Genomic DNA, 144179 nt, shown 5'->3' on the forward strand with positions numbered 1-144179 from the left:
ATGTCAAATGGTATATAACAAATCCTGTTTATGACAGCAAAATAATACAGCCACAAAAATAAAACATCAGAAAATAACAGATCTGGGATATAGATATGGGTATACATGTTAAGCTGTATAAATACTGATGTATTGTGTTAATATTAAAGTATAAATGAAGCTGGTTAAATGTGTAAATGTATATTTATGAAAGAGAGACGTAATAAAAGCAGCTCCCTTGACAGAGCTGTTGAGACTAGTTGCATATTTCTCAATGAGAGGATGACTAGGATATAAGTGCCCCATTCACTGGTGTTAACAATCCTGCTTTGTCATGGATGGGAAAGTATGTGAATATCTGGCAAGTGTGTGTGTAAATGTGTGTGCGTGCAGCATTATCAGCAACCTCATGGCCATGCAGCTGCAGACAAGAGGAGGAGAGGCAGCTCTGTCTGTGACATTCACAGTGACCCACCTGTTTGCGTGTGTGTGTGTCTCTGTGTGTGTGTGTCTGTGTGTCTGTGTGAGATCCCACCTGCCTCTCTCTTGCCCCGTTCTCTCTGTAGATTGTATTTTGTCTCCACCTGCCTGTGTCAGCCACGCTAATCCCTCCCACCGGCTCTGACAGACACGTCTGCGATAAGACGACAAGACACCTGATCCCTTTACTGCTGCTGGATCTCTCTCTCTCACACACACACACACACACACACACACACACACACACACACACACACACACACACACACACATACACACACAAACACACAGAGTTGTATCTGAGGATATCACATTGATTTCCTGGAGACTTACTCTAACCCTAACCCTTATCATAACCTTATAACTCTTACCCTTACCTTAAAACATGTCTTACATTATTTACATTAATGGGGGGGTTGATTTTTGTCCCCATAAGAAAGAGAAGTCCCCATAATGTGACAGATTGAGGTCCCCACAACATGATCCCTTGACACATGCACGAACACACACAAAAAACCAAAGTTACTAAATAAGCAAATGCATAATAATAAGCATAAATACTATGGTTTAAACGTAAATGTAGCTTGTTTTAAATGTGCAACTTCTTAGAGAATTAAGCAGTCTGATAGCCCGTGGGAAGAAACTGTTGCCAACAGGCGCTTTTTTTATGCAGAATTAAGTTGACAGTGTAATTTATCACATCTGTATATCTGTTTTATGTCTGTCCAACATAGACTAACATTAAAACTCAGGACACTTTTAAAGCTATCTCTCTGCTGTCTGAGCTGTGGGCTCTCTCCCCCACCCCCTGTCTCCTCACTCCCACTGTCCTGTTGGCAGACCCTCAGTTAGTTGACGGGGGGATTCTGTCACTACAGCTAATATTAGTCAGAGGTCTCAGAAACCTCTACTCCTCCTCCTCTCTTCAGTCATTCTGATATGTCATTCCACAGCTTCACTACAACTAATTAAATGTTTGGGATGAGGTGGTGAAGACGCCCGCTGACAGTAGGGGTCACCAGAAAGCCCCTCATGACAAATATTTCCTCACCATCTGGGTTGATTTGCAGTCAACTGGACGTGGCTGCCCTCCAGTGGTCCACTCATGACTCGTTCACAGATTCACTGGTTGGTTGTGTCTGTCCTGGTAAATCATGAAAGACAAAAACAGATTCTGAAACAGTTTAATCAATGTGGTACATTTTGATAGTGAGTGCATGAGTTGAAAACAAAACGGTTTTGTCAACTTTGAAAATCTGTACATACTTTTTACAGTGCATGTCAGCACTGTCTGCAAAAGGATATCGAGTTCAAATCATACAATCATGATCCAGAGTACATTTCTTTTTCTGAAAATAAAATCAATATAAAGATCAAGGTGATCTCTCTCTTGTATTTTCTCAACTTTTTCTTATGTAAATAATGTAGAAACTTTAAAGTAAGTATGAAAGATATTTAAATATAAATAACAATCCCTATGAAGCTGTCATTTTTTAAACTGTGACAACACATTATAAACATAAAAGCCTTTACAAAACTTCATAACTTGACAAAAAGTAAGTAAGATGTTTTTAAAGTAAGAAGAATGGTTATTTCAAAGTCAATCAGGAATAAAAACATGTCATTATGATGTTATGCTGATACTGTTCTATTAATTTAGGATTGAATGTTTCCCCACTTTGGGAAAGTGAAGTGATTTCAGAATGAATGTGTTATGATCAGATCAGGTTAGAATGGAATATAGGTAGTGCAGAGGACAAAGTAAGATATGGCAGCTGCTGTATTTACCCTAAAAGACCACTAGGAGGCAAACTTACCCCAACGAATGTAGAGAGAACTTTCGGACTGACTGTCAACCACAGAAGAATCTTGTTGCATAATCCAGAAAATGCAAACTGAAGCTGAAATGTTTTGATGATGCTTTGCACTTTTTCCTTTTTGTCTTAGTCAGCAGTTGATAAGCAATGAAATATACTATATACACTGTGTTTAACTGTTATACAATATGCACAGGCCATCTTGGATTATATTGGCAGGTGATCTAGGTTCTGTGTACCTAGTTGACTGTATGATTTACTTTTTAATGGTATATTCTGTCCAACGTGTGTCATTTGTTGCCAAGCAGATTCTGTTATATTATGCATAGTGTGTGGGGTGCAACCTGATCCCACTGTCTGTAAAGCATCGTTTTCAGTGAGCTGGCAGAACTTAACCTCTGCTGGAAGGATATTGATGAGACAAAATTCAGCCACACTGTGTTCAGCTCTGGTTGTTTTTGCCTTCTAAATGTATCCCACCTATATGTCCTATCTTTATCAGGCAATTGACTGAAGTTCCTTGCAATCACTGTATACAATTTTAGTTTGTAGTATTGTTTTTTTATTAAGTTCAGCAACAAATTGCAGTTCATAAACTTACAGTACATTGTTTTTGTACATTGTGGAACATACAAATGATATGTTAATTCATATATAGATTTAATACTGCAGTGTGGTGGTATTTAGTTTGGTATCCAAGCTGCATTAATCTGTGTATTTATAGAAACCACCGATCCAATGGCTGTGAAAAGAGAGTAATAAATCATGGTGAGAAAATATCTCCCAGCTCTGCTGCCTCTCTCAGATCTGTCTATCTCAGCTCTATGGCCATGGCCTGTCTTTAAAATTAGCATTATTGAAAATAGTTGGTAGAGACCAAAACAGAGCTAAGATTGGCTTAGATTCAGCAGGACAGAAAAACAAATTCCATGCTCATTGATTTTTAAGATGTTATTATGTCGGTGTTACATGTTTCATTTACAGCTACTGCCCCTTAGTGGCCAAAAAAGAAGTTAATACAACTTTAATCTGACATGACATTTACAATTACAAATGCTTTAACTCATTTAGGATATGCAGTCCCTCTCATATTCAAAACATGTATGTGAGGCACCAACTGTATAAGTTGCCATTTGCTAAATTATTTAACAATGATATATTGAAATGTGTTTTAAAGTGAAAGACAAAATGTTAAAAAAAAAAAAGGAGAAATTGACGAAACTGTTCACAATTGATTCTTCAGCAGTCCTGTGATTTTTTTTATATATATATTTGGTATCTAAGTAGTTATGTACAACACAGCCACAGAGGCTTATTGAGATTATTCAGCTGTCACATCCTGTTGCGTTTTGTTTGATTTGTGATGAAAGTGTTTCTTTTGATCGCCATGTGCCCGATCAAACGTTGGTGTGATCAAACGAGTGTGTGAGAAATGGGGAGCACTCTCAGCACTTCACAGTTTTGGAACATTGTTGTCCTTTATTCAGCTGAATTCAGCTCTTCTTACTTTAACCTTTTATTTCCACACAGTTGTTTTGACCATTTCAACAGATGCATTAGTCTTTGTTTTCAATCGTGTATTGATGAGTTTGGTTGTCATTGTTATTATACAGCTATGATGGTGGAGATGATAATTATATTACTGAATTGGTGTTGTTGAGTTAACAGTGATGATGATGTAGATTTGTGAATGTGATGACAATGATGGGTGGAGCAGCAGCTGTATAGAGGATTATGTAAATTAAGATTTGTTTCTATCTCTTGTTACTTACAACTTCAAGGAGACATGGAAAACTTCCAATCTCCTCATCACTAAACCAGTAAAGCACAACACAGGATTTAACTGGATCCAGAGGCCCATGTTTGTCCTCTTTGTACCTAGATGTATTTGTTTAAATTGTAATATAAATATCATTCAAATATCATGATTTATCAATAAAAGCTTATACAGTCTACTATATCCCCTTCTCCCCTTTAAAAGGTACTTTGTGATTGCTGCAAGATCTTCCTTCACATTTACCCATGTTATCTGTTGTCTGTGCTGAACTTATAGCACTACCACAAATTTCTTAACAAGTATTCTAAATTTCCAAAAGTACAGTACAGTGCATCATGCACTTTACCCACAATGCTATTATAATATCACTAACTTTAAAGATGTTTTATGGCATTTGTACGGTGTATTTCATGATAATTAAGTGTAAAAACACAGCAAAGGTTAACAGTGTACCCACTGGCTGCTAAAGTTCTTCACAATTCATTATCCAGGCTGACATGAAGTATTTATTTATAATATTAGGGGTTGTAACAGGCTATAAGGCTACTGACTGTTTCCCTTATATTCATCTGTAGGCTAAAGCTTCACCTCACAAATAAGTCCATGAGCCACTACTCCACAGGTGACTGCCGGTGCTATTTGTATCTGTTTCCATTTCCAGCTGAATGGAAAGATCAGACAGTAGTCACGTCACTTAGTGGATGAGGGCCTGATCTGATTCAGGTAATTGGATGACCCGTGTTTGCTGGGACATGCGGGAGTGGAAATAAACATGGACTCCCTTGGTATATAGGTGATGTGTTGTCTTTAAAACATGATCCAACTTGTCTGGCATCACACACATGACAGTATAGGAAATATTTGAAATCAAGTTTGCCCAGAGTTGGATTTTGATGCTGAAATAGGATGTAACTGTTACATGTCTGCGCAAAGAGGAAAATGACCAGGACAAGTCCACCAGTGGCCTATAAAGAATTAACAAATAATGGAAACCAACTCATGGAATATAACCTGAACACATCCTTCAGTATATGAACCCAGGTTTCTGATGTTGGACCAGCTGAGAGTAAAGACGGTCTAGCATATAGATAGCACTGTCCCAAAGTAGCTGGACTAGTAAGAACAGCACCTGAGCCTCTCAAGTGCAGGCTACCTGTTAATATGCTATTTATGGCAGCTTAGCCCTCAAAACAACACCCCTAGTGATTGGATCATTGATCGGCTTCTTCATTGGCCGACTCGGCTGTCAGTCATTGGGCTGCACTCGTTGGTTCGTTCAAACCAGAGAATTGACTCAGTGCGACTAATCTCGGTTTTGTCTGCAGCCACAGGATCGTGTCGCAGCGTCCCCCGTGGCGCCGACTGAGCATCTGCTGGAATACAACTTCCTCTCTGGACGAACACACAGCCCCAGCCTCATCCAGTGAGCCGGGAGCGATAACACGGGCTGAGATAAACGCGTAAATGGAGTTTCAATCGTCGTCGTGACTCTTCTCCGCCGCCTCTCACCCTGAAGAAGATCCTGCGCTGAAGCTGCTGCAGCATCCGTCACACCACCGCGGCTCCCTCCTCTGCAGACATGGGCACCGTCCTCTCCATATCCCCCGCGTCCAAGAAGGCGTCTATCATGGACTCAGAGGTCGCCGGAGAAAAGACCGACAAAAGCATCAAGCGGCACTCCATGTTCGTCTCTCTCTCCTGGAAGAAGCTGGTGTCCACCTCGGCCAAGAAGAGCGCCAAGAAGGTGACGCCGAACCCGGTGTCCACGCGCGAAATCCCTCGCAGCCAGGTGGCCCAGCTCAACAGCGAGAACATCAGGAAAACGCACCAAAACGAAGAGAGGAAACCCAAAGCGCCCATCCCCGTCCCGGTGCCCACGGTACCCACGCTCAACAATGAAGCTGTCACCCAAAACGGGAGGCTCTCCTCGGTGCAGAAGCAGCCCAGCAGCCTGTCTCTGGTGTCCCCGAGGCGCATCGTCATCCAGGCGTCCACGGGGGAGCTGCTGCGCTGCCTGGGGGACTTCATGTGCCGCAGGTGTTACAAACTGAAGGAGCTCAGCAGCGGGGAGGTGATCCTCTGGTTCCGCAACATCGACCGGACTCTTTTGATCCAGGGCTGGCAGGACCAAGGCTTCATCACGCCGGCCAACGTGGTGTTCGTGTACCTGCTGTGCGAGGACGCGATCGCGGACAGCGTCTCCTGCCCCGCCGAGCTGCAGGGCACCTTCCAGACTTGCCTCTACCTCGCATACTCCTACATGGGCAACGAGATCTCCTACCCGCTCAAGCCGTTCATGATCGACTCGAACAAGGACGTGTTCTGGCAGACGTCGCTGCGGATCATCAACAGGATGAGTGCCAAAATGCTGCAGCTCAATGCGGACCCGCACTTTTTCACCGAGGTCTTCCAGGACCTCAAAAACCAGCGAGACACCAGCGTCGAGTCGAACCTGGATCGCTGACGTGGGAACGAACAAGACTGATGGTTTTTTATTTCATTAAAAAAAAAAAAGAAGATGAATGTTTTTTGCAAAACCACGCGACGGTGGATTTGAATCAAAGGACTGAGGGGCTTCTCGCCTGGGGGGGGCTGAATATCTCCATCATGATCAACAACGTCAGTGTGGTGTTTAGGCTACAGTGTAGGAGATCTCATTAATGCATGCCAGTGGTATATTGTCCTCTCTTTTTTTGTCTTGTCCCTTGCGACAGGGATTGACTTCGCAGGTATACAAACACTCAAACCCCACGATTAGCCCCCTCTCCGGTTGTCGGTGAGTGGATGTCGCAGTGAGGCGAGGCTCCGGGCAGAACACATCCGTGAAGGGGAGCTGGAGAGGCGGAGCTGTCCGAGGTGCTGACCTGTGCAGCCACCACCTCCCCCCAACACCACCACCACCACCTCCTCCTGCTCACTTTTCCACAACAGAGGAGAGCGTGGCTTAAGAACTGCTCCCGGTCATCAGTGCATCTTTAGCACATAAGCCTAAGCCTGCAGAGGTATGCAGTATACATGCACCGTGCACAGCCTGCAGTGGTAGTTAAAGCTGTTAAACATGCAACAGATAACAGAAGCATGATTCCTCAAGAGGAACGAAACACACTTCTTTGTACATCTGTAGATATTCTCTCTACTTTAAAAAAGCTTGTTTCCGATTGTTAACCTTGAGTGGATGCTAAAAGCTCCATCCTGCAGAGGATGCTATTTTAATACCTGGCTGATTTCATCTCCTCTTTGTGTGACACCAAATTTGTCATGACGGCAACGTAATTGTGAATGAATATAACTAGTTTTTGCCTACCTATGTCATACTGTAGTAATGTACCTGCAACCGGCCACTGGTGTAAGTTGAGCAGAAATGTAAAATGAGTAAAGGGAGTATTTTCCCCCTGTAGAATGTGATAAACTGCACTAAATGGGCCTGTAGATGCCCACATACAGCAACATAATCAACACAAGGCCTCTGTTGAGTATTGCTTTTCAATACATGTTGGCTGCTGTGACGTATTGCTTTGCAGTATATTGCAGAGGTCAACTAGAATAAATGGAATATATCGTTTCTTTCCAAGAGGATTTTTAAAATCCCATATGTGCCAACTGTAAAATGTCATGGCCTGAAACTCTATGGTTTACATGTACAAATCCCATGTGTTAAATTAGCTGTTTATTTTTATTTATTTGTTCTGTTCTTAAGGTGGCTGCATATAATGTACTGTAGTCCAAGCATTGCAACAAAAAAAAATAGCGCTTAATGGTCAAACAGCATTTTTGCCCTGTTCTGTAAATGTGTGCCGTGAGCCTCGGTTTGCTGGATACATCTTCATGTTCTGACAGGATGTTTCCTCATAATGTAAATACTGAGTGTGAATGCCTCATTCAGAAGCATTTGCACACAGGTGTCATTGCAGTTTCTATAAGCTAAAAAGTCACTTCAATCAGACTCTGAAACCAAAATCATTGGGCACACGTGACAGTTAGTATTCAGTATTACGGTCATTCTATTAGTGCTCATTGTGATGTTGTGTTGTGAATTCATTGTTTTGGAAAAGTGGAATATAATGCTGCTATTTTGCACAGCTGTGAACAAACTCTTGATGTTTTTTGCACAGCGGTATAACATAATGGCCATGTACCAATGTTTTCTTTTCGGGTGCTGGAGTGTTTGCCATTAAGTTTGCAGTTATACTGTCACCGAGTCTCGCTGTAGGACGATCATCTGTGACATAGAGCTTTTTTGTACAGTTCATTTTTCCTATATGTCGTACGGAGAATAATATTTAGATGTGTGTGTGTTGTCTGTGGTGTTGTGCCACAGTCGCATTCACTCCCTCTATATGTTAATAAAAGGCCTATACAGTGAATGTTTATGGTGACCATGATGAAATAAATCCAAACTTATGTAGAATCTCTGGTCTCTCTTGCATTGCTTTGATCATTTAACGCTTTGTCTGGATGTTTATGTCCGTGTCCGCTCTGACACATATGCACACACCCTTGGGCCCCATGTTTGTACAGATCTTGTAGTTTGCTGAAGCGGTAATTACCATGGACAGCCTCTTATCGACTGGTACCGCCCACTAATCCTTGATTTGAAGGGAGCCCTTGAGACCCGCTTATGCAATAGAAATAAGTCTATGACAAATATACTTGCCATGAGGTTGCCATGAGACCGAAACCCCAGAGAATTCATTGGTTGCCATGAAACCCAAACTCACCAAATAGTGTTATAAATACAAGGAAAAGTTTACAGAGGCGAATCATTATATACCACCAGGAGGACGGGCAAATGACTTATCTGTGAAAACAGCTACATTACATCCATGCATGTGTTGCAGATGAATTAGCTGTGGTGCACACTGAGGACAGCGAAGCCTGCTGACACATTTAAAGAGTATTTTTGGCTTCTCATCCGTGTGTGCCCTGGGTATTCTGATTGAGGCCATGTACTGAAATGGGAACACTAAACAGTAACAAAGTAATTTGTACAAACCCCACAATGAAAGGAGGAACCTGCCTGCACTCATTTGCTTAAACTGTCTTACATGCTGCAGTTTTGATAATGATTTCAAGAAATATGAAAACAATACATAAAAAAGCATTATGTGTATAATAAAGCCATACTTAAAATGTTTTTACAAAATCATTGAAGGTGCAGAAGCTTCCCTCAGATCTGTGGATGATTTACTGAATGACAGAATGGAGCCAGATTGACAAGGCTTTCCTCCTGGTTTTATGAATAAGCCACATGGGCTGGAGGGTTCCTTCATGTGATTGGTTAGAATCTGCTGCAGTCTCAGAACTGTCTGTGACTCTCTCTCTCTCTCTCTCTCCTTCCCTCCCTCCCTCCTTCCCTCTGTGTGTGTGTGTGTGTGTGTTGGTCTAACAGGGACATACACTATCTATTAAGAAAGCTAACATGGAGGGATGCAGACAGAATTGACCAGAAAAGAAAGAAAATCAGGACACAAAGGGATCAGGAGGGAAATAGTTTCAAAAGTAGGTGGGGTAGTGAGACTTGGTAAGAAAGTGGAGCAAGGACAGAGACATAAACAAAATGGCACGGATGATAAGACAGAGGGATGGAGAGGGGACACACAGACAGGTTTCCTTTAACTCAGTATGCAATCAAACACCAGTCTGATGAAAAAGAAAGTATCCATCCATCCATCCATCCATAATTTATTTAATCATTCCAACCTATCTAAAACAAAAGGTGAACCTTGGCACCATCAAGTTATAGCTCTGTCCTTAACTAAAACCTTAAAGTCCATTTTGTCAAAAAATGTGTCACACATTACCTCAAATTCTTGTATTTACTAAATAAGTACATATTGTAAAAACAGTGTAACACATTTCTACTTGTCTTGTTGTCTACAGCTGAAGTCACCATGTTATATTATCCATATGTTAAACAGTAATCTTGCATGGTATCACAGTTTCAGCAAACAGCACAGCAGCTTTGTCTGTTCTGACCTGTGAAGTCACACAGTGAAAGGAATTAAAACACAAAGGTCAAAAAACCTTTCTTGTCACATCTTGAGTGTTTTTTCTTCACAGGTTGATTCTGTGTGACAGAATCTAGCAGCGTCGTTATGTAACAGCCTCCCAGTGCAGTGTTACCAGCCTTTGCTTCGTTATTAAGATTCAACCCAGGTCTCTTGAATATCTGTCTGCCAGCCTGCTTTCTGCATTCTTCTCGGCCGTGTCTCTATAGTAACGGGTAGGTAAGTGAATGAGAGCTGGACAAAGTGAGCTGTACGGGGCTGAGAGCGTGGGCTGCAGCACAGCACAACACAGTAACACTGAAGACATGCACAGCAGTGTTTGTGTAATATTATCTCACGCTCAGGTTCCTTAAATAAGACTTTCTGAGAATTGTAAATTATGTTTAGCTGTGTTGAAAAACACACAAGTATACAATAACAGTATAATACAGTGATTTAACGCAAGTCAACTAGTAATGCCACAGTTATGTTGTAAGTTGTTTGTTTCTGTGGGTTGTAAATGGACTGGGCTGCTTTGATATAGCACTTTATCGAGCCTCCATAGCCAATCAAGTGCTGTACGACTCATATATTCACACAGCCACTGTGATTGACAGTTTTGATATTGCAACCTTCACTCCACTGTCACATTTATCTGACAGCTTAAGTTATTTGTTACTTTCTAAATGAGATATTATATGAAAAAACATGAGAGGTTTGGGAAAAATAAATCATAGATTTCAATATTTTTAGTTTTATGTAGATTTTCCTCTTGTTGAGGGTCGCGTACTGAAAGTGTTGCACTTTGTTAAGATCTATGAGACAATTTTTGAATATGGGCTATACAAATTAACTTTGAATAATTGATTGATTGACCATGTTATAAAAGTGTACTATTATTATTTATTTATTATTTGCAATGTTGACGGAGGGTGAGAACACATTCTTGGATCTGCCTTCTTCCCTGGCCAATACTACATCCTTCCATTAACTTTTGTGGAAATCCGCCCAGTTGTTTTTGTGCACTCTTATACAATCAAACACATAAACCAACACACTAACAGGGATGAGCACATAACCTCTTTGGTGGCGATAACAATGTAGTTAAAAAGGTTGATGAATCTGTATTAATAATCGAATAATGTCTTTTATAGTAAAATATCAATCACATTTATTGCAGAACCAGTCCTTGGTATTTGTCAAATTACTTCATGAAATATTTATTGTTCCTGGAGTGGGATTTTAATTACAGAACTTTTAAATAGTTTTACATTTATCTATTGGTATTTTTACTCATGTAAAGTATCTGAATACTTCCACATCTGTTGAAAGACGATGATGAAGATTTTCTTTCAGCTCTGTTGTAAAGGGATTCTCTTTGACTTAACGTTTGTCAACCTCATCTGAGTCGACAAAGGACCAAATCTGGAACAACTGAGGGAACTCTGTGCAGGGATTATGTCTATTTTGCTGTCCTCTTGCTGCATAGCCATGCTGCTAATCTCTTTAACTAGATTACCTCTGTGTTGAGTTGTAAGTGAAAGGTCATTGGTCACCACTTAGCAGGATGAAATCAGGTTCCGCTGAGAAACCCAGGACACAGACTCTTCATTCACTCCATTCTGTCATTGAAGAGTTATCTGCTTCATCTATTGTTAATCTCAATATGTTATATAAGTACATACCGACATATTTACATGGCAACTTTTATATTGAAATTGAATTTGTTATATAATATACAAACCTGGTGTACTAAAAAAATCTCTCCATTGACCACACACACCCACTAAATGTTCATTGTCATTTTCTTTTCTTTATTTGTCAGTGAATCATTTCATGCTGCACGAATCTGAATGACTATTTAGGCATTTTATTTTATGTAACAGATAAAGTCCGACCTTGGATTTTGAAGGAAACCTGTGCTCACAGCCCAGACTATTATCCAAATTGGCAAATTAATATTTCAAGCAAAGCATTAGTGGATTTTCTGTTTTCTCTCAAGATTATCAGAACATGTGAACATTTAAAATTCTCTTTTTTTAGGTGGTCATGAAATCTTTTATGTTGGTGTTCCATCTTCATAGAAACATATATAATGATGCTTACACCTCTGCAGAAATCCCACAATCCCCTTTACCTTTACATAGATACCATCAATATTCATATAAACCCTGAAAGCTGCAGATATAAAGTCTATTAATTTTGGGCATGTCAATTTCAAGGGTTAAATGGGTAAAGCCCAGATATTATGAGTTAAATAATGCTGAAAACCCATCATAATAAGTTAGTAATGATTGAGTCATAATATCCTGGTGGGGAGTTTCTCAAAATTAGTAGAATAACTAATTTATTTAATATTAGACTCACAAGGGATGAATAAATACAGATAGATATCATGGTCAAACTCTAGAGAAGGTTTTCTGACCATGATTACTGATTTTTTTTGTGTGATTTTATCTGAAAGGATGTAGGTCTATACCCAGACATGTGGGTGCATGTGATAAAAGGGTCAATACTGTACGGTGGAGTAAAGTGTTCTTCCCTCTCTGAGATTCTCTCTCCTTCATCCACACCTCTTTCTCTCCGCCCGTCATTCTCAAGTCTATTTCAGCACCGTGTAGGTGTTAGCATTCTAATTCAGCCAAGGCCTCATTACCACTCTCCTCTGGTGGAGGAATGACTCACTGACTGTAACACTTCGCACAAAACCCGCTGACTGCCTCATACCCTGCGTCCTCATAATAATGAAAATGCGCACTGTTGGGCCTGAGGGACCGTTTCTTTCACAGATGTGTGATTAATAGACACCTGACTATAACCCCCTACAAAATTATGATTTTTTAGGAATTTTGACTTCTGTGTTTATTCCGATATCTTAATTACCTTAGATCAACAAATTTTAATGTTCTGTTTTAACCACAAGAGAAGAAAGAATGGCGATATCATAATCAGAGGAACATGACACAGTTTTTAGTGTTCTTTGGGTCAAAATAGAAAATTCAGATAATCTGCTTTGGTAATCTGGGACAGGTCACTTTGTAATCTGGTACACTTGTATTAGACTTAAAAAAAAAAAGCATACATCACTTTGCTTTATGCATACTGACCTTAATAATCCAATTTTTAAAAAGTATTATGAAAAGTATTCTGAAAAGTTGACAAAAAAAAACTGAATAAGAAAATGTATAGTATTCATAGAAAGGTCGTTTCTATGAGTACTTCATATTAACATGTTATATTTTAGCTAGCCTAAATTAAGTAAAATTTAAACATTATATAAAAGGTGTATCACAATTTTGAAATATAAATTAAAATGTAATCAACAGCACGCAACAATAACAAGACCATCATCATCTATCAGCCCATTGTCGTCTCCACATGTTTGGTGAAACCAGAGGCTGATGACCACAGGACAGACTCTTCTGTGCTTTTTGGATCATCTGTGTCCTAACTGAGTATGTGCTAGTTACTAACCAGACAATCAGTCTAAACAGACAGGGACAGACTGTATTTACCATTAATCTGTCTGACAACTGCAGATCATTTACATCTCTTCTCTTTTACGTCACTCCCTAAATGCATATTTCCCCATTTAGAGAAGTTAAATGATTGTCCCAGAATACCCAAAGCATGGTGTCCCACATTATCAACACAGCTGAACATTTTTTGATAAACAAAAAAACTAAATCTGTCATGATTCTGCCATTGTGGCTCTGAACCTTTTACACACGAAAGACTATTTTGGTTCTGTTTTATGAACTCTTTGCTTTATTGACTTTCACCTGTGTTTCCTTTTCCTTTTATTTTGAAATGATGTTCCTTGTATGCTCTGGCTTCACTTCCTGTGTTTGTCCTGTTACCTGCCCCAGGGATTGTCTGCTCCTGATCATCATGTGGTTCACCTGTGTTCAATCAGCCCTGTCTCCCCTGAGTATATAAGTCTCAGTGCTTCCCTTTGTCTTTGTCTCTTGGTCATGTTTTGCTGTCATGTTCCCAGTGTCTTCTTGTTCCCAGTGTCTTCTTGTTCCCAGTGTCTTCTTGTTCCTAGTGTTTCTAATGTTGTTTCAGTTTAGTCTTTTGCAGTCTTTTCTGGTTTTCAGTGTTTTTCTGTTTCTGTGAGCTTAGTTTTCTGGACTTTGTTCGCTTTTGTATCTTGTCCTTTTGTAGTTTTAGTTTTACCTTGCTCAAGGAAACCTTTATTTATTTTACTGGCCCCTGCTTTTTTTCCCTGATCCTGACAAAAACACATTTTAAAAAACTAAAACAACTCTATGCATCTTTTCACAAACAACGTTGGTCTTTTAGTCCTTTAAAGACTCTTAGAAACATGGGGATGTTTTTAAACTCTTTCTGCAGACTGCGGGTCCTCCAGGCGCGGCAGCTCCGTCTCCCTGCAGCGGCGCAGCTTTGTTCACTTTCAATCTGAAAGCCTGTCTGCTCTTTTTGGAAAAAATTAGGAACATTGTCTTACTTATGACAGATTTATATCCTTTACATAAATCTTGTCAGAATCTGATGTCATTGACCTCGTCATGCTTCTGATTGACTTTTACCCCGCCCTTTTCTGACATCATCCCCATGAAGTCATGTTGACTAGATGTTGAACAGGAGATAAACAAACCGAAGCTTAGGTGTCCCACGTCACCCAATGCCCCAGATTACCTGAATTCACTCTTCTTACTCTCCTCATGCTCATGATGAAGGTCTCTGAGGGTTTGAGGAAATTCAGGACTTTTTTTCACTATATTAACCTTGTCTTAATTTCCTGAGAGTTTGATTTCCCAACCCACCCATTTGAGTCACACCTTTCATTTTTTAACTTACACCGAACTTTTACAGAATGCCTTTATATTCCCAAGAAACAGGAGTACAAAGACATTCTCTGCTTTTCCTCTTGGTTCTTTCTCCTGCTCATGTTTTGTTGTCGCTCCTCGTCTTCGCTCTGCATTCACACTGTTAATCCTGTGGTTCGCAGGGAAAACACCCACCTAGTCTGTTATGCAAGAGGGAGAGAGAGGATGAGTGAAGCAACAATAGTCTCAGCAGATTAGTGGAGAAGCAGTGACAATTACAATGTTTCGGAAGTGACTCAATCAATCCCTGCAGAGCTTCCAAGAAAGTACAGCGTGTGCAACACATCAGGATACTCTCTCTGGATGTGTGTGTGTTTGTGTGTGTGTGTCTATCTATAGATTTATAGAACCAATTTTGGCTCAATACCATCATTGTGAGGACATTTTGGTTGGTCCTCACAAATTCAATGGCCTTTTTGAGGAGTAAGACTTGGTTTTAGGGTTAGAATTAGGCTTAGGTGGGGTTAGGAGTGTCCTCACAACCATAGAGAGACAAGTGTGTGTATGTGTGACAGAGGGATTCAGTTGTCAATAGCAACCCCACTTCTTTCATTTTAATATGCAGGACACACACACACAAACACTACTGTGGTGAATAAGTGAACGAGTTACCCCCCACACACTCACGCACTCACACGCACTTTAAGTCTCTGTTGCACTGTCACAGAAAGAGGTTTGGGGTTAATCTCCTCTCTGCAGACGCCTCTGTGTTCTATAATGGACCAACATTGTTGTCACTGAGTTATGTAAACAGGGCACTGTTTGTTGGGAGAGGTATGGCGCCCTCGTGTGGAAAACAATATCCAGTGTCACACTGTGGCACAGCTCTGTGCTACATGAGCTTCAGCTGCAGCCAAGTACCACAGAAAAGGTACAAAAACACAAGTATGATACAGAGTATTGACTAAATCCATAAAATACCGCAAACCAAAAATGCTAATTCCTAGATTTAGCTTTTCAGATTGAATACTCCAGTCCAGAACAAACTTATCATTTGACTATTAACCTTCAAAAATCATACAGTTTTTAACTGGAGCCAATTCAGATCTCAAATGTTGTTGTGCTGTGTCCAAGGACTGAGCGTGAGAATGAGCATTGTCAGTCATAGCTTTTGTTCTTCCAGTTGTATTATGTTAAACATGTAATTAAATGAATTAATGATGCTGCTGTGTCGTGCAGTTGAGTCGCCCTTCCTTAGAACAGAGACTGTCATGAGTCACTGGAGGAACAAGAGTAGAATAGGCATCTGGATATCGGGGAAAATCCCATATTAAAATATATTCATAAATGATCTCTCTATAAACACTATTTATAGACACACAATGTTAGCCTTGTAACTGAGCTTGGAGCAACAGTTTCACTGTACGTAAATGAGGCGGCCAAACCTGCTCACCTTCAGTATCACAAGTCAACACAGTGTCATACTGTCCACCGTGTGTGAACATTTCTATATCTTCTCATTTTGCCTTGTACACTTCCCATCATTATAATCTGATTCAAACACTGCTTTATCATACGATCAATTAAAGTTGTACATTTAGAGGGGAGTGTTGTACCACATTAAAACAGTGTGCAGTGTTTACTGGCACGGTGGTGCTTTGGTGATGAAGCAAAGTGTTCATTGATGTACAATTCAGAGACATAAAGAGGCTTGATCGTAACAATCTATCTTTATTCACTTCATTTGTTTGTCATTGGTACAGTTGCTCTAGCTACAGAAGGAGCTCATGAGAATGGATGCACTGTAATTCACTTCAAAATCACTAAAAAGCAGCGACAGCCTGAGCGTGTCCGCACCCTACAGTATTTACAGAGGATTCACAGTTTCTCTTACTATTCACTTGTCACACAAATTACAGCTCTATACCTGTGAAGGCCTTTTATTTTATTGCAAGTGAGTGAAGGACGTGTTAGTAATTTCTGTAATAAAGAAAACTGAGAAGTTGACTGGTTAAGATGATATTGTCGTGGTGGTGGTGAGATTTACTTTGCTATTATCAAGTCCAGCGAGCATTTGGCTATTTCATAAAACCACAAGATGGCGCTAGTAGTCCAGAAATAGTTGATATTTTGCTCCCACAATCATCTTGTGTATAAAAACAGACCCAGACCTCAAAGAGTGGATGAGGCGAAGCAGAAGAATGAGAACTGATAAAAATGGAACTATCATCTTAAATAATGTTCTGTCATTTGTTCATTTGGAAAACTGCTCTTCCACACGAAAACATTTATTTATGCATGATTTAATTTCACAGATTGTGGATGAAATAGGGAAATTAAACACATGGGCTGTTTATGAAATACAATCCAATACTTGTACTTATTAATAAAGGCGAGTAAAAGTTAAACCGACGTGCGTAATTTCGGCGCCTCCTGGATGAATTTACTGATCAGTCGGGGAATATGTGTGGGCCCAAATAAGATAAAACATCTTTGTCTAAATAGTGTTTCATGCTTACATACAACTGTAGTTTCAGCATCGTCTATAGGCCAAAATCTCACCTTTAAAAACAGCCCATGCGTGTCCTTTTTACGCATTTTTTTACAAACCAAATATATTTAGCCCACACCATACTTTCACCTGCAGTCTTCCTGCCCTCTTTGAAACCTCTCCTCTCGCTCGCTGCTGCGTGTCACTCGTGCTGTTGATCTTCTTCCAGAGAGTGGAGAAGACGCTGTAAAAGTCAGTTGTAGTGGTTGTTGATGTTACTCAGGCTGTTGATGTTGTTGACACAGCTGATGTGAGACGGGGACACGGTGCCGAAGGGCCCCGGGGGCTGCAGGTTGTGGCTGTGGTACAGGGCCGTGGTCGGGGAGCCGGGCCAGTAGGAGAAACCTGACGGCCCCACGCCGGGAGCCATGAGGTTCAGTTTGGAAATCCCGGAGAAGGGGATCGGGGAGAAATTGCCCTGGAACTTGTAGATGGCCTGCTCCGTGGTGGAGGGCTGGCACACCTGCGCCAGGCCGTGGAAGTCGAACTTGTACGCGTACCTCTTGCCGTGCACTTTGGTCATGATGTTTTTGTCGTAGTAGTAGCGCAGCGCACGGCTCAGCTTGTCGTAGTTCATGTTGGGTTTGCTCTTGCGCTCCCCCCAGCGCCGGGCCACCTCGTCCGGGTCGATGAGCTTGAACTCGCCGTTGGTTCCCTCCCAGGCGATGCACGACATGTTGGTGCTGTCGGAGAGCAGCTCCAGCAGGAACTGCCACAGCTGGATCTGCCCGCTGCCTGGAGGAGACACCACATGGATATAAACGGATCATATAACATTTATTATATCAAACAAATCTATCGTGAAACATTGTGATAATCATCGATTTTGCGCCAATAGTAATCCGTGCAGAGCAGTGTGGGGGATTTCTATCACTTTATTATCACCTCGTCAATTATTAACATGTTGATATACAAGCAATGTTTTTTTAAGAGCAATTTGTAGATTTATCGGATATGTGGTAAATAGATTGGAGACATTTTTTTAACTGTACATTTTCATATTTTAAGATTTTTTATTAATCATTTGTGACATTTAATATTTTAAAGCGTCTAAAAATAATTCATTTTCTTGTTGTTCTCGGATAAACATCATGGTATGATTGAAATTATTTATTCATAATACCAATTTGAAAAATAATGCAATAACTTTTACCGGTATTAGTCAACAGCCGTTTCCAATTTGTCAAATATTAAAACATGAACTGCTTTATTTAGGCTTTTCGGGTTTATGCCCGTTTAATATCATCCTGCCTGTTCGCAGGCCATCACATTGAGTGCTTAATAAATCAGTGACACTGAGGGGATATTTAAATGTATTTAATATTAACGCACAAAATCTATTTTATTATTTACATTAACTTTAATTGATCTATGACTATATGTCCAATGCGTGAGCAGCAATTACTAAGACGGCTACAAACTCGGACCATGAATTCAGTATGTGATTTTTATGGAGCAATTATAAATAAAACAAAATTGACCCTTTAATGGCGAAATACGATTATGATATTTTCTTTATTATTAACAGGTTGAACGATATTGATTCCTCTCATCTTTAGGGCCTATGTTTTTCCAAGTCAGTTTTGTTGATATGACCAAATGAGTAAAGTAAAAAATAGGAAACTGAAACCGCTGTTTCATTATCAATTTGTTGTCTATTGTTATTATATAACATTTTCAGATACAATGCTGGAAAACTGTAAATTAAATTCATTAATGAAAAATAACGGTGATCCCACTGTGATGTGATCCATTCTCTTTCTCTTACCTTTTTGTACTCCTGTGTTTATTGGACCCCATGATGTCCCTTTGCTTTCTTTCAACAGATTTTCTGTTGGATCTGAAATCAAACCACACAAATCGTCATGACCATCACCATCATCACCCTCCTCCTCATCAGCTGCCTAATCCTTCCTGTTTATAATATATCACGGAAGAGAAGATGCTTTCAGGAACAGGCCTGATGTCCGTATATCGGCTGCTGCTTCTGAAATGTAACTAATAATTGCTTTGCTGGGGGAAGAAAATAAATCCACTTGTGTCCAGATTTATTACTAAGAATGAATGTAATTTAAAAAATACTGAATCTGTTTTCAAAGAATTAATATTGATAATAATAACAACAAATGATGTGATTGAATATTACGCGTGGCTGTATAATAAACCAGCCCACTGCATATTATCCCAAAAAAATAAAAATTGAAAAATTAAACATCACAACATTTCAACTAAAGGTCCAGATAAGAAAAATCCTAATAGTGTCCCGGTAGCGGTGGCGGACTGACGCGTGAAGCGTGTCGTCTTTGCGGGGTCCTCTGCGGAGGAGCCAGGAAACGCGTCCAGGAAAAAGGATTTCCGATTTCCGACAAAAGAGCAGACGGGCTTTCAGATTGAAAGTGAACAAAGCTGCGCCGCTGCAGGGAGACGGAGCTGCCGCGCCTGGAGGACCCGCAGTCTGCAGAAAGAGTTTAAAAACATCCCCATGTTTCTAAGAGTCTTTAAAGGACTAAAAGACCAACCTGAGAGATACATGCTGAACATGAGGTTTCCTCCGCAGTCCTGTCTCATTGTGTTCACTTGTTCAGAAAGGGTTGGATTTCATTTCGTCGGCGGCGGAGGAAACGATTTTTATTAAACTTTATCTCATAACTGTGATCTGGAATAAACGCGGGTGGACAGATTGAAGTTTCCAGGCAACTGTCACTGGCCCCCATCTCTGAGACAATATTCAGACAGCAATTTCCCCTGGTGCATTGCTTTAATTAAAAGAGCAATTTACCTCTGTCAGCCCGCCTGGTGCCCACAATAAAAAGAGGGCCGATAGAAATTCGGCCCTTATCAATCCGCCATCACAGTTTAATAAAGTTTCCACGTTAAGATCTGAGTCTCTATGGTGAATTGAAGTGTTTGACATGGAAACCAGTTCAGATCCTCCTCACTTTTCCGCCTCTTTACCTCCTGGCAAACAACAAAGACCTATTTCATGTTGGAAAAAGAACATTTACCTGGAGATACACGCTCCAGTGGACATGAGAAAACAAGAACATTTCATCCACCCCCACCCTTGGACCTTCTGTTTGTGGGTTTAAGGTTATATAGCCTGTATCTGAGGCTAATGAGGTTGTAACTTTAAAACCATGGTCCCTGATGCTCACTGATCTTATCAGGTCCAATCAGATTTTTCTCGTTCTTCTGTTTTTTTAGAAGCAATGGGCTGTGCAAAGACTATGGGCTTTGGTCCTATAAATCTGGTTTGGACACTAGATTACATAGTGTTTATAGAATCTAGTTCACATTAGTTATACACAGATATTTTGAAGGTGACAGATTCAATGTTGCTTCACAATTCACACAGACATGCGGAAGATTTCAAACATTTTATTCACGCAGGTGTAAATACTGTGGACAGTACACATGCATCACATTGATTGCGTTTCATTCAAATGTCTTTTATTAATAAATATCACATATGAGTTCAACCCCAGATCTCCAGCAGCATATGATCGATCAGGCCTAGTCTGTGACATTCTAAGGACTTTTATTTTGAAAACTGCTCTTATAGCAATTGCTGTAACACCATTGATTTAAGTATAAAACAGTCGATATCTGTTTAGTTTATAAGCATGTAAAAGAATTACTGGATGATACAGGCTTGTCCACCACCTTAAAACAGAAGATGGATGATTAAGATGTGTATCATGTAGCCATAATGTCCCTGATGTCCCTGTTGATTTCAGGACATGTGTTAGTCACCTCTGTTGCTCCCCGTGTGTCATTGTCACAACACGAAACATCGTCTAATCAATACACCAAGGCCAATTAAGTCTTTTTAAATGGTCTAAAAATGAGACACTGAAATATGTGCATTCCTGCAGCGGTGTCTTGTCTCCATGCCGTACAAAGACAAAGAGAGTCATCAGTACTACTGCAGGCATAAAAACAAAAACATGGTTTATGCAGCTCTGTGCAATGTAAACACATCAGTTCACTTTCAGACGCTTCCCCTTGAAAAAGGTGGAAAAAAGAAGCTGAATAATTTTCATAAGAAATGTTCAAAATATTTTAAAAAATGACATCACCCAACAGAAAATCCCCAATTCTTAACTTGACCTTAAATGAAAAACATATTTTGTAGCTTTCTTTGTTGAGTCAACTGAAAGTGAATGCTCCTCTAATCATTCATCATCTGAAGTCACCTGACTGAGCTCAAATAAGCACACACCCTCAAAACACTAGGTCATAGTTGAGTGAGTATAAGATTATACATACATGTTAATTATTAAAGTAATAGCAGGTTTTTAAATCCAATGTAAAATAATCACTTTATGAAAGTAGATAGTATCAGGCTATGCAAAGTATTGGATTAGGGTTTTCCTCTCAGTCCTCAAAAGCTTGCATTGGTGGTAAATGCAGATTAAACAATATATTTCCCATGTTCCTTCTTCCTGATCTAAAAACAATTGGATTTTCCGTTCTTCGCACGGCTGCGGCTCCTCAGGTGATGGGGTTTGTAGTTGTGTCTGTGGCGTCCCAGACTTGCTTTAGCTGCCTGTGTCCATGTACAAGTCGCAGGCAACTTAAAACAAGCCTGGAAAACTAGACTGCATATCCCTGGACGGAGTGGTAGATAAATGTGGATAAATATTCATCTGCAGTGATGAGCAGGAGGCCAGATATCCACCGACGGAAAGAAAATAGAAAAAGCACATGTTTGGGCGATAGTTTGACCTTATTGGCACTAAGTCAGCATTAAAGGTAACCGTTACCACTTAAAAGCACATTAGTATCGCCTTAAACCATGATTTAAAAGTCTCTGATCCAGGTGCTGGGCCTTGTGTCAAAGTAGTTAGTAAATTAAAGCATTACAGTAATAGATCGATAATCAAGAGAGTAATAACCTACTAAGAAGAGCTGTCATCAAGATTCTGTTCCAAAATTCCTCTGTAGTCTCAAACCTACCTCTGTGCACCCGAAGAGCCCCAGCCTGCAACTGCACCACTCAAGTGTCACTCCTCAACAAGACCTGAGTGCAGCCTCTTTAATCAGGCTCCACAGGAATGTATATTTGTGAAAGGTGTGTGTGCATGGTTACACATTTATTAAAAGATCCTGGTCTTTTGGGTGTGGGACTGTGAGACAGTGCAGGCTCATGGGTGTGTAACACGGAATCCCACGTCCTGGACCGACAGGAGGAGTGTGTGCAGAGGTAAACACACTCCAGGATCCCGGCGCACGACTGTAAGATAAACATCATGGTTCCCCATTAGAATAAACAAACAAATGCTAAGCGACTAGAACTCATATGAGCAAGGTTTTGTTATGTGCCAGGTTGCGGTGCTGAATCAAATCGTCAAAATAAATGGACCACATGTTTATTTGTAAATCACATAAATACCATAACTGTTTGTTGCAGTTACATCTCAAAACATCTCACCTGACTAACCTGCTTCTCTTCATTTCACCTTTGTGACCCTGGGTTAAGATCCATGGCTTTCACCGGGTTTAAACTAAGCAATGTGCTGCAGAACAATATTAAAGTCATTAAATCTGTTTTTGATCGAACAGTGACTCATTGGCAAACGTAAAGAGTTTGGCTTTCTTTCATTTTTGATTTTTCACATTGAATTATCTGACGAATGCACTGTCACAAAGTAAATCATAGGAAGTTGGCATCTTGACGATGTTTTTCACAGGCCAGTAACCAAATTTAGAAATGTCATCAGATAACAGTATAAGCTTGGTAGTTGTGTAGCACACCTTTGTGAAAACTTTATTGTGAACATGAAGACTTTATGTGTGTATTTAAGATAATGCCTAGTGAGCAGTCAGACAGGCCTGGTATTCAAACAGGAACTAGGACAGTGCATACATCCCTAATTTTCGTCAATAACTTAAAACCTTACAGGGGACAATGCTTTGTCTTTCTGTTGGCCCGTTGGAATAAGACACAGTGGCTTTGCTCCCCTCTGAATGGTGCTACGTTTTGTAACTACTCAGAGCAACACGACAATAGAGGCATTTTAAATTCTAAGATGCTCATAGAATAATCTAACAGTTTAAATAAAGTCAGCTGCATGTCTGCATGTGACACCATGAAGCAGCTGGAGGACCTTTTTCAGGCCTCTGGGGTATTTTCACAGGATAATTAAACCACAAAAACTACAAGCTCTTGAAGAGGCTATAAGTGCTACTTTTTAATCTTGCTTTTAATCTTGCTTTTGAGTCTGTCCCATATGATTCTATTAATGTAAGTCAGTAGTTTACTTTATTTATGTCTTTTGATTTTATTTGTAATATTCATTTTCACTGATCCTCTCTGCCATTGTGTGATTTTTATTTTTGGCATTGTACTTATCTTTTTATCCATGCTTGTGTTACCTTCCTTTCCCATGATTTGGCTCAACTCCTGTTATATTTAAGATGCTGTATAAATGAATGTGACTCAACTTGTTTAAGTGGTCAATCAACAAAGCAAGAGCAAGAGAATTTGGATTAATTCTGTTTTTAAAAAGATGATTCTACTCTGATTTGTATCTATTAATTTCTTCATGTCAAAAACCTAAATTGCTTGGTTACATATAACAACCAGCCAAAAGGTCATATAGTGATTTGCATATAGTTATGCTACACCTGCCAATCTATTTGCAATTAGTGCCCGAAAGCTGTCGAAAAACAAACAGTAGAAACAAATGTGATCTCGTGCTCTTGTTTATTGGAAATAAGAATACAGTCCGACAAGAACAATATTGCACATCCTAAAGCCTAACAGAGTAAATTCATTTCCATGAAGGTTCACTATAGGCCTAAATATTCTTTCAAATAAATACAAAGCATAAACCTATGTCTGATATCCGCCTGGTTCTTTGGACCAAAAGAAATATGGGCTCTGATTTTGCTGTGATTGTGCGCCTGCAGTACGAGTACCATCATAAACAAAGGAACAAACTGACAGTTTATAGCCAATTATTGCAGTTTGTCTGAGCTTTATTTAGGTGGGTTGATAAAGTTGGTTGTGGAAAAAAAAAAGAAATACTGACAGTCTCTAGTTTTGAAGAAAAGCCTTTATTTCCTATTTCAAGAACATGCTTTAGCATGGTAGTAGAAGTACTTAGATATCCATACATGCAGAGCCACAGAATGAGAGAGAGTTAATCCATCTACAGGTCTGTGACAGTGGTTTGTCTGTCCGGGGCTCAGGTAGAGGAAAGGGTTCGGGGAGAGTTTTTCAATTTCATTTTATTCAGGCTGGGTCAGGCAGGCCGAGTGGAAGCTTAGTGCTGGATCCTGCGAATGGACTGCACCTGGTTGGTGTGAGCCTGGGTGCTGAACTCATTGTAGTTTCTGTACTCGCCTTGGTGTCTGTCTCTCTCCAGGATGTACTGGTAGCCACGGTAACCAGGGAACTGGTAGGCCACCCAGCTGCAGGGAGAGAGACACACAAAGAGATGGGGTAAGTGATAAGGTCAATGTGGGATTTTATTTATCCATCCATCCATTCATCCATCTTTTGTCTATAAACAACAGTTTAATGAATTTCCAATTTCAACACTGTTTACAAAAGTAGGAGAAGATTTGTTTGCTGGAGAAGGTGTAGCCTGTCCAATCAGACTAAGATTTATCATTTTATTTATCTGTATTTTTAATGTTCTCTCCATATTACACCCAGTCAAGATAGATTGACCTGTTTCAACATGCTCTATTTTACCAGCTCCGAGAATATTTTACAGTAGAATATTTGAAGTGATGAAAAGAAGAGTGGAGATGAAATATACAGGTCCAAAGTGGACCAATAAACAAAGTTACTTACGCTCCCGAGTTGACTTTGATGGAGGGCACCTCCTTGCTGCACCAGCCCATGGCCTGTAGGGAGGGGTAGTCGTCGCACATCTCAAACTTGCGGCCCTGGAAGTCCTCACACTCGTACAGGGTCACCTTGCTGTCGCTGTGGTTCTGCAGAGGAAGAGACAGAGCACAGTTGTGATGGTGCAACAACTGTCAGGGGAGCTGCTGGTGTAGTAGCTCGTATGAACATTTACATGGGAGATAGGAGACCTTCCAAAATGTTGAATGTGGTAGATCATCCTGGTTTATGAATTGTCAATAAAGTTTATCTGTCATAAATGAAGACCAGAAAAGGTTTGGTTCATGCTGTGCAGCTGGTTTTAAGAGGGTTTGGCTGATGGGTCATGTGGTAGAGGGAGGGGCAGGGAAGTGTAAGGCAGTTGACAGAGGCAGACTAGATTGGAAAAACATGAGGATGAGGGGAACTTACAGCGCACTTGATGGGTCTGAAGGAAAGCATGTGCTCGGTTCTGTAGCTGCTGTTTCCACTCCAGGCCTCGTAGCGAGGGTAGTCTCCCTTCTCCAGGATAAACTGCTGTCCCTGGAACTCTGGGTACTCATAACCCACCCAACTGGAGGATAGAGGCGAGGATAGACATGTTAAACTTACATGAGCTAAGAGGACATAATGCCAGAGACATAAATATTGAAGAAGTCCAAAACACCCAGAATCTTGCACTGAATCGTTAAATACAGAGTGCAGCTACATAGAAACTGTCATTCTGGTTAAACAATAGAGCCCAACGCCCATGAGTGAAAACAGCACGCAGCTTCTGTTGTCCCTGGGAGCACAAAGCAAACATTAGATCAGCTCCTGCCTCCTCCACTGCTGCTGCTGCTGCACCCAGGCCTTTTTATCTGATTGTCAGTCAGTCAGACTGTGTGGCTCACAGCCAGCAGCTGCACACAGCCAACTCATATCCCAACAGGGGTCACACTCGGCTGCATGCACAGACACATGCAAAACGATAAATGCCCAACATGTAATAACACTGTTGGCTGCAGTTTATGGCTTTTTTGAAATTTGGCTTTGTGGACTTGATGATCAGAGTTGAGTCGTGAATGTTTTAATTAGATGTTTTCAACCAAATAAAATGAGAATCATGAGCTAAATAAACTATGTGGTTTTATTACTTTTTGTATGGTTCTGGTTATCTACAGATTTAAAGGAGCAATAAGTATTTTACAAAGCATATGAGCAGGAAATCAGACCAACTTCTCACCTTTGTTATGAAGGTAAGAAATTTTTGTTTAAGATAAAGATGCAAAATCTTTAGCATACTTAAAAATCCAAGAATAAATCCTACTATTTTCAAATTTCAAATATGACCTCATCATAAACTTAACTACTATAAATACAACAAGAGATTTTCACAACACATGGACTAAAAATAAAAGGGGGAGAGAAAAAAAGAAGAGGTAGGAGATCCAGAGGAACACAAACAATGAGGACTTACGGTCCGTTCTCAACCTTGATGGAGCGGATCTTGATGAAGCCCCTCTCCATGATGTTCTGGCATTCCAGCATGAACTCACAGCGCTTGCCCTGGAAGTTCTCCTCCTCCCAGACTGTGATCTTGAACTGGCCCATCTGCTCCATCTGTTGAGTGTTCATGGCTGCTGCTTCTCCCTTTGGGGTTACTCTCTGAAGAGGAAGAAGAGAGAGGGTTTAAAACAATGAAGCCAAAGTAAATATAAAAATAAGAAAATGGTGAGGAAAGTGTATAAAAACATATTTTTATAGAAAATCATCCTGAGTGTCCTCATCCTGATGAGACAGATTCAAGAAACAAGACCTCTGATCCAACAAGCCAATTCCAGTGTCTATAAAAATCAACTTCAATCTTTATATTTTAGCATCAAGAAAAAAGATCAATACGATTAATAACATAAAGTCTCTCCCCCCCCACTGTATTTCTGTTAACAGAAGGCCGATGTTATTGTTCCTTTACTCTGGACAGACATTTCTGTTAAGGTCTCTTTCTCCAAGGTGTCACTATAGAAGTGAAAAATTCCACTCATTCATCATTTTTCCATTTCTCCACTGCACGGGTTTGTCTCTGTTTCAGTCGAGGAGATTCTGTCAAGCGCGACCTGCCTGTAAATTACACATTGTAACTGTAGCAGCTGTACAGAAAACAAATGCCACAACAGCAAACTGCATATTTGTAGGCCATAGCTATAAAAGCAGCCAATAGGAATTCTCTTATTTTCACAATGTTCCATTTCTAAAGAGTTTCAAACCATCTTCAGTCCAGCTTTTTTGATTTCAAAGCAAAATGTGTTTGCATGATGTTTATAGGCCGCACACAAGCATACCAATGAGGCATCATCTTAAAAATAGTAGCAATAAACCGTGTTTTTACTCTCAGCAAATCAATCCTGGTTTAAAGTTATCCACAACAGTCTACATATTAAATATACAGTTTGCAGCAGCATCTCTGTGGCTGTCAGTACACAGAGCTGTCCCCTGACTGCAGTTTCTCTGAGGCAGTGTGTTGAAATACTTACAGACAGTACTGAGGTGGGACAGATCCGGTATAATCAATGTCGGGGGAGAGACCCTCGCCTGCGTTTTTATAGGGCCGGGCCCCCTGGACCCACGCCACTCCATTTGCCCAGCAGCCTTGCACACTCAGCAGCTGAACGGCCCAGCTGAATGGGCAGCATTAGCCTCGTGCTTTGTGGAGGCTCCAGAGCACCATTGTCCTCAGAGCCCCAAACTGACTTAGTCATCAATATGGCAGCCATGCTCAGTGGCAACCTGACCCAGGACTATACAATGGCAACGCACTGACACAACAGTTTGATTGGTGTGGCAGGATAATAGACACATTCTGGGAGCTGATCCCTTCTCTCTCTCTATCACTCTCTGTCCCTCGGCTGTTGGTAAACTGGATCCTGAACTGGAGGTGGGAAAAGGCCCCAAATCCTTTAGCATAGACCCACACTTAAAGAACATGTGGTTATCCTTGCTTTTTTTTCTCTGGTAGATCTTGGAAGGGTCATTAGGAGGAAGTGCAGTAGGAAAATCTTCAGGATTTGTAATGACTCCTGACTAACTGGGAAACTTGGTCTATTCTCATTCATGTCCCCAAACCTCTGGCTACTACATAGTTTTGATTACAGAAATATGGAGCATCAGCATCCAAATGGGAGCAAAGACATTGGTGTGCTCTTTAGCTTTGGTTACCCATGCTTCCTACGACAGCAGTACTCCGGATATATTAAGATGTATTTGAATGTAGAAGGATCTAGAAGAAGAACCATCAGCTTTGAATATAAATGCATCTTTAAGATGGGAAATTTAAAAAAACTGGATAAAAGGACAACCCATATTATTCTACTTGAATCCTAGGTAATTATTTGATCATATAAGTTGTATGTATACTACACTAGATGTTCCTCAGATGTAGAACATTATTACAAATAGTTAGCTACGCAGCTTCAAAGAGCACACATAACATCCATCCAAAAGAGCACACATAACATCCATCCATTATCCATTATCATCATCATGCCGGAGCCAATCCCAGCTGACAGGAGGTGGGAAACAGCAAGGACAGGTCATCAGTCCATCAAAGGGCCACAAGTACTATAAAGAAGTTCAATAACACACAGTGTTAGTCACTTGATTAACAGACCTGTAATTGCAGAAGCCGCTCCAGCATTGTGTTTTAAATCTTATTGTCAGGGCTTCCAGCTCTGTTTGATTATAGATTTTCCTTTGTTGTTATATGTTTGGAAACAATGACTGAGGAAGGTCATGTTTTAAATCCTACTCACATTCATGAATTATATAAATCTTTTGTGTGCCCATTCTCTTTCTGTCTTATTGTTTTTTAGTCTTTGTGTGAAGCCAAATTGAAACACGAATTCTGATACATGTTTTAATTTCTATAATAAATAAAACAGTAATTATAAAGCATATAATCAAATGAGCACTGTCAAAATACTCTATCTCTATAGCTATAGAAAATGGTTAACTATTAGTTCTGGAATCAAATAAATTAAAAAATAGCCTTTCCATATGTTACTAGTCCTGTTTTATTCTCACTCTGTTATTTCTACTAGCATGTTTTATGATTATTTTTCAGGACATCAGTGTTTAAACAATATCTGGGATGTCGAGCCACACTTTCCTTCATCATTGGTGACATCTAGTGGCAAAGATATTTATTACATTCACGATGGCAGAGGCCTGTAAATGAGGCCTGTTTAGTTTATCAACATAGAAGTGACCTCACATTCACTCTCCAACCTGCTGCTCTGACTTTCTGAGCAGTGGTTGCCGAGAGTTAAAAGTAACATTCAGATGAAAATGAGCACAACATGTTAGAGGGATTGTGTGTACTATTTGTGTGGGTGGGGGGTGGGGATTGAGGGCTCCCACCTGTGGGCACGTGTGAGCTGTTTGCTCTTCTGTTAACCCATTCATTGTCCGTGTGTTGTCAACCTGCCTGTCCTCAGAGCAGGTGAGACAACATGCTCATAAAGACACAGATGTCGTATTAGTATGTATTCATGTCACAAAACCTGAGCAACAAAGTTTGTATACGTACAGTACATACAAATAGGTGTGTGTACATGTAGTCGTGTGTGTTTGTAAATGTATTTGTTTCAAGTTATTTTATCTTTCTTCTGCACGTCTGATAAGAAGCTGTTGGTCATTACTTCTACACACACACACACACACACACACACACAATACATACCTTATTTCCCTGTTAAATACAGCCTGGGGAGATTTGCATGTGTCAGGGTACTTGTACAAAGCCAGTTCAGTACTGCTTTGAATCCTTATCTGGCTGTTTGAAAAAAAAATCCATTCATTCTTCTTACTGCTCATATTATGATTCAGATACATTACATTTGACCATCAAGTCTATTTGTTAGATTTAAACCCTGGTGTCACCTGCAACAAAATCTTCTTCGACTCAGATATTAGAAGTCTGTCGTCATGAGTTTATCGTTCGTTTGATACAGTGCCAGGATGACAAATAAAGTATAAAACTCAGGTTGAGATGACAGTTAAACAGGTAAATACTGTCACTATGTGTATTACTATGTGTAGAGTGAATCAGCTCACATGAAGATAGAGTTTATCAGACCCTGTGAGAAATAGCTGATCAGGAGTTAAGACCCTGTGAGAAATAGCTGATCAGGAGTTAGTCTTCATCTTTTATTCTCGAACCGACTTTGATCCTCCTTAATCACTGCTCCCACATTAGCTTGTGTTTGGTGCAGGTCAAACGGCTGCCTCTCAGTCGCACTTTGAGGACGTATAGGGATGGTGACTTTTTATCAGTTAGAAAAACAATATAGCGGGAGACATTATCTGATTATTGTGCAGCCTGGTTGTGTAACAGCCACAGCGCATTAGATCATGTCATTGGAACTGGGTGCAGCCTGCTGTTCCACATACACATGTTTATATTCATGTAAATACAGTATGCCATAGGCGGATTACAGTTTTAAGAGTTTCACAAAAGAAAATATTAATCCTGCTGTTCTGAGTGATGAGTCTGTGCTTTTTATAACCTTCCATTCCATACTGAGTTTGTAAGTTGGAGCTCCCCACTCTCAGCTTCCACACTTCTTTTTGTCAACTGAGCTGTAACTATAGGAGCTGGTCCAGAGTTAGAAAATAAAGCTACATATAGCTACATTGTAACAAAATGTTTTGTGTAATCAAAATGATATGTACTGTGTCCAGTTCAAATTCTAAAAAAATCACAAGAGATCAAACATAGTAATTGTCCTTATTTCTCAAAGCATATAAAGTATGAAACTGATGGAGGATTCAGTAAAATGACATATTTGATATAATACATGTAGTCATTGTATAAATAGGTTGCAGTGCAGGACGGGTGCTAACAACACTGCAAAGAGAGTCTTGTTTTCTGGGTCAGTGAGAGTCATTTGAATAGTCATTGACTGCACCTGGACACACACACAAACACACACCATAAATACACATCCACTGACACACACTGAATAAATGACCTCCAGGTGGAAGGTTACCATGGCGACTAATCCAGGTAAGGATGATGCGAGCAGGACATCTGCTCGGACCACCTTCATTCACCCCCACTGATCTCTGCACTGACACACAGGCAGCTGGATTTACCTTCAAGAAACAAAGAGAGAGAAAATGTGGATTATTACTAATTTTCTTTGCTTGTATCTATGACTGGTGAAGACAAACACACACACACACACACACACTGCAGTTTGCAAGGGATGTTCTGGATAACAGGGTAATCACCTAAAAGGGAAATTTGAGTGTTTAAGTGCGAAATTTACAACACAGGATGCAACATCTTCTGAGCTCTCAATCTTTTACCAGTAACACTCACATAAGAAAGTCAGAGAGCAAAGGAAAAAGAGTTTGGCCAACCAGGAGTGAGAGCAGGCCTCTGCCATTTGCATGAGTCTTCATTATCAGTAACTGTCAGAGGAAACAGTACATAGCCTATGGGCATCACAGACACACACACACACACACACACACACACACACACACACACACACACACACACACACCCTCTGGGAAACACTTGCTCCACCATTTACAGCGAACAGTTTGACAGACACCACAAATGTAATCATCTTCCCTGCTGTACAGAGTGCGATCTTAATGATGCTGATACAGTACGGCCCTGCACAGCAGATCTCAGATAGGGTCACAGCTGGGGCACATGGGAAGAGGCGAGGTTTGTGGTTTCCTGGTATTCAAGTTGAGACAAGTTTTATTTAAACATTAGCATTTTTTAATCATACGTCCCCCTCTGTCGGTGCTCCTCTCCTTTCTAAAACTTTTTACACAACGGATGAAAAATGGAGAAGAGTCAAGAATAGCACCAGAAGAGGATGGAACACTCTTCGGGGATAAACACACAACCAAAAGATAGAGCGGTAAAATTATAATATGATGAAATTGAATGATGACATAAAGTAAATAGAAAATTACATAAAGAGTTTCTGATGTATAATATAAGCTTTAAAACACTCACCAATATATTTTATATCGTTATGCTATGTCTCATGTTGCATTGAAAAGCCTACACTAGCATTCAATTTGGGTTTTCCCTCCTGTTCCATGTGTTTCAAATATGGCTCGATGATTCAGACTGTTTCCTGAAACAAATGTCCTCATTCAGAACCTTCTGTCACTGACACAGGGAAGAAAAGCAGGTGGTTAAGCCTCCACGACGAATCCTAAACAAATAATGTTGCTTCTGGAGCTGCATGGTAAGGGAGGGTGTAGCAGCAGCAGCAGGACCAGTTGGGACAGTCAGTTCAAATTTGAGCGAGGTAACCAGGATACTAAGGAGTGTGAGTTTTCATCTCCTCTGGCTTTAAACAAATATTGACTAGAGCTTCAAGCAGAGGCAAATAGGCTCTCAGGTAAAGAGAGACATGCAGTACTGGCTTTGTCATAATGCCTTTTGTGAGGTGATGATGCCTACAGGAGATGTTTTATTGAAATAAAAAAAGAGTGGAGGGAACATGAAGGGCAGCTCGACCATGATCTATCTCACTGGCAGGTGGACATGCTTCACTGTGGGGCAACATATTTATCTCACTTCTTTTTTTTATCAGTTTCAAAAAGATCAAAATACCATGGAGGCACCATTCAAAAATACTTTTAATTGCATAGTTTAATGTGTTTGATTTTCAGCCAAAAAACGAGAAGTCAAAAGTAAAAGCAGCAACTCCTCTTATTTCGATGAAGTGTAGAGACAGATTTCAACTGCAAAGAATTTCAAAGGAAGATGGTTTGAACCAAGTCTTTGGTAGATATCTCATTTTTTTCCTCATTTAATTAATTAAAAACATTGTGAAAATGTCAAAACAAATTCAAATAGGTAGGTTTATTTTAGTAAGGTAAGATTACATAAACCCTCATCAGTTGTTGGATAAAAAGAAAGACATCAGTGTTAATTCAGATAAGGAACTTAAAGGCATATGATCTTTAACATAAGAAACAATGAAAGTCATGAATGGTAAAAGCGCAATGTCTGAATACTACATCTTATAGCATCCAGATGACAGATGGCCCATATCAGATATCTGCTGTGTGTGAGTGCTTAATGTTTAGTTAATGATTAACATAACCTCCCATTAAGCCCATCTCTCTGCTCCCCGGTGCTCGCCTACAGCCTCAGTTCATGACGTAGGAGATGGACAGTAATGAATAGGCCCCCAGTGGAAAATACACACTCTCATCATGAATGTGCCAATGGGAAAATGATTAGCAAAAATAAAGCTCCACAGGGAGATGCAGCTTATCACCCATATACCATTGTAAATGTCAGTCTCCTCAGCAGGCTGCCTACGATATGACATCGTCCAGGTGCAGTTCAAATAGGCACATAAATCTAAACAGAGATAGACCTTCACTTGGACACTTTCCCAACGACAGTTACAAGTTTATCAGTGGTGATGGTATCATGGGTGAGCTGAGCAGACAGGTTTTTCACAAACATATGGTTTCATGTTTGACTGGCTCACTTTATACGTTTTCACTAAAAACAAGATAATACATGTTGGATTGAGGCTGAAACTTCCTGCCTTGATAACATCTCTGAATTCAACTGCTTTGCTCTTTTTACTTTAATCCACAAGCAAAACATAATCTGCTCAAATGAGTATTTTTAATCAAGTTTTAATGGTCTTTCTTTTCCTGCAGGTGAATGATTGGGACTCCACAAGTCAGGTAACATGTGGGTCAGAGGCTGCAATGTCTTTCTATGGAGCATTGCGTGAAGCCACCTGTATGCAAATAAGGTCACCTCAGTGAAATGTTCCACACACCTGGAGCAGCATACTGACACTATTGACGCTGTTGTTGAGCTGTCTAATATGGAGAAGACTTCACTGCGCCTGTGCTTTCTTCGAAATGTATTGTATTTGATTTTCATAAAAAGAATTTGGATCACTGATGTTGGCTGCAACATCTGGCCTCACCTTGCAGACGCCTTTCATTTAAATACACTAAATACCAGTGAGAACAAAGCCCTTGAAACTTTCTTTGCTCATCCTTTGTATAGATTAAGGCTTCAAAGTGCTTTAAGGGCAGCGATCGTCTCCCATGACCAAAACCATCTTTGCGCTTTTTTCCAGTTGCCAACCCGTACCTGCGTAACGCGAGCCGAACGAACAAAACTTCATCTTCAGGTATTGTACGTGAGGCTCAACGTGAAGCAAATACGGACATGAAAAAAAAGTCACAGAGGCGACCACGGTGAGACAACGCTCCTGGAGACAGAGAGGGAGGGAGAAAGGTGCCCGAGCGCGTAACAGCTGGTTTCTCCGGGTGGTGTCAGGAAACCTTTGGGAGGAAGATTCAGAAAAGTTAGAACAACAAGTCAAAGTAAAGACAGCGACTCTGAAGCCAATGAAGTGAAACGTATTTAACTTACCTTGAGAAGATACAAAGAAACAAAAGGTCAACGTGCGCAACCTTAGTCAGGTTTGGCTCAGCTTTTACGCGCACTGAATGTGTGCTTTGTGTGACAGGTATACACCTTTTATACCTCTACATGCTCCCTGTCTCTCTCTCTCTCTCCACCCCTCCTGCATGAAAAAAAGGGGGGGGGGAGAAAAAGAGAGAGAGTGGATCCTCAGGGTGCGCACAGACACCTGTCGCACGGTGCGTTGCTCTGATCCAATATTGACATAGAGGGGGGAGGGTGCGTGTGTTGGAGATGCACTCTCTCCCTCTCTCGCCACACACACACACACACGTTTTTGAATTTTTCTCACCAACCCCTTACCTCCATCCAAAGCCCCATCCCTCTCCTGTGCCAGGCAACGTGTCTGACCTTTGTGCCTGTTAAAAAAAAAAAGCCTCATTGTAACGTAGCTACCTGTCGACTCAATATGTCCCATTCAACTCCTGCTCGGGCATCATTTCCATATCATATACCTTGCAAATGACTGTGCTGCTGGGTGGATCTGGCTCACCCTGCCCAACAACTCTTTTGGGGGGAAGCTGTGGAATCCCCCTGATGTGGAGGGGAAATGTTTGAGGTTTAAACTTGATCTGTTACATGAAGTAAAAACATTTAAGCATTTACCAGGAAGAGGGCTAAAGTTTAGAGATGCATCATGGGAAATGTAGGATCCTGTTTTTGAAGCATGAATTATAAATACACAGGACTGCAAGTACAGTATATTTTCACATCTCCTGCTTTAGTTTGGATGCTTTTTAAAAATCTGTCTCACAATTTTTCAGCAGCACAAGGAAGAGAAGTGAAAATAAAGATAGAATATGAAGACATCTAAATAGAAAGAAATATAATTATTTTACAAACATGTCAAATTTAGTGAAAACACTTATATCAAATTAAATTGCATATTTTAGGTTATTTCTTAAAATGTTTTAGGAAGGTTAAGAAATTTAAACAAGGATATGATTTGATTGCATATACATTTCATAAGAGATCAATCAAAACCAACAAAATGTCTGAGAATATTGCACTATTCATTTCAACTGTCACCCAAATGAACAGTATTTGTTCACTTATTTGATCATTTTATGATTCCTTCAAACAGGAATTTGAATTTGGTCACTGTAAAGTCAGTTTGACAGGTGAGCATCATTTAGCATTAAATATGAAACAATGTTGAAACAATAACTTTTATTGAGTTCATTTTACAAAAAAGACACCGCATCTTCTTTTAAGAGACTTAGTGGCATGAAAACCCAAAACTGCAAGCCTGTAAGAGAGAACACTTCATATATAACCATTAAATGAAGCAGAGTACCACAAACTGTTTTCACTGCATTCCCATTAGTTTCAAATTCACAACTGTGGCGGCCCCAGATCTCAGTTGGCAAAGACTTTGAAAGGGAGGAGTCAAACTGAAGGCAGTTCTTTCTTGTTTATCAACTTGTCTTTTTTGGAGAGAGTAAATAACCAGTGGGCAACTTCTTCCAAATGATGTTCTGTGAACTCAGTGATCTGTGAGTCACTTTAGAAATAAATTATTGCCTCAACTACACTTCTGTTGTTAAGCAGCATGGACGGCAGTGGAGTTAATTGTATCAGTTGCAGCTTTCTCTTGATTTGTGACTCACAGTAATCAGAGGGAAGAAACTGATCACACAGAATCAAGACTGATGGAAAAGCCTGAAATCATATGAAGCAAATGGTTCTTATGAACAGTGATGTGGAAAATACAGCTTCAGCAACTCCATGTACAAAAGATGCTGGATAGTGAGCTATAAAAACCAAAGCCCCAAATTTCAACGGAAATATAGTACAACCGTTAACTAGGAGTTCCCATCCACACCCTTATTTGTACAACAATATTTGGTGTAGTATTTAAGCAATTCCACACAAAGCATATACAGGAATTGTGTGCAAAAGATAAAGAAAAGCATCACTGGAATTGGGGATCTTTGTCAAGGGAAAGACACCTGGATTGATATTTTGGTGCATTTAAGATAAATAGCAATTAAAACAGACTCTTCTATGTTACACACATTCTGTCCTCAATTTGAAGCATTTAACTGAATGTGGATTAAACCTGGTGAGATGTTCTCTCAGCTGATCAGGTGTCAGGTTGGGTTTTGCAGTGGATGAATTGGAGGGAATCAGGAAAACGTTTAAAGCAGCTTATTTAAAGGACAGAACGGAAAAACAGCCTAATTAACAGTAACTCGTCTGATCCCGAACGTCTACAAGGTATGACCTGCAAACAGTCTGCTTGTGAACGAACAGGTTATTTTGCATTGAAATTGTATGTTTCCATGTTTCTATGGATACAATCATGTGCACCCGGATCTATGTGGACTATGCAAAATAAATACTCCCAGGTCATCTGCACAGCTGATTATTAGAATTGTAATTTAAGTTTGACATGGGACGTAACAATGAAGACACTACTTCTGAGCTCCTATTGGCCGCTCTGACCCAGTCGCTTTGTGTAAGCATCCCAACCCGTCTTTCTGTACGACTCAGCAGCTTTCAGCCAATCGGGAGCCTCCAGGACACCCCGTCCCACGATGATGATGTCAGAGGCTTTGCTGTGGATTACTTCCTCTGGGGTGGTGTACTGTTGGCCCAACACGTCACCTGTATGAAGAGAGATGGGATGCATGACTGAGGACTGGAGCGAGGGACAGGTTGTTGTGCACTGGCAAGAAAATGTGTGTTTTCTTGTGCTATAGCACCACCCAGTGTTAAAGATGAGTCACAACACCAAAACCAAAAAAGGTTTCAAAGTCCATTCTGCTTAAGGGTTTTCTGTCTTAAGAGATATCACCTCACTTCTGGCAAAGAAATGATGCTCAGACATTTACATCATAATTTGGACAGAAATTCATGTGATACTTCTGCTGGCTCCATATTCCACTGGATTAGTAATGAGTGGACAACTATGGCTTTGAAGTCAATACTTCTTTCATGCATCTGCACTAACTAAACGCACTCATAGGAAAAGGTTTCTGTGACTTTAACCTTTAAACTCCTAATTCTAATCAGTTCATACTTGAGTATTTATGAACAGCTGTGTCAAAATGAAGAAATCTCCTCAAGGCGTTCTTAAGATATCCTGTTCATAAGAATCGGGTTTACACATACATGGAATTTGCTGTGGTGTGTTTGTGAAGAGAAAACATGTCACGTCTTCATCTTCTCTTGGTTTACTGGTGGATCGTTCCTCATACGGCAGAGATGTTGTGCTGCTGTGTCATGTGACATCATCAGCTTTACACAAGTTTTCTTTGATGCTTTAAAGTCAAATGTTCACACGCAACTCAACGAGGAGAGACAGAGCAAATACTCAAACCCTAATTTTCTGATTGTTTTACAGCGGCTATGTTCTTAAGCACAAAAAACAACATCCTGGAGGTTTTGTGTAACTATAGACAGGATTCAGCTTCAGACATGTATACCTGCTGTCAGTGACAGGTATACCTCCGCTCACAGACACATTCAGCAAGTCACCTTAACTTTTCTTAACCAAGTTTGACTTTTCAGAATTAACTTTTACAAGAACGACCTTTTTCATTCGTGTGTGTGTGTGGTTTCTCATTGTAGATAATTAACAAATTAATAAATACAATTCAGTTGAATTTTAGTATATCATATTAGATTATAATAATACCAGTTTCAGATATCTACTATTTCATTCTGACTAGTCATAATTCAAGTTCATGATATCTACAACAACACACTGACTAGTTCAAACTTAATTTAAGGTATCTTGACTTTAGGTGAATTTACAACATCTTGAACTTGGATTATGATTAAATTGTACATGTATGTAATTGGAACTTATTCAAGTTGAAGATGTCTATAATTCATATATAAACAGAATTGTGCAAGAAGACAAAGTAACTTTTGAGGGTAAAATGTAGCTTTTGTCTTTCTAGCTAATTATTGATAGAATAAAATTGATTATCAAACTCATCATTAGTTGGAGCCCTAGATTACACTGTATATAATTCAGCTTTGTTGTCATTCTTCTAGTTGTATTTCTTCTAGTTGGACAGAGTAGTAAGACGTATATTAGTACTAAACACATCCTGAAACTTCTGAGCGTCACAGATCTATGATATAATGGTGCTCAGTGTCGCTGTGTGTGTGTGTGTGTGGTCTAAATGCATGAATTCTAAAATGAAACCTAAAGGCTGATACAATTATTGGTCTGATGAAAAAGTTTCAGTTCACCTCCAGCCTGCATCTGCACCCCGGGGGTCATGTGGATGAACTCCGGCCTGTTGCTGAGCTTGGAGCCACAGATGAAGCCGATCACAAAGTCTGACTGCTCCTCTGCCATCTTCAGCTGTGAGCACAGAGAACAGAGATAAACCACTAATAACCTGTAGCTATAGGAGATGGACAACATACGGAGGAACATGCGTACCACAGCCTTTGTGTATTCGCCAGTGGCCAGTGATCCCTGGGAGCTCATCTGCGCTATAAGCAAACAGCCTCGGCCCAGACTCTTTCCTACAGCACTCAGACCCTTCACCACACCGGGCCCCGGCACCGCATGAGCATTCACAATGTGGGACCAAGATGAAATCTGGTACAAACCACCTGGAAGACAGGAAGCCATGAGCACTGTCAAGCAACTTCAACAAGATAAAGTTTTGTGACATTTTATGAATAAGCCTCATACAAATTTGGACAAATCTTCTAACCTTGGTACTGATGCTTGACTGTGTTTCCAATGTCGGCAAATTTGCGGTCTTCAAAGATCAGAAAGTTGTGTTTCTGGGCCAATTCCTGCAGTTTCTGGCTGAAGTCTGCCGTGAAGTCCTGTCGGCAGACATGACACGATCAGTGCATTTGTCTTGACAAAGTTCTGCTTTGCAAAAAGAGCGGTTCCAATCCTTTACCTCGAGGATGTCGACATGCGTCTTCAGCACGCAGATCTTGGGACCCACAGAGTCGGCCAGCTGGAGAAGCTCCTCGCTGCTGGTGACGTCCGCCGACACGCAGAGGTTTGACCGTTTCTCCTCCATGAGCTTCAGCAGCTTTGATGCCTGAGGGTGAATGTCTGGAGAAAAAAAGAGGGGAGAGTAAAGGAGAGGATATTTTTTTTACTATCCAATATGGAGAAGCATAACTTTACTAAATTTAATACAGAGGGGCAAAAACATTTTGTCAATTATATTTAGCTTGTCATACAGATGGGGTGTTTAATTAAGTTGCAAGACTCCGTTTAAGGAATGTATCAAGCTGCATCAAGCTCCTGCCTTTCACACAAGAGCTTGATGCAGCTGTCAGACATATTCATAACCACAATTCCAGAACGATCAGGGGAGGTTAGGCCGTGAAGTTTTGGGAAACATTCCTGCTATACGCTGTGGTATTAGCACGAAAAGTTCAGGAAAACGTCTGGAAAAACTGCCTGGGACATTTGTGTCCTCTCATACGGCCCCTCCAGATAATCTCAGGAAAATGTCAGAAGTTCATTCCAGGCCTGAAAGCAGATTTAGTTACTTGGCAGTTTGGCTCTGTCTGCATAGCTCAGCTCCAGGTTCTCCACACACGGCTTCTTCGTGGCAGGAACGCCATTGCCGTTCTCTTCCTTGGACCTGGAAGAGGCAAGTTGCAAATGTCACTTTCAAAAACACAAACTCACATATATGTCACTAAAAAGAGAAAGGCTGCTCAACTGTACCTGAAAGTGTTTTCCATGATAAACTTGCGGACGCTCTGAGCAGTTTGGGTGTCGATGCGTTCGGCTGCCAGCAGCACGTTGAGCAGCTTGGACATGGAGATGATGGGATAGAGGCGGATTCCCCGAGACGCCAACATCGCCGCAGCACCTTGCTCTCTGTCCACTAGGACGATGGCATCTGTCACCTAGACAAATCATACGAACATTAGAAAATCCCACTCTCCGAGCCAATGTAAAAATCATCTCTGTACTTCTACAACCACTGCAGTGATCAATCACTGAGACATCATCACCACTGTAATCGGATACTGAACCTTAAGCCCCTCTTTGTTGAGGACTTCAGAAGTCTCCAAGATGCTGCTGCCGCTGGTCACGGTGTCCTCGATGATCAGACATGTGTCCCCCTCACGATACAACCCCTCCACCATACGCTTGGTCCCTAGAAGACGGACATGAGGAAGCTTAACAGCCACTATTATGAAATACTTATACTGAAATAATAAGTTGCTTTGGTCATATTTGAGGGATGGATTGTCTCGTGTTTTTTAATGAGCTTTAATTAGTTCTCAATCATGTGAGAACCCAGATGTAGGATCAAACATTATAAAATAGAAAACTCCCAGGCTTGGCTAATTCCTCACTGACAAATACAGGGTCAGTCCTCTGGAAAGTTTACTGTGTAGGATTTAATGACATATGGCAGAGAACTTGTATTTTACCATCATTAGAATACCAGTTGCTTGGCTTGATCCCACTAAATCCTACACACTGGACCTTTAAAAACCAGGTGGATTGATTCTGTCCTTCCCTCTCAGCACCCACCATAGTCCTTGGCCTCCTTTCGTCTGATGAGCATGGGCAGTTCATGCCCGGAGCAGATAATCGTGGCTATAGGCAGGGCTGTGTACGGAACCCCGCACACCGAGTCAAACTGGAGACCCTCCTCTTCCACTCGCTGGTACATGAGACTTGACACCTGAAAGTAAAACGTTTACAGCAACAATAAGGTCTAAATGTAACAACAGAGTGACCACTGCAGGGGACATAGACACATCTAATGTGCTGTCTTTCGAGGTTCAATGCATTTTATGATCATGTTTTAAACTCCAGAAACGCTCAGACCTCACAGGCTGACAACTTTCAGACAAATCTGGTTCTTTTGTGGAACCTTGTATTGGCTTTTAGGTTCATCACATACATTCTCATTAAGGCAGGTTGTGCTCTATCGTAAAAACAGAGTCCCCGGTTTGTTGAGTCAGCTCGGACAATATTTTCAATGTCAGTGCAGAAGCCCTGTGATAAGTGGTACATTGATGAATGTGCAGTTCAGTAGACACATTGTTTAGTAAACAATAGAATCATGTTTGTGACTCTATTTTTACAGAATGGCTAATGCTAAATAATACAATTGTTTTTGCCATCATTTACACTTATTACTTCCAATGTTGTATTACACATCTGCTGTCTTTGACTATAGATCATATCATTGGCTGGATTTGATTTTAAATGACATTGTACTAATGTGCTTGTTACCTTTGCTGGTTTGTATTCTGGTTTTTATTTTTCCTCTTTGCTGAAGCACTTTGAAACTGCTGCTTTGACAGGAGCTATACAGAAAGAAGCTATTGCTTTTAGTTTTTGTAATAACGTTATGTATTAGATACTATATTTGATCTTAAATGATAATGAGCTTGTTGCCTTTGGGAGCGAGGATTCCAATAGATATACGTCAGCGTGTTGAGTTGATAAACAGCCACGTGTGCTCTAATTATAACTTGCAGAGCGGAAATCAACACGGATATAAGAACAGGTTGTCTTCATGAGGTGGTGGAGCAGCAGGATGAATCACAGTGTGTGTGTGTGTGTGTGTGTGTGTGTGTGTGTGTGTGTGTGTGTGTGTGTGTGTGTGTGTGTGTGTGTGTGTGTGTGTGTGTGTGTGCGCCACACGTTTTAAGTTTTAGTCATGCAGCAGTAGTGATCACCTGGTTCATGAGAGCAGGGTGAGACACCATCACCCTCAGGTCGATGTAGATCGGCGTCATCATGCCGCTCTTCAGCTTGTACTCTCCAAACTTCACCGCGTCCACATCGTAGAGCTTCAGAATCAGACTGTCGATACACGTGTTCGCCATCTTCTCGTCTGTTAACAACAGCACGACTCCCGCTCTCTCGGTGACATGTGGCCTCAGCTCCTCTTCCTGAGCGGCAGTGACATAGTCAGCACTTGTCACAATAAGAGCATCATGATTTTTGAAGAATGTCGACTTACTGAACTGGACATTTGTGCGCAGACCGAGGTTTCCTTTACATCATTTAGATGTACAAAATATATAGTAATTACACATTTGTTCAATCACTACACTATCATATTCAATATGTGATCCAGAGCGACTCTGTGAAACTGTATGATAAATAACTTAATTTTATCTTGTACAACTACTACTTCTACTTCTAATAATAATAATAATAACTATATAGCCAAAAAAAAAGGAATCTAGCCGTAGAAAAGAAAATATAAAGAACAAACGTTTTATATTGTGGTCATTTGTTGTACACTATTTAATTGAAGCATCACTCAGAAAAAATGACAATGACAATAATAATAAAAACTAAAGATGGAACAACTGAACCATTGACAGTTTATCTTAAAAACGTACTGAAATGGTTGATTAATTAATCGTCTAAACCATTGTGAATACATTTTATGTTTTTTGTTTGATTAAGCAACTCATCATTTCAGTAGATACCGTATCCTTTATACAGCTGCTATTTTACGCAATTTATTCTGAAGGAAAAAACAACCTTGTGATTTAATACTTCCGGTATTAGATCCGTTTGTTTTTCAGAATAAAACTGTCCACAGCTTGTCTTCTCTAATCCTGCAGAAACTCCGACATGTCATTGTTTTAGATCACGTCTTTAAAACTCTTCATTAGATGTGGCTGCCATCAGTTTGGATGGAATTAGAGGCAAAAAATTTATTTTTTCAAGGGTGCTCGAGGATCTTGGGTATAAAGAAGTTTCAGGGAATTTGTTACCAATACACACTCTAATACATTAAATATTGTGTAGGACTTATATTATGCCATGACACATTTTTGTTTCACAAGTGGGAGATCACAGAGTGCTCTAGATTTGGAGCTGTTTGTGCTCCTGTCTGTGATGTTTTGATAAGGTGAACCTTGATAGTCTGTACCTCAAGATGGCGCCGTACTAACGGGTGCCTGTCGTAGCTGCTCCGTGTATTACTGTCGGTCTTTTGTGTTTTTATTACGTTTGCTGTTTGTTTTTTATATTTATTTTTGCACTGCTCTGTGCATCTTCGTGCCGCACAAAGACGAGATGCTTTTGCAACCGATTGGACACTTTTTATCACTTTTAACCGCACTTCGGTCTCTTCGGATCACTGGAAGCATGCCGGCAACACACGCCGGCATTGTTTACACCCGCGACCAGCTGATGGCCCTGAGGCACACCCCCCTCTTGGCCGGAGAGAGACCCACCATCCCGGAGGAACTAAAGAAGAGACGGCGGGGCTGTAGAGCGGGGCTTAAACGGAGGATGGCGAAGAGGAAGTTTAAGCCCTTCATCCCTGCAGTTATCACTGGAAACGTGAGGTCGCTGGCAAATAAAGTGGACGAACTGGAAGCGCTCATCAGAACGCAGAGGGAGTACAGGGAGTCCAGTATTGTGTGTCTCACGGAAACGTGGCTGCACGAGCAGATACCGGACTCCAACGTCACCATTCCCGGCTTCCAGACGGTTCGAGCCGACAGAGACACCACCGCGACCGGCAAGAAGAAAGGAGGGGGTCTCGCCGTGCTCGTGAACAACAGGTGGTGTCACCCCGGGTACGTCACCGTCAAACAGCGTGTATGCAACCCGGACATCGAGCTCGTCGCAGTCGGACTTCGTCCATATTATTTGCCGAGGGAGTTTACCAGTGTTTTCGCCATCACTGTTTATATTCCTCCATCTGGGAACGCAGCAGCAGCGTGTGACGTCATCCACACTGTAACTGCAGGATTACAAACACAACACCCCGGGGCCTTCATCGTCATCACAGGTGACTTTAACCATGCTTCCCTCTCATCCACACTCCCAACATTCTTCCAGTTTGTAAAATGTGCCACCCGTGACAATAAGACTTTGGACCTGCTGTATGCAAATGTTAAGGATGCATACAGCTCCACTGCCCTGCCACCACTGGGCAGATCAGACCACAACCTAGTCCTGCTCTCCCCATCATACAAGCCTGTGGTTCAGCGGCACCCAGTCAAAGTGAGGACAGTGAGGAAATGGACTCCTGAGGCCATGGAAACACTGCGTGGAGCGCTGGAGGCCACAGACTGGGATGCTCTGTATGAGCCACATGGTGAGGACATTGATGGCATGACTGACTGTGTCTCTGAGTACATTGGGTTCTGCATAGACAACACCATCCCCACTAAAGAGGTCCGCTGTTACCCAAATAACAAACCGTGGGTAACAAGCGACCTGAAGGCCCTTCTCAACGAGAAGAAGAGAGCCTTTAGATCACGGGACAGAGCAGAACTCAAACGGGTACAAAGGGAGCTAAAGCGCAGCATCAGGGAGAGCAAGGACAACTACAGAAGAAAACTGGAGCACAAACTGGAGGACAACAATAGCAGAGACGTCTGGAGTGGGATGAAGGAGATCACCGGCTTCCAGAGGAGAGGTGAGGGAGCAACGGGGGATGAACGACGTGCGAACGAGCTGAACACGTTCTTCAATAGGTTCAACAACAACCCCCCCACCCCCAGCGGACCCTCCACTGCCTCTACTGCTTCTCAGAGCAACAACCCCCCACCTCCCCCCACCACCCTCTGCCCCACACCACACCCGTCACCATCTCCCCCCACCCCTCCGCTGGCTTTCACCACAGACTTTTTCACACCTTCCACCCCCGGGACATCCTCACATCACCCACAGTCCCCCACCACCACCACCTCCTGCAACACACACCTCTTTGCATCACCCTCAAACCCACCACTGACATCCCCTACCCTCCAGTCTGGACTGCACATCACAGCCAGCCAGGTGAGGAGAGAGCTGGAGAGGCTCAAACACAGGAAAGCTGCTGGACCGGACCGCATCAGCCCTCGTGTGCTGAAGGCATGTTCCAGCCAGCTCTGTGGAGTCCTCCAGCACCTCTTCAACCTGAGCCTACACCTTCAGAGAGTGCCAGTGCTCTGGAAAACATCCTGCCTGGTCCCAGTGCCCAAAAAAGGACGCCCTGCTGCACTGGAGGACTACAGGCCGGTGGCACTGACCTCTCACATCATGAAGGTCATGGAGAGACTGGTATTGGCACACCTCAGACCACTGGTGTGCCCATCACAAGACCCCCTGCAGTTTGCATATCAGCCCCATGTTGGGGTTGATGATGCAATCATCTACCTGCTGCAGAAGGCCTACTCCTCTCTGGACAGACCCAACACCTCAGTCCGGATCATGTTTTTTGATTTCTCCAGCGCCTTCAACACCATCCAGCCCAGACTGCTGAAGGCCAAACTGGAGGGCACGCGGGTGAGTGCTCCCCTCATCACTTGGGTCGATGACTATCTGACGGGCAGACCACAGTTTGTGAGATTACAGAACTGTGTGTCTGATCGTCTGATCAGTAACATCGGGGCCCCCCAGGGAACTGTACTGTCCCCCTTCCTCTTCACCACATACACTGCTGATTTTAAGCACTGCACTGAGTCGTGTCATCTGCAGAAGTTCTCTGATGACACGGCCATTGTGGGGTGTGTTGAGGGCGGGGGGGAGGCTGAGTACAGGGACCTGGTCGACCGCTTTGTGAAGTGGTGTGGGGAGAACCGCCTGCAGCTCAACGTGGAGAAGACGAAGGAGATGGTGGTGGATTTCAGGAGGAACAAGCCCGTGCCCTCTCCTGTCTGCATCGGTGGGACGGATGTGGAGGTGGTACCTGCATACAAGTACCTGGGTATCACACTGGATAATAAACTGGACTGGTCCACTCACACAGAGGCCGTCTACAAGAAGGGCCTGAGCCGGCTTTACTTCCTGAGGAGGCTCGGGTCCTTCAATGTCTGCAACAAGATGCTGCAGATGTTCTATCAGTCTGTTGTGGCGAGCACCATTTTCTTTGCTGTGGTGTCCTGGGGTGCGGGCATCAAGGCAAAGGACGCCAACAGACTGAACAAAATCATCAGGAAAGCCGAGTCTGTGGTTGGCTCTAAGCTTGTCACCCTGGAGGAGGTGGTGGAGAACAGGATGCTGGCAAAACTGCTGGCAATCATGGACAATCCCTCTCACCCCCTCCACAAAACACTGGACAAGCTAAAGAGCAGCTTCAGCCACAGGCTCATCCAACCCCGCTGCTCTAAGGAGCGATACAGGAAATCGTTCCTCCCAACCGCAATAAGACTCTATAACTCATCTACCTCTGTCAGAGCCACCATCACAGAACTGCACTAATATACCTATCACCCTTGCACCATGTACCCTGCACTACACTACGTGTGTTAATTTAAACCACTTTAATATTACAGACCTTTTTATACAATAATATTGTCTTTTGCACATCCAGTCCACGTATTCTTACACTGCCAGTATATTGTATAGTCAAGTACTTATAATTATACCCTACTATATATTATATATCATATCATATTATATCATACTCTGCATACTCTGCATATTCTCTGTATATTCTTCGGATTTACAAGTCTATATACACATATTTATACATGTGTACATGCTATTATTATATTATTATTATCACTACTACTACTACTATTATTATTATTATATATACTATTGCTGCCATTATTACTATATACTGCTATTATATTGGTATAATTACTGTCTATATAAATATATATTATGTTATATTGTATACTATATATATATATATAAATATATACTGTACTAATATTCTTATATACTGTCTAACAATAACATTACCATCATATCATTATTACTATTATCATCATATTGCCACTGCACTACTTGTCTGCCTATTCATCTTGTGTTTCTGTTTCTGTTCTTTTTACCTAAATGTTTTGTTTTGTTTTGTTTTGTTCTATTGCATTGTGTTTTGTTGTGTTCCGATACACAAGCTGCTATGACACCTTAATTTCCCTCCGGGGATGAATAAAGTACTCTATCTATCTATCTATCTATCTATCTCATGAGGGTAAAGGGCATGTTGTCATTACTTATGTTGATAGACTGCAATCTGTTCCCTCACATTTGATATAATGCTAACATGTCTCTACTGTATTTCAAACTTTTTAGATCGCGTGTACATTAGACCAAGAATCTCCTCTGTTGAAAATGTTGTAATAAATAATGTCAAGTATAGACAACTAAGGCTCATTGACTTCATTCATTTATTCACTGATTTTAAAGTTCAGCCATCTTTCATCAGACGTCCGTGATTTGTCTTCCTCGATGGATAGTTTATATTTACATTTAATTATTTGGCAGATGCTTTTTATCCAAAGCAACTTACAACTGAGGGACGACACTAAACCTTCTGTAGCCGTAGTATGTAATAAGTGTAAAATCTGTTCAATAAGACAAAGCGTCCTAGTTACGATAGTGGCAGTATATTGCAGTGCGTAAATTCTCATCACATGGATCAGCTTACAAATCAATTTAACATATCTTGGTTGTACAACTTACCCTATGTCTACTTAAATAGTTCACCCAAAAATGAAAATTCATTCATTATCTACTCATGACTATGTTATAGTTCCATTCTTTGCAATAACAAATAGGTATCCACTCCTCTACTTTAAAGTATTTATCAATCTGCACTTATTAGTTTTTCTTTTGCCTGATTTTAAACTTGTTTTTTTAAATACATTTACATTGAGTTTCAGCAGTAGCAACTCTAATGTTGTTGCTTTCTCTTGTACCATGACAGTAAGCTTCCTATTCTTCTATATTCTATTCTTTGATTAGCATTATTGAATTGTTCCAAAACTCAACCTGCTGCTTTGCATAATGTTTTACCATTAATAATGAAATAGATCGTAACCATTGGGGACACCAAAGTGATGGGGCAGTTGACCATCAATGACTTTATGTGATATGTTTTTACCATTGCTGTCTATATGCTCATTATGTCATAGGAGTGCGTGAGTGTTTGCCTCCCCCTGCCCGCTTTACCCTCCCAGAGAGAAAGAAAACCAAAAAGAATTGTCTTGGATTTTTATTAAAAAGAGTCAATCCACAGTAGTTCAGAGTTTGGCACCATCAATATAAAAACATGTTAAATCAAAAATAAAGTGTACACCCCAAATTAGCATTAAACAAAATGCCTGAATAAAAAGGGATAAATAAAAAAATACAAACATTTATGTAATTAAAATGCATTTCACTTGGAAATAATGGCGATTTTTTTACCCCATTCATTTTTGAAGCAAGAGTCTAACTTTTGGTCAGTCAGCTTTGGCTCTATAGATTGTAGATGCGCTACAAGGCAATGTTTTTAACACACTCAAAGGTAACAGTGCTTATCTTTTTAAGAAGGTGTGCAGTTTTTATTTGTAAATCAAAGAGTTATTAGTGACCAGTTGATCTGTTCATATCAAGAGGGACAGGACACTTTTACAACTGTTACCCCCTTCATTATAAAGAATACAAAATGCAGTCTACAATTAGTCTACCTTAATGTCTTCTGTGTACATGTTAGTCACAAAAAGACTCATAAATTGTGGTAAGTACGTCAAATGCGGCTACAGGTATCATCAGGAGTTTGTAGTGGTGAGTTCAGTTTTGTTCAAAAAGAAGAGGATTGTAATGGAATGTTCTGAAATCAAATGTATCAAATGAAGTCAAAAAAGTACCAATGCAACAGTAAAAATACACAACAATACTGCATCTGGTGGTGTGTGTGTGTGTGTGTGTGTGGTAGGGTTTGGGTTGGAGGTGATAAAGCAGCAGGACTTGTGCGCTGATAGACTTGTGTCATTTGATTCAGAAATCCATGTTTTTGGTGAAGAATAGCAGATCACAACATGAACAGTGGTAAAAGTCTTTGAACAGGCACAGTTGGTTGGTGTAGAAAAGTCTTTGTTAAGGCACTAAAATTTAGTGGTGGTGGTGGGGGGGCGGGGGCTTTCAGGCACAAATCTAATGGAGAGGTCTTTACATGACAGCAGGAGGAGGCTTCCATCCTGACAGGGGTCTCGCGTTTCCTCATTCACTCCCACTCCTTCCGTCTCTACTCTGTGGGGCTTTGAGCATCTGCGAGCAGCTCGGGCCTCAAGCATTCGATTGGACACTGGATGTTCTGGATGACAGGAAAGAGGGAGGGGCAAGAAGAGAAGGAAAGTAGACGAGGATAGGATTAGTTTTGGCTGGATCTACAGCAACTTCTATATTTTGTATTGGAGAGAGACAGGATTTAATACATTTTAATCAAACATTTTTTAAACTAAAATGTTTTAAATGGATATCCCTGTTATTGGTCAAAGTATCATATACTGTATATCAGAGGTTTCACTAGTTAACACTGTGCATCGTTGTCGACCAGTCGTTAACTGCAGTTTAGCACAGTGCAGTAATACAGCAGTGGCAGTGCATCTCCAGCAGATATCCAGCAGGGAGTGCTGTTGTTGTTGAAAACTAGTTGACAAAGGCCTAGTTGTGATGTGTGAGGTTAATGCTGGGGATTAACTACATGTACGTATCATGGCTGCCTCTAATATTCTGCCTCCATTTGGTGCATCGATTATGAACGTGAAATTAACATGATGTGTCCGTGGGATACCGTACACATCCAATATGGAATAACGATTTTGCATGTGTGTTTTGACGAGCCATTTCTCTTTACACTAACCACTTCTGTTAGTAGGTCATGTTAGTATTAATGCAATTGTTGTTAATTATATTAAACTAAACAATTGTGAATATTATGCCACCTGTGGACAAACACAATAAGGGTCAGACAATTAAATACCTGCTGTAATTAGCAGTAGTCGTAAATACCCTACTGTACATACATGATTGTGTTGATCTCGTACTAAATATCATTTAGCTTTTTTCTCCATCTACAATAGTTTAGCAGAATAAAAAATGCAACAATATTAGACATCAAATTCAAAGTGAGCCACTGACCAGTTTGCGTAGAGCGTTTTCTCTGTACCGGTCGAAGACTTCTGCGCTGACAGGTTGCAGGAGGTCAGCGTCTACATCCGTCTGTGTACCTGGCCTTCTGCAGTTCTCACAACGCCAGCCCTACAGAAAGATGAACGCACATACGCAAATACTCAGGCCACATGGTTTCCATCATGCTACGCAACTGAATGCATAGACAGAGAGGCAGACAAACAGAGTATCTGCCAATATTTTCTAGTATGAACGCTCAGAAAACACACACATGCACAGTGTTACCCACCTGTTGTCCTCCAGAGCAGGTACAGGTACAGATGGCACCCATATATTCTTTCTGCCACTGGTCTCCCACACGGTACATTTTTCCATTGTCATAACATGTCGACTCATCTGGAGGGTGAAAGAAGCATATTCAAATTGTTGCCTGCTGAAGATCTAGAAGTTTGAGTTACGTTAAAAATGGGCTGGAGTAAGTTAATGAAAACCATAAGGTGTGTTCAGTCTGAGTGTGAACTGGGCAGAAGTTATTGCCAGCAGGGATATGTAGCGTGTAGTGTGTTTACTTACGGGGTTCACACTTGAATTCTCCTTTGCCATTTCCCATGCAGGTGCAGCTCATCATGTGACCATTTTCCACGCGGCGATCCCACTTTTCTCCGATGCGATAGTTGTTGCCGTTGTCGTGACACCACTCTGGATGAGGAGAAGAAGCAGAGAGAGGGAAAGAAAGAGGGGGAGGAGAGTGTGAAGCAAGGGGGTGAAGATAGAAATACATGAGGAAGAGATGTAGAAGTGAGGAGATAATAAATTGGAGATGAAGAATAGAGCAAAGAAGGAATAAAATGAAGGAAGGGGTGTGAGAGAAGTTCATTAGTTTAGGTAAAGAGCAGACAGACATCACCTGGAGTGACACTGCAGTGACAGATTCAGAACATTCATCTGATTTCAACACAGTGCAGTACAAATTACAGTGTCTATGAAACACAATCAAAACTAGGCATTCATCTTCACTGTGCAAAATACATTTCAGACATCAGATAAAGACAAACTTCAGAACAGTCACAGAGTTTCGCTGGTTTCCACTTGAAATTGCAAGTTCTTTCAGTTGGAGATAAACAGAGACGTACAGACAGTGTGCAGACCTAAAACCTACGCAGATGAATGATGATGAGCTCAGTTTCTGGTATTGTCGTGTTAGCTATGAAGACAATACAAAAAAAACTGAGGCGGAGGTTAGCTATTTCGCTGACATACACATATGTGTGACTGGACCCTTACTGTGAAGTTTTCACAGATTATAGAGATATATCATTTAGGCCAGTATGAGCAAACCACAGACACAACTGCTTCAGTAACCATGAAGCAGTTCAACTGGTTGAAACATGTTATACATTGCACAGAAAACATTTTCTCCACAATGTATTTATGTAGAAAATAGTTGCTTTAGAAAAGATTGGATGCTCACACTGAGATCGTATTACTGCATGATGCTGCACATAGAACATGAACTGACCAATTCTATGGCTTCAGCACCACAATAGTTAAGGAATTTATAATATGTATAATGTAAAATATGCTTATTAATAAATAAAGTATTTAATGAATCAGTCCATCTTATGACTTAATGCTCATTAAGCAAGTCTTTTGAGTTTGTGCTCATTAAATAATTCTCTCTTATAAATTCCTTTTGTGTAAATCACATAGAATTATTGCACTTTTAATTCCATGTTGTGTAGTTGGGTGTTATAGCAAAGCATGCAGGGTTGGTGTTATTAAGCCACTCACTGGATGAATCACATCTAAAATGACCACTGCCCAGGCCGAGACAGTGGCACCACAGCTTGAAACCCGTCTCAGACATGCGCTCCCACTCGGAGCCCAGCTCGTGATAGGTGTGTGTGAACGTGTCGTAACACACGTCCCGGTTGGCGGTAATGGGAATGTCACCTGGAACTAAGGGAGGGAAGAAAAATATGTTTAGAAAGGACTACATTGCGTATATATATATATTTAAATACATACTATTCATGGTAAGGATTGCTTTTCACAGTATTATGAATGCATGTCAAAGTCAAGCTTATTGAGCTGAATGAAAAATTATGCTTTTGTGGACTGTACCGGCATTGCCAACGGTTACGACTTCCTCCAGAACCTTCTCTTTAGCCCCGCCCCTCATGGCCTCCACCAAAACATTGTAGGACGCTCCAGATGTCAGGCCAATCAGTGTGGCGCTGTTCGAAGTGCCAGGAAGACGCATCTATATGGAGGAGGTCAAAGTTAATGAGGGGTCTTTAGTTTTCCAGCAGTAAATATATGTGCATGTGTGTGTTTGTCTAGTGTGTGTGTGTGTGTGTGTGTGTGTGTGTGTACCTGGAAGCCCCGCTCCTCCATGTGAGTAATGGGATTACAGGACACCTCATACTCTGAGGTCTGAGGAATGGGCTGCCAGGAGATGGCTGTGATTGTCTGTGCTTCCTGGGGCAGCTCCGTCTCGTTGTCGGGGAAACCGAATGCGAGACCAGGCAGAGGACCGTCGCTCACCTACGACATCAAACACACAGCGTACAGACACCGTGAAATCGTGACATCACTGAGGACAAGACAGTGACATTGACATTTTGACAGAAGAAATTAAATTAAAGGTTCAACAGTTAATTTATTGGCTACCCCACAAAATGTAATATTTCTCATTGAGGGGAGCTGAGAACTTTCAATCAGTTTCTTGCGGCTCGTTGATTTGGTTTTAGCTTCAACTCTGAACTCAACACAATAAACCATCTAAGAATCTGTCGACATGAACATCCTATTACATAAAATGTGACTAATTTTAATTTAAACAGCGAAGACAAGTACAGATGCCCAAATTTTATCAGTGACTTCAGAGCAGATAAGAGCAAATTATTTGACAACAGTAATAAAACCAGATCAGATTTACATCAGAGCATTTGAGGCTAACGCACCTTGACCAGTGGTACTCTGTTCCCGTCAGGGCCTGCTACAGGAATATAGACAAGGGGCTCTCTGAGAGTGGGTCTCTGGCCCTCTTTGGGTCCACTGTAGGGGCCATTAAGTCCATTATTAGGGCCCAGGTTCTGGTACTCTGTGTAGATGTGCTGGCCCTGCTGGTCTGGCTGGTATTGACCACTAGTGCCAGCCAAGTGCACGTGGTTGGAGTTGAAACTGGACACAGAAAAAGGAGAAAGATAAAGAAAGATGATGAGGAATGAAAACAGAGGTAAAGCATGATTAAAAGACATTCTATAAGTATGGCGGTGTAATGGATTTTCCATTCCTAAGCCTAGTAAACATTATCAGGTAACAGCATGATTGTACAGGTTCTTACATCTTGTCATTGAAGGACTCAGGGACATCCAGGATGTCTGTGCTGGGTCGGTAAGGAACAGGAAGCTGAGGCAGCTCAGGGACCAATAGCTGATGATCTGTGGCTGGCTCTGATTGGACAACAAACACATGTAGGCCAGCTGTTAGACGTAAACAAGGCAAAGCAGAAATGATTGTTTTCACTGTGTTACAACTAGAGGAGGACTGTCCATCTGGTTTAATGTGACACTCATATAGCAACAGCAGTTACATTATTTAAGGGAAAACCAGATTCCATCAGAAATGTAGGATTAAAAATCAGCTGGTCAATCCACACCACTTTAAGATTTGTATTAGCAACTAAGATGGATGCAGTACATTTTCATGCATTGCTTCTCATACTCTGAAAAGTGTTACTTGGCTATAATAACACTATAATTACCTAACACAACCTAACACTAACAGCAGTTTATCTGCAGAGCATGTCAGCCTGGACATAAGCACAATGCCAAGGCTTTTCTGTAATTCAACAGAAGAACGGAATGAAGCCAGCAGGGGGCAGTATAGCATAACTCTAAAACTACAAGAGCTGTAGAAATGAAATGATATGACCAAGAATGGTTTTGTTAATAGAATTGATCATTACTATTTAAATGTGATGGTGTATTTTATCATGAATGGATAAAACATGTGCAGTGGTTGCAAGAGAAATGATTTATTAAAACAATCAGAACCAATGGAGAGAGGAGATATATCTCAAGTACCATTCATCTTCAATCACCTTATATAAAAACAACATTATAATGGGTAGTGTGCATGTGTCGACTGTGCAATATATATTTGCTGACTCATTAATTGTCTAAACTTGCTGTAATGTAACAGTAAAAGCTGTATCCTTTCTAAACATCTTGGTTGAGAGAGTTCTGTCTGCTTTTTTTCATGCTGGAAGTATTCATTTTAGTCAGTAAAATACCAAACGTCCCTCTGGAGAACAATGAAGTATTTCTGAGTAATCGTTGATTTCATGGTTTTATGTCACAGTTGGACTGAACAACTTCAGAATGTCATGATTTAAGCTGAAAGGGTGAAAAGTATTTCTACAAAATAACATCAGGAGATAGAGAAGAAACTGTATTTTGAGTTTTAATATCTTAACATAAGAGCAATTCACACTCAAATCAAACAGTGGTACTTACGTGTTCTGGCTTTGCCCACTAGAGGTGTGCTTCTCAAAGTGTTCTGCAGTGCAACGATCTTAATGACATACTCTGTTCCTGGTTTCAGACCTGTGACCAAACAATAATCACACATCAGTGGGTTTATTTCTTATCCGTCACATTTTAAAATCATTGTATTTGCATGCACTGTGCGTCCCGGGGATCTGTGTCATGTTCTGCACTCACCACTGACGGTGGCGTAGCTTTGACCTGTGTGGGGCCTGGGGATAACTTCTCGAGGCAAACCCCCGGCCTCCTCGTAGGTGACGTAGTACCCAGTGACCCCGGGGCTACGGGACGGCTCCCACGTGAAAGAGATGCTGTTCGGGTTCAGGGAGGTGAAGCGAATGCTGGTGGGCGGGATGACCAAAGGTTTAGCTGGAAGGAGACAGACATTAAAGTAAATACTTAACAACTCTTTCAAAAACATGTTTGGGCACAAGTTCTGTATAATCAGCAGATACCACACTCAATGCTAATCACACCAAATATTTAAGTATTACACAACATCTGCCACTCTCCAAAACACTGACTGAGACTACAGGGCAGGGTTTGATGGGTACCTGTGGTGGCAGTGAGTGTGAGAGGTGCGCTGCGTCCATTCCCTTTCAGGGTGTAGATGTTGATCTTGTAACTAGTGCCAGGCTCCAGACCTGAGATAGAGACACAGACAAATTAATGAGGGACTGTGTGTAGTAACAGCAACGCATGACACCTGCCAGTTTATTCTTTGTGTGTTTACATTCTCACATCCGTGTACCTGTAATAGTGAACGAGCGTGAGTCGGGGGTGATGGTCTTTTTGATGGTCACATAGCCTGTTGTGGAGGATGTGGGTGTGGCCTCCACCAGGAAGCCGGAGATGGTTTCCGTCTTGGAGCGCCAGGTCAGAGTGATGGAGGAGTCGTTAACGTCGGAGATACGAACGCGGCGAGGTGGGCTGATATCTGCAGGAAGATGAGGAAGAGGGAAGTGAGGGTGAGATGGCAATGAACAAAACGAGGAAAGAAAGAGTGTAATGGAGTGTGGGATGGTTGTTTGCTAAGAACAAAGTTAAAGCATCAACAACACCATCTTAATGTCTTCCTGTATGAAAACTTTGTGTAAATGTTTGAGTTAAAGACTCACTCTCCAAAGTGGTGACCTCTCCTTGGACTGGTCGGCTGGTCAGAGAGTTTTTCAGGGCATAAACATGGACCTCATATGTGGTTGCAATCTAATGGAGACGGAGGAAAAGAGAAAAAAAAAATCAAATCAGTGTTGCACAATCTCCACAGAACAGAGTTGCAGTATCCTGGCTGCTGCTACAATTACCACTGTTTGTTCATGTTTACACGTTTATATCCACATGTATCAGCCTGCCTATGTATTACTTTTATTTCTTTCAGCCATGTTTGGGGAGTTTGCATGCCTCCACGTGCGTGTTTGTCACTGCACGCCTCAGGTGTATTAGAGTGTACTGTGTGAAAGCTGAGGCTGGAAATTTCCAGTACGTTAAGATTATATATTTACCTCCACAGAGGAGGTTATGTTTTTATCTGTGTTGTATCTTGATTAAATAAAATCAGGCACATTAATGGGACTAATTTCTTATGAGTGTGTGTTATCTGGTGCAGATCCAAAGAAAAATCTGTATGTGGTGACTTTAAATGTGATTTCACGAGGGGGCTGTTGAGCTTTGGTGGATTTATGTGCTTGCTGAGTGCATTCTAGTTTTTAAAGCTTTATATTGATTTTGTTTGTTACAGTTAGCAATTTCATCTAGCTATTTCACTAGGGCATAACATCAACTTGTGTTTACCTAAAGTGTACCAAAATAATATCAACCTGTGAATATTTTGTTTGGCTCTTGTTGCAAGGTAAAGGAAATGTATGAAGGCACAATATTCACTAATATGGATGTCCTTAGTTCAGCTCCACAGCACTGACACTCACTTCTGTTCAATAAATGAGAAAGAACAAGGGTCCTTCACTCCCCTTCATAGACCAACACTCACCATGAGCCCAGGGATGTGTGCCTGAGTGGCGTCTGGGGCCAGGTTGATCTCTTTGGTTGGTCCGCTCTTGTTCTTTGGGTTCACCACCACACGGTAGCCTGTGAGGCCTTTGAGGCCGTTCAGGCGGTTCTCCTGACTCGGCACAGCCCAGTGTATTGTGAAGGAGGTGGGGCCAACCTGGGAGAACTGGAGGTTGGTGGGGGGTGAGATGGCTGGGGGAGGAAAGAGAAGTAAAAGATGGTTAGAGGGTTAACAGAGGGACACATTCGATTAACACAGTCAAGTAATAATAACTTTCATACAATTTTATTGTTTTTATTTTTCTTCTCTTCTCTGACATGTTATTATTTTTTCATCCATATTTACCTATTTTTTAAAATGTGTCATTATTTTAGGTTCACATCTTGAACTTATGTACCTGTAGCTTGTGTCCCAACCACTGGAGTGCTGGCCGTGTCCTCGTGCAGGGCGATGACCTTCACAGTGTATTCAGTGCCAGGTTGCAGACCATAGATGACAGTGGACTCTGCATCACCTCGGGGAGCAGGACGCAGCTCTCGCTCACCCTCCTCTGGACTTGAGTACAAGATGCGGTAAGACGTAACGATTCCATCTGGACTGTCCCAGGTGATTCGCAGTGAGGTAGAGTCGATGTCTGAGAAGCTCAGGTCTTTGGGACGGTCGACGTCTAAAGGTGGGGAGAGTGGGATGGAGGAATAGGGGAGACGTTAGGTTGTTTTCCTATTTTATAACAATATTCCATTAATATCTCTAGAGAATGTAAACCCTCACTTGTTAAAGCATTCACCACCAGCGGAGTGCTCTCTCCATCTTGTCCAAGAGCGTACACACTCAAAACGTACTCCACTGTAGGCATTAGGCCCGAGAAAGTCATCTCTGTCTGATCTGGTAAAGAGAACAAGAATGAAGAATGTGAAGACAAGAATTTTAAAAACCTTGTCCTGCAGTGAAAATCTAAGACACAAATGTAATTTGTGGGATTTTGGTCAGAGAACATACCTGGAGCCACCACCTCAGTAAAAGACGGCCCCTGTCCATTTCTGGGGACCCCAGTTACCCTGTACCCCTTGATGGGTCCCTGGGCGGGGCTCCACCTCACTGTGACACTGTTGTCATTCACGCCTGTCACCTCCATTTCAGAGGGGGAGTCGACACCTAGTAGAGGAGACAAAAGTGATGATGAGACGAGAAAGCAGAGAGCGGAAACAAAGGAAAACTGCCTCATAGAAATGGGTGAAACGTGGTTTTGCATCCATGATATATTTGTGTGTACCTGTTTTGTGTGTGACATAGATTGGAGTGCTGGATGCGGGACTGTCTCCTCTAGCAGTCACAGCATAGACAGTGATGGTGTATTCGGTACCAGGATGTAGGTTAGAGATGGTGGCAGTGGACTGAGAGCCAGGTACTGTGAACTCCTTGGGGTTACTGTGACCTCCTGGATAAAGATTAGCAATGTTAAAGAAAACAGTCTATCTTTACTGGAAATAAAAAGAAACTAACTATTAAGAACTTGAGAGTGAGGGCTAATTTAGTATCTCGTATCGCATCACATCGTTACATATCAGACAGATCACATCGTATCGAATCATATTGGATGGTATCAGATCCGATCGCATCGTATCCTATCGTATCATGTCGTAATGTATCATGTCTCACCTGTCTCTCCATGGGTGATCCTGTAGTACCGCACAGTGACAGGAGGGGAGTCCCAGCGTACAGTGATACTGGTGGGGCTGGAGTCTAGCACTTCCAGGTCTGTGGGAGCATCAGAAACTGGAGAGAGAGAGAGAAAGAGAGACAAAAAAAGAAAGACACACATTAACATCACAATGATGATAAAATGGTGAATATGTCAAGCATTAAATCAAGGTTTCATACTTGTCTTCTGTTTCCCATTGAGTGGCAGGCTCTCCTGGGTCCCGCTGACTGCGAAGATGTTGACCAGGTACTCAGAGTCTGGAGCGAGGCCTGTCAGGGTGAAGTGGTTCCTAGAGGGGGGGAGCCTCTCGTCCTTGGCCTTCCCGCCAGTGACTATCTGGTAACGGATACGGTAACCGGTGATTTTGCTCTGGGGAGCGAGCCAGTGGATGGTGAAGGAATTGGTGAAGATCTCAGAGAAACGAAGGCCCACTGGTGAATCCAGAGCTGAAGATGCATGGAAAAATATTCAGAACATATGTTCTCATCTGTTTTTTAGATACCGGAGGGAATATCTGGACCGATATTATCTTACTACCAAATCCGATGAGCACAACTCACCTGTTTTCTGGGTGCCGACAACAGGCGAACTCTCTCTCTGCTCATAAACACACACAACGCTGACTAGATACTCTGTGTTAGGCAGCAAGTCTGTGCAGAGTGGAGAAGATATAAACAGAAATGTAGTCGACTGTTTTTGTAGATGAACATTGAGATCAATTCTTTGGTTTGTCGAATTACTTACTCCTCAGCACCACGTTGTTATCCCGGCCTCCTGTACTGGTCTCTGTAATATCATCTTCATCGTCAATGGGGTGATACCTGAATAAATAGGAAGTATTATTTGTGGATGAACTTTTTTCAGATAATCAGATATTTAAAAAAAAATACTGAGGGCATTTCTCGTCCTACCTGATGAGGAAGCTGTTGATGTCTGCAGAGTTTGGGACGAGGGGAGAGACCCATATGACTTCTATGCTGTCAGGCCCGACCTCGCCAAACCTCAGATCAGTGGGGGCAGGTACAGCTAAAAGAGAAAAGAGAGCAAAATGATTCAAAATGTTAATGTTAAGTAAACACTGAAATGGAGAACAGAAAAAGATTCACATTTTTATCCTGAAAAGGGGAGTCTGTTTTATATGCGTGTCTGAAGATTTACGACATCTTAAAAGTGAGAGAACAAGCAGTGTTTGCATTAGGGGGCAAAATGAGCCTCAGTATGATAAATCACCCCTCAACTAAAACCAGATGTTACACACACACACACACACACACACACAAGATAATTAAACTGGTAACACAGCATGCAGAGCAATTACATCAGCAACTTTAAATGTTTGACCTAAGAGCCACGTATTAGGGTTAATAAGAATCATATTAAATTACCCTTGGCACACACAGCTTGATTAATGTCTCACTCACAGTCAACACAAATCACACAACAAACACACAGTGTGGTAGAGCTGATCATAACTAATGAAGATGACAGTTGAAGAGTTTTTGATCTTACAGGTCTGCTGCGTGACCGTGGTGGGCTCGCTCTCGCCGCTATCCGTCACCGTGATCACACTGATGTCGTAGTCGATGCCAGGCTCCAGTCCATAGACGGTGTATTGACCCGTGGTCGGCTGTACCATGTCCTCAAAGATGGGCACGCTCTCGCCGGCTGCCACCACCGTGATCCTGTAACCGGTGATGGCTGTGGTGTTGAGCGGCGACCAGCGCAGGCTGATGGTGGTGTCGCTCACGTCCTCGAAGCTCAAGTCCGTCAGCTTCGGGACTTCTGGGTGAGTGGAAAGAGGGTTTGGAAGGAGGGGGAGAGGAGAGAAGGAGAGAGAGAAGACGGAACACCAAACACAGAGGCAAAAATGGAAGGGAAGGGGTTAGAGGCAACAAGTAGAAGCAGTGGTTAAAAGAAGCGAGGTAGACTCCTCTCTTCCATTAGTTTTATATATTCAATATATCACAACAATGGAAGAGTGAAGGTCTATAAAGCTGCTTTTCCTGGTATATATTACTATTTAGTGAGATTTTAGCAAGTGGTTTTTCAATGAATCTTCTCCATTGAATTTCTCTTCAAATATATACTGAGGAAATAAAGCAATATTGTTGCAAAACAGTCCCAGAACTGTTTTCCATTTTCCCTTGGCTGCTGGTGATGAGTTAGAGCAGCGATGCAAACAGAGCTAATATCTGTTGAAAGATGTTGCTTCTGTAAACATCATCTTGTTCTTACCTGTTCACGTAGAAGCTATTACAAACTCATAAAACTCAGTATTTTTCATGATGATCAGTTCATTGTCATTGAGCATCCATTGTTTTCATTCGAATCTCACCTGGTGTAACGATGGTTGACACAGGGGTGCTCTCCATGTCATCCTTCACCGTAACAACACTGACGTTGTACTCCACTCCAGGACTGAGGTTCTCCAAGGTGCACGAGTTCTGTCCGGCATCCACGAACTCCTCCACGCTGTTTCCTTGCTGCCCATTGGTCGGAGTGCATGTCACTCTATAGCCAGTGATGTCTTGAGGGGAGACGTGAGAAACATTTAGCCGTATTTTGATTATTTATAATTAAATTGAGTGTCTTGGTATACAGATGTATTTGTGTGCATGCATGCGTGTGTATGTGTGTGTGTGTTGCTGGGTAGATCTTGTGCTAAGGCTCAGTTAAAGGATCTGGGAGACAGGACAAGGTCTATCAGTGTGTGTGTTTGTGTGTGTGTGTGTGTGTGTGTATTCGGATGGAATGAGCTGGCATGCAAACGCTTTCATTCATCTAGGTTGTGAGTATTTCCTACATGAATATGTATGTGTGCATGTGATGTATCAGTGTGTGTCTGGTGAGCTGACATGCAGACGTCTTCTTCCATTAGACCTGTCATTCATGCCAATGGGTTATTTGTCAAAATCAAACCCAGAACTATTCCCCAACCTCCCTCCACCAATCTCTAAGACACACTTCGATTCCACCTCAGCGTCATTGAAGTGGGAGGCAACATTTCCAGCCCTTGCAACAGAAACACAGCAGGGATTTCCCTTAATGATAAACTCCCCATTCAGCCAAATTACTGCTGACACATGAAATGAAGCCGTCACAAGACAATCACCCCTTTAACTACCCAACTGCAATTTGCTAAAAGCCACAACTATGTATATAATTCAACAATTTATCGACTTCACACTGAATGTGTATTCACAGTGGTCATGGTCTGACTGAAACACGGCACGGGGGCAGTGGATACTGATCTTATGGAACAACAATATACTCAGAATCATTTGTTGCTGCAATGCTTCACATCGAGCTGAATTCCAGAGCTTTTATTTAGAAGAGTTTTGAATTTAGGTCTGAAGATTTTGTCGGATGCTTATCGGACCTCTGAAATATCTGATGTGCAATGTATGAAAAAATAATCAGTTATTTATATATATAATAGCCACGAACGTGAACAGAACGTTCGCTAGCTTGAATCATGTGATTGTATTCATATGCATATGATATACTGTCAATAGGAATAAAAAGTGTGTGTGTGTGTGTGTGTGTGCGCGCACATGTGTGTTTACCTGGTGTACTGGCTCCATTCCACAGCACAGTGAGCTCGCCAGTGTTTGGGTTAGACTCCAAGTTGAGATCAGTGGGAGGAGACAGAGCTGAAGAGGAAGAGAAGAAAGAGGAATCAGAGGACGAGAGAAACAGGAGGAAAGGCAGATTGAAAATGTGGCAGCGGAGGAATAAATGTTATATTTACGCGTGACAACACGGCGTGTGATTGCCGTTCCCTGCTCGTGGCCGTTGATGACAGGCTGGACACTGTAGGTGTACTCCACGCCGGGTGTCAAGCCGGAAACATAAATGCTTCCCGAGTCAGAGGTTACATCTCTGGGGGCTTCACCACCCTGACTGGGACGTACTGTCAGCTGAGAAAGAAATGAACACAAGAGTCAGAGAGACAGAGGACAGAGGGACATGGTGTGTGTAGGGGGCGGGTAGGAGGTAAGGGTAAGAGGTCAATGTTTTCCCAAGAAACATTCTCATCTCTGGTGAGACATATTTTGACCAATCATATTTATCCTTGAGGCCTGAGCCTAGTTCCCATATCAGCAAACTCGCAAGTATAAGTGATGTGAAATTAATGGCAAACACAGGGAAATACTGCAACATGTAAATTTACATTAGAAATGTGTATAATGTATAAGCAGAGAATGTACCTTGTATCCAATCTTGGGAACTGGATTCCAGGATATTATAATGGAGGTGTCAGTCACATCAGTGCTGAATTGAGGAGCGTTGCCCATGGGTGGATCTACAAACACACAGAATTAGAATCAGGTCAATCGATCGGTTAGCCGCAATAAGAAAACGTTTATCTTGCAGAATAAACAATGCAGAGAGGTTGTGCATTTAAGTTATCACTTTATGTAAAAGTTTATTTTCTTCATGCAAGTTCTATATATTTTTATATATCTTATCAATAATAAAATTTATGGTTAAACTGTGTCTCTGGAAATAAAAAAATATTGTCTGAATAGAGATTTTGGTTATCAGCCATAATATTTAACCATCCAAGTTACTCTTGGCAAAAGCTACAAGACTGTGAAACAAAGTCCTGTGCTCCTGTAGAAGCCACGATTCAAGGAGTCATACGTCTCATGGAGAAGTACTACACTACCCACAATCCTCAGGTGTAATGTCCCTGATTGGTAGAGCTCGATGTTACCATGGAGATGTTAACCACAGCCATGGAAATCATGTTGGCTGCGATCGGATGGTTCAGTGTTACATAAGGTTTACCACAGAGCAACCGTGATGTCTATCAAGCTGCAGTTTTTTTAGATGAGGAAAAGAGCCCAAAGAGATGAAAATCACTACAAGTCAGGTGGAGTCACTGGAGTGATGTGTTAGTGAGGGCCAGCGTGTTGGTTTGCAGTGGTTTATAGGATGCATAGTTCACTCTTAAAAAAATGTATTGTTTTATAGTCACGATTCATCTCGTAGCTGGTCGGCCTGGTTCCAGGCCTTAAACTCTTTTTTTATAAGGATCTTCTGAAATGTCAATTGAGAAAATAAAATAAATAAGAAAATAGTAAATAAATGTACTTCCAGAAACCAGAGCCATTCTAAAAGTGGGCAGTCACAGTTATGCTCCATTACATTTTTTTGTCATAAAGACTTAAAGAGACATCTGAGAAATATCTTCATCAGAAACGTTTTACTTCCTAAGATAGGTATCAGACCCACAACAAAAGATGAACACGGTGCCTTAATACTGATTTGGATATCAGACACTCACTCGTGGTAAACACAGCGGTCTCTCCTTCACCCAGCGTGTTGTCTTGCTCGCCGTGCAGCGTGGCCGTGTACTCGGTGTCTGGCCTCAGGTTGAGGAGGGTGTACTGAGAGAGGCGAGCAGGCAGGCGCAGCTGCTTGGGATTGGAGCCCTCGACGGTGAGGAAGAGACGGTAGCCGGTGATTTTGGCACTGGGGGCGTACCACAGCATGACGGCACTGTCCTCGGTCACGTTGGTGAAGTGGATATCTGTGGGAGCATCAGGCTCTAACAAGAGAGACAATGATAAACACAGTTAGATGTGGAACAGTTTGATTAAAATATAAATGGATATTTTAAAAATTACAAAAAGACAACCATTTTCCAAACCATACTTTGCTAGTTGGCGGATTTGTGTGTGTGTGTGTGTGTGTATTCTCTGCTAGACTCACTGGTAGTGTGCTCGCCAATAAGAGGCAAACTTTCCTCTCCGTTGTGAATGGTGTAGACGTTGAAGCGGTACAGAGTTCCTGGCTGTAGTTGTGTCACCTCAATGTAGGAGTTTTGAATGACAGGCAGTGTCATCTCCCTCTGAGGGGAGCCAGACTCGTCAATTGGGACGGCGGTGACGCGGTAACCCGAGACATCATTGCCCGGGCCGGTCCAGGTCAGAACAATCTTTTTATCGGACACCTCGAAGAACTGCAGGTCTGTAGGAGAAACCACTTCCTCTGTGGACAGAAAACGAAAGTCTTTCTTAAATCTCCATTTATATTAGTCTCAGATGTTCTAATGATATTGTAAAGTCAGTTTATACTGGCAGATCCAAGACTCGAAAAGCAATCATGTACAGCATTTATCAACAGATAATATGTCCAAACATGACATCAAATAAATCCTGATGAACGCTGCTCACCCAGTGTGTATGGTTACCCATAATTCATATGTATTAATGCCCTTTCCTTTCTCAGGCTTAGCCAAACATGCATCTGAGTAGATTCATTCCAGCACTGAGTTGGTCTAAATCCCACTGGTTTAGCACTAAATAGCTGGAATAACTCTCGTGCAGCTGTTAGAAATAAACTTGGTGGTTCTGTGGGGACGCATGTTTCTTTATTGCTTGAGGGAAGGGCCCATAACTCACCACAGCATAAAATTAAGTTTAAGTTTAGATAAGATTATAATGTTTTGATATAATCCCAGGTTGAAATCTCAGTTTTTATGTCCCTTGCTATGAACAGAAAAGTAGATCCTTCTTATCACCTTAAGCAGATAACCTCTCTGGCAAATTTAGGTGGAAATTGAATTAAATTCCATGTAGTTTTATGTCACAACATGATTTCAAATAAGTCTCTGATATGTCATTCATTTCATTTTATGTCGCATATCATTTTATGTCGCATATCATCAAAGCATAAACTGGTTTAAATTTAAACTCATATCAGGTGTATGACAAATTATCTGCAGAGAAAGTGTCAAATCATTACACCACTTCATGTTCTGCACAAAACACACAAATATCTTTGCATTAAGCAACAGTAATATAATTATATATTGAGTGGTGGGATGTACCTAAATACATGTACTTCACTACTTAGGTATTTGTTTTGTGTATCTGTACTTAACTTAAGTAGATTTATTTTCATGTACTTTTCACTTTTCACTCCACTACATATATCAGCAACCACTACACTTATTTTGTTCACATGTAGCACAGTGCATAAAAAAACCATGTTTTTTATATTTGGTCTACTGATCCAATCAGAGGTGGAAGGTAATATTAGACCCTGCCTCTAATGAAGAAGCAGACTGTTGCATTAGGGAATGGGCTACACTACAGTACGAGGCAAGTAGTTTTACTCAAGTAGAATGTGTACTTTTACTCAAGTACATTTTTGCAAATGTATTTGTACTTTCACTTCAGCAGAATGTTTGAGTACCTTTACCACCGAATGAAATAACTATTCTGTGGCAGGGGCAGCTCTTACAACTTGTAAACATCTGCCACAGAGAGGGAGATTTACTCCAAATATACCATCACCTACTCTGAACTACGTTATTTACCTGTATTCCATTGCACTGTACAAACACACACACACACACACACACACACTTTTCCAGCATGTGCTTGACTGACCCAACAGCATGTTTCAGCCTGGCAGACTGACACTGTTTTATGTAACTGAAGTTGAGCAGAATTAGAGTACAGCAGCTGTGAACTCAATGACTTCACTTTCCATTGGAAAACTCTTGACTTCTAGTATTGAGAATTGAAACGTCTCCGTAGAAAACTGCTAAACAGGCCACGAGACGTCTCGCAGGTTGATTCTGGAGGGAAAACTTCACAACTGCACATGGGAACTTCATATGAACATTAAGCTGAAACTAAGGCTGATATTTAAGGATCAAAGTAAAATAATGGGCAGATTTTTGGTCCCTGTACAACAAATCCTGGTACTTGGACAAAAGAAGGGACATGTGTCCCATAGCTTATTAATCTTTTCATCTTTAAAAATACTCACACATTAATTGCCAACAAATGTAAATTGTAATTTCTTTCAAGCAAGACAGTTGTTTTGGTAAATATTAGTCAATACCACTAGTTACACAGACATTCTAGTTACGGATAAAAACAACAAAAATATAAAAGAGAATTCTCCAGAAAGACTTTGCTCGACAATCTCTCTATTTCTCACACTATGTCCATCAGTGCACACATCGTTTACCTGGCAGTGGATCTCCAGCGGTGTTGACCTGCACAAAGATAGGCACGCTCTCCAGGCTGTCCTCCACGGCGTAGATGCTGATGTTGTACAGCTTCCCAGGTCGGAGGTCGCTCAGGGTCACGGACGTCGCTGTGTCGGGGAGATTCAGCTCTGTGCTTTCACCTTCCAATGACGGTGTGTAGACGACACGATAACCTGCGTGCAGGGCGAGACCATAAAATTCATTGAGTGTAGGCAGAGGTTCAAATTGGCCACAGGGAGGTGATTAATCTTGGCTGCAACTGACAATATTGTCGTAACTAACCTGTGATAGGAGCCAGTGGTTTATCCCAGGTGATCAGAATAGAGTTTTCTCCCACCTCCTCCACTTCATGCTCAACAGGAGCATCAGGAGCTGTGGAACAATTCAGGCGGAAAATTACAGCCACTGTTTTTTTTCTTGGATCACTTGATTTGCACTCGCTGGCACATGTTTACTCAATTTATTGCAGATGTAAAACTATATTTCAGTCTTGTGGCAGTAATTCTTGTGCCTTAGATGACGAAAGGGAAAAAATACCAGAGAAGACACGTGGATGGGAATAAGAATTAAGGGAAAGAGAGTCTCACCAGTTATTTGTGAAGTAGTAAGAATGAGGTTGTCTTCTCCACTATCTGTGACCTCATAGACGTTGACAGTGTATTTCCTCCCGGGAAGAAGCTCATTAATGTTCACTGAGGTAGCTGAACGTGGAAGGTCTGTTAGGAAAAAAAACACATTATTATCAGTTTAATGCATCAGCAGCTAAACAAATGCAACAATACACATTGAACATCGAAACCAAAACTGTATTTGCAAATGTATTTCTGCACATGTATATATCTGCAGTTACCTAACACCATGGGTTGTCCGGTGCTCTGCCCCTGCTCACTGAGCTCATACTCCACTCTGAAACCAGAGACTGTGTCGGAAGCAGAGACCCAGGAGATGACAAAGCTGCTGGAGGTAATTTCCGTCACCGACTCGGAGATGTCGACCACAGGTGGAGGCTGGGTGGTCTCACCTTGTGATGTAGCCACTACAGGAGGACACACACATGGAAAACAAGAGTTGGCTACCTGACAAAACTGTCCAGGAACAGAATTAAAGAAGAGAAGCGCTTCCCCAGACCCCGGTTTACAGTATCATCTTCCATATTTTGCAAACCAGCAACAGTGGATGAGGTTAGACAAATATTTTGCAATGACATGCAGAAGAAAAACATCCGTGCCTCAAAGGCCAACAGGACAACGGATTGTAGTGGACAGTGGACACAGTTAATACTGTTGCACAGTGTGTTTTGCAGTTCAGCCCAACTCACGTGATCCATATGTGGTTGTGAAGTCGAAGCGTGTGACCTCTCGGCCTCCAAACCGCAGAACACTGATCAGCTGACCCTCGTAGGTGATGCCCGGCTTCAGACCAGAGATGGTGTAGGAGTTCAGATGGCCAGGGATCAACACCTCCCTCCACGGGCTGTGGGTGTTTTTCTGTAAAATGTGATGAGGGGTGTTAGAAAAGGAGAAGTGAGGGGCTTTTAAAGAAGTTTAACATTACAATATGAAAAGTCAGGTCGAGAGAGAGGGAGAGATGGGTTAAGACGCGAAGTCATGTCTTTGTAAAGTGTGATGCACAATCAGAAAACTCACCGTTCTCCACTTGAGGATGTACTGACTGATGTGAGCAGATTGTGGAGCATTCCACTGAATGGGGTGCGAGTTGGGCTGGTTTCCAGATTCTGTTATGATCACCTGCACAGGACGTTGACCACCTGGGAGCGAGAGAGAGAGAAACACAGACAGAGGTGTAAGCAAACCAATCTCACTGTTGTACTGGTCATAGAGTGATATTAAATGTACAATATTTTAACTCCAACACAATGCCAAATCATTTGAACTGCACTTTTACATAACCCATCTTAACACTGAGTATCACTGAATGTGCAGCAGCTTGTTCCTGAGCAGAACACAGAAGGAGGGAGGGGGGAGAAAATAGCACGTCCCTGTGAGATTCCAGCATTTCTACTTTCTCTGCTCTCCAACCTTCTCTATTTCACCATGATTCTAACCTCCCGGTTCTCTTGGCAGTATTAAGTTGCTGCAGGAATAGTTTTTGTGCAGTGAATCAGCATTTAATGGTCACTTTACTGATAGTTAGTATGAAATAAACGAATTACACAGTAAAAACGTGTAAACAATCTCTTTCTAAATACCTATTCAAATCTATTTTGAACCTCTGATAGGACTCCTCTACTGTGAATATAACTAGATATTTCATCACAAGACAGGTTTAGCAGTCTTATTATACAGAAACTTGTTTTTATTGCTAAACACTAACCATATACAATACAATAGTTTAAAAAAAACTATTAGAAAATAATTAATTAATACAGTTTAATCCATTGTCAAATAAACCCGGAAACTTTGTGGAAATATCTGGTTGGTGTCAAGTGAAGAAAATTGATTGGTTTAATCAAAAAATTCAGAAACAGCAAGCATCCAAGACGAGAGGTATGCCGAGACGAGAATTGTTGAGGGCCTTGAAGAATTGCAAGAAAACACAACAAAATGAATTTATTGTGTTCGACGAAGTCTTTCTGGTTGTACAAAACCAGGTTTTGGTGCTTGATTGTTCTCAAGGCCTCGCTGCAGGCTGCCAAACGTTTAGCAGCTGTCGTTAACATTTGGGAACTTCTGTCTGAGGATTCCTTGGGAAAGCTTGCAGTGGTGAGTTGTGCAGCTGAAAGGCGCTCAAGCATGAACTTCTGACTGTACTGGACAGACCTGGGTTCTGTGCAGCAACCAGTATACAGGTTGAATAAATAAGCAGGTGAGTAGCTATAAAAGAAGAAACTGATATCAGCACTAACTCACAGCTGCAGTCTTTGTACTGGTTTCAGAGATGAAAAAGAGGGTATCAAATCATCTCTAATGCAAACAGAAGTAATTTGGCGAACATAAGCTGTGCTGATAGAAACTGGTAGCTTCTATAAAGAACTGAGGTTTTCTGACCATTTTTCCAAATAGCAGAGCTGTAATCAAAGTTTCTGAGCAAGTGGCTTGGTTAACCAGACGTTGCTCGCAGATAGGCAGACCTCAAAAACAATCTGGGACCAATTACTGTCTATTACAGACCCACAAGCCACTGGCGAGTGGAAGGGCTACATAGAATCAGATGTGGGCCGTGCATGGAAACGGAAGCATGCTTGCAGTGGATGCATGTGTGCACACACACACAATCTCCCGGCGTTATATGCACATCTGTTAACTCACAAGCACAAGCATGCATGCGCAAACCCCCCTTTACTTTATAATCCTAGACACAACAATCATTCTTGATGATAGCAGATACACGGCAAGATGGTGATAAGGACTAAAGTAAAAGGAAGTAATATTCAGACTCATCTGAACAATAAAGCTGCCCCAAAAGATTACATTTAAACCCAAACAAGTAGATGATAACGCAGGTGGCAGAGAGTCAAACATTTTTTTGGGAGATCTTATCGATGTCTGGCTGAATACAGAGTTTAGCCATTTTTACCTTTTATGGTGTTTTACTCAGTAAGCCAAGTGATTTGGTATCTGCATCTGCTCCTCACTGCCCTAAAATCTAAGTATGCTGTGCTTTGTATGTCTAAGCACACACACACACACACACAGCATGTTCACAGCTGTTTGCCATTACGGCCACTTATGGCAGAACAGCGCCCTACATTTTGTATCTCCCGTCAACCTGCTTCACACACAGAGCAAACAAGTAACAGTTCGAATGTTCCTTTACGAGTCCAACCCAAGGCTGAACGATAGGGCTGAACTTCAACTGATATATAGCATACATACATGTGTACTGTGTGTTAAAATGCTTTTCTCAATGCTCAAACGCATCATAAATTCACACCACAATCTCGATCATGAACTTGGGGGAAATGGGGAGAGGAAGGAAAGGGATTGGGAACAGATTTAAATGTTATGTTGCACTGACAGGACTTGCATCACAATACATTACAAGAAACCAAGGATAGCAACAGTGTAATAGCGAGTTCACAGGGGTTTTATCAACTGTAAGAATCCAAAAAGATAAGAAAAATCCAAACGGAAAAAAGCCTGAAAATCTAAGAATTGAGAAAGGAGGCTGAATGACAAAGGCTGTGAACGAACAAAGATGCATGGAGGAGGGGAATTAAAGTTGAGACAAACCATCTTACAAAGATGTTGGAATCAGTTGGTGTCCAGTGATGCTATCTAGCCAGGCTTGATTTCAAGAGATGAGGTAACTTAACCATGGCTAGATACAGGCATGTTTCACTGAAGCATGGCACCATTCTCAGCGACAGAGTAAAAAATCCATAAACTTCAAAAAGAGGTAGAAGGTCTTAGTGTCCAGGAGAGCCAGCACACACACACACACACACACACACACACGCTGCAGTGTGGTGGTTCGTACAGCTGTGGCAACAGCACAGGGGATGTACCACATGCCAGCAAGAACAAAGGGCCCCGAGTGGGGGGTGTATTTGTAAAAGAGGAAATCACACACCCCTCCAACCCCTGCCTGCTTCACATCAAAGTCATGGGCCTCATTTTGGAGGTGACTTAAGCAAACATTTTGCACGGCAAGAAATGAAGCACAATTTGTAACTTTAACTAATTTCCTCCCATCAGTCATCTGAGCAGCATGTTGTCAGTTCTGTACAAACATGGCTTTACAAAGACACAGAGCCTCAACAGCTTAATGAAGACCTAACAACCAAACAGCAGAAAGCTATTTAACCAGAGACTGAAACAGGATCAATAGTCAAAGACCAGAGCGGGAAAAGATTTGCTGCAAAATTTGAATATTTCAGTTCCAAAAAAAAAAAAGATTGTGATAGAAAATCAAACTTGTTCAAGAATATTTAGTTTTGTTCATGTTAAATTCTTACCCGGGTAAGACTGCTGGGGTTCACAGCTTAGCTCTCCTACACCGTTGCCGTAGCAGTAGCACTTGTACATGATCCCATGGATGACTTTATCCCAAGACTCTCCAATCTGATAGAAAGCTCTGGTCTCTGGCTCCTGGCACTGATCTGTGGGCAGAGTGGGATGAAACCAGGTCACACAACAGGGTCCACTGAAAATAGCATTTTTACACATGTGGAACTAGAAAAGCAAGTCAATTGTCAGTCCAATTAGCAAAGTGTTATCCTACAGAAATTAATCTCTAGTGACTAAGCTTCTATAAGAAAAGTTCAGGTAGATCGAGAAAACGTTACACCCATTAAGATGTTAACCTAAACCAAGGTCAACTCACCGATGGCATCACACTTCCAGCGGCCACGTCCCTGTCCGTAGCAGGTGCAGTTCATGGTGTATCCCTCTTCGTGTTGTTTGTTGAAGGTCTGATTCACCTCATAGGTCAGACTGTCCACAATACACTGGTCTGCCACACACACAAACACAAGGTACTTCATGTCATGCACAAGAACATCCAAAAAGAAAGTTCTCTTCTCTGAATACGTCACTGCTCCTGCACATCTGCTCTATTAATGGCTGAGAGTGTCAGTCTGTATATGTGTGTATGTGTGTGTTTGCATATACATTGACTGCAGGTGCAACTGAAGCCCCATAAAGTGCAGGTGTGCAGCCTCACTTCTGATCTTTTGGCAGGTGAGTGATTATGTGACATGTGACCTTTCACCTCCTCACTCAGAGAATTCTAATATTAGTCTGTAATTATGACACCACACACATGGACAGAAACACTGCTTTGACAGACAACAGCCAACCATTACTTCGTCCTCTGGGTAAATGGGAAGTTACCTGTTTATATATTTATATATAGAAATATATCGCTTGAGTCTGACTAAACGGCCACACATTTGCCACATTTGCAAATGTAGCGACTGTGTGTGTGACTGCGCCCTGTTGACAACTCAGAGCTTTTTATAGCATGCACAAAAGTCGTATTCACGCAGCACTTTTATATGCAGCGCTTTTCTTGGTCATACCACTCATACACTGTCGGCACAGCAGTCAGGGGCCTTTCAGGGTTCAGCATCTTGCCTAAGGACACTTAGGAACCTTTTGGTTTGTGGTCATACCGCTCTACCTCCAGAGCCACGGTCACCCAACTAACAACACTGGTACACACACAGAGATACACACCTTTGAGCTGAGAGTAAGCAACGCAGCTCCATTCTCCTCTGCCGTTGCCGACACAGGTACACCGCATCATGTGACCTAGAACATCGTGGCGTTTGTCCCACTGGTCTCCCACGCGGTACATCACCCCTTCGTTTGCCGTGCACACCTCTTCATGGGCTGGAGCACATAAGACAAAACCAGTTAGGAATGCACATATGAACATGCTCAAGCCATTTATCTAGTCTGAATCTTAAATCTTCTATTTGTTTTTAATCATCCTGACATGTTCGATACATTTGTCTGGAAACTACAACAGAGTCATACACAACACAGGCCACACTACGCCATTCAAAAGAATCTGATGCACATGCACAGACATGCATCCAACGCATCGCCTAGATAGCAACACCAGTAGTGCATCAGGCTACAAAATAAAAAACAGACACAATATAATGAATGATCACCCTTGGAGATCACCGATCCCAACCTGTTATTACAACACAACAGAGTGAGAACACCACCATCATGAAAACACCTGCGCCCATAGATTTTGATTAAAAGTCGGAAACAGCTGTTTTGTCTCCTCGTGTGTATGAATGACTGTGTTTGTTCTCCACTTGTTCCCCGGTTATTAAAAGAGAGAGTGGTTTTTATCAGGAGGGATAGAAAGTTTGTAAAAGGCGGATGGGACAAGCAAAGACCTGCCTGTGAGGAAGGAACACGCCTCTGTTTCTTCTCCATGCACAGGGCCATGGACCAGACCCCCCATGTTGAAAATAATAATATCTGGGGAGATTTTAAAGTTATCTGTGAGTGCAGTAACAGCACTTAACAATTACGTGGTGGGGTTTAAAACATTTGCAAAAAGTGAATTAGGCGCCTGACACTGCTTCAGTCGGAGCAGGAAGAGCAGCAAACTGAACTGAAACGCCGGCTTGCTCCTGAACGCATCTGTTGAGCCCTCAGCAGGGAGAGAGGAGGTGGAGAGGGAGATAGATGGCAGATCATTTGTCTTGGAGCCCATCCAGGTCTTTTTTTATGTCAGGAGCAGAGCCAGACATCTGGTCCCTGGAAGTGAAGATCCTTTGGACTTGGTGTGATGGCCGCGCATCAAGGCCGTATAGATAGGGCAGAAATACAGCAGCTGGAGGTGTAAAGGTGACGGTGAAGGACAGTCAAGATCGCTGGATGTTGTTTGAGATACGATTTGGTCAAGTTAAAACCGATTTATATATTTGAGCCACAGCAGCTGAGCTACATGTACTCCTGTGATTATTGGAGCCTGCTTTGTGTATTTATGTGCTTGCACTTCACCTCAGCTGTGGGATGTAAAAAAGTACTTTTACTTCGTTCCTGTACTTAAGTAGAAAAGTTGACTTTTACTTGAGTATATTTTTATCTCTTTAATTGTATTTTAAGTAAAATGTTTTTGTACTTCCTCCACTACTGCCTCACCTTTTCCAGTTGTCTAGAGCTGCTTAGTGTTTCTGGAGGAGAAATTGTATTCCTCTGACATGGAAACACTTCAGACTTTAATCTGTTCCAGTTACAAAGGGCCAGGGATTTGAATTTATTTACTTAAAAAACAACTTTGTTTTAGGGAACCTACAATTCAATCTACATTTATTTCTTTAGAACCAGTTCATACATTCTACGGGTAATTTGACCACTAATTTAATGACTCTGAAAGTGGTCGTTTAAAACTTAACTGGCTGTTTGGACATTGCAGGCAACAGCTGTGGGAGCTAAAGCTATTACCCTCCCCCCAGGAAATCAGTTTTACAACTACCTGTGTATGTTCGATCTGATGATGCAAACACATGGGGCTGGATTTCAGAGAAGGTTTTCCTGCATGAGATTGTAGAGATTCTGATGCAAGCAATTATGTTCTTTGAGTGTTTGAGGTGAAGGGAAAACAGTGGATCTAAATGGTGCACTTTGCATAATGGAGGTGTGCCTACTGACCCACCATCCCGGCAGACACCAGATTTTAACTTCACCATTAACATCTCAACCAGCATGTTTGTTTTGACAATCCCTGTGAAGTCATTAATGTCAATATCAAAGACTCCCTGCTGCTCTGACTGCCGCGCTGACACACGACCGGCTCGGACTCCGGCTAAAGGGCACGAGCACTGTTTGCGTCCTTGTTAAATCTTGATGAGGCGTTTTTTTAACGACAGGGTGTTGGCTGAAAGGTGGATCCCGGGGTAGAAGCATCATGGACCTCTGAAGGATCAAGCTTAGAAAATAACCAGAAACCAGAACTCCTTGAAAGCATTTCTCTTTCACAACATCTTAAAAAGATAAGTTCTTGAGATAAATTCAGTCCTCCCTTTTTTCCCTCTAAAATTCAAAGACTACTTTATATCCTCATATAAGTCGTGTCGTTTTTTCCACTGTGAATTGTGCACATTTTATAGTTCGCTGCCAAACCGACTCTTTTATCTTCTGTCTGTCTAAGTTTGAGTCTACAAAAGTCTGCTTGGACGTAGACAGATATTTTTATAAATTGGAGCATCTCCTTCTTCTATTTTTGGATATTGTTAAAACTGCACTGGCACTACGTCCAAATCATACAGTAACTCAGTTGAACCAATGCCTCTGTTGTGTAACACTTGTTGCAACCACTCAGCTGTGTTTGTATTAAGTGGCTTTGGCAACTACTATAAACTTATGGTCAACAGACAACATAATTGTGAGGTTTCTAAAATAGCCTGCTGCCATTATTTAGACATCAACACACATTAGCATCAACATCTAAAGAAGTTCTGCAGATTTTTGTGGTTTGTTCTCTTGTTTTTTTTACAGCCTGGTGGTCATCATTACCATCCCACCACTCCTTCACAGACATTAGTGCAGTGTCAGTGACCCCCCAGTGTTTTACTGGCTTCAGCCTCTTTTGTTACCCATGGAGACCTAATTAACACCCACACATCACAACAGCACATTTCTTAGAAGGCAACAGTGACTTCAATGTGAATTTGTCTGGTGTACTATAAAGGTGTAACAACTGTAAATGAGCTTGTGTCTGTTCCATCAGCTCGGACTCCTTTTTAACATCACTCTGATAATAGCTTTTATGCAAATGGTATTAATATCACCCATCAAATCTTTAAACTGTTGAAGAAAAGAATAGCAAGAACACAAAGGCCACGTTAACTCCTTGATTCAGACGGGGCGGAGATACATTTTACTGAAGACTGTGAGAGACGTTGTAATTAGCTGTGCTAATCACATTAGTTACCCCCATGGCAGGTTAAATGAGGTGATCTGCAGTTCCCAGGCCTGTGAGAGCCAAAGTAATGCAGATGTTCCTGTATTTTGTCCTTCTATCCACATAAAGTGGTTATAAATAACTAGGCCATAATTACAAATTATATTTCATTAAAGTTAAAATACTGATTATTGCTCCTGGGTGACGGTTTTAAACTCGTCTTTATGAGCAGAGAAGGACAAACTGTTATAAACCTTTTACAAGTCTGATGTGATCCTCACTGTGTTGAAACAATGTATAAGCAATATGTGGGTAAATACTGAACCTTTGTTATTAAGAAATATTTCAATAATTTTTGTTATTGTTTTATTTCTCATCCCTATTTATAACTAATGTGTTATTTTAGAGCACTAAAATTAGTAAATCCTTAAATTGTCAACATTGACATTTGATTGTTGGATGATGATTTGATATATGAGACATTTGTAATGTTGGAGGATGGAAAATACCCTGTGATTATTGCTGCTAACCAATTTCCCTGAAAACAAATAACAAATCTTTATATATAAAATGAATATGTCGTACGTCTCCTTGTCCAGAAACATTTTGAATATAACATTTTGAAACTGATGTGTTCAAAAGAGATTTCTCCGTCCATTCCTCTCTTGTCATCACACATACACACTCACCAGCCATGGGACAGAAGCCAAAGCGTTGCTCTGTATCGTAGTCTGTGGTGGTGCCACACCACTTCATGCCATCTCTCCGTCCGTCAGCAGTGCAGTCGGTGTAGTTACGGCCATTGTAGAGGTAGGGGAACTGGCACAGAGCACCATTAGAGTTACCGCCCCTTGTCACCACAATCGCTGTTGGAAGAAGAAATCTTGTTGTCACTTTAACTTATCATTACCCATGACAGATAAACTCTTGTGTCTGTGGTCTGTGTGTACATAGTACTGTATTAAACAAGATAAATCACAATAACTAAGCTCAGATATGTGGCTGCACTTGCTGCCAGGGTTTGATTCAAAACTAGTCACTCCCTAGCTTAGCTAATTTATAACAAAGATTTTGACTTAATGTGGCTCACACACCGATATTACAACAAAACGATAATACATACAGTGCATCTGAACAACTAGCTCACATTACAGCTGCAAGAAATTTTGGCCCCTGGTCATTTTTTAATCCTTTATGAAGTAACAGTTTCATCTTAACACCCCTCCAAAACCACTAGCTTTACTTAAATTCAACATCTGTGCTCACCTTTACTTTCTGTACAGAAGGAATATTTCTGGTCTGTCTCAAAGTCAGAGGAGGTGGAACACCACAGCTGTCCGTCGCTGCGTCCATCAGAGATACAGGAGTGGTACGTCTTGCCCTTGTGAACAAAAGGGAACACACAGGGCTGACCTCCGGAGTTGCCACCGTACACTGGAGCCGGTCCGTCTGCATGGAGACAAGAAAACAGACAAGCAGGTAAATATCACAAATACAGATGTGACCACTTCAAACTGTAATAAACACCTGCTGAGTTGTGTTATTTTCACTTCAGCCTACAATCATAAAACTCAATGGGTCGTCTGTGATTGTGCCAATAATTACATTCCCAGACTTCATAAAAGCAAAAGAGCATCTCTTACCCCACTGCTCACAGCTGACTCCATTACCAAGACAGGTACAGATCATTTGCTTGGTTCCCTGGTTCTTAATCCAGCGCTGGCCATTGAAGTAGCTGGGTCCTGCATCTGTCCGACAGGGCCCCTCCTGGTGGGTCTCGGGCCCGGTGGCGGGCTGGTAGACAGCAGGCTGGATGTTAGTGATCACACGAGAGCCAGTGCCTAAAATGGAACACGAGGATCAAGTCAGATATGCCAGTAATACGTCTATCAGGATGGTTTAAGATGAGCTGAGAGACTGTGATGCAAAATAGCAAATCACAAATTTTGTACAGGTTGTGGAAGAACCCACTAAACGTTGGTGCAGATCTGGATCAGAGGGTGGGCCCAGGTTTTTATTTCCATGTTCTTTAACCATCCACGACAGGGCATTTTTTGTATTGTTTTTTAACTTTTTGTGAATATCTGAAGAAATAATGCAAAAAAGAAATGAATCAGACATCCCTAGAGTGCCTATATGTGACAACAGGTGAGTTTTTGCGTGTGGTCTTTATTCACCTACTGTATGGTTACAAATATTCCTTTCAACTGTATCAGAGAATGGATATTTTATCTTTTTAATGTAAACAGAACAGAATATTTTTGTGAACATGGTCTATGTGTCTGATCTCAGTACATATACGGTATGTGTAATATGGTGATAGAGAAGTTAATCAGCCTTGGTGGAGGTATGTGTTCTCTGAGTGTCCCTCGGGTAACGTCTGTGATATCATATCATGTAACTGGAAATCTAAAGTTGGATGCAATAATAACACCAGAAAAAACTTGAACTAACTATTCAATTTGACCAATCTAAAGATGATGAGGGATTAAACTGGTAAATGGTGGCTATAATCACTGATCAATTAGTTCTGCAGTGTAAGAAACACCATAAAACCAAAAAAATAACTTTCCATTTGAGTTTTTTTTACCCTCGTCTCACACCTCATTATCACTTCAGACCACTTCAGGCACATTTTTCCCACCAACAGTCCTCCGATTCCTCCCTCCCTTTCCATCCTCCTATTCCCTTGTGCCATCTCTATCTCACGTCAACACTTGGACACTCGGCACCTTTTATCAGCCCCTCTCCCACCCTCAGCATCTGTCTCTGGGGTACGTCTCTCACTCCACACAAAAGAGACAGGGGATGCTATCAGTTCTCACCAAGGCCGGTGGTGTGAAGTGAGGCATGTCGCTCACACTTCCACTCCCCGCGGCCATTTCCTGTGCAGAGACACTGGAGCAGGTGGCCCCGGGCATCTGTCTTGGTCCAGGTATCTCCAATGCGGTAGGAGGACTGGGTATCCTGGTCGTTACAGCGATCTAGGGGAGGACAGGATGACTGGGATTAATTATAAACACATAGAGACTGCACTGTGGCTCTCTTGGTGGATATCTCCAGAAGGGATGTAAGAGTCAGCAGTCATCCGGTGGTGGGGGGAATGATTCCTCCTGGCCACCAGCTGTTGCCATGTTTGCGCTGCGGTGACTTTGTTGGTTCCTTGTTGAACACATGCACGGTAACAATTTATTGATGACCGCCCTGAAGTCTTGCATGTGACGACAACCCAGCAGGGAATAACATCATGTGTTGAGTCTGCTTGTTTCATTAAGGATTTGAGTATTGGTTCCAATTAGAAAAACATAGGATCAACATTTCCTCCAAAATTAGTTGAGATCATGAGTTACAATTCATATTTAGTAAGGGTAGATCAAGGTAAGGATCAAAGTTGTTTGTGCAGAGACACAGCAGGTTCACATTTGTGTATATGCACACAAACGATACACATGATGCAACATGGCAAGATCTCAAATAGTGAAAATATAATTAAAAAATGGCGAAAAGAAATAAAACAAATGGCTTCCTACTTCTGGAGGTACATGTGATGCGTCCACTTCCCTCCCCCAGACAGGTGCAGTCCACCACCATCCACCCCTGGTACGGCTTCTCCCATGTCTCCCCGACTACGTAGGATGTTCCCGCTGAATTGTCGTAGCAACGCTCCGCTGCAGGAAACACACACTCGTTATTGATTCAGGAGTATCAATCAAAAATGACTCTATTTTGTTCAGTAGTCAACTCTTGTGTTTTTTCATTTATCATGTGCTTTTGTTCACAATGTATATATTCTATTTATATTTGTATCTTTAATAACTCTATCTCTATTATCTCTAACTTTGTCCACCCTCCTACATCTCCTGTCTAACATCTTCAGGAGATGTGACAGTAATCAGTCAAGTAGAGTCTAGAGTCGTCTGTTAGTCAGGGACTGTCTGAGTGACTCACCCACAGGTTTGCAGGTCCACTCTCCTTTACCGTTACCCAGACAGACACACTCCAACATGTAGCCTCCTGTTTCGTGGGGTCTCCTCCAGGTGTCACCAATCTTATATGAAGCCCCACCCTCATGACAGCGATCTGGGTAGACACAAGGAAATAGAGAGATGACCCTGTACATGTGTGTTTGCTTTCACAGTAAGAAAAGAAAAACTCTCAGACATTTAGCCAATTATCTAACCACCCGGGTAACTGCAAACAGCAGCATGCATGGCACCAGTAGTAAATCCAGTGTAGAGAATATGGAGATTAATCAGTTTAATGGCATCAGTCTGGCAGACAGGGATATACACATGAAGTACGTGAGCTGGGGTGTGTGGTCTGTGGTGAGAAACACACTTACTGGCAATGGTGCAGCTGATCTTGCCCCTGCTAGATCCGATACAGGTACAGTCCCAGATCATGCCGTCCTTGGGCCTCTCATAGGTTGCTCCCACGGTGTAGTACTGCTGGTTGATTTTATCATAGCACCTCTCCTCTGCTGCAGAGAGAGAGCAAACGGAAAACGTGTGTGTTGCATGTGTGGACGAGGGAACTGAAGACAAACTAATGTGGGAAATAATGCAAAAGAGAGATACTGACCATCAGGTTTGCTTTTACACTTGATGCCAGCGACTCCATGGCAGGTACAGACCAGAGTGCTGCCCAAATAAGGCCGCTCCCACTGGTCGTTAATGTGGTAGACGTTACCATTCTCTATACAACCATCTGACAGGAGAGAGACAAAAATACAGCTGATGAGACTCTAGTATGAGCTGCAGCAGAGGGTGCAATAAAGAATGAAACCTCCTCTTACACCCAAAACTCACAGTGTAGGGAAAATGTGAGGGAGGAAAAAAACACATATTTCACCCGCACACACCCACAAGCCCCTGTACCTGCTTCACATGGCCTTTTTCTACTATGGAAAGACAAACACAACCAGTGGAAAACACTCGAGCCATAACTAAACCTTCTTTGGTGAGTGTCAGGGGGTTGAAAGACAAAAGCACACCAAAATAAACACAACCCTAAAATGAGAATACACAGTTTATTGTAGGGACAAGACTTCACCAATGTCTGTGAAAGTGACTGTGGATGCGTTAAAGTTAACTTCAAAGGGCCCCAAGGCTAAAGAGTAATAAATCAGCTGCACACACACACACACACACACACACACACACACACACAGTGGAGAATAATATACACTTCTCTGTTTTCTCCCCCACCAGGCATGTTCTTTGTTCACATCTAATGACTTCACTTTTTGGAACTTTTATTTTCCAAGTTTAAAACTTGAATAATTGTACCTGTTTCTGAAGGTTTGATCTTTGAAACCTTCCCGTCGGTTGGGATCAAGTTAAGGAGCTGTTCAAGATTAACAACTGATTATCATTTCTGTGGTGATTATCAACACAATACACAAGGCATTAACTATAAGTTGCAGGGGTTCCCAATAGTTTTTAAGTGCAGGGACGCAAAAACTGATCCACACAGCAGAGTCAGGAGTCAGGGACAAAAGATGTGTCCTGTTTTCCATCTAAACAAAAATGACTCATTGTCTAGTCACTTATTTATCCTGCAGAATAAGAAGTGGAGAACTCTGGTGTTTAACAACTTGGAGAATAAATTATAAACTTACCCTGAGAGACTGAGGAGACCTGATGCGGCTGCCCTTGTCTCCGACTCCTGTGCGTCCCCTTGGGCATGCAGTTCACCGCGCTCCCGATGCAGAGCGCAACCAGGACCCTGGCTATGGTGCTGCCGGACATCACTGTTTGAAATAAGAGCCACTCGGCTTCTGCAGAATGGACTTGGGGCTGCTCCCTGTTGCAAGCTGATGTTTTACTGCGTCCAGGGACGGAGACAATTCGGTTCCAGTGTGCGCTCCAACCTCCCCAGATTCAGTGCGCCACAGCCGCTGTTGCTATTCGCTGCTCTCCGGCTCTCCGGTCTGATATGCGGCCCCAGCAGTGTGCAGGTTACCAGGCTGGGGGAGGGGGGGAGGGGGGAGTGATTTATCTGGGCATGGCTTTCACCCGGAGGTGGGAGGTCCAACAGAAGAGACCGGGCTGCTGTGCTCATGCAAGTGAAGCAGACAAACTTTTTACGACTCGAAGATGGTTACGCACGTAAACTCATTTCCTCACTATGAGGTAAGACCACTATCCAGACATGGTTTGTTTCCATGCAACCTGCAACACGGAGGCAAACAAACTTCCCCGTGTCAGGACGCCAAGGAAAACCCCATTAGTACATTTGATTCCTCTCCACATGGTTAAAGATGCAGGGGCCCATGCCCACCCACTCGAATGTTTGAAATGTCTGAAAACAGGGTTAAGAATAGGTTTTCTTTGGAGAAATCACCGTTCTTTATTTCCTACAGTGCTTTTGATAGCTATGTGTTGAAATTATTTATCATGCAGTTTGAGCACATTTAGGGGAAAGTTACTTGCTATATTTGAAATCAATGGTTAAGCCAACATTATAAACCAAGCAGACTTGTGGCACTGAATCTTGTTACAGAAAATGTATTGAGAAGTCAGAGGTTTTTACTGCTGTGAACAGGAATCCTTCCCTGAGGACAACAGGTTGTGTGAATTGTGTGAGTTAATCATATATATTAATATATGAATCACTTTTTCTTCTGCTTTGCCCTTATTGTGATGGTTTAAAAATATCTACTCTACATGAAACGTGTGTTAAAAATCAGGAAATGTTCTGGTGCGTTGGGTGACGACACACTGGAACGATTGTTTCATTTTAATGTTGGTTGAGTTTTATTTCAAAATTGTTGGTCTATCAGTGTAGAAATAACATTTCAAAAAATCTATATTATAAAATACAGCACATCAATATAGAATACAATCATCACATTTTCTAATCCCACAAACTTTTGTTCCAGCGTTTCCAAAAGTGTTGTCTCTGTTAAAACCCTCAGTTAGTTATTTGAAGCATTTGCATAAAATTCCACATCAGAGCATCAAAGTTGGGAAATTGCTGTAGCCACAAACATGTGGCTTGCACTTGTCCATCTTGGAAGCTTGAGCAAAATTCTGAATCCTTAGTTTTAGCAACACTTCTTTTCACATGAAATAGCTGCACCACAAGTACAGCTATAGTCTCTAGTGCACTCCACTTCTAACATCATCTGTACACGAAGGAAATTTGCAAGCCAATATGGAAGTTCTGCATGTATCGTTACTAAAGATATAACCCAGATGTCTTAGTCTGTTTACAACTTTTAGGATTTAGTCTGGCATAAATAATTAGGGACATTTTTATTTAATCAACTTGATGCTTATCATTGGTTATATTTGTTTCTAAATCTTGGAGAAAGTGTCAGAATGGTCAAAAATAAAAATGAATCTAAAAAAATGTATTGAACTGAAGAATCATGTTAGGGATGAGGATTAGGATCATGGTGGCCACATAGCTCTGCCTCAACCTACCCCAAGTAAACACCTCCAACCCCCTCTGATGAAAGTAACTTGAGCAACCTTCTCCTGAAGTGTGTATGAAGAGTCCCAGGTGTGCCTGAAAGCTGATCTTAACTTAATTTGGTGACAAATCTGTGCTTGAAACCACATATTTCCAGAGAATATAGGACACTCATGTGTTTCTTGTTTTATCCTTTTAAAAGGGCAGATGTTCCTGATATTTAAAACATGACAATTGACCGAATGTAAAACACAGCAAGCCTTCATTTCCTACTTCATTTCACACAAATTCACACCATGCGTCAATAATCCAAGGGTCTGTGGCTACATCCACACTACTACGTTTTCATTTGAAAACGCATCAACGCATCCACACTGCTCCAGAGTTTTAGACTGGCTAAAAAGGAGAAGTTTGAAAATGCTTCTGGTCCCATTTTAGTTTGAAAACTCGGGCTGCATTTTAGTCTGGAAGGGCAGGAACAGTTGAATGTAGACTCTCACAACCGCTTGCTGATAGGGTCTTTTTCGGTCGACGTAGCCTTTCGCTGATTGGCCAGACTCTTATTACATGACCCCCTCCGCAAGAGAACAACTAGCTACCAGTGGAGAACCCATGGATAATCAGTTACAAGCGTTGCTGACCCTGTTGTCTTTGCTTACAGTTGTGCAGTTACATTTTACAATGCCACAAGTCCTAACATATGTAGTGGGACACGCATACCTTCTTGTTTACCAGGACTCACCCAGTGTTCGTGAGTGGTCACGTGTTATGCGTTTTCAGGCGTGTTAGTATGGACAGGGATTAAAACTGCTACAGAGTCAAAACTGTCACGTGGACACAGATTGATTTGTTTGAAAAAGCTGTCATATGGATGTAGCCTGTACAGCCTCAGAAAACAATAAAAACACAACATCACATGAAAGCAAGTCTATAAAAATGGGATTTAAGAAGTGATTTAAAAGAAGACACTAACTCTGCGAGCCGTATCAGGTAGGCTGTTCCAAAGCCTGGTTTTATACGAACATGACTGGTTCATTTTCGTTCAAACAGTAACAGCCTTGCTACAGGACGCTGATGCTATGCAGTACATCAGCCTATAGGTGTTACACAGTCCAAGTAATCATCTGCAGGAATTGGGTCACATGGCGTCAGTGTCTGGAAAATCTCCAGTAGCCTAAAGTTTCAATGTCTGGAAAGTGTTTATACGTCCAGGGGGGATTATTGAAATGATCCCTCCATGATACAAACTTAACTTCTGTGATGTCCAAGTCAAGAGGTCACCTTTTCTTTACTCTTCTGGTTGTCCTGTTTAAGTCTTTAACACCATATAAAGAAAGAGGAGAGCTCTCTACCTCTATGTTTGCTCATTTCTTGTGACGGCTTGTTTTGTGCTTTGAGGCATTACATACCGGGAAAAGCATGGGGTTCATTTAAGGTTTGTTCATTTTTCAGAAACATCCTTTAAAGTCAGTTAGATATATGCGTGTGTTTGATGAAGTAACTAAACTACATTTTTAGCACTCTCTCCCTTTTTCTGCTGTAAACTTTGTATAAAATGAAGATTCATTTTTCTGTTGATACCTTCTGTAATGTTTCTGCCCAAGTGCACTTTTAATTACCATGAGTGATGTCTTCCTTCCATGAGTTTAGTCCCCTCCACACTATTACAATTATGCAATAACTTACAGTTAAAAACTGAAAACGAAACGTATACTGTAACTGCTGTTATCAAGAAAAAATTTCAACACTATGGGCCCGGTCAAACATATACAAAATGTTTCAGTGGTGAACTTTCCGTTCACTCCCAGTGAGGGAGCGAAAAAAACATTTGCTTCCTGTGGCGAAACAAACGGCTTTGTGTGGAGTTTAACTTTGGTTTGTCTTCCAGAAAATAGTAGCATTAAACATAAGGAAACACTATTATAGGGTATGACTGAACTTGTTTTTTAAGAGATGGAGATTCAGTCAAACTATAATTGCTTTTGAGAAAGAAGGGTGAGCGAGCGTGGCTTGTCATTGACACGTGATGTGTATTTCACATCGTAAACCAGTTTAAACAAGTGATCCAATGCTGAAAAAGATGAAAAAAGATTATTTCTCTCTGCAAAGCCATGAGCTCATATGTTAGAGCAAACAGGTTAAACACGAGACAGCTTTGTCAAGCAAATCAAACCATGGTGAGATGTGGCGGCAGACTTCTGTGGGTTATCCTCTGTGTGTCAGGAAAACTATGGTGTGTAGAGATTTCACAGTGGCATCATGACATTGATCTGTGCAGTTTACTTTATTGCAAATTTTTTTTAAAGAACAGTTACACAGTCTAACTGGGATTTTCTTTCTTCTTTCAAACAGATAAATCTCAATTTATCACCTATATTCCTGTTATGTAAATATGAATCCTATCGTTTAAAATGACTTATATGAAGCTCTGTTTTCACCTTTTATGAGATAGTGTGTTTCAAACAGGATCCAGTGCAATAAATGAGGGAAGGTCACTTCTGAGCAGAGAGACTCCACATGTGTTTCTAGTTACAGAGCTGCAGTGTCAATGCAACCTGATTATCTGTGTGCATATACAACACAGCTCTCTGTGGTAGTTTACCTCACGCTAAGGGCTTTCTTTCTTTTTCCCTTTATATCTGTCTTTCTTTTTCCTTCCTCATTCCTTCTTCCCTTCCATTCTTTCTTCCCTCCTCCCTCTCTCCCTTTCTTTCTTTTTCCTTCCTCATTCCTTCCTCCCCCTGTCTTTCTTTTTCCTTCCTCCCTTCCTTCCTTCCTCCCTACAACTCTTTCTTTCTTTCTTTCCGTCTTTGGTTTGTATTTATATAGCTCATTCAGTGCATTCATACAGTGCGTCTATGTGCAGCACTTTTCTCTATGAGAATCTCTCCTCCGCCAAGCCTTCAGAACACACTCCTCTGTATGTCAATGCATTTGTTAAGGGGCATCAGATATGTGACTGACAGCATCTTTACTCTCTGAATATGTTTCTCTCCACAGAGTCACTGACGGCTTCATGTTTTTGTGTTGACACAAACACAACAGAACATTGGAGAGTTTATGGGACAGAGGGACAGCCAACTTCAGGACTTGAAGCAGAGGAGTGGAAAATGACATGCAGCATTGCATCATGCTCCAATGTGAGGTAATTACAGAGCCTTTAATTTGATGTACTGAGATAATGACCAACTGACTAACTGAAAGTGCTAACCACCAGATTCAATACTTCCACTGGGTGGAGGCCTCTCTTAGTTCTTTGTCTTTCTTTTATTTGCAAGAATGTATCATATGTTACGATTCAAATACATAAAGTTAAGCAAGGCTACGTGAATGAGATAAGAACATGTAACTAATAGATATCAATTCAAACTCTTTAAACCGTGCCAGTTGATTACTTACATTATCTTTGTATTGCACATTATCTCAAAATGTACATTTGGAAGTGCTACTGACCAATCATGAATCTGGATGGTTTTGGTCTCTTTAACACTGATGTCCTGGTTTCGTATAGCAGATTAACTACATGCTCATGTGTTTAAATGTGTCCAATCACCAAATAAACTTCAGTAATGTTCAGGTCAACTTGTGATTAGTGTTGGCGTTTATTGGTAAAGCGTAAAGTGAGCGCAGGTCAGCAGGAGAGTGGAGGGAGGACACTCAGACAGGAGACTCTGACACGGTAAAAGACGACCTTCAATATGTATCTGTCCTGATCCTGAATCAGCGATGGATATAATTGTGCAGCTGCTGGACATCTCTAAAAAAGAAACATAATTCGATTATGTTCTGTTTGAGTCGTCCCTCGCAATGTGTAAGGATCTAAAAATTCTCCCCACCTCTAAAATAGACAAAGATAAACACCTAAATGTGTATTTTTGACATTTTCTTTTGACTTGTCTAAATTGATACATGTTATGGGCACAAATCTCAAAATTGACTAATGCATAAGTCAACAGTCCCGCATCCTTTGTGTCACTTTACATTTAACCTTAAACAGAAATCACTTGCCTGTGGTTGAACCACTGATGTTACTGCACTGATGTGATGAGAGATGATTAAGATGGAAACCCCACTAAAAAGCCATTATCTGGTTATTGTGCAGGCTAACTGCTTTCTGTGGGCTCCTCATATAAACATACAAACATTCTTATGGTTCAATTGGTTTTAAATGGTAATTGGCCATTAAAAGCAAATCACGCAGGGGGGGGGGGGGCACACTGAGAAGAATTATTTCCAAGTGTGCAACTTGAGCTGCAGGCTGGAGGAGGCATGAATAATCCTCACAGACAGTGGGAGCGGGGGTGGGGTCATGAGAGTGATTGGAGAGTTGAGAAATTTGGGCAGTTTGTAAAGTTTAATGCTGATGTGTGGAAATTATATTGTAATGGCGTGATTGCATCAGAATTCTGAGAGTGGACAGAGGTCGCAGCTGCAAAGCCTCCCTACAACTGCTCCCATTCTTTTCTAAAGCTACTCTCAATCTTTTCCCTCTTTGTCACTTCAGTTTTTCATCTGGTATTCCCTTTTTTCTTTCTTCTCTTTCTCTCTGTGGTTTGGCATCGTGAGGTTTCCTGTTCCAGCATCGAACAATTGGCCATTCCTTACATGTTACTGTAACAACCCAGAGAAGGTTCCCCTTCAATTGCTCTTTTCCACCTTGATTATTATTTTCCAGACTTTTTAATTCTGTATTTTCCTTGTTAAGAAAATATCTTTCAGCTGTCTGACCTCCCTCATCCATTCTTAATGTTCTCGTGTGTTTCTGTGTTTAATGAACTGTTCTGTACTTTTATTTATATACCCTAATTAAATCAAGACTTGCAACACTCACAACAGGATTTGATGGAAAATTGAAGACAGGCGTAAACACGTTTTGGTTCTTGTTAGCAGTCCTGAAAAGTGAAGCCAAAGCATGTTGTTCGCCCCCTGCTGGCTGGCTTTGATCTTGCGGCTTGACGCCCTGGTCAGTGCTGCATAGATTTGGCCTCAAATGGCATTATCAGTGCAAAATGGCTTCAACTGTGTTTGGGATATTTTAACTTAATTTATCCAGTGGGAGGAAGTGTATATGTTGTGCATTAAACAATGGTGTGGACATGTTGTTGTGATTGTATTTGTGTTTCCCTGTTGTGTAGCCAGTAACACATCACCACTTGTTAACTTCCACTATGGAGTTTAAGCGTTAAATCAGAAAATATTAAACTTAATGAGTATTTCAGGATTTTACGAGAACCAGGCTGCACCAAGATTTTATCACTGTGGGGCAACATGTGGGAACCTCCATTTGGAAGAAGGGGAGAAAAGGAGGAGGAGGTGCTTAATAAACATTTAGTTCTGCAACGCCTATAGCTCTAGGCTTGTGGAAGTCCGTGACACTACCCCCCTGCTCCTAGTCTGATTCCCCCACAAACCTTTTATATGTGTAGTCATGCATTTAGTTAGTTTCTGCTTTTACTGGACTTTTACATCCACCGACAGACAGATTATCATTATCACCCCCCCATGTGCACTTAAAATACAATAAAGGTCTCTTACATGCGCCTCACTTAGAAGAAAATATTGAATTACACAAAATGAAACAAAAACATTTCTGATTTCCCTCCCCTCCTCCTCCTCCTCCAGCCTCGTTCTCCTCTCCTCAGGGAGATGAGGTCACAGTCTGAGGAAAGATGGAGCGATTAGGAGCTCAGACTCCACACTTTTCATGGGTGGATTAGCTCTGGGTATCTTCAAAAGGCATCTTAGTATTTAGAACGATCCAGAGCTGGTTTGAAGTGTCTCATAAATCAATGTGCAACTGAGAAGTTCAAGTTATCGGCCTGCAATTCTTTACGCATAGTAGTGACAGCTGAAGCAGCTACTGGCGACATTTGCCTCCCAGTATCACAGATGTACAGTTTACAGATGTTTTAAGATTAAGTTACTTGCAAGTATTTAGCTTAATATGATTGCAAAATACTATTATAATACAATGGGAATGTGTATGTGGTGTATGTGAACGTGATTATATGTGCATTTTATTTGACCTTGTGTGTAGAACTTGTTGTTGGGTGATGATGCAGATCTCATGGATATTTGATACTCTTACACCATGTCTCCATTCAACCAAACAAATTAAAATGATTACGTGAGCCCCCCTGGAGATCCTGATATCTGCCCCCCTCCTCTGTGAGACTTCAGTCACGGCTATTTGCTGCAGAATGCGCAGGAGAATTGTTCTGGGAGCGTGAGAGCAACATGGCCTCTAACCAGCCCTGCAACCATTAGGCTACAGAATGCCACAGATATGAGTGATTCACATTTCCCTGACCATTCAGTTATTGGGATAGACGGGGGACTTCCAAGTGTGTCACGTACACCTCACAGATCACTTCCACTGTTGTTGTCTTTTTGTCTTTTTGAACGTGTGGAACGTGATATTCAACAGTTTTTTTAAGGTGCCATGTGAGCTCTCTGGGTCTCACCAGCTGTGGGAACATATGAGTTCATCCACTGTTCTATGTCAGAAATGGTAACGTGGGGAATTCACTTTCATTTTTATAACTTTCTGAAGGGAAGGATTGGCCTGGATCAAGATTTGTACTTTTCTCCTTGTTTTCATTGCTGTGTTGTTTCCAAGTGTGATACAATGATGGCCTTGTGTTATTACCCTTATTCGAGCCTTATCGCCACCCCATTGCATGTAACTACAAATTCTGTTTGCAATCACAGGTTTTGAAGGCCAGTAATATACCTGTACATGACATGATCTGAATGAAATGACCTTGACCTCAGCTTTAGTTATACAACCAGATTGTTCGGCTCAGAAGGTCGAGCAGGTCGTCCACTAACCATAAGGCTGATGGTTTGATCTCCAGTTCTTCCTTTTGTGTGCTGAAGTGTCTTGGGCAAGACACTGATCGCCAAATTGCCACTGGTGGCTGTGCTGGCAGGTTTTTGAATGATGTATAATTTTTGTGTTTCCATATCACAATATCAAATAAAACAAATTGAAAAAGTGTTCTACATACCTTTTTGGATCACTGCAAGGTCAGAATGTATTTATATATAATCTATCACAGTTTCCTTATGAGTTACCTGTTAATATGATTTTAATGCAGCATCTTCATATTTCAAAACTTGTCTCCCATGTGTAAGAATATTTCATGAGGGTTTCCCCCAAATCAAACCATTGATGGCACAAAAACCATGAGACCAGACATTTGTATCTGTTAACGTCATAGAATAATACACAGATATAAGCTGCACTTAATTGAAAAGCTAATCTGTAGACTAAGCAGCTGTGCCCTGAAAGCAAACAGCCAGCAAGTGCAAACTGTGAGTGTTTGGTTGTTCAGTGAAAAATCTGTAGGTTCAAAAAGCGGAGCAGCCTCCGTTAATTCAATAAGCTCATTCTGGGTTTATATAAATGCATCCTGCTTCGTTCTCGCCCTTCTGTCTCATTTGTTCCTGGTCTCCGCCTCTTCCTTCACCCCCCACGGTCCCACCCCTCCCCCCTGTAAACAAACACACACATGATGTCATCGCCGCAACATTTGGTTTATCTCTTGGTGACAGAACATAATGCTCTGGGCTGTCGACACTCGCAGAGAACCTTAGCTAGAGGGGAGGAAGTTAGTGGATACACGAGGGAGCAGTGGTGGTGGCTGTAATGTGTGTTTGTGTGTGTGTGTGTGCGTGTGCGTGTGCATGTGTGTGTGTGTTTAGCCGTACATCTCACAGACAGATGTGAATTGGGCTGTGTCCTCTTGTGTCCTTTATTCCATTCTTCAGCCCAGCCTTTCTCTACTTTTCATTGTCATTTTAAAACAAATATGAATCTCCGTCAAGAAGTGTGTTTCAGCAGTGTACACGTCATGCTTGGTCATTCGCATACACTGGCCATGCGTGTTCACTGCAGTTAGTTGCTTAGTTTCAGCAAATCAGCAAATCTGAAAAATTACTAAGAGGGATTTCTTTTCTTAGATCGGCCTGGGGTGGAACACTTACTGAATGTAAAGTTTAGCAAAGCTCTGGATTTGCAGCTTGTAGTCAAATCGTGACTGATAAAACCAAATCAGTAAATGAATGTGGGGGACTGAGTCAGTATTTCCGAATGTCTCAGTTCCCAGACTAAACTAAAACATGTCCAGCAGTGTTTCCAATAGTGTCTCTTATAGTGGGGGGGGGACTCTTGAGTAGTGTGTATGGCAAACGTTATGCATTTTAAACCTAAAACATAGAATTTAAATACCAGTTGTAAAATGTTGGAATCTTAAGCATGCTTCTCTTTTGATTGTATTAGTAATATTTATGGAGAATAGCTTGATTCATATTCACTTCTCTTTACAGTAGTATCATATGCTGTATTCTGTTGCTAGAATAATTGTCCAGTTTAAATCTGAACCATGTCCTGTTTTTAGTTTCAGACCCAGACTCTGGAACAACACTTTCTCAATTTATGTGCACAGGCTGAGATGTTACAGCTCTTTCTGATGGGCCATCACTATATATGGCTGGAGTACTTGTTTACACTAACGTCTGGGACCATGTCTGAAATGTTGGTGCAGGTCTGGGAACACAAATCAACATTTGGTTTATTTTCGTGTTGGTTCTGCGTGTAAGTGTGGACTAGATTTCAGTAATAAGCGTTTCCTTTGTTCCTTGGTTGTTGTGGTAATGAGGAAGGTTGGACTGGATTGTTAACATGTTGGCAGATTGAAAAATGTTACCATGTAATGGTGGCTGAATGGACAAAGTCTTTAAAAGATGCATGAGCCCAGACAATGGCCGCCTGACCCTGCTGTCCTCTGTCTGACCTGGAAGTATTTAACATCCTCATTTGCATATGTGTATGTGCAACAAGACTAATGCAAGAAACTAGAATTTTCTTTTTCAAACAATTCTGAGTTAAAATAATTTATAGCAGTACTCCTTAGATCTTTTTCTGCTTCTTTTATTCTATTATAGTATATATAATGTGGGCATTTCTCAGACTGTTACATACAAAGATATAAATCTCATGTTCGTTACCAAGGGGGATTTAGATTCGGGTTTCCATGGTTACCCCATAACACTGGTGAGGAATTCCAAAGTCATGATTTGATGGCAGAATAAACAGCCTCAAGGAGAAAAGGGGGGAGAAAAGCATACTGAATGGATGAATGAGAAGAGAAAAAGGTGAAAGAATGAGGGAGGTAGATGGAGACCAAGAGAAGAAGAGTGAAATAAAGTGACCGCCATCGGCACTGTGCACTATAAAGTGTTTGGTTGAGTCATTATAATATCCTAGAATAACAGTTACTAAGCACAGAGGGCATGGAAAGTCAGGAGAGCTGGGAAATGATGACTTCCCTCAAACGTCTGACTCATACACAGTCATGTTCTAATTAGAGGTATCTACTGTATAACTACAGATGGAGATGTTTGGGAACAGCTGTGTGTGTCTGTGCATGTGCGTCCTGGATAATGTGAGTGGGATCCTATTTGCATGTACTGTATGTTTTTTCTTATTGTGCGAGGCAGAGTTAAAGATCATTATTACACTGTGTGTTATCCCCGGATGTGGAACCAAAGGTTGAGGAATATCTTACTTTCTCACATCACATGTTTTCCATCCTCCCTCCACAATGGAAATCACTGAGCTAGAGAGCTGAGTTAGAAGACGACACAACACTGATGAGGAACCAAAATGGACTAAAACATCTTTTGGTTCCACTTTGTTTTGGCTTCATTTTATTCTCCATTCTTCATTTGTGTCATGGAAGCACATTTTCTTCCTTGTTAAATGCATTAGTAAAGTAGATGGAGGGCTAGGTTTTAATGGAGATACGTTCATTTTATTCTTAATGTAGCAGTTGTGGTATTTGTTGTATAATTTTTGTTGGCATATAATGATTCTGTATGTTTTACAAGTTACACTAAAGCCCTATGTAATAGACCAATAGGAAGGGTATGCAATGCAATGTCTGTAAACAAGGTAACGTGTTGTGGGAAAAGAAGTTGGATAATAAAATGTGCATGTGAAGTGAGGGCACATGTGCACATGTTTATTGTCTATATTTTGGACCTCTGGTGATATACTCTCTGCAAATCGCGTGGTACTGGAACTAAAGTGTGTTCTGTGGATTATCAGGTAATGCTGTTTCTTTTTATGTAGTGAGCGCCACTAATCACATGTCTTTAACCTCCACTACATTTGGTTGCAGGCAGAAATGTCAGGCCCTGTTTTGACCTGGTATTAAAGGTACAGTAAGAATTTAGTGATTTCCAGTGTTTAAGTGTCATTATGCAGCTGAACACCCCTCACCTCACCCTCTCCTTCTAAACATGAAAAAGAACCTGTGGTAGCTTCATTTGTCATAGAAACTCAAAAGGTTTTAGTTTGTCCAGTCTGAAATGATGTAAAAAACATGGCAGCCTCCGTAGAGAGGGCCCCCTCGATGTAAATATAAAGTTTTTCAATATAAAGGCTTTTCTGGGGTAAAGAAAACTACAATTCAAACAATTTAGATGAAACTAACTAGTGAAAACATCATGAGGATTATTCTACATTAAATTTCTGGTTATAAATCTCTTTCACCTAAATCTTACACACTGGACCTTTAACATTCGTCTCGAGTGATTCCGACACAAATGAACAGATCCAAACAAAGATGTGAATATACCGTCGACACATATCAACATCAACTGGTACATGTTGATAGATTGATTTTTACTAAATCCAAAGACCTGACAGCCAGGCTGCCATAAAAAAGGTGTGCAGTTGATTAAGAAAAATAGAATGACATACATGTGTATTTATGAGTCAAAAATGAGATTCTATCACAGGTGGTTGTGTGTTGCATGTGTTTGAGATGTGTCCTCATGCCAACCGATGTGTTCAGAGTGGATAACATGTGATCATTCATTCAAGATGGATATTAATACCAGCCTTTTTTACACATCTTTATACTTTCTGCATGGATCAGTACCACAAAAGATAATCAAGAAATGACAGGATATTCGTGTAGCCTTCTAATTATTCATTAATAATAATAAAAAGTGCTGCCCATAGATGCACTGTATGAATGTGTGTGTGAATGGGTGAATGGCAGTAAACTGTACTGTATTTAAAGCGTTTTGAGTGGTCATCAAGTCTAGAAAAGCCACTATACAAATACAGACCATTTTCCATTTGAATTATTCTTTAATCAAATTAAAAATACATACCAGTATCCCATAGTCCTAAGCATCACGGTCCTAATTCAGTACTTTATGTCACACATTTGGTTTTTCTGTGAAAGGAGTTTAAAGTGAAATTGCAGCTTTGTTTTCTTTCTACTACTTTCTAAATGTTGAGCGTTACATCATAACCTGCATGAGTCAGTTTGGTCTGAGTGGAAACCAGTGAATGGAAACCGACTGGGAATTGCATACACATTACACTCTATAGCAGTATATAGACACTGCAGCAGTATTGAAAATACATCAACTGGACAGTTATGACAGAGAGGTACCAGTGATTGAGGGAGGAATGGGGGAGAGAAGGGGTAGTGTGTGTTGACACTTATGTAATATTATTAACCCATGAGTGTTTAACTCACCAGTGAATGAAGGAGTGATGGGGGAGACAGAGGTAGTGTATCCACACTGATATAATGTGTGTCGATGGATGAATGTTTAACTATTGCCGATTGAAATGGACATATTGACCATAAAACCGAGAGTAACTTCACTCATTTTGTTCTCAGTTTTGATAAAGTGCCCCCACCACACACACACACACACACACACACACACACACACACACACACACACACACACACACACACACACACACACACACACACACAAAGCAAAGTTATCTAACTCCAGTAGCAGCACATACATTTTTGCAACAGAAAAGTGATATGAAGTGGATGCTTCTTGCTTCTGGAGTTTACTGCTGGCACAGGCGGCCGGTGCCGAGACAGCCAGGGCTGAAGACATGGATGGGCAGGAGAGGATTGGGGACGTCTCTGAATGGTGGACTTTGTTGTGGTTTAGGGTTTTAGTTTCAGCACAGATTCCCACTCACGAGGACTCACTGGTGGTGGGGGTCTCCGACCTTTGATTAGAAGGTGTTAACTTTGACTAATATATAGAAATGTCATGAGTTAGAGACGTCCCAAACATTTGACTCTATGTATTCATTGGCTCTGAAAGGTCCAAGACAGTTTTAAACACTGGTTAGTGTTATGAGCCATGCTCAACCCATATATGTAGACATTTTGTAAATTTGGTCAAAATATAATACCTGCAATAATGTATTTCATCAGTCGTATAATTTAGTTTACAGCTCAGAAAAAAACTTTAATTGTGCAGTATCTCTTTAAGTATTCAGTTACTTTAATAGACATCTGGATATGCCATAAACAATGAAGGCTGATGGCAGGATGGAAATGTTGAATGGGTCCAGTAATAATTAGACGTATAAATATAATAACAGGTCGTCATGGTGCTTGAACAGGATTTAACAGTTTGAATTCCTACAGGTCTTTATTGAGGAGGGGGATTTAAATCTGCCACACCATGAAAGTATGAGCATGAAACCATGAAGGTGGATGTGTGTCTAAATGTGTGTGTGTGATAGAACAGATCAAGAGGAGCTTTTTGTTCCTTTCATGTCTTTAAGACGGGCTCCGTTATTAGAGGAGCCTCTGTTCCTGTGCTACCTGTCCACTGAACCAGGACAGATAAATCAGGTCATATCTTTTGATGCTGTGCAGTGACCTGCCCTCACATATCTGCTCTACTATCAGAACACAGGAGGGACTGTTTCACTCGGTGCGGGCAGCCCACTCTCCTGAAGCTCTTTATTAATCCCTCTGATGAGAGACAGGAAAATGAGAGGGGACCAACACCACATCATACGTGTGACGATCAAGTGCAGCCACAAAGAGTCATTTTGAGCCATTGTGCAAAACTTATATGAAACTGAAAAACAAAGGGAAGCTATTTACATCCAAAACCCCTTGTTTTAGTTTTTTTAATTTATGTTTTATTTATTCTTGGCTGGAGTCGTCTTTGTGACATTTGCATGTTCTGTCCGAGTACTCCAGCTTCCTCCCACAGTCCAAACGCATCCAGATTGGGTTAATCAGAGACTGATTGAATGAAGGCATGAATGTGAGAGTGAATGGTTGTCTCTGTGCGTCAGCCCTGCGTTGTGGCGATCTGTCCAGGATGTGCCCAATGTCAGCTGGGATTGGTTCCAGCCCACTTGCGTCCCTCAAAGGATAAACTGTATAGATGATGGATGGATGATTATTTAATCTGTTGTCTAAAAAGCTCAGTTCTGGTCAGATTCAGTCCATTGCTTAATCAGGCAATACTGCAAAAATGTGCTAATCAGTGAAAAACCCTCCATGTGATTTTAACCATTTTAACCATGTTCCCACACTGGGTGTGTCTCGTAAAATGTAGAACAGTGCTTCCCTAAAATCCAGCACAAGATGTTGTAACTATGTAGTTACATCAATATATTTAAAATAATTATTTCGCAACACCGCTATTGGTTTTCACTGTTCACTGTGTATATATGCAAGTTATATATCTATACACCTTGCAGAGGGCATAATTCATATTTGCTGCTGTAACACGGTAAATTCCCTCCTAGTGGGTCTAGGGACTTACTTCACTTCTAACTTAACTTTTATTTTCCCACGGGCATATGAGTTAAGTCAAGGGACTCCAGATGTGTTCAAAAAGTGGAAGTTGACCTTTATTATCAAATTTTTTTCTTTAGCCTATATACCAACCTTTTTTCTATGATAGAGCAATATTTCTTTTAGCCAATTATTTCTTAAAACAGGTTTTCTCTCTCTCTTTTAAATGTTATGAAAAGGTGGATGTAAGCCTTTTATATCTGTAATAGAAAGTGAAATTTTACATCAGAAAGAAACCACGTTGGTTTTGTTTTCCCTTTTGTACCTTAGGAAAAGTCCCTTTTTTAAAAAGGTCAAGTGTGCAAGATTTAGGTGAAAGAGATCTATTGGCAGACATTTAATGATGAATAATCCTCAGGATGTTTTCAGGAGTTTGTTTCATCCAAATTATATGAATTGTAGTTTTCTTTACCACAGAAAAGAGCCTTTATATTTAAATACTTTATATTTACATCGAGGGGACCCTCTCTGCGGAGGCTGCCATGTTGTTTACATTAGTCCAGACTGAACAAACTAAAACCTTTTGAGTTTTTATGAAAACTTTTTGTGATATCTAGTGTTGAAGTTTCATGTTGCAGCTGAACACCCCTCACCTCACCCTCTCCTTCTAAACATGAAAAAGAACCTGTGGTAGCTTCAGTTGTCATAAAAACTGCAAAGGTGTTTAGTTTGTCCAGTCTGACCTAATGTAAAAAACATGGCAGCCTCCGTAGAGAGGGTCCCCTCGATGTAAATATAAAGTATTTGAATATCAAGGGTCTTTTCTGGGGTAAAGAAAACTACAATTCATACAATTTAGATGAAACGAACTTGTGAAAACATCATGAGGATTATTCTACATGCCTATAGTTTCCTTTCACCTAAATCTTACACACTCGACCTTTAAGCAACAAAACTGATTCATTTTCCTGTTTTTTTCCTGTGTGTCCACTCATCTTGTTTTTACAGGCTGTGTGCGTGGTTTGACTTGGTTTGGCTGAGGCAGCATTTTGAAATGCAGATGTGACCCATGGATTACCAAATACAATTCTATCAAACCACTTACATCCCTCTGTGTCACATCTGTGGTCGGTTCAGATGGAAAATTTAACTAAGGGTAATGAAGGGAATGCAGAAAAGAATGTGCCAATGGCTCAGAGTCATACCCCACTCACTGATTTCAAGGAAGTCCTCTTAGGTTGGACTCCACAAACTGTAAAAACTTTGTCTGTATGTTTGTCGTTGTTAGAGCAGTAAAAAAAACAAGACTGGAAACAAAGAAGAAGACTTTTCTCTTTGGTATCCAGTGGGTTGAGTTGTTGAATTATGCATCTTGGGGGAAAAGCAATGATTCACTGCTTGGTATCACATTAGGGAGACTCTGGATCACTTTTCCCCACCATAGATGGACATAGCCTGCTGCTCTGGATGTTTGTGTGTGTGCATGCGCTGGCATTCGTGCATGCTTTTAGACATTACAACACTTTGTTTTTTGAAACAACATCTGTCCACTCTAAAAACCTCTGGCCTTATTCACCGATTTTATTTGAATTATTTCACCATTAAATAAAGTAAACCACACACTGTGAAACTTCTTCACATTGGTCATTAGTGGAAACTTCATAGTTCTCTACTTTGTCAAAAGTGACCCTTAGAAGACTAGGGGATTAACCAAACACGATTTCTCACAAATGTGTAACAGTGCGGACTTGAAATAGTCTGTAGAAACACAACAGTGGCTGCACAAACAGCCCCAGTGACCTGCTGTGTGGATTCTTTACTTCAAAAACAAAATGAGAGAAAAATAATGATCAAGCAGGAGAGGCGTGGGAGGAGAAAGGTCTTTGCACAGGTTACTGTAAGAATTGATTTACTGTTGGAATGCAGTATCTTTGTAGGAACGTACACATGTAATGAGCTTATCATTCAACTACAGAGTCACACAGAGGCCTGTCTGTTTAGTTTCCAAGACCAAATGAGAGAAATGACCTCCCCCACATGGCATCCTAGATACTGTAGTATCTTCTTTCTTTGAATCACATTACCCACGTTGACCTTCATCACCTCACCTCACATGGGCTACTGGCACCATTTCACTAATTATTCTTGAACACACAACCTGAGCTTTCATCCAGCACCGACATTAATGTTTACAGAAAGAATATATGAAATATCTTTTGTCTCCAGCTGTCTAGATGACTGTAACTCATTGTTCATGGGCTCCCCCAGAAATCAATCAACAATCTTTAACTTATTCAAAACACAGCAGCTATAGTATTCTTACTGTCTGTGGTTTGTAGAGTTGATTTTTAAATTTTAGTCACTTGGATCCGCTAATCAGCTGTAACTCCTGATATCCAGGGCAAGACAGAAGGTGGTGGTGGTTGTCAGGAATAGCCTTCCTTTATAAATTAGACAAGCTACTTCAGAGTCCTCTTTTAAAACTCTTTCTAATGCATTTTTATAAAATGTCTTTCAATTAGATGTTTTATGCATTGTCTCCCACATTTACATTTTACTTTTAATAGCATGATGTTTTTTGTTTTTTACTGTCTGTGAAGTTTCTCTGCTCTTTATTAAGTGTCTTCTTTTTCTTGTTATTATTATTCTTACTTTTAGGAACATGAACTAATGTTCTTTATTGTTGTAGTAATCTGCAACAATAATCAATGAGTGGTAGAAGCATGATTTGATGCACTCTTCAGATGAGTGCACACACTGCCTCTCTGAGCTTTTCCTCTGACATGGCTCCAGAGAGACGTGGGCGCCACACGAGTCAAAACACAAGGGTGAGAGATTCTTTGACTCTGTGCTGCCACACTGAAGACAAGAGGACTGAAGCAAGTACAGGAGACACATTTACTCAGACGAGACAAACTCATCCTGTAACGGCTATTAATAACATAATGCTCAGTGGTATTTTCAAGAATTTTACTTTCTCTCACTTCTCCCACTTCTGTCTTTTCCTGGCTACTTTCCCAGGCTTGCTCACATGCTTTCTCACTATTTTTCCTCTTTTCATGATTTTTATTTTCCTGTTTAGCTCATGCTCTTTAGAAAACACCCCCTCTGTCTGATCCACTGGTTAAATCATCAGTTTTTCTTGTTAATATAAAAATATTTTGCCTTAAACATATATCTATTATTATAACCTTTCTTTCAGCTAAAAACGCAGTAGCTTGCAAATATATCATAATACAGTATATATTGGGATCAAAACTTAAACTGACAACCTCAACTTTAACAGGATTGCAATGACTGTAGGTGCCTGTGGCAGTGAGAGAGGGTCGTCCACTAATCAGAACGTCGGTGATTCGATCCTCAGCTCCTGCAGACTGTATTCTGGAGTTTCCTTGGGCAAGATACTGAACCCTAAATCGCTCCTGACAGATGTGCAGTAATGGTGTGAAGGAATCGCTGTGTGACTTGTAAAGTGCTTTGAGTTGTCACTGAGACTGAGAATCAGTTTTGTTACTGAGGCACTGGAAATGTGTCCGAGTAGTGTTCCAGAGGGGTTTGTGTTGTTCTTCCTATGATGCCTTCTCAAACATCTGTTTTACCCCCTTCTTTGCTTTGCTAGGGTTTGCTTACGTCAAGTTTTATCACATTTCCTCCTATTGTCCCTCTAACCACTGTCTCCATCCTATTGTCCATGTCTATTCTGACTTTTGTCTGAAACCTTGTCTCTTCCTCCTCTTGTCTTAAATCAGTTTCACTCTCCTCCCTGTCTGGATGACCCGAGTTGATCTGAGAGCCTGCAGTGTTTTCATTCATCGTTTATCTGAAACCTCTAATCACTCAATCGGTCTCACAGACGCTATAAAAAATGCTCTCTATTGATGTAATGTGGTTCAGCATGCAGGGTGTGTGTTTGTGTAACTTTATGAAAGACTATGTATCACACCCAGTTAATACATGAATGACTGTGTTTATGTGCCTCCTCAGTTGTCTGTCCGTGTACAATATAAATTTGTCAGTGAGCGCAAATTTCAAATCAGTAAACGTGGTCACAAAAGTTTACCTGCTGCCTTAGGATAATGTTTCAACTCGGAAAGTTAAGTTGTTTAAACGGCTTTTTTCTTGTCAAACAAACGTACACTTACACATTATAGTGTATCGTCTATAGTTTCTACTTGGGTTTATTCTTAATGTTGACTGTAAAAGGCAGGCTTGTGTGTGTGCGTGCATTTGTGTCATCTATAAAAACCATCACTTCACAAGTTGACCATTAGCCAGTACAGATAAGCACACTATTAGCCTTCAGCTGGTTGCTGTATAGGCAGAGAGCAGGTTTCCCCCTTGAGTCTTCTCACATCAGAGAGAAACAGATGTGGACCTAATTTGTCACGTTTTATCTTTTTTCTCCCTTCTAATCTACTCGTCTCCTCCCCTCCGTCCTACTTGCTGTTGGTTTGTCTCTCTCCCTCTCCCTCTGTGCGTCTTTCTTTTCCTCTCTGCTGTTTCTCCCTGTGGCTTCATCCTCTGATCTATAAACAAACAAAGACAAACCGTTTCCGCAGCCCAGAAATTATGTCATTTGAAACCTAATCTGAGCGTGATATCCACTGTAATCAGTCATGCAAACACTCCAAATGTATCCATCACATTTTATTTAGTTCCTTTAAATATTCATGGAGTAGCACCCATCCTGTTTCTATAGCTGCATGATTCTTAGCACGACAATCATCTAATATAACTATAATCTTTCTTTCTTTTTTTTCAATCTGTGAGGAGGAGCCACATTTTGAGGTGTTTTCAGCTCGGCATGTCTCTGCATATCCCATTATTGTAATATAGTGCTAAAAATATGAAACTACTTGCAGTTGAAGTTTCCAGGCAGATGTGCACACACTTGCACAGACAGTTGCAGGAAGTGTAACTGGTGCTAATGAGCATAATTCCTGCATAAATCGTGCAACCCTCTCGAGACTCAATTTTCAGATGAGCCAGATACAGCATAGAAACGAGATGATTACCAGGCAACCAGCAAAATAAAAGTGAAGAAACTTTTCTAAGCAAGCAAGAAAAGAAAAGAGCATGAGACCAATAACTTGGCTTTCTCCCCTCGTCGCAGGGCAGGAAGTTTGCCAGACAAGGCCTCCATGCGCAATCTGTATATCAGACTCCCTCCTCCCACTCCGTTACTTGTCTTTCGCATCCTTTACCTCTTCCCCTCTGTCCCTCTTTTTCAGACATCTATCTTATCCTGATTCACTTCCTCTCTACTCACCTCCTCTCCCTCCTCCTCCACCTCTTCACTCATTTTATCTTGCCCCTGCCCCATCTCGCCCTCCTCCTCCTCCTCCTCCTCCTGTTTCTCCATATCAGCCTTTTACACAGTGGGAGGGAGTTGGTTAAACAAACCTTTTCACAAATAAAAGAAGGGATCATGTAACACATTGAAGAAGGAGAGAAAGATTGATAACTAATTTGTAGCTACTCTTACTGTAAATAATTATGAAAACAATGGATGTTAATCACACATGTAAAGTAAAGCTGCCTGTAGTTTCAGTCCAGCATGATGTCAGTGAGAGTGTGAGAGCGTTTTGCTGGACCTATAGAGACAGTCATGTTTCATTTCTGCGGCCTGATGAATCACAGCCAGAAATAACAAACCAAAGACTCCTCCGCTGTGTTGTCCTTAGAGGGGGTTTTTCATACGGACTTGGGCCCATATGAAAACCACTGTTTTCACCGACTTGAGTTCACACAGAGTAGATCTGGAGCTTTGGCAGTCATGGGGTTTTCATGTGATAGCAGCGTGGGTTTCCCTCAGGATTTCTGGATAGGTTGGTTAAAGGAAAATAAATAAGAAGTAAGAGCCCTTTAGAACTTTGTTTCCATCTGTTCATCACTTGTTCTTCTCATGGACTTCGAGGTGTGGTTTTAGTATCACTCGCTCTCTGTCTTCATGTGCAAGCAGCTGACTCTACTATCCACTTTACCCTGCTGCTCTCTCATTTAGCCATACCGCACTGAGGGCAGCATCCCATGTGTGTGTGTGTGTGTTTGTGTGTGTGTGTGTCTAATGTGTTCCTCCCAGAGGGAAGGGAGGAGCAACGTTTTTGAGGGAGATACGGTGCTAGACAAACTGAAATGCATGCAAAGATACAAGCACACACACAAACAAAAAGAAAACGGATGAAGTCAGCAGTTCTAGATGACCTGCAACAGTGATATCTCTTTATTTAATTTGTAAAGAATGTTCACTGTATATTGATATTGCAGATTCACCACAATAGTAATCACAGGCTGAAATAGATGGAAACAGGGCAAAGCAAGAAAATTAATAATTGATTGCTTCGTAATGAAGAGTCAAAGTTAGCTGCATTGAGTATTTGTGATGAATCATGATTAAAGTCATGCCAGGTGGATTCACATTTTACTCTACATTCAATTAAAGTGGTTGATCAAGCTAAACTGAAAATATTGGCTGCAGCTACAAAAATTGACAAATTAAACGTCTTCAACAATGAGCAGTTGCAGACAGGGTGTATGGACATAAATAAAAGAGTCAGATAAGAAGACAGGCAGACAGTTAGACATATGAGGTTTTCTCCCTCATTTGACCTCTGTGAGCGAATGGCAGCTGTTTTTCAGTGAGCTCATAATGGTGGAAGCCCAGTATTTGTCATGTCTGCCTGCATATGTGTGTGTGTGTGCGCTTGTGTGTGCCAGTGTGTGTGCGCGCATGTGTGTGTGTAAACCTAACAGAGTAGATTTCTGGGCGGTGAGTCACAGAAAGTGGAGATTGCAGAGTCAGGCAGATGCATATCCCAGTGTCCCTGAGCAAAAATACACTTCCAACCTATACACACATGCAGACGCAGGCCAGAAATCCCCTCAGCAGCAGATGTCCAACATTAGGACAACACAGGGTGTGTGTGTGTGTGTGTGTGTGTGTGTGTATACCTCTTTTCCAGTCAGTCAGCCCTCCTGTCAGACTTTATCTATACTATAGTTGTTGATAGAAATATCAGGTTTTATACTGTGAACTACACATTTTTAGTCTTGTAGATAACTAGATTTTCATCTATCTCAATGACTATGACCCATTGCCAAACAGAATGGCCCAATAACTTAAAAAGTCTAATAAATATAAATTATATATTATTTAAATACTACGGATACATGCCAAGTTACATGTGTAATGTCTTAGAACACAACTTAAAATATACCTATCCTTGTATGCCCATTCACTCCAGGAACACAAGGTCGATTTACTCATGTGAGCAGATATCTATACATGTTTAAGGCAAAAACAAGAACATTATCCACATTAGTTGTGTTGAATGAACTGGATAGTGAGAAATAAATAAAGAAGCCAAATCTAACAGAAGTGAGGAACTTTTTACAGTGAAGACAGAAGAAACGATGACTGGATAGGAAGATGATCAGACCTTTGATCAGACATCTGGACTGATGTTTGGCAGCTTTGAGCAGACTGCAGGAACATCAAGGTTCACCAAAGATATAAATCAAGTTGAGTCTCTGACTTCAACGCAGTGATTCAGCTGATAACAGAGCCTCTGTTGCCGGGAAACAGTCGTAGTAAATCTGTATTGAAAAACTAAAGGCCTCTAAACACTATAGACAGTGAAGTGACAGTATTCTGTAACAGAGTGAGCTTCTAGCTGGTCCCACAACTTCTTACACAATTGTATTGCCGTTAGTGATGACAGCAGACAGTGCTCTAAAGAGTGGACACACAGCTGGAAAGTCTCTGTCATGAGCCACACTAATACCTTTTGTGACACGTTCCTCTGTTGAACAAGTAATTCAGTTTATTTTGAGTCAATCCCACAATTTCTACTTAGGATGTAGAACCTGCTCACTAGAGAACCACATCTGTATAAATCCACCACTTATAGTTTGAGTAATATTTCCTTTGAATAAAACTTTACTGCTCAACTGTATAAGGGAAAGAATAAAGTGGGGGGAAAAAAAATTTGTGAAGAGGCTAAAGGAGTAACAAAGTCAATAAATTGACATATTTCCATTGTTATTTCACATCATCACGTTGCTCATTCCAAAAGTAGGTTTGCTTGGGGGACTGCAGTGAAGTGTGACAGAAATTGCAGGTTCAGTGTGAGACCAATTGTTACCAGCTGCAACAGTGAGGTTGGTCTTATTTTCATCCTGTGTGTGTGTTTATGTGTGTCGTCATGGCAAAATGTGACCCTTTACACACCTTCTGCAGTGGAAACTACCACAGAGGTGGATTGGAGAACTTTGGCAGGTGATAATGTGTCTTCGGACAGATTTTGTTAATGTGACCGGGTCACAACTGTGCAAGACACAAACTCCAATGTGTTGGAGGCCGAGTTTGAAGAGCTGGTCTGACCCATAAGTATTGAGCACATCTGAATAATTGAATAACTTTGAAGTACTTGTGTAGTTCGTAAAATAATAACTTTATTTGTGTAGCACTTATCTAAACAGGTTACAACGTTCTTCACAATATAAAGTAAATTACAGTAAATGAATCCTTCCTTTGTACCAATTCAGGGCTGCATACTTTACTGCCCTTTTCAGACGTATTCTATTTAGGTGAAGGCATTTGTCACCTACATCCCGTGATCCCCTTCTCCGAATGCAGCGTCTGAAGGATAGAGCCCCTGAATTGAGAATCAGCCATGTAGTAATGATTGGTCATGGGTCAGGAGGTCACCATGGCGACAGACGTCTCGTCTGGTATGATCCCATCGCAAGATGGTCTCTCTTTACTGTACTTTACTCTGTTATTCAGGTTCATTAAACTTATGTAATCCAATACATCATAATTAGAAAAAAATACATGAATGGCAACTCAGTTAATGGGAGAGACATAAAATATGAGGTCACTGCTCCTGTGGTAGATAGAATCATGGAGTCAGAATTAGGTTTATATGAGAACGGTTTCTATTTCTATGATGGGACGCTCGCTGCTTCGATTGACCTCCCAGCTGTACCTACATTTGTGGTATTACACACACACACAGACACACACACGCACACACACGTCTGGTAGTGGTGTATTAAACATTGTCCTCTGACACTGGGTGTACATCTGCTTCTATGTCTTCCTATTTGTTTGTCTCTGTGCATCAGTGTCTCCATCTGCACCATCATTACATGACATCACACGCCATCACAATGTATGTTGCAACAAAAGGAGGTTCTTCTCTTTCTTTTGTCAGCATGGACGCAGTACGACGGACTGATCCAGCCTCTGATTCATGTCAAGGGAATCAGGAACATGAGTGTGTCTGAGCTGCCTGACTGCTCTGTGGTTACGGCACCGTGTCAGGTAGAATGAGTGCACATCAGACGAGTGTTGACAGAGAAACCCAGCCAAGTGATCATAATGGGGGATGATTCACTGTCTGACTTTGGAAGAGGGGGAGACTGAGATGACTATAACAATGAGTAATTGCTCCTATGACTTTCTTTTACCTATTTATCTATTATTATATCTATTTTTATATTCCCAGATAACAAGATCGTCCAGTTTGACCAAATCTACAGCATTTATTTTTGGCGAAGCTTTCAAGAGAGAAGCTAGAGCAGAACTTCAACAACTGAATGTGTGCAGTCGTTTATTTACATACTATTATGTTTTTAGCTGCTACAAGACCAACTGACTCCAGTCACTCTTCTATTGCTATTAATAGCACATTTCAACAAGGCAGTTCAAGGTGCTTTACATAAAATATCAATATCATGACAAATTGTAAAAGCAGCATTAAACAAAAAAGAAGCTTTAAAAAATAAATTGTAAAAAAGTCACATTGACAGTAAATAAATAAAATAAGATATAAAAGATTAAATTAATGAGTCATTATCAGATTAAATAAAGATAGTGGCAAACAGGGAAGTCTAAGATTTGCAGGAGAGTGTCGAGCATAAAATCTGCTGCTTCTCCAAGTTTAGTTCTGACTCTGTGGACAGAGGGCGGACCTGTTCCAGCTGACCTGAGGGGTCTGGATGGTTCATAATGTAGCAGGAGTTCAATAATATATTTTGGCTGTAAATAGTTCAGTGCTTTATAAAAAAAGCAGTAAGTGGAAGTCAATGCTTTGACAGGCAGAGTGTGAGGATCGACTTGTTAGTGAGGACTGTATGGAATGACAGTAATAGTTGATTTAGTAATGGGGAACATATAGGGAGATGAACACATCCACACATGTGGAAGTGAGTTTTTAGCAGGTTAGCGGGTGGGGCGCAGCCTCAACAGCTGTCAGACGACTCTGACATCCAAAACCACATCAGTGAAAGCTGCAACGCGCACACACACACATATATCTGCACGTACACACAGCTGCATGTCTCATATTAATGCAGATTACTGGTTCACACAAAATGACATCTTATAAAAACATATTGTACCTACAAAGTAATGTTGTCAGATGCTGACCCACAGTGAGCTGCAGAACCAATAGCCTACAGTTACAGGAGCAACAATACACAGAGCTAAACTGAGGGGAAAAGTCCTTCTCTCCTTTAATCATGTTCAGTTTGAGGAGGAATGAATCAGGATATTTTAAGAACATTAGTGGATTTGTGGTATTACTGATGCACCACTGATGACCACAGACATGCAGGGGAACACACCCTGCCCTGCCCAAAGGCTCGCTCCAGCCATCTGTGCTGTGTGTATGTTGAATGTACATGTGTACTGTATGTATCTCGTGTGTGTGTGCGTGCGTTCGTTGAATGTACATGTGTATACACGTATGTTGCGTGTGTGTGTGCATTATTTTCTGCCTGAACTAAGAATATGGATGTTATGTCAGGAACAACATACTATCCATGACTGTGGTGTCAGTGAAGCACTCTACCTTTATCTCTTATTAATATTTTGTTTGAAAAGTGTTGATCTACATAATAGAAATCTTTCACTCTAATTCCTTTTGAAAGAGCAGTCACCCACAGCAATGAACATTACACATACACAGTGTCTGAGTTTTATTTTAAATCTCAAGCTGTGCTTTAAATAAGAAATGAAATGAAATCTTGTCGATTGATCTAATTTCACAGCTCTGCAACATTAGTACCTATAGGTTCATTTAAACATGACTTAACTGCCATTACACAAAACACTGATTCATTGGTTTTCTAATTCATTTTGCCACATTACGCATTGTCATTAGGATGACATAGATAGATAGAGTGTAAAACCTGAACCTTCTTCCTTGTACACACAATATAACAGTTGCAATTGATGTGTTCGAGTTTAAGCACCATAAAAGTGCTGCCTTTCCTGAGCAGACTCTTGACTTCTGACCCTCTGCTGGGAGTCACACAGGTCAGCACACCACCGCCTGGTTTATTTATTCAGTTCTCTAAACATCCGCTGCACATCGTACTGTGTGTGTTTGTGTGTGTGTGTGTGTGTGTGTGTGTGTGTGTGTGTGTGTGTGTGTGTGTGTGTGTGTGTGTGTGTGCCTGCGAGCATGTGTCTTGATGTTTTTGTGCATGGGTGTGACACCGTTGTCATTTATGTCTTATCATGAATGACTCTGAGATAAACTGAGCTTTTACAGGGGTTAAAACTTGTAAATACCCCACCTCTCCCCGATGTCAGCTGGGATTGGCTCCAGTTCCCCCCTGTGACCCTCAAAGGATGAGCGTTATAGATAATAGACGGATGGATGGACTTGGGAATTCTTATTGTCTGGTTCAGTAAAACTAAAACGGAAAATGTGCATTTATGAGCTGCCATTTCTGTGTTTAAAATAAACCCATTCAATCATAAGTACCCCTTTACAAACCAAATGAACAGGAGTGTATCATCTTACCATATCATCTTTCAAGTGTAATGTTTTTAGATTTTAATGACAACTGTGATTCTATTGTTGGACAAAACCAAATTTGCAGTCTGTCATCTTTTCCATGTCCCCAGCCGTACCTTTGTGAGTTGAAAATTAACTGCTTCTGCCTGAACGCTACACAAGTTGCTTCTATTGTCAGCATGCTGACATGCTCATAGTAGCAACACTTTGATGTTTAAAGTTTTATCATCTTGGTTTACGAAGTATAGATTAGGCTGAAAATTCGATTCTGACCCTATGATGGATCAGGATGGAAAAGATGCAAAAAATAAAACAACCTCTCTAACAGATGTCCTTACGATTAATCATTTCAAGACACATTTCATCTGAAACAAAAATGTTACGCTTTGCAACAGTAGAGACAAAGTTGGGGGATGCCCAAAGTCATTGTCTGTTCACGCTGAATATATGTGCAGATCAATGTAATGTTTTATTTCAAACTATATACTCAAATGTTGATTGTTTCTCAGTATAGATACATAAATTGTTACTGTTACTCATCTCCAGTATAAGTCCAGTCAGTGGACTTATGCTTTTGGGTTCCTCTGTAGTTCATTACCACAGTCTGTGACATTTATCTACAGAAACCATTTGTCACTGTGGCAAAGTGCTTCATATGTGGACACGTTGTGGAAAGGATGTGAAGGAAGAGGGCAGAGCAAGAAACGCACACAAATTGGTGAACGTTAAGAAACAATAGCATCTTAAATTCTTCTTCTTTTATCATAGAATCTAATTTCATACAGTTTACTTATACATACTCAAGCCAGACGATTCATATCACACTCCTTTAGATTTTTTGAAATTTGCATTTCATCCATGTTTTGTATAATGTATTATTGTTCCAACAAATGAACAAACAAAATGCAAAATATTATTTAATTAGCTTTATAAAACGCTGGTAGACTGATTTTGTTACAGCTGGTCTGAACTTAGGTGTTTCCCTCTTTTTCCAGTCTTTGCGTTAACTGTTTCCTTGCTGTAGTTTTGTATTTAGATGACAGATACTGTATTAGAGTGGTATCGTCTGATCTCCACAAGACAGAAAATGGTGTATTTCCCACGCAGATATCTACCCTGTCAGAACCATTCATCATATCAACTTCACATGGCATGTTTGTTGTTAAGGGACCAAAGTGCAGCGTTAAGTTTGGTGCGATGTGGAGATGCGATGTGTTCAGTACAGTCTGGTACTCAGCATTTGTCCATTACGACAACAACTGATTCTCAACCAGCATCACCACAGGCCAAGCACGCCACCCAGTCCAAACAGGCGGGTTTAGAATGGGCACTGAACTAGTTCCTTTATATTTAATACAAATTAAGTAATATGATTGAGTTAATAATGAAGCACACATAAAACCTAAGATGGACAGAAGGATCAGGCACAGTAGAATAGCTGTTTCCTGGGTGGTATATGGAGAGAGTTGAAGATTGAAGTGGACGTTAATAACCAGAATGTGACAGTAAATACTTGTCTCTCTTTCTTTTCCCTCCAGCATCTTACAATCACCTTTTAAATCAATTCTTTCTTTCATCTGTCACATTTTAGTCCAATAAATATAAGAACTTGTCACAATCGTTGTCTCATTTACTCTCTTTGGGACAATATTTCAGTGAAATTCTGGAGAGTGATGTCAGCATTGCACGATCCAAAATGCACACACACACATAGTAGTGTAATGAGAAAAAGGTGCAAGCAGCACAATGCCTTTCAGTGCTGCCAGAGGATTGGCCTGCTCCTCGTACCCGCTCCCCTCCCCCAGCGCCCCCCTTTCTTTTAGGTCCACATCTGTTTCCCAAACTTGGGAAGGGGCCTTGGAGAGAACAATATCTGGGTCAGAGTAAACTCTCTCTTTCTGTATTCATGTGTGCACCAGCATGAGAGTGTGTGTGTGTGTATGTGTGTGTGTGTGTGTGTGTGTGTGTGTGTGTGTGTGTGTGTGTGAAAGTGTGTGTCCGACATACCACAGGGATCGACTGGATGAAAACGGTCTCACACTCTCTGAACCTGCAGATGCTGTGGCCCAGATGGGTGTGTGTCCATGAACATGTCCACGGTACAGCCCTGACATGATTCAGAAATTGGTTTTAAGTGAAAGCCAGGATGACACAGTATCATCTGCGACCTGCAAAAATCCTGAATCTCTGCACAGAAAGTGAAGTTTTACCAGTAACTGACTGAATTACCAACAATGTGCACAACATTCTAATGTTCAATCATATTCTTCTGAAATTCTTAAGCACCGCTCCTGACACTCGAACGAAACTGCATTTCAAGCTTCCCTGAATGTTACTGTATCACTTTAACCCTGTCCCTGCAAATATTTCCCTTTTAATATTTTGGGTAGAAGCATTTTTACGAGTTTAATAGAGGAAAAATGTTTTACCCATCTGTGATACAGAAGTTTCACTACATAGTTTTTTTTCTCTTCCAGTTTAGAGTTTAATCCACTAAAACATTAGTATGTGCTGCCACCTTTGGGACAAAACTGTCAAGACAGTTTCAAATGGTGCCAAATACAAGTAATGATACTGACTGAGCAAATATATTTTATTCCTGACAAGATGGAAAAAAAAACATATACAGTTTGTTATTATTAGTTTACATCAGTTGTGTTTAATGGATTGTCTCATATTTAATATAACACTAAAAACGTATATGTAGAGATATATATAGAGGATATCTTAAAAAAGTTACATAAGCACAAAACCACTATTTTTACATGTCAGCTTGTTTAATGAATCCATTCTCTAAAGGACAGCTGCATTTCTGCATGTGAACAAGTGTTAGTGAAAGAGAAATACTGTGACACTGAGAATTATATACAAAGTACAAAACATTTTAATATAACCTTAAAAACCTTAAGGTGTAAATGAAAAAGTGCAACTTACCAATATGCAGTGTAAATAAATTCCAAACAACATATCAAATAGCAGATATTAATTTGCATTTAGACATAAATGCATGCAGGTATGTGTCAGATGATATATTTTTGAGCAGCATCTCTCAACATTTTAAACGTCTTTTTTTTTCTTCACCCCGTGTCGTCTTCTTTCTGTCTCTGTCTCTCAGCCTTATTGCTTGGGATATTTCTTTTTGGCCAGTCTGACAAACTCCTCAGCACTGTCCAGTGACACCAGGCAGTCCTACAGACAGATGATAAAAATGATACTAACTTTATTTATCCTGAGAAACAGATAATGAAAGTGATACCAACTTTATTCATCCTGAGAGACAGATAATACAAATTATACTAACTGTATTTATGTTGCTCCTTTCAAAACAAAGTTACAAAGTGCTTTACAATAAAATGTATTTTACAAATAATAAAATCCAAATCATAAAAAGGTAAAACACTATAAATTGTTTCAAAAGTACCGTATCATTCACAGTACATCATAAAATGACAGTGAGTCAAGAGATTTTGAAGAAGATACTGAATTTGCCTTCCTGAGATCTCCAAACAGGAAATTCCACAGCTGAGGGGCCCAAACAAACATTTAGTGAGAAGTCACGAGTCAGTAGGGCCCCCCCTGCTGGAGGATCTCAGGCAATGCTCAGGCTCATAAAAGGTTATCAGATCACAGATGTAAGCAGGAGCCTGATCATTAAGGCTTTTTAAAACAAGCAGTGAAATATTAGTGAAGGGTTGAAGTCATGTGATGGAGGCAGAATGCAGAAATGAAGGTGAGATGCAGATACAGAGTGAGGGGAGATAAAGAAGAGGAAGATTAAGGAATAAAATAAAAAGTGACAGATTAACAATTAAAGAGAGGAGGAAGTGAAGGACAATGAAGATGAGATCAGGAGAACATATACTATAGTTTTATATGAAAATGTGTGCGTGCGCATGTGTGTGTGTGTACCATGACACAGAGGTATCTGTTCTGGGGCCCCGTCCCAGGAGGGAACAGAGAGGTGTGGTCCAGCAGCTGTTTCAACAGTTCCGTGGTTCTGTTGTGATGCTCCTGATCTCGACTGAACCTCCGTTTGTCCACACACAGCAGGGCGTCCACCTCACACTGATAACCTGCAGGGATGGAGAGTCACATGAAAAGATCCGGGGCGTTTTACAAAGAGATGAGATGAGAAACGGACGAGAGTTGTACAGAGTGAACTGAATGAAGCGGAGGGGAAGATGTAGCATCTCACCTAGCTGCACCAGGATTTTCTTCCATCGAGATTGTACTTCTCGTTTTGCGTAGCGCAAAGTGTGTATGTCATAATTCAGCTTCTCCCATTCCTACAGGTAAACACATGAATACAGGGTATACTGGATACTGGATATAGTATACATTGTAAACTCATCCATGTTAGTTACTTAAAAGTCCAAATACACTTCTAATATTTTTTTCTGAAAGATGGTGTTTATCATTTTATTTAGTTCTTATCACTTAAATCTTGATGTATGTTTTAGTGCTTATGTTTCCTGATAACTTTGGTTTCAGTGAGTTATTTGTTGCTATAAGAACAGGGTGAGGTGATTGACAGTTGAGACTGACTCATGATTGGTTGAGTGTGAGCGTCAGGACAGCCTTGTTACCGTGGCTCCTCACCACCACCGCTACTGTGCAGACTCTGGCTCCGTGACATTTAAAAAAACAAGATGGTAGCACCCGTATCCGGGATATTTTACCCACATAACAGAGGAAAGCTTCTCATCTCTATTTAAAGTCAATGCACACAAGACATGTTAGCGTTTGAGGCAGTACGTTCGTATCGGTCTAAAGGTTGCTGTTGCTTTAAAGCCCACGTGAGTTTTTTCTCATCATGTCTGATTATACCTTTCCTGAGGACTCTTCTCAAACTGTGCTTCATTAACATCTCATTGACCTTAATATCAGATCAACTTCAACCTGAACACTCTGATCAGCTAGCACAAATGAAAAACAGCTGCAGTGTTATTCAGGGGTCTTTAAGACTGTGTCACAAATTGGGTCATTTTCCAAGATTTCCATAGCGTCTGAGTAGCAGCAAGCAGGACATGACGTATACATTCTGCTGCAGAAATCCTATTATTGTTTACAGCACATCAATACCAGCATCTGCCCTGATTGTCAAAGGCTCTCGGATGCTCATTGTCTTTCCAAGTTGGAATCTTCGTCGGCGTCTTCTACATGTATGACATCTCTTTTTCATCCTGAGATATTAATCTTTTTGTAAATAAGAGAGAGAGGACCCCCCTCCATGTAAATATAAAGTTTAAGATATACATTTTATATTCTATGATAAATAAAACAACAATTCTTACAATTTTGATGAAACACACCAGTGAAAACATCACTAGGATTGTTTTATATTCAATTTCTGCAAAATATTCCTTTCAACTAAACCTTACACACTGGACCTTTAAGAGACTGTCATGTCTTACTTTGTTTACTGGGCTAGTATTTTTTCCCTCAGTGCTTAATTGCTTTTTATTGCTACAGCCCCATTTGGCCTACATTAAACACAGTCCCACAACAGGCTGGAATGGTTGAATGAATATTATCCCTGAATGTCCTGCCAGGCTGTTGGCCAACATCTCTATCAAGGATCATTTATTGATACAATGTGCCCACTGTGTCCTGACGCCAGCCATTCACAACGTGGAGACTGTCACATGCTCGCCATATTCAGTCTGTCTCCTCCGAGACTGAAATCAGTCATAAAAAAATTATATTTTAATATTCCTGCTTATTCCTGCGCACAGAATTGACGCGAAACAGGCTGTCTCACAAATTGCCATTAACGACCCCAATGAAGACGTAGTCTGAATACACTGTGTACATGTCCGAATCAGAATCAGTTTACTGTCATTTCCTAACGCAGACGGAGGCCGTACCCCACAGATCAGAAATAAAAACACATGACGTATTAAAGAAGCAGAAGAGGAGACAGCATTTAAAAAATATATAAAGCAACTCAAATAACTCATGATGATAATAATAACCAAACAGAAGATGCTGTTTACATGAACCGTGTCAAAAGAGGAGGTATAGTTTGTATACAAACATAAAGAATTAGTGCAGTCCCAGAGTGCATGCTGCATGCACTCATGCCCACAGACAATGACAGGCACAGACAGGGTCAGTAAAAATCCAGACAAGGTCAGGACTTTTGTTTTTATTCATATTAACACTGAGAGACAAATCACTAACATTGTGAATATGAGGATAGAAGAATCGTCCTTATAGATTATCCAGCTCCCCTCACACACACACACACACACACATGCACGGTTTCTGTATGTCTGCACTCATTGGCTAATAAGCGACCTACAGTATGTTACTGTGTGAGAATTGCCACTGATTGACTAGTAAATAACGTAGGTTGTCTCTTTGTGTGTGTGTGTGTGTGTGTGTGTGTGTGTGTGTGTGTGTGTGTGTGTGTGTGTGTGTGTGTGTGTGTGTGTGTGTGTGTGTGTGTGTGTGTGTGTGTGTGTGTGTGTGTGTGTGTGTGTAGCCCTGTCATAGCCCAACTTTGGGAACACATTCTATATTTAGGCCGGTTAATTGGGGACAGTTTGTTCAAATTGGGGACAGACGCTGTGTCTGTAAGTAGGAAGAAGCTGTTTTTCAGGTGGTAAAGGTTATGGTTATAGGTTGGCGTAAAAGTGTGTACGTTTTTCAGAATGATGGCCGACCACGAATAGGACAAGCTCAACCACCTTTACACCAGTGGTAATAAACACCACTGCTACAGAGCTGTTCCATTGTTTTAGAGGTTTTACAGCCACATTAAAGCAAATCTCCTCTTCCATGTTTTCTATGATGACAAGGAAAAGACTTGGATCTTTGCATTGAACCTAAACACAAACAACATAGTAAATGTGTTGCCCTCTTCTAGTATCTTCTAGTAAACATGAACTAAGTTACTTTGGAATCTATCTAAGTTCATTTACTGATGTGACTTAAGGGCTTCTTTGAGAGAAACCTGCATGTCGTCTCCTCTTAACAGATAATGTCATTAGAGAGCTGTACTGGAACATATAAGGAAGAGTGAATTAGGGTTTGACTGAATTACAGTGGTACATCTCAGCACTAATAGAAATACAGTAAATCTTTGTCTTGGTATAAATGCCAGCTCTCTGATTGGTTCATTTCCCTAATTATACTGATACTTATGATTATGGAAAGTGAATCAAATGAAAGACAGCTACTGTATGTACAATAAAAGTGGAACATTTATAGATTGAATGTAACCCGGTCAACAAATGGCATAGTGACTTATGTCTGTAATAATTTTAAACTTCTGTTATAAATATCAATTTAACTGGAATATAGATAAAGTTTTAAATTACTTAAAACATGTATAGCATTGTATGATGTGGTGGAGTTGCAATAAAATCTGTAAAGTTAGATCATACATAAGTAACAAAGAAAATAACCCAAGACTTTCAGTGTTACATTTCAGTATAAAAGCATACTGTTCATATCATATATCAAACTGATAGAACAATGTTCTATCCTTTACAATAATTGTTAAACCACCATAATAGATTTAATGCATCCAGATTAGTCATAATCTAAAGTGTGTTGAGAATCTGCCTGACCATAATAGATAATGTGACATTAAAAAAAAAAAGGTGAAACAGTAAAAAGTGACAGGATTTGTCTTTTGGTAAATCATAGCTTTATCTTTCAAAGTAAAACCACAGTCAGTCGCAACATTCAGCTGCAGTGAATGTAACCAGTGTCCTGCATAGATTTAATTACATACGAAAGAGAAGAATTTCTCTTTAGGAAGACATTGTAACGGTTCGAGAAATTGTAAATGTGTTTTTTTGTCATAGGAAATGACAGATATGCTGCTTTCTTGTGTGTGTGTGTGTGTGTGTGTGTGTGTGTGTGATGATTCTCTCCTGCTGTCATTTTGTCCTCAACATCAACATAATTCATCTTACCTCTGTAGCCTTGTCAGCCTGGTCTCTCATGCTGATAAAGGCCTGTAACTCTCTGTCCGATTCTCGCCTGAGGGGAGAACCGCGGGGTCTGTTTGTGTTGGACTGTGGATCAGAGGTGCCCCTCTGGCTCTTGTTGCTCCACAGGCTCCATCTCGAAGTGTCCGGCCCAAAGAGACTCTCCTCCTCTGTGTCACTGTCACTGGACTCACTGGGCAACAGGTCCGGGGGTCTGGGGGCTGCACTGGTACGAATACTGGGGAGAGAGACAGAGGAAAAAACTGGTGTAAAAGCAGGATGTGAGAGGCAGAAGGTTTTTCTGTCATCATGTCAGGTGTTTCTCACCGCAGAATAGCATTCTTCTCCTCTCTGTTGTGTCTCAGGTAGTAGTGACAGCAGCAGATGGTGAATTTAGCCCCCATTGGTCCTTCCAAAAAGTTTTCAACAGTGGATATCTATCCTCTCTTTACTACAGTCACACCTCCTGCCACGGATTTTCTCCAGAAACCTTCGGGAAACCTTAATATTTCAGAGCTGGCGAGTCCTCATTTACAAACGTCCAAGTGCACACAAAATCCAGGCGACATCCTCACTTGTTATGTCCGTCCCCCTTTTCTCCATGCCTACCCTGGCCTGAATGAGAGCCATCTGTCAATTACATTATCCATGTGAGTCCAAACAGGGGACAACAACACGGAGGGATGAATGGCACATTCATTCAGCAAATCCTGATGGTGCAGAATGCAGGGGCAATCAGAGGTGTGGCCTTCCAGCTCGGTCACTGCACAGTTTATAAATCTGGGTTTTAGACGGTCATGTATTCCCCACTTTGAATTCTGTTAAATCTCTGTTGCAAGAGGAGACATAGTGTAGAATAAGAGTCAGGGTTTATTCCCAAATAGGTTTAAACAGAATAGGAATTCGCTGTGGTGTGTTTTTGCAAGTGCAAATATAAACTTATTCTGTGGTTGCTCCACAAACGTGTTTAAAGGTCCAGTGTGTAAGATTTAGGTAAAAAGGATCTATTGTTAGAAATTAAATGTAGAATAATCCTCATGATGTTTACACTAGTTCCTTTCATCTGAATTCTATGAGTTGTAGTTTTCTTTACCCCAGAAAAGGCCCTTTATATTTAAATACTTTATATTAACATCGAGGGGACCCTCTCTACGGAGGCTGCCATGTTTTTTACTATTGTTCAGACTGGACAAACTAAACACCTTTTGCGTTTTTATATCAACTGAAGCTGCCACAGGTTCTTTTTCATGTTTGGAACGAGAGGGTGAGGTGAAGGGCTACAACATGCAACTTCAACACTAGATATCACAGATTTCTACACACTGTACCTTTAAGTATCAATGCAATACATTTACATTTTCAGATAAAAAATGCAATAAGAAATATTTGAGCTCTACCTTCACCTATAGCTGCTTTGCTTCCTTGAAGAGGAAACATACGTTCAAAGACCACACAAGCAGTTTTATATTTATTTATATTTTAGAACCACTTTTTAATATCTCCATCATTTTCTTTTTTCCATCGCCATTTTCTTTTTTCCTGAGCAGATGCTGCAAAACCTTGACATCTATGTTACTCCTGTAATCAATTATATTATAATCGACGTATTGTCTTTCTGACAAATGACATCTGCCCAGACGTTCTCATCATTAGTGTTTATTAAGATGCTGCTGTTGTGCAAAGCATGTACAGCAGGTGGCAGCATTGCTGTATTTTACACCTTTCATCCATACTTGTGCCTGATGAAGTACATTTTAGGAAATAGTGTTTAAAAGAACTGCTCAAGCATGATTCTCTTCAGGTTGGATCAGCCGTCATAAACAACAGAAAAACACGAATAATAATAATAATACACATCGGTAAATAATTTAAAGGGATAGTTAGCCTAAAAATGAAAATTAACTCATTATCTACTCACTATGCGGATGGAGGGGTGGGAGAATTGTTTGAGTCCACAAAACCCTTTAGGAGTCTCAGGGGTAAACAGTGTAGAAGCCAAATCCAACACAATAGAAGTTACTGGTGACTCAGACGTAAAACAACAACAGAAAAAAACACAACATGCCTCCATACTGTTCATGTGGTGTTATTCAAAAGCTGAAAGCCCCGACATTCAAATTCAACGAAACAGCGTCATTTACAACATGTTTAAGCCTAAATGTCCTCTATGGCTATATTTATTTATAGAGAACATTTCAACACAAAGTTAAAAGGATTTTATATACATAGTATTATGAGGCAGACATTAGTAACGTACAAGTGTGTGTGTTTTCAGTCACACATGGGCTTATTAGGACATTACCCAGAGTTTTTACCAGCCTAGTCTTTACTGAAAGAATGATTCAATAGTGTTCAGCTGAGACTTTTTTTTAAAAAAAAGCACATTTTACTTTCTCTTTATTCCCAGCAGAAGCTCATTAAATCAAACTGGTGCAGCGATATTGTTGGGACCATAAAGAAACAATCTCCCGTACTCATTTAGTCCCCAAACAATATGGAGCCAGTTACCGAGGGACATTAACACTGACCACTGTGGCTGTGTGCAGGCCAGTGGTTTCAGTGGGAAAGAATGAGGAAAAGAAAAGAGACAATGGAGAGTTTCACAGGATTCAATATGGTTTACTGCGATAAATTTGGATTGCACATTTCCTGTAATCTTTCAACAGTGACCTTGTTGAATTGTTAATCACGGCCAGCTAAAGGGAAATGATAGTCATATAATAATATGTTTATTCAGGGTTAAATGTGTATTCATAGGGTGAGACAATACATGTAAACTCTCTGTGAATCCCCCAGGAGGCAGCCAGGGTTCAACTTCCAGGCGGTTCGGGTTAAAAGACCAGAAATCACCTTTTTTGTGCTGAGACTATTGCAGGAGCTAGCACCTCTTTATTTTACATGGACACAAAAAAAAAGGAAACCTTAGTGCTGCTCAGTTCCAAAGCAGTGTGTCCAAGATGATATCCCCAGAACACCAGTATGTTTCAACACTGGTTTTTGAAGACGTCAAGTCAATCATGGGGCTCCTCAGCTCCTTTAAAACACATGTTCACGTGTGCCGCACATTGAATGATGAATGAAAGTGTGTGAGAGAGGGCTCCAATTGAAACCAATTTTTACACAGTGTCGCTGATGATCGATGTGAATTATGCCATGCTCTTTGACCGTCTCTGGGAATCGATGAGGGTGGCGCCATCATCTGCATCTGCTGATCATTACGACCGGTGATCGATAACAAAGCTGCCGAGAGATGACACCATCAGAGCAGTTCTTTATGATTGGTAGGTGTGTGTGTGTAGGTGTGTGTGTGTGTGTGTGTGTGTGAAACATCTTCCTCCATGTAATCAGAGAAACTAAAATATCAAAATATACATCAGAAACATTTTACAAATCCAGATTAAACGTCATGACTGACAGTTGATACTGACTTGTGATTGGTTGAGCATGTGTATTCCTGCTGCATAGTCTGGCTCCAAATGCAGCATTCGGGGTATTCAAGATTCATTTCTAGATAGATCGTGCTACATGGCATTCATCTATATATATGTACACAATCTATTTTGTGTGTGTGTGTCTGTGTGCGTGTGAAGCTGATTAGCAGTCAGGCATAGGGAGGGAACTCAAAACAAAAGCAGAGCAAAGGTGGCTGGAAAGAACCTGACACCAGAGACAAAGCTCAGGAAGCAGAGCGGCCATATTTCAAATCATCATTAGGTCACTGCCGTCCAGAAATATTACAGTAGACAGTACAACTGATTTGTTTTGTTCCCCCATACAGACCTGCTGAAGCAGATTAGCTCAGGATTTGAGTGTTGAGTCTTAAAAATGAAGTGGAAACTTAAACTGAAATTTTGCTTCTGTTGCTTATTTAGTTTTAATTCTTTTATTCTGACTTAATTTTTCCTTTTCCTTCTCTATCTATGTCTCCTTGAGGGTTAATATCTCTTTTTGTACTTTTATCACTTTATTATCACAGAGTGAGTACTTTTCATCTAGATTATATAATAATGAATATTCCAGTGCAGTTACTGATATTATTTTAGAAACCGAGCCAATCCTTCTGCTGGGTGATACAATGATGTGCGGACATGTGGGTTTACTGCTCCTGTAAAAACATCGAGAATTGACTGTTCCTCTTGTCCCAGTTCTCATCAGTGACTGTGTGAGTGACTGATGTATTTTATTTACTTAAGCAGGAGGAACTTTCTAACTGAGCCCAGCTTCCTCTCAAGTTTTTCTTCTTTTTTACATGAAGTGCCCTGAAATTCTGTCTGAGAAATAACCCCTCATCTCTATCTCATTATTTATTTCATCTTTATGTCTCTCTAAATCCTGCAAACTGTTTCATTGTAGATTATAAAGTTTCACCATGTGATTTCTTCTGCCAACTGGCATCTTAAAGTTGTTATTTTAACCCTGGAGACTGACAGCTCTTTTTCATCCATGAGCAACTGCATCTTCTTGAACCTTAAAAACAAGACGAGACTCATTCCCTCTATGCCCTGCCTGGTGCACTCGCTCCAACTGTTGACCCTACATTCTCCACATGAGATAACTATGAAAATAACTCACATCCTTTCTTATTTTTCCTGTTCATGCACCGAGAGCTATAGCAACAGAGAGATAGAGAGAGAGCGTAGAAAGCCATGATGGGGAGGAAGTGGACTGCTAGAGAATGAACGAGAAGGAGGAGACAAGCTAACAGAGACCACACAGCAATCATGCCACTCACGGACCATCACCAAGAGGTGGAAGGGCCATCTGTGCCTGTGTCCGCCTGTTAAATGACTCGCCATCAAAACAGGATATAGCCAATATTGCACTAATGGTCCTGGTGGAATTTCCTTTGGCACTTTTTGTGTGTATGCATGTGTGTCGTTAGTGGATTTCTTTTTCTTTTTCTGTAGGTTTATCGATCGTCTCTCTGGACAAGTGGTGTCTAACTAAAACATGGAAAAACAACATTTATCTCTCTGACTAGATAATGATAGAAACACACAGTGTTTGATGAAGACTGATTCTGATATTAAACACAGAATAAGTTAATCTTGAAAACAGACACACTGTGTGTGTGTGTGTGTGTGTGTGTGTGTGTGTGTGTGTGTGTGTGTGTGTGTGTGTGTGTGTGTGTGTGTGTGTGAGTGTGAGAGAGCCTGTCATGTTCATGATGTATTGAATTAGTGGGTTTATGATATACATGTTGATTTATGGTACCACTGGAAAAAATAATGAATGTGTTTGCATGTGCGTGTGTGTGTGTGTGTGTGTGTATGCGTGTAGTAGATCTCTAAGATGACTGACAAAGATGTGTTCACACGCACACACACACACACACACACACACACACACACACACACACACACACACACACACACACACACACACACACACACACACACACACTGCACAATCCTCTACCTCCCCTTCCATACACACTTTCGGTGGGACAGCTTTGCAAAGTCCAGTCTTTCTCTTTGTTTCCTTCGAAGCCAGAACACAGATTCCACAGTGTGTTGATTGGTTAAACAGAGGAGAGTGAGATTTACCACAGGTTCACTGTCGTTATACTTTCCCTCACCTCTAGGTGGCAATGTTGAATAGCACAGAGACGGTGAAAACCATTAGCTGAGGCCACAGGTCCTCAACTGTCTTCAACATAGTCTGTACAACTTAACTCCACCTAATGTTCTCATATAAATGAGCTGGAGAAACAACATCCTGTCCATATGTAATATACTTTATATATTAAGGCATGCATTGCAGTGACTTCACTTTCAAACATTACAGGTGTAGACAAAATCTTTTGTACGGTAATAACAAGTAGTGTTTTATCATTATATATCAACAAAATGTGTGATTTAATCTAAAAAATTTGCTTTTTCATATTTAAATTTCTACACTGGATGTTTCCCAAATGATAAAACTAGAAATTAGCTAAATAAGACTTTTTCTTAGACTGACTTCTCCACTCGCTCTTTGTGACTTTGTTTGTGTGTAGGCGTGTGTGGGTGGTGGTTCACACAAATGAGCATCCAACTGTGAACTATAAAGCTTGATTTCTTTTAGCAGCACTTTCAGCAAGGAAAAAAAGCATCTGCTTGTTATTCATTCATTTTCATCTCTCCGTCCGGTTTTTGTCTTTCTCTCGCTCTGAACACACATCTCTCCGAACACCCAGATGCACGGCCGCAGTAGAAGATGGATAATGCTCTGGAGTAATAAGGCATGGATGTGCATGCACAGGTGCCAACCAGAGTTTGGGCCTCTTTCCAGCCGTCCTCTGAGGACAGTGAGCGAGCGCTCTTTAGCCCACATAAGAAGAATATTCCTGCATTTGTCAGAGAGTCATCATATCTCATGCTGGCTGTGTCGTGGGTCAGGGAGTCGCTGTCAGTCAGGGTCGGACTAGATGAGGAAAAGTTGCAAGTTGTTTGCTGATGTTGTGAACAACACCAGCCTTTTGTTTCGCCAGTTATTTATTTAAAATTAGAGGAAACATTAACGCTGCAGCAAACGATGTTTGAGCATTAACCTTTAATCTATAATCTTCACTGATATAATTATCATTACCCAAAACTCACAAGAACAGTCAGGGATGATGTTCCAATTTCCATTTGGGAATGTGCCCTTTTGCAAAGCTCTTTTTCTTTTTCTTATCTCTCTTCTTTTCAGTCATTCTCAAACACACACACATAAACAGGCACCGGTTTAGGGTGATACAGACGTCCTACAGGACCTGTTGCAGTTGAGGAGCTTTAGTTGGACAGTAGCCCTCGATGCTCCATTTTCACCATTACTCTGGGATTCCCTGGGATTGGCGCAGGGTTCCCTGTATGCAAACCTTAGGGGAAATCCAGCATTGACACAGATGGGGCCCCTCAACTCCTAATCCTTGCTGGAATGTCCTTTAAGTCCTCAGTGCAAACCAGGGTAGTGTCCAGTGCAGTCAGTAGAAATATTGGATTTAAACATTAGTTTCACTCCAGGCAAACATTTATACTTTCCGTGCACAAAGAAAACATTGAATGTTGTATTTATATTTAGGCCTGAGGTTTTGCATTGGGAATGCTGTGTGACCAAAACAAACTGTGGAAATGACGATTTCTAAAGTCACAAGTGGGGCTAGCTGAATTGATGTTGCTAACTAACATTTAGTAAAGGACATAAGGACAAAATAATGTGTTTCTTGAAGAAGATGTTTGGTTTACATCTGATGAAAAATCATACATTGTATCTTTTGGGATAAGAATCTGTGGGAGGAAGATACAGGATAACTCTGCCACCTCACTTTAAAAGAATGGATGGAGGTATTAGGTAGAACGGCAAGTACTGAATGTATAATCTGGGATGAAAGATCACTTTGATAAACTTGGAGTGCCCAAAATGACAGTTTGATTCTACTCAATGTGAACATAGTTTGTATTTGGACCAGGGATTTGATGTACTGTATCTGCTAATTAGGCTTCCTATTGTATTTCTACTTTACTCCTTTTCTTTTTTCTTTAAAAAAATACTTTCTATAAGAATATACTTCTCATATCTTCTTCTGTCATTACTTATACATGGATACTACTAGCTGCTCTATGGTCAAATGTCTGGGTACCTTCACTAGTATAAGGACACACACATTGTACAAGTTTACAAGGCATCGCGAATGGTTTATGTGGAAAGAAAAAGCTTTTAGACCACGAGTATGATAAACACAATGAAAAGAAAAGCCCTCAGGACACTTTTAAAGAATGTGAACTCCCTGGATAACGTGTCTCTTCAGAGGTGAGCTCATGCTGCACTAGTAGGTGGGAATAAAACGTTTGACCAACAGTCACAGATCAGAAATCTTTCAACCGTCTTTTCCATCCACCCAAACTAATAGCCCACTGGTTTACACCGAAAAAGTCCAATGTCCTGTTTCACCATGGTGTGTCCGAAGGTAATACATCACACTAAAGAAGACATGATAGCGTTTCAGGGAGCCTCAAAGTTTTTCTTGTTTATATTTATCTGTTTGCCTAGATACCGAGAATGCAAAACACACACAGGTACATAGACACAGTGAGTTTGTATTTTATTATGCGTCAAAGCACAGACACACATATGTGTTCCCATTAACCATAAACTCTGATTTAACCCCCGAGAGAAGACACCAACACCACTGAACACTCACACATTTAAATTCTGATCTGCACACACTCATCATACTGGAAGTCAGTAATGTAATAAAGAAAGCACAGCATCACATCATATACAGAGAGAGGACAGCAGAGGGTATACAGACAAACACATACATCATTAGTATAGTTTAGTGAGCCACCATGCATACAGACTACCTGTTAAAACCAATCATTACACCACGGCTGGCTCATATGTATCACTGAGCAGAGAAGAGGAGGGAGATGGCCGGGGAGCAGGAGGTAAACAGAGGAAGATGGATAGATCAGAGGCGGAGACGATTAGATTGTTGGGTTATGACTAAATCAAGCTTGAACCTGCAGTAAGAGGGGAACTATCACCGAGCTGACGCACTTAGTTTGACCGCCAGCACAGTTTTTGAGGCGAGGCCAGGATGGAGGGATGAGACAAAGAAGAAATGAGAAAATGAAGAGAGAATAGGAGGGAGGAAAGATTTAACTTCCAAACAGGATGAAATTTTTTTCAGACCATCGAGGATGAATTGATAAACTGTGAGCGTGAGATGTGGAGGAGGACAGGTCAAGGGACGATTTAAAGGAGGAGAATCGATAAAAAAAAGGGGGGGGGTTGGTGTGTAACAGAGAGGCAGGGGTGGCAGGGTGTGTCGCTGCAGAGAGTGGGGAAAGAGAGGAAGATGTAAGGGCGAGATAAAGAGGAACGATAAAAGTGAAAGAGTGGGAGGGATTGCAGCGGCCGGACGGAGGGCTGGTAGTGAGGAATAATGTGTTGTAGGGGAGGAGGAAGGGAACGTAAGTACACAGTAGGAATGAAACGGTGTCAGAGGCAGGGTGATGGATGGTGAGCGCTGTAGGCGGGAGGATGGCAAAGAAAGCTAGATGAGGAGAAGGAGGGATGAGACAAGGAAAGGAATGATGAAAGGAATAACAATGCTGGGTTGCCCTCACACCTTGGCTGTATCAGTATTCAGACATTTTTGAAGGACTGAGCTACAAACCAAACGGTTTCTCAGATGATTTAAACAATAATAGAAAAATAAAAACATATATATATTCAGTGACATTAGTGGAAATTAAGTATTTTATTGATTGGTCATTTATTGACCTTACACCCTTGTTAGTCGCATGGCTAAATATTAACTATGTATGGGAGTTAAATAAAACTAAGAAACTTTTGGAGGTGAAAATAGACTGACGAAAAGGAGGAAGGGATGATTTTTCTAAATCAATGGCCATGAAGGGGCCAATTCCTTATTCAGTAAGGTGCACATTTAAGTCATTCCTTGTTTACTGTTAGCTCTATAGCTTTTTGATCCAAAGCCACACATCACCAAATTGGAAAACTCTTCAGAATGTTCAAGCACATTGTGTTCTTTATAAAGCTTAGAAAATATTGTATTATTTATTTTTATTTACATATATAACATATTTTCGTTTGTGTTGTTAGTAAAGCCCCTTTTCCGCTGGTCATCTGGCTTTTGTCTGCATGGTTTCAATCGACATTCACTTCCAGGTTAAATGACACAGGTTTTAAGGCAGTGATAGAAACGGACTAATTTTGGCAAGAAAGTGAGGTGAGAGACAACGCCTCTGTTGTCGCTGCGCTCTTGACGTTAGACATGATGCACTGGGGACAATAACAGAAGTGTAAACTACTCTATTGGCAATTGGAAAGGAGGAAATAATCTTTGGCAATATTATCCACATTTCAAAAACCTGCGTGTACCTTATTTTGGCGTAAAAGAGCAGGGCAGGGACACTTCAGTTTTCAGCTGCCTTGGAAAGAGGGAGGGAGCGATGGATTGATAGATGGCCGATGCAGGACATGGTGTCTGACTAATGGTAAAGGAAGGTGGCAGAATGGACAAAACGAGGAGCTGAGAGGAGAGGACGGTGAGGCACAGATGGATGAGGAGAGTGTCATGCCGCTTAACTAATGTTTCCCAGGCCTGTAGTTCAATTCCTTTTCAGAATTAAAGCTCCATCTATCACCCCAATGTGCCTCGTTAGCAGTGAAGCCCTAACCAATCCCCAACACAACCATTTACATTTTAAGTAAGACGGACGACAGAGCTTTTATCTGCCTGTGTTCCTGTCTGTCTGCCTGTTTGTTTCTTCCTCTCTCCATCCATCCATCTATCATCTCTCTGCACAATCATGCACACAAACAAAAAAGGAATCAAACACATATTACGTCCAAAGACAGTGTTTGGTGCACAGACACTCGCATCTTTCATTAAAACATGAAACCAAAGAGACATTCGCTCCCAAAGAACGCCCAATATTTTTCTACTGAATCACCCCACTGTCAAACAGACTCTTGTGAAATTAGTTTGATTAAGGCGGTAATAGACGTATTATTCATTTGACACTTTATACTTGCTTAGCCATGGGTATCCTTTATTATCATGGCACATAAAATTGCGCTATCCGTTTTCTTTCTTTACTCAATTATTTGCAAAAAATACCAAAATACACACATCTTGGTGTCTGGCAGGGGCCCAGAAGCGGCTAATAATTACTGGATTGCATTTCACACAATTCAATTTCAGTGATGAACTGCGAAAGGTCTTAATTGCTTTTGGTTTTGCTTTCGATAAAGCTGAGTCATTTCCCACAGACGATATGAAGGGAATTGGAATGTTCTTTATATACAGCGTAGTTATCAGTTGGCCATAGAATCATCACTAAACCAATGTCAGTCTAATCTTAAATGTAATTTTAATAAATTTAGGTTTTGTATTCTCTAAAATAAGTGTAAACACATATTTGAAGAAAAGAGAGGGGGATAGAGGAGACTACATGAAAGAAATATATATTACATCGATTCAGAATATGGAATAAATAACATTTCTAAGTAAAGCACCAATTTAGTCAATGTTAAAAGGGAAAAAAGGCCAAGAAACAAAAAGTTGTTGCAGATGCAACTTAGTCTTATTGTGTGTGGTTGATAAGATCTGGCATCTTCACCCTTCTGTCCATCCAGGGAGAGAGGTTTTTTTTGGACCTTGTTACCCCATGAGACAAATTGTGATTTGTGAATATGGGCTTTACAAATGAAATTTGATTGATTGATTGATAAGAAATTGTTGTTTTGGATTTTCTGATTGTCCAAAGTTTTCTTGTCTTCATATCTTTTTTCTCTTTCTTTGCTATTTGAGTCTTATTTACATGGTCAACTGATGAGAACATGACAAGCAACAGATGGGAACATGGGATTGACCACTGATGCAGGAGGACAATGGAAGTTCAAGACTTACTGTAAAGAAAAAATTCTAAGAATTATTCCAGACTAGTGTGTTCACTCTCTTTCTCACTGAGTTATGCTGTAAGTTAAATTTAAATTTGATATAATGTGGGCAGAGCCTGGCCAGCTCTTGGCTTTGAGCAGTGTAGATAGTGACTGACCACCACTTTCCTCTCTGTTTGATCATTTGTTCTAATGTGACCTTTCCTCAATTACAGGAAGAAACAAAAAGTGTTGTTCTGTGTATTTGTTTACACAATGCTTGACACTCACACAAGTGTGACACTGCCAATGTGATATCTTTCTGAAAAGTGGATCTGGACGGTGGCACGGATGCAGCGGTTGGCTCACAGCAACAGGGTTCTGAGGTTGAATCTGCTCAACTTCATCCTTCCAGGTTATATCCTCACCCACCCAAAGCAAACCAGGACAGAATACAGTCTGGTCCCCATGCCATGAATAAGCGGGTACGATAATGGACAAATGGAGGGAGGGGTCCTCCATCCATCCATCCTTTACTCTGCTCCTCTACCTCTCCTTTCCCTCCTATCATCTCTTCTATATCAACAGTCCCATTTTCTGCTCCTTCTCTTTCTCCTGCTGCACTTTGCATCTCTTTCTTTCATTCTGTCTGTCTGTTCATCTGTCTGTCCCTCTGTCTCTGCTGACAGTGGCCATTATTAAAAGCTGTCCTGTCAGACATGTCGCTCATGTTATTGATGGTCCTTCATTACACATTATCGGTGAGTGCCTGCAGTGCTGACTAGCCGTAAACTGACTGTCACAAACACACACACACACACACACACTCACACAAGCATATACTGTACACACCCTGTTGCACAAACATAAATCACATGTGAAAATGCAGGTCACACACACAATGTCCAAAGTGAGGTACAGCAAAAGTGCCCTCTTGAATTTTTTCAGTCTTTACATATGATGCGATGTCTGTTTGACCACTGGGTGACAGACATTAAATAAATACTGAGTTCTATATGGCCCAGTTATCTTTGTCTGCAGATCAAAATACACTATTCTCTGTGATAGTATGAGCTGAATTGAGTATTCATTTACATTAAGTAAAGTAAAGTAATATAAAGGCACTGATCAATTCTAAATGTGACAGTTTAAGAATCATTTCTTATATGTGTGTTGATTCTGTAAGCTTTTTAAAATATTTTTTTGCTCTATATTTATATTCAACAAATGAAATGTATATTGTGAAATCCTCGCATAGTGAACCAATCATTTCCCCTGACACGATGAAGTGCTATAAAGGTTAAACATGAATGAAACATGAATTTGATTTAATCATCATTTCAGGAGAAAGCTCAGTCTTTGCAGATCATGTATGATACTGTGAAACATTATTTATCTGGGTTCATATATAGTCATTTCATGTATTCAAGTTCAATAATGTTTAGCCGACTGGGAACGCATGGACGATTACATTGGTTATTTGTTCTTGGATGAAGAGTAGAGTTGTAGAGAGGAATGTCATGAATGAACGACAGTGTTGTGGTGTGATATTTTTCTTACAGTGGTTAATCTAAATGATCCTTCACACACACACACACACACACACACACACACACACACACACACACACACACACACACACACACACACACACAGCCTTCACTCAGCCGCTACTGTTAACACAAGACTGTGTCTGATTTATAGGTCACTAGATACAGGCGCTGTTTGTACTACCGATACCTCTCGTATGAGAAAACCATGCACGGTGAAGAAAGTTATTTGACAGATGCCTGTTATGAGACTGACACTCGTTCTCCTGTTTGCAAATTGGTCAGACCTCACACGCTCGTACACACAGAGGCATATGGAAGCACTTTGCCCTGTTTGTCTATGTTCTTGTCTGTGTTGTCGTAGGGTTTGGTTACGAGCTATCGGAAGCCATTTTGGACGTCCTCTCAACGCATAAGGCTGAAAGGATCATTGAGAACCGGATTGTTAAACCCGGCCAAGAAGAGGTGATGTTGAAATTAATTTAATCAGGTCAACATTCAGTATTTGCCAAAATGTATAACACATTAAAAGTTCAGGAAATTAATTCTGGAGTCAAATATCAATTATTAGATGTGTGGAAAAGTTCCCTTCTTCCAACAATAGGTTGACATGGACACCGATATTCTAATATTAACCCAAATAATAATTATTAATTGATTGTGTAATCAGCATTTTCTGATTACCTTAACCTGAATATGGTCATACTCAGAATAAGCAATAGTGGAGTTATAACATGTGGAGTCTTAATCACATTATCACTTTATATCCTCATATTGGAGTTTCACCTCATTTTGCAACAGCAACATAAAATAGTCACCAACCGTTGGATGATTTATCAACAAGATAGAAAAATAACTAGAAAGAAAACAAACATACATTTATACAGTTGCCAAATGCATTAAACTGTTTTCCGTTGGGTTTTTTTCTATTCTGGCGCAAAGTTCGGACATATGACGTAGAGTGGACGTAATGTTGATGTGAGTCATAATCAGCCAACGTGCTGTAATGTGTAATCTGGAATATGAATTAAATATTCTACAAGCGACTATAAGCTGTTGTTAACTTTCTCCAAGTAAAAATACTCCATGAGGATTACTTTGTGTTTAATGTGCAGCAGCTTTGCATCCAGCACAATGCTGGCGGGTGGGAAACCAGTGAGGGATCATGTCCTGAAGTTGGAATTAGTAACAGTGAAGGGAAAAGTTAGAAATTCAAGCAAACAAGAAGGGAAACTGAATGTGCTTTTAAAAATATTTCCCCAGCAACAGGGATTTTTATGACGTACTGTACTTTCCTCTTATCCTGATCACTTCCACATTGTGAGTTAAGTTTGTCTTAAATCATGGACTTTTTAAACCTCAAGCTTGCCATTACAGTATCTGTATTGATTTTTTTCACAGTCACATTTCTGGCCTCTATTCAGTCTCCTTTTTTATCTTTTGTCTTAAACTCAACCAACTCCTGAGGGAAATATTAGGCTCCTGGGCTGCACACAAAAAATCATAATGTTAATTTCCCAGCTAGTTACCATTGTCTGCTGTTTGGTACTGGGCAGGTGGTGAACTGTAGACAGGGTCTATGAGAGCCTGAATCCAAATCCAAAATAATAGATTTGCAGGCCGCAAAGTCAAAACAGTTAGTTGAAGAGATCTATTAAGGGGAAATGTGGAGCGGAGAGATTTTTGGGCTGGAACTTATACTGTGGAGTTTTTCTCCCCTGTGTCTGTGTGGGTATATTCTCTGAGTACTCCGACTTCCTTCCACATTCCAAAGGATTGGGGTTAGGTTGACTGGAGATGCTAAATTGACCATAGTAAAAGTGAGGGTTAATGGTTTTTTGGCCCTACAATACACTGGTGTCCTGTCCAGGATGTAATACGGTGGCCGAGACAGCTCAACGCACTGCACATTAAGAAAACGCAAGCATATAGAAAAAACATGTGCAAACTATGAAACCTCAACACATGTAAATACAGAAAGGCTCTGCAAATGTCAAAAAACAACACAGAAAATGTTTTGAGGGACCCAAAAGCTGATGAACCTGGTTGTAGTTCCATGCTTTATGAAGTCTACTACTCGTCTGTGGTGATGGAACTTCACAAAGCATTGAGCTACAGCCAGGTTCTTCAAATTGATCAAGATGTTTTCTTAGTGACACCCTTCACATGAATAGCCCTAAAAATATTAACTTGTGCAGCTTTGAAGCATCAAAAAGAGGCGTTCTGGGGAGGGTGCAAAATAATTCATCACAGTTTTTATGTTCATGTTTAACTTTCAAGTGGTGACACTACTGTAAAAAAAAAAAAAGACCCTGCTCCTCTCCTAATGGGACACGGCCATATTGACAAACACTACAGGTGCAGTGCGTGCAGGGTGGCATCAGTAAAGTGATAAAGTGACTGCTGGGTTGCAAATTAATTGCAGCATGATGAATTTGTCTTGGAACACAAGCAGCATTTGAATGCTGCCTTGTCTCCTTGACTGATTATACCGAGCACGCTCCCTCCTTCATCCATCACACATCTTTATGGCCTCTTCAGGGAATACTTTGTGAACGTGTACTGTTCTTGTGTCCGTGTTTTTGTTGCTGAGTGTCTTTGTGCAATACATTGCTATACACACATGTTCAGGTACGTACGTGTGTCTGTGTCTGTGTGTGTGTGTGTGTGTGTGTGCGTGTGTGTGTAGTGTGTGTTAGGAAAGGAGTGGCCAGGCAATTAACCAGCTGTGCTAACGATCATCTCACTGCAGAATCACAACATTTTACAGCGCCATACAGCACTTTACTGCCTTTGTTGTCACGGTGATATAGTATTCTCCACCATAAAGTGCTGACACTGGTTGATTGTTTTGGCGTGTTCATGTTTTTTTCTTTTATGCACACTCACACACACACACACACACACACACACACACACACACACACACGTGCACCCGCACGCTCACACACACACACACACACACACACAATGCAAATTCAGCCCCCTTTGTCTTTTACACTCACAGACACATGTAGACACGTTACTATCCTTTATGGCTGGTGTATTTTTTATGTTAGTCTGCCCTGGGACCAATCTCAAGCCATAGATCTCCCTTATCATAAAATGGGTGGTGTGGCTGAGCATAGCCATGCTGGGAACCCACCACTGTGCACCTCCTTTGCACATATCTTCCTTTAACATCAACCACTACACCCCATTGTTAATTAGACTGGAGTCCAACTGTAATTATTTTACTATACAGCAATTGCAGTGGTATGTCTAAATTCAGACAACACAGAGTTGAACTTGTTTGTATTATCTTATCCATCCTTTTTGTTAAACGTGTTATTTTTGGGTCAAAATCAACACAGCTCAACCAGGAAGAATAGCTGCTGCCATGGTAACAGCATACAGCGTTCCTAATGAATCAACAATAAAGTTAAGATAGGTTCCACAAATAGATGCATTCAAAGATTAAAGTGTATTTAGCATCGCTGCATGTGTTGGAAGGGGTTTTATTTTCTGTGTAGCCCATGATATATATGGCTGTCGTTGCGTCAGCAATCCAACACTGTTGGTGGGGTTAGTAACAGTGTTTCCATACCTGATGAATGTCTTTCAGCCCGACAGCTGTACTAAATCGGCATCAAGAGAAAATTGCTGCATTAGATTGAACTAAGATGAACATGATGACATTTCTGAGTGTGGAATGTTGCAGGCGAGGACAGCAACAACACTGTTAGGTTTCTTGCAGTACATGTAAATACAAGATGACATTTTAAAGCAACACTAGGTAGATAAACCGTAAAATAACTTCAAAATCATTTTGATGGTTCACAAACTTGTGACAGAGAGAAGGGAATGTCCTTCATTGCCACAGCGCCCCCTGGAAGGCTTTAACTGTGGTGTACCAGATACCTAAAGGAGTGAATATCGGAGTATATTTCCCTCCGAAAACGGACACAGCACAGATGTGGACCAATTTTTATAGAGGTTTATTAAGCTAACCAAATATTTTGATATGATCGTGCATGGACATTGATAACTTGTGTCTGGTAACTTGCCGTGTTAGTTTGTTTGCCCAAGGCTAGCTGAGAGCGAATCTTGCATTGTGACGCTTTAATACATTGAGTTGACTGTACTGAAAAAAACTCTTCACACACACAACGCTAGCACGAGCACACCTTGGCCTCGAACGGCAACAGATGCTTCACCCTAACAAACCATTAGAGCAGCGTAAGCACCATCATAAACAAACCCTTGTGGTGACATTAAGAAAAGTTTGCTGACAATAAACTTGTTAATGTCATAACTTCTTGTTGATGGTGTTTCACTTTGCTTCACGCAGCAGGAAACTCTTCGCACATATTGTATGAAAGTTATAGGTCATTATTATGCCCCTTCCCCGATCTCTCTCTTCTGGAGTGGCTGCAGACAGTTTAACTTATTGTGAGTCTGCGCATCCATTTGTGTGCTTGAGAGGTGTGTAAATGAGTAATGGCATTTTTCCTGTGTGTGTGTGTGTGTGTGTGTGTGTGTGTGTGTGTGAGATTGTATGACCTCCTTAACCGTGTGCGTGTGCATGTGGCTTATAGATTTAACGTTATGTGTGTGCTTGCCTTACTGCCTGCCTTTGAATGTGTACTGCAAGTGTGTGTCTGTGTGGGTGAGTGTGTGTGTGCATGTGTGGTGCATGGGGTCTTAATTAATCTCTGTCATTAATAATTCAATCATGGCTTTTTGTTTAATAAACAGTTTGGCAGTGATGTATTGCGGCTGGGTCAGGTAATTTGATTGGCGGTGGAAATGAGCTGTGTATGCATATCTCTCCCTCTCTCTCTCTCTTCCTCTCTCTCTTTCTCTCTCGCGACCAGAGATTTTACTGCTGGCATTGAGGACTGGGCGGGTGTGCATGCACAACAGGGGGAGGGCAATTACACTAAGATGCCATAATGATCAGTGATGGATGTAGGGAGATGGAGGTTCTTTCAGAGCACATTTCAGCTAATGGAATAACACTATGGAGGGGGAAAAACAGCAAAGAAGATTTTTAGAATTACTTTATATTACAAAGTAGATTTCCATCAATGTGTCTTCAGCTATTATTCAGGGATTCAAAATGGGCTCATACTCTTTTCCCTCTGTGGGCTCCGTGCTCTGCTGAAGTACATTTAATGATAATAGGACTGAATTTACTCAGTGCTTCCACCTGCCAACACTAGATGGCACTATTAAACAGTCAACTTCAGACTGCAGGCCTGGTTCAGAATTTCCTGTGGTTCTTTGATCCTCAAGTCCGTCCTGTCATCATTTCTCTACACTTTACTTAGTTACTGCCACCAACATGGAATGTACTCAGCGTGATTGGACATGAATGCCTCTGCTGGTCAGCCTGCTTCACCTTACGCTTCCCGTAGAGTTAAGTACGGTTGCAGAGTGTAAGATCTCACCTTTTCCTTTCAGAGGCCCAGTCACAGAAATACAATAAAACTGTAATAATGCAATGAAGTCCAACCCTCCCCACACGACGTCTGTCATGAATTTCGCTTCAGTGTTTTACCAGATATCAGTTCCTGTAAGTTCTCCCCACAGTCATGACCCGGAAGGTTTTCACGTCTCTGTACTGTAAATACTTAAATATACTTATTAAATAATGCAAAACAGGTTTCATGTGAGCCACAGAACATACTCGTTATTTTAAGAGGCGAGGTCCACTTGCAGCTTTACATCTCTTGTCCAGCAGTCGCTGAATGCTGTATGAATATTTTATACTAGCATTAAAATGTAGCGCAATACAAAATGGCTCACTCGTTGTGATTTTGTGAAGAACGACAGAGGCTGCGCTGAAGTGAACTGAGCTCGGGTTGGGTTTTTCTTTGAGTTGCAGTGTTAGTGTGCAACAGACAATACTGTCATGTGCCACTGGTCTATTACAGTGGGTGTCTCATGGGGAGATGGGCATGCTGTGTCACTGTTTGGTCCATTTGACTTGCTAAGTTTGCAAAAGTGTCACGTGCATGAGCCACAGTGAAGTGTGCACTCTCCATATCTGTGTAAAGGCATAAATAATGAAAAACAGAATGTGTTCAAGGAATAGAAGTGATATCTAAGTTATAAAAGTGTAGTAAAAAATGTATTGTAGTGACAGCGGCGATATCTATGTGTAGTATATATGTTTGTATTTATATATCTGTATTTGCCGGTTAGCAGTATTACCATGACAATTGATGTAAAGATGCAGTATGGGTGAGGACAGAACTCATTACATTTTGGTGTGGATCTAGATTCAGGGGCTGATTTCCTTTACTTTCTTTAACATTGTGTGATTGATCCTTGATTCATGGATGTCGATGACAATAGTGGATCTAGTAATAGCGGGATCTAGTGAATAGAAATGTGGTTTCTTAAGGGAACTGTTGGGCCTTGGTGGAGTTGTTCCAAGCTTTGTTTTAGTTTAGTGCCAAAGAGCAGCAGTGATACAAAGACAGAGGAGGAAAGCAACAAGATCCTTGTTAGATATCTTCAGCCACCTGAAGGCAGCAGTCTGGCACACTCCATGTCCAAAAGCATGAGGACAGCAGAACTTGTGTGGTTGTTGAGGTGGGCTGTCGGATGCAGGTTGATGAGGCCAAACGGGCGGTGAGTTTTCCAGCTCATCCCCAGGGTGCTGGAAGGTGAGGTCACCACTCTGCAGGCCAGTCAAGTTCTTCCATATCAGGCTGTATAAAAACATTTCACACGCTCCTTTTTGTGAGCTCTTCTACCACAGGTCCCTCCACTGCTGTGGCAACATTATTACTTAGATATAGACAGACTAATACGTGCTAATACATATTCACCATTGCTTCCTCTCCACCCCTCACTCACACACTGAAAGAGATACACAACCAGCCACACATACATGCTGATGCAGTGCCTGCATTTAATATCCTCCATTACCAGTTATATTTCACAGAGGAAAAAATAAATGTACCTTCCTCCACAGAAGGAAACGATCTCTAAATATGTTATTCAGTATGAGTCCACAGTTATTGATGGGATGGCAGTTATTTTCGCTTTACACCGCGGCCAGTGAGAACTCTTTATTTTGATCGTCGACGGATGTCCATAGCTTGCTGCCAGGGGTTTTGATTAGAATTTAGATTAGATTGTGTAACCAGTACAAAGTTTAAACTATGGACTTACACAAATTTCTGAGAAGTTTTATATTTAAAAAAATCTGGACATTATATAAGATCAATGCTGGGAGTTGTAATAAAGAAGAAGAGAGGTGGAAAGTGTTGAGCGCAGGTGAGATAGCCTGTGGTTTGAAGGACAGCTTCAGGAAAAAGGTGGAAATAAGTGTGAAAATGAGCAGGTGACTAAAGTGTATCAGGCTCCTGATTAGCAGGACCTTCAGTTTCACTTCTTATTGTGCCCTAGTGGTGCACAAAAAACTAAATGAAATTTGCAATCCATCAAAAGGCCACACTCTGAACCTGCAGCTTCCAGCATGTAAATGTATACCACTCTCCATATCAGTGATATTGTGTTGCATTCATGCACCATATACTTTGTTCTTATAAATTGACCCCAATCACAATTTGAGATCAATAAGTGAAATTACTCTTCGCATGTGATGAAACCAGAGATGTTAAGATAATACTGGTCAGGAATTTTAAATCATGTGTCCTGACTTGTGAAATATACTTTCAGCAGTTTGCTGTGTGGCCACCTGTTGCCTGGCATGCATCAGTTATTCAAAGGCACTTTTCTTTATGATCCCATTTAATTAAAACATATGGTAATGAATTCTGCTGAGCTACAGTAAAGGTTGCATTATCCTGCATTGACCTTCTTGATCATCAGACGATTAGTGTGACAGTGGAAAACAGTCACCTCTCACCTTTTTTACTCCTCAGAGCAGTGTTTTGGAAAAGACAGAAAAATCGACTGTCACAACTCATCGATATTATTGTCCACAGTATTATTGTCACACCAGCAATTTCATTTTCACATGATGTGATTTCATTATTATTATGTGAGCCACGTGTTTGAATTAACTCAATAGACTTAGTTTTAGCATAATTCCATGTTTGTCTCTCGTCTGATCCATATGTTCAACTGCTAGAACAAAAACGTTCTGTTTTCTTTGGACAATACTTTCAGAATGGCCAATTCAGATCCACACACCGTATCACCATAGTCTCTAAAGGTCAGAAGGGTTGATTTCCAGTGCATGTACTAAGCTGTATTAAGTCTCTCAGGCTACCACTATCTAAAGCTGCTTTCAGACATGCACAGATACTACGATTTAGGAGGTGCATGTGTAAGCGTCAGAGGCTCTGCAGTTTCTGCAGACTTTCTCCGCCTGGCCTCCAAGTATAAAGTCCATAGGAATTCAGGAGAATTCGGTGTGTGAACACTGTGAGTGAGTGTGGGGGTTCTAATGTGCGTCAGATGCAAAAAAGAAAAACGTATGATCCATGCAGCGGAGTTAACACGTCACTTCGTGTCTCTGTCTGCTGCACCCGGCTGCTTCACCTCTCGTCTGAATAATGCAGAGGGTTTGTTGCTGTCGTGACTGGTCTTTGCAGAAAACCTCCCTCTGTGACAACGGCTTAACTAACCTAAGGAAATCAGACTATTTCTGATTCCAACAGAGCGCGCAGGTCTTTACATCACATGCATGAGCATTTGCTTCCCTCTGCAGGAAGACACCAAGGAAAGATATATGGCAAGAGTAGAAAAACAACATCCAGTGAGTGAGTGCAATGAAGGCTTCTGTTCTATCCCTTGTTTTGAGTCCAGATGAAGTTTCCATTTCTACACACAGAAGTGCATTTCAGCAGCCTGAGTGCCTGTATTTTTAGTGTGAACAGTCCTGCAGGAATTGAGCCATGCTGGGCTACACTGAACAGCTGATCTCAGTCTCGTGCTGTATGTGGTTCCTAGTAAGTTTTCACATGACCTGCAGTTGCATACACTGATCCAAAGTGTTTAACAGTAGACTCTGCAATATAAATACACCTGCATCAAATAACTTTTGTTCCTTTTTGCTTTTAAGACTCCACCCAGGGATTTAAATCTCAAACATTCTTCTACCGTAACTCTCTGACTTTCACCTTAGCTGGTGTTGAATACAAAATCATTATTTTGAGCTGCAAACACTAACTTCAGACTTGAACGTTACTGCAGCAGTAAATGATGGTTTCATCCTTCACAGAACGTAAGCGCCATGGTCAGCTTGATTTAGTGTCTTAGCATTTTAGTGTAGCAGTTTTGTATATGTACCTCGATTACCTTTACATTTCCATTAAATCCATTTCTTCAACCATGGGGACTTTCTGAGCCATTTCCAGGCCAAATGGGACATGAAATTCCTCCAGTGTGTTCTGGAACACCCCCAGCATCTCTTTCCTGTCAGACCTGCCCAGAATACGTCCACAGGGAGGCGACAGGGAGCCACTGTAATAGGATGACCTCGCCACCCTAAAAGTAACTGGTTTGATTGATTTACTATATATGAAAAAGGTGACATTATTGCCCCATAAAGTGAAGCCAGTGTGTCTCGATCACCACCTGGTGGTACGCTGCAGTATAGGTAACAAATCGTGACTCCATGTTAGTGCACTGGACATGGAAAAAGCTAAAAAGTCAAATTGATTTTTTTTCGATAAGAAATGTTTCATTTTCTTTCCATTAGTTCTTGTCAATTTTTTGGGTAAGTTTAGTTTTGATTGCCACCATCCCCTAATTACTACTGGGCAGACTCCAAATGTACAAGATGATGTTCGTATCTGGGATATTTTGTCCTTGTCTGTGGATAGTGGGAGGACGTTGCGTAGCGTCGTCCATCTTTATATCCAGTCTATGGGTCCACCACAGAAAACGCCTCTGGTGGCTCTGTCTGTCTCTATGTGGCTTGCGTATCTAGACAACTGTTCATCTCATCAGCTTCCCACTTGGCTTGTTAAACTTTTATTAAATAGGGTGTGCTCTGTAGCAACGCCGACTGGGACTCATCAACGTAAACGTAAACACCAGCGCGTTCACAACAATGGTTCACTTAATTACAGTAAAAGCATCAGAATGAAGCTACACAAATTACAACTCCATGATAACACCATCTTTTCTCATAACCCCAACTCTTTAAACTCCAACAGTCACATGAGTGAGAGCAAAACAATCTTAAGGGCAATAGTGCTTTTCTTTTCTTGCTGTGCTCGACTCAGCTGAACAGATTAAGTGACACGCTCTCTCTTCCCTTGAGCCAGTTGACTGGTTTGTTGAACATGTGAGTTATTAGACACATGTGTACTGCAGCTTTATTTTGATGGTGCTGATGATGCAGAACATGTTCTATACTGACTGATATGTGTGTTTGTTTCTCCCCGGGAATGTACGTTTTCTGAGTCCTTCAGGGGATTACACATGCATATGGTTACTCTGAAATGTATCTGTGCGTTTATAGGGCTGCATGAGTATGTGTTTGGATGTATCTGTCAGACAGGCTCATTAGCTGGTGGAATCACAGCAGTAGGTACAGAACGGGTCCACTGTCCCTCTGGAGAGAAACACAGCAGATGTCTACTGTGGAAAACTGACTGCACAATAGAACAGGACAACACACAGCTGAAAATTACACAGTCTGACACCCACGCACATCAGACACACCAACACCCCTGCACGCAGAAAAGCTCAGAGCAGAAAAACATACACGGAAACACATGCACGACAAACAAAACAGAGAGGAAACCATCAAACGGAGCAGCAGCTCTGTGCACCCAGACCAACATTAGCGTTCACACTTTTTATAATCATACACAAAGAATGCAAGAAGAAATACTGTAAATAATGGGATTCGTGTTTCTCTTTGAAAACTGTGCTCACATGTGGTTGGGAAGTTGGTCTGAGGTGATGCAAACATAGTGACCACAAGAGTGAGGCCAAGTTTTCATAGCAGGTTATGATCATGTAATTTGGTTCCAAAACATTTCTGAAAGCCAAAGTGTTGCAAACACGCTCCAGACTTTTGCAGTAAAAACAATGAAATGTGGGATCTCAGTGACCAGAAATGCATATTTAGAATCTGCAGAAACAAAATCAAGGGTAAAGCTGGAAATAGACGCCAGAATGGAGGATTTGTCCCTCACTAAACTCTACACCCATCTAAGCTTTTCATCCTCTCACAGTATAACTCGTGGTGATTTTAGGGACAATGGTTCTTTGATATAATCAGGTATCTCAGTGTCTTTTACTGCTGAGATGACTACTAAACAACTAGAGGGGTGCTTGGAAACTGTCTCTCGCTCAGCCAAGGATAATGCTCTATATTGCCATGTTAAAGAAAGTGAAAAAGAACTTCTGGATCTGCCCATATATCAAGGATCCATTCCAAATTCTTCATGCCCCACCCCTCCATAAAAAAATTGAGTTGAGCATTTATTGCATAATCCTGCAAACTACAGCTGCTTTCAGCCATGCACTGAACTCCAGACATCGTTCAGAGGGGCTGTATGTGGGAACACAAATGTCCAAGTCAGTTGTTCCCATCTTCTTTCGTAACTTTCCCACAGATGAAGTTGTCAGTTTGGAAGACAGTGAGATGTGAGAGCGTTGATAAGGGCCGACGCTGGTTCCAATGTGCTGTGGAAGTAGATTGTATGCTCTACCCAGGCTCCACCGTTGGCCTGAATGTTCCCAACAAAATTATTGATGGCACAAGATCACATTTAATTTTTGTTGATAATGATTAATCAGAGACCACAGACACATTTTAATCAACAATAAACAAATTATAACATTTAAATTCACTTTTAACACCACATATATTGTAGTCAGCTGATGTAAATGTTTGCTGTCAGGTTTTTGTTCCAAATCACCCAAATAACTGTGTTACAGCATAGAAGGAGTTAAACTTCTTCCTTTACTTCTGCTCATCTTTAGTGCTTTTAGTTTTCTGGGAAATTTGGGCTGTGCTTAGTTCTTACTCTTATCAATGTGATATTTCTTTGACCTGTGAAAAACTTGTTGGGCCAGCCGTGCCTATTTACTGTCGCAGTTGTTTGGCTTTGCTAAGATTGGATAGCACCAATAACAACTTTTCAAAATGTGTAAAGCTAAAAAAAAAACAAGAGCACAAGGCACCCATTCAAAATGTCTCGGCAGGAGAGATTTTCTAGTTTTCTCTATTGTTTTGTTCATGGTTTTTCGTCATTCTTTTTCATTTTAGAGTAAATTAAGTATTTAAGTATATAGGAATAGAGATAACTGATTTAACCATGTTGTTAAGCTTCAATGAAAGTGCAGCACTGCCGTCTAATCAAGTCTTCAAGATTTAGTACAAAACTCATGCTGGACTTTATTAAACGCATTATTAGGCCACATTACTATGAAGCACATCACATGGAGAGGACAAGAAAATTAAAACTTTTTTTTTGTTGCAATTTTAGATAATTAAAAGTCATGCATGCTGGGTCATCGAAAGACCCAGTCCTTTGTGCTCTGATTGGCTTAATTAGCTTCTGAAGTAGAAAATTACCCCTTCCATGAGATGTGTGATTTCTGAGTGTGTGAGGAGAATGACTTAATCAAATATAATCAGAAAGGAATAATTAGGACTTATCTGCTGCATGACAATACAATGGAATATTCTTTACAATGAGAAATACCAGCTTATGGGTCTGCAGATATCTAAAGCGCAATATAATAAAGCTTGAACCCGCAAATGTACAGAAATGTGTACCCTGCCTTTGTTCTTCACATGTTGAACACTTTCCTGGCAGTTTTGATTATACCTCAGTCTCTGTTGCTCTCATGTAGAGTCTTTGCAGATTCTAATTATGAAAATGGAACATGACAGGCATGGTTTTGATGGACTGGACTGACGCTGCAGCCATCGGTTCCAACCGAACAAACCTGCTGAGTCCACACAGATGCAGCCCTCCCAGCTGTGGAAGCTGCGAAACACAAGCAAGTCTCTAAAACCTATTTCACATCACACAGGCTCGTAATGACAGCGGTTTGCAGCGGAAGAGTGTATGAACAGATGAACACACCCACGCGCACACACACACACACAATCTCACAGCCAGTTGTCATGGGTACCCAACTGACTAAAATAATGTTCTTTGTTCAAACATCGGTACTATATGTCCTTCAATACTTTGTTCTATATTTTTCATTTCCACATCATTATGCTTGTTTGCCCTGACCCCATCCATCCATCCTTCTATCATCCATCCATCCATCCATCCATCATCCATCCTTCTATCATCCATCCATCCATCATCCATCCATCCATCCATCCATCCATCCTTCCATCATCCATCATTTATCTATCCATCCATCCATATATCCTTCCATCAATAATCAATCCATCCATCCTTCTATCATCCATCCTTCCATCAGTCCATCCATCCTTACATCCATCCATCCATCCATCCATTCATCCATCCATCTATCCTTCCATCCATCATCCATCATTTATCTATCCATCCATCCATCCTTCCATCCATCCTGGACACACAAACACCTTTCTCCTCCTCCATACTTCTTTTTCTTTCTAAATGCATACCTCCTAATGAGAGATCTGCACCTGTCCTGACTGTATTTATTGTATTGTATTTTTCACTCTCCACTCTTCTCTTCTGTAAATGTACCTAACTTATTGAGCTGGACTCACCTTTTACTGAACAGGCACACACACATACAGCTACAAAAGCTGCCCTCATACACACAGAAATAAGCATAGCACAGGCAGAGCACACACACACACACACACACACACACACACACACACTTACACACAATGGGGACACACAGAGCACACACAGTGCCAAATCCACTTAACCAAACCACTCTCTTCCTGAAAACGGCTGATTTGAGCTCCCGCAGCCCCTAATCATCCAATCAGGGACAGAGCAATCTCCTCCCCACTGGGCCTATCAGAGCCCTTCATACAGGTTCCTCTGTTCCTGCAGCGATGGCAAGACGGAGTCGTGTTTAGAGCGCCCTGCCACTCATTCTGGGCACGTTTAGAGAGGCTATCCCTCGCTAGGAGTTTGCAGTTCATTTATATAGCTCTCTGTTGTGTACTGGGCTGTTGTGAAAAAAAGAGACGTTTGCATTGCCAGTGCCCAGTAAAGATCACATATCTCCAATTTTGTTCCAGTTTTCGGCTGCAACAGCTGTTTACTACCACCACCCGAATATATTGAATGGATGGATGGATGGATGAATGGATAGATTCATTTCTCAGGGGCAGAGTATGAATGAATCACCTTGCAAATAAAGGGAATTAAAATGAAATTTTGTCAGCAATTTTTGGTTGTAAAATGTAGTGCACGTTGGGTCATGGCTACTGCCAGTCCTTTGTGCTCTGATTGGCTTAATTAGCTTTTGAA

General features: G+C 41.0%; 6 protein-coding genes and 1 long non-coding RNA gene across 7 annotated transcripts; 1 reads left to right on the top strand and 6 right to left on the bottom strand.

Moving 5' to 3' along the window:
* The first annotated feature begins 5236 nt into the window (after positions 1 to 5236).
* Positions 5237 to 8461, top strand: cdk5r2b (cyclin-dependent kinase 5, regulatory subunit 2b (p39)). The gene has a single exon (XM_020089688.2). The coding sequence runs from the start codon at positions 5633 to 5635 to the stop codon at positions 6515 to 6517; it is 885 nt and encodes a 294-aa protein (XP_019945247.1). The 5' UTR covers positions 5237 to 5632; the 3' UTR covers positions 6518 to 8461.
* Positions 8462 to 16548: 8087 nt separating this feature from the next.
* Positions 16549 to 20130, bottom strand: fev (FEV transcription factor, ETS family member). Its single transcript, XM_020089678.2, has 3 exons — positions 19904 to 20130; positions 19153 to 19224; positions 16549 to 18119 (listed from the first exon to the last, which is right to left on the bottom strand). Exons 1-3 carry the CDS (start codon positions 19950 to 19952, stop codon positions 17578 to 17580), a joined length of 663 nt encoding a protein of 220 aa, XP_019945237.1. The 5' UTR covers positions 19953 to 20130; the 3' UTR covers positions 16549 to 17577.
* Positions 20131 to 24427: 4297 nt separating this feature from the next.
* Positions 24428 to 27878, bottom strand: cryba2b (crystallin, beta A2b). The gene is made up of 5 exons (XM_020089668.2): positions 27738 to 27878; positions 26684 to 26871; positions 25657 to 25798; positions 25192 to 25334; positions 24428 to 24803 (listed from the first exon to the last, which is right to left on the bottom strand). Exons 2-5 carry the CDS (start codon positions 26839 to 26841, stop codon positions 24656 to 24658), a joined length of 591 nt encoding a protein of 196 aa, XP_019945227.1. The 5' UTR covers positions 26842 to 26871; positions 27738 to 27878; the 3' UTR covers positions 24428 to 24655.
* Positions 27879 to 32859: 4981 nt separating this feature from the next.
* LOC138411924 (uncharacterized) lies at positions 32860 to 35022 on the bottom strand. The gene is made up of 2 exons (XR_011244412.1): positions 34655 to 35022; positions 32860 to 34563 (listed from the first exon to the last, which is right to left on the bottom strand). It is a non-coding gene; the product is annotated as an uncharacterized lncRNA (long non-coding RNA).
* Positions 35023 to 35860: 838 nt separating this feature from the next.
* On the bottom strand, positions 35861 to 42595 carry umps (uridine monophosphate synthetase). The gene is made up of 10 exons (XM_069533014.1): positions 42359 to 42595; positions 41199 to 41352; positions 40691 to 40815; positions 40377 to 40561; positions 40196 to 40290; positions 39589 to 39749; positions 39391 to 39508; positions 39111 to 39286; positions 38915 to 39029; positions 35861 to 37315 (listed from the first exon to the last, which is right to left on the bottom strand). Exons 1-10 carry the CDS (start codon positions 42506 to 42508, stop codon positions 37137 to 37139), a joined length of 1458 nt encoding a protein of 485 aa, XP_069389115.1. The 5' UTR covers positions 42509 to 42595; the 3' UTR covers positions 35861 to 37136.
* A 5975-nt stretch (positions 42596 to 48570) lies between these two features.
* Positions 48571 to 82082, bottom strand: fn1a (fibronectin 1a). Its single transcript, XM_020090026.2, has 49 exons — positions 81723 to 82082; positions 80684 to 80809; positions 80445 to 80582; positions 80051 to 80182; positions 79633 to 79770; positions 78928 to 79086; positions 77746 to 77943; positions 77369 to 77551; positions 76792 to 76968; positions 72907 to 73062; positions 72053 to 72181; positions 71685 to 71828; positions 68413 to 68534; positions 68085 to 68253; positions 67617 to 67802; positions 67354 to 67482; positions 67049 to 67138; positions 66745 to 66939; positions 64471 to 64749; positions 64043 to 64306; positions 62961 to 63055; positions 62501 to 62669; positions 62316 to 62402; positions 61085 to 61276; positions 60259 to 60531; positions 59661 to 59775; positions 59494 to 59570; positions 59310 to 59399; positions 58929 to 59195; positions 58707 to 58823; positions 58321 to 58485; positions 58047 to 58202; positions 57819 to 57932; positions 57445 to 57714; positions 57027 to 57238; positions 56158 to 56245; positions 55791 to 55976; positions 55594 to 55683; positions 55217 to 55408; positions 55010 to 55099; positions 53836 to 53944; positions 53453 to 53672; positions 52863 to 53033; positions 52611 to 52749; positions 52278 to 52445; positions 51060 to 51185; positions 50776 to 50882; positions 50496 to 50615; positions 48571 to 49668 (listed from the first exon to the last, which is right to left on the bottom strand). Exons 1-49 carry the CDS (start codon positions 81850 to 81852, stop codon positions 49600 to 49602), a joined length of 7518 nt encoding a protein of 2505 aa, XP_019945585.1. The 5' UTR covers positions 81853 to 82082; the 3' UTR covers positions 48571 to 49599.
* Positions 82083 to 111520: 29438 nt separating this feature from the next.
* On the bottom strand, positions 111521 to 117518 carry LOC109631261 (melanoregulin-like). The gene is made up of 5 exons (XM_020089891.2): positions 117212 to 117518; positions 116870 to 117122; positions 113137 to 113227; positions 112851 to 113014; positions 111521 to 112130 (listed from the first exon to the last, which is right to left on the bottom strand). Exons 1-5 carry the CDS (start codon positions 117286 to 117288, stop codon positions 112059 to 112061), a joined length of 657 nt encoding a protein of 218 aa, XP_019945450.1. The 5' UTR covers positions 117289 to 117518; the 3' UTR covers positions 111521 to 112058.
* Between the last annotated feature and the right edge of the window lie 26661 nt (positions 117519 to 144179).

The sequence above is a fragment of the Paralichthys olivaceus genome, chromosome 10 (genome assembly GCF_024713975.1).
Source record: "Paralichthys olivaceus isolate ysfri-2021 chromosome 10, ASM2471397v2, whole genome shotgun sequence".
Lineage (NCBI taxonomy): Eukaryota > Metazoa > Chordata > Actinopteri > Pleuronectiformes > Paralichthyidae > Paralichthys > Paralichthys olivaceus.

Bases quoted from the DNA above. Each gene is read 5' to 3' on its own strand.
- umps (XM_069533014.1), bottom strand. From the start codon at position 42,508: ATGGCGAACACGTGTATCGACAGTCTGATTCTGAAGCTCTACGATGTG. The intron at 40,291-40,376 runs GTACAGTTGAGC...TGCCTCTTCCAG, and splicing joins ATCATGGAAAACACTTTCAG to GTCCAAGGAAGAGAACGGCA. The intron at 37,316-38,914 runs GTGAACTGAAAC...CTCTTCATACAG, and splicing joins GGTGCAGATGCAGGCTGGAG to GTGACGTGTTGGGCCAACAG.
- fn1a (XM_020090026.2), bottom strand. From the start codon at position 81,852: ATGTCCGGCAGCACCATAGCCAGGGTCCTGGTTGCGCTCTGCATCGGG. The intron at 76,969-77,368 runs GTGAGCACAGAT...TTCTTCCAACAG, and splicing joins CTTCTGTACAGAAAGTAAAG to CGATTGTGGTGACAAGGGGC. The intron at 56,246-57,026 runs GTGAGTGTTGGT...CGTCTCCATTAG, and splicing joins CACACATCCCTGGGCTCATG to ATTGCAACCACATATGAGGT.
- cdk5r2b (XM_020089688.2), top strand. From the start codon at position 5,633: ATGGGCACCGTCCTCTCCATATCCCCCGCGTCCAAGAAGGCGTCTATC.
- fev (XM_020089678.2), bottom strand. From the start codon at position 19,952: ATGAGACAGGACTGCGGAGGAAACCTCATGTTCAGCATGTATCTCTCA. The intron at 19,225-19,903 runs GTTGGTCTTTTA...GTTTGATTTCAG, and splicing joins GTTCAGCATGTATCTCTCAG to ATCCAACAGAAAATCTGTTG. The intron at 18,120-19,152 runs GTAAGAGAAAGA...TGTCTCCTCCAG, and splicing joins AAACACAGGAGTACAAAAAG to GCAGCGGGCAGATCCAGCTG.
- LOC109631261 (XM_020089891.2), bottom strand. From the start codon at position 117,288: ATGGGGGCTAAATTCACCATCTGCTGCTGTCACTACTACCTGAGACAC. The intron at 113,015-113,136 runs GTGAGATGCTAC...CCATCCCTGCAG, and splicing joins GAAAATCCTGGTGCAGCTAG to GTTATCAGTGTGAGGTGGAC. The intron at 112,131-112,850 runs GTACACACACAC...ATCTGTCTGTAG, and splicing joins ACAGATACCTCTGTGTCATG to GACTGCCTGGTGTCACTGGA.
- cryba2b (XM_020089668.2), bottom strand. From the start codon at position 26,841: ATGAACACTCAACAGATGGAGCAGATGGGCCAGTTCAAGATCACAGTC. The intron at 25,799-26,683 runs GTAAGTCCTCAT...TCTATCCTCCAG, and splicing joins ATCAAGGTTGAGAACGGACC to TTGGGTGGGTTATGAGTACC. The intron at 24,804-25,191 runs GTAAGTAACTTT...CTCTCCCTGCAG, and splicing joins ATCAAAGTCAACTCGGGAGC to CTGGGTGGCCTACCAGTTCC.